We start from the raw sequence: 139,829 nt of genomic DNA on the forward strand, positions 1-139,829 counted from the left end.
TTTTGAGGGATTGTAGGTTTTTGAAATGGGTGGAGGAACGGGTTTTCAAAAGATATTTTTCACCGTTTTCAATCACATTACCTTCGATGGGGGTGCTGCCAACGATAGCGGTGAGGCTATTTCCGATGATGAAGGGGTTCTTTGGTAGCTTATGGTTTCCTGTAGCCTGCAGGACAAGGAACAGCTCTTCTCCGTGCAGGTTATCCTTGTCTAACCATGCCGGCATTCTTCTTCTCCTTTCAATCGGTCGATCAGGGGTGCCACCCCTGTCTTCGGGTGGGTCCGACATGGTGTCGGCTCCGCCAGTCACTGTTACACTTTTTTTTGCACTCAGTCACAATGTACCGTTATTCACTGGTCGCAAAATTTGTAACGGTAAGTCTCTCCACTTGGGGAGGGCGCACACTCTTGAGGGGTGGGGGGTTCACTGGTGTGGAAGTAGTATTCTCGGCTGGTACCGTTATAACACGGGTAGTCGCAGGAAGTTCCACTATACACAACCGTTGACCACGAGGTCTGTTCGCAGACTGACGATTCCCAGACTGCGATCTCGATTCCCAGACTGTCGATTCCCAGACTGTCGATTCCCAGACTAGTTCCATGTTCTTCTGTTCAGTGCTAGAATCCAACTCCCCCCTTTAGGAGTAGGACCAATAAATGGCATATAATTTTATTTATACACTTATGTTTTTCTACAACTTTGGTGATGACATCCCTAAAACGTGATGACATCCTCTAATCTAGGTTCCTACTCTGATTCCTGAGTATCTACGCTAGGTGTGGCTACTGAGCCTTATAATTTTTCAATCCTGTCTAGTCATTGGTACCGGCCCTAAGCTGATCTGCCTAAAACTTTCCCTACCTGGCTAGATAAATCTCAGCACGCATGGCTGGAAGTTGATGGCACGCAAGGCCATCTATCGGGGACGGACCCCATTTTTCCTTAAAATTAAATCTAACTACCTTAAAACTAAATAACCAACCTACACCTAACTACACACTACTTAAAAAATTCACCTAAAAAGGTCCCGGATCAGAGCATGCGCTGAGTTCCGGGAGGTGAGTTGGAGTCGCATGAGACTAGTCTCAATGCGCTCGCTTACCAATGGGATCCCTGCATCTATATGCAGGTCCCTAGTGGGATACCTAGTGGGCAGATTGAGAATCATCTTCAGAAACTTGTTCTGGATTCTCTGCACCACTATGATATCCGCTTTTGAGCAATTGCTCCAGACATTTGATCCGTACATCAGCACTGGCAGGATGACTTGTCGATAGATAATAAGTTTATTATCCCTCGACAGTCCCGAGCGTCGCGCGATGAGCGGATACAAACTCCTTAGGAGACCAAACGTCTTGGAAGCAAGATGATCTACATGCTGTCGGAACGACAGCTTTCGATCATAGGTAACCCCGAGGTAGCGCACATCTGTGGACCAGGGGATTTCCTTGCTATGCATTGTGATGGGTTTCACCTTACGCACGACAGAAGCCATAAGCATCTGTTGCTTGTAAGGGATCACCATCACCTGGGTCTTTTCATAATTTACCCTTATCCTCCACTCGTTGAGGTATTGGATATATTTATCCAAACCTCTCTGAAGTCCTCCTTGAAGACACTCCAGATTACGAGAGGAGTACAAAATCGCAGTGTCGTCTGCATATAACGACAGCTGCGTGTGATTGTCCATGTCGGGAACATCCGACGTAAAACAGTTGTACAGGAGTGGTCCTAGGACACTCCCCTGTGGAACGCCTGCACAGTTGGCATAGGGGGCGGACATTGTCCCCCCTAAATGAACAACCGACGTACGAGAACTCAGATAGGACTGAATGGTTCTCACTAAGTACGTCGGAAATCCTTGGGCACGAAGCTTATGCAATAGGCCGTCGTGCCAAACGTTGTCGAAAGCCTTTTCGATGTCCAATAAGGCCATCGCAGTGGACTTTCCACAACGTTTTCCGTCATTGATGACATTCAGGACACGCTGCAGCTGGTGAGCTGTAGAGTGTCCTCTTCGAAATCCAAACTGAACATCTGTCAACACATTGTTGTCAGAGCAGTGGGCCTCCATCCGTGTATGTATCACCCTCTCAAAAACCTTGCTTACAGCAGGCAAGAGGGAGATCGGACGGTAGCTCGAAACTAGGGAAGGATCCTTCCCCACTTTCCGGATTGGAACGACTTTTGCAAGTTTCCATATCGTCGGGAAATACCCCAATTCCAGACATCTATTAAAGATGCTGGTTAAGAAGCTCGTAGCTCTGAGACCAACATGCTTTAACATCACGTTAAAGATGTTGTCAGGTCCCGGAGCTTTGAACCCGACACTGTCCTTTATAAGTGTCCGGACCTCTTCCAAGGTGGCCCGGTCAGTGTCAGGAAGCGAACATTGAGCCAATGCTAGTCCGCGGATGCTGTTGCTAACAACAGCATCGTGCGGACTAGGCATCGTGTCGCTCACTCGATGTGAGTGAGCAAAATGTTCAGCCAAGAGCTGAACTTTTTCTTCTGGCGTGAAACTCCGATTAGGAGCTTCACCCAGGGGCGGAATAGGCCTAGGTCTATTCTTTAAAACTTTCGTAACCCTCCAAAAAGGACGAGAGTTTTTGGGCATCGAGCGCATCTCCTTCGAGAAATGCTCGTTCCTAGCTTGCCCCAGACGGTTCCTTACTACCTTACTAAGTTTCCTATATGCTAGGTAGTAAGCCCTATCTGCGGTACGCTGGAAACGACGCCTCATAGAGTTGCGTAACTTTATGAGGCGTAGCGTTTCCAGATCTATCTCGACTAGCTTGGCTTTAGTAGCCACCAGGGGAACGGCCCTATCTTCCGCTTCCCTAACACTACTTATGAAGCTAGTCACGGCTGCATCGATATCATCTATCGAGCATAGGGGCACGCGCGTATCCAGGGATCTATCGACGGCCCGTTCGAACTTCGTCCAGTTCGCCGCCCTATAGTCCCGCCGCTGCCTCCTGGCTTGCGTCACAGTGTCCGCCGCAATGTCCAGCACCACTGGCAGGTGGTCCGATGATAACGCCGTCTGCGTTGTTGGAGTGTCCACGTTGTCCATATTCGAGAGGAATATGTTCAACGTGGAGTAACTCCTTCCGTTGTTAAATGTCGGTTGGAACGGGAACAGCACCGAATAGAAGCCTGCTTGCGCATCTTCAAACAGCACTTTCCCGTTCTTGTTCACAGCCGCATTTCCCCAGGCGTGGTGCCTCGCGTTCAGATCCCCAGCGATGATGTATCGGCCAGGGGCTCTTGTCAGCTTCCGGAGGTCTGCTTTCAGCGTCTCCACGGATCTGTCCACCTCGCGGGCTTGCCGGGGGCAATAGGCTGCATAGAAGCGGAAGCTGCCCTGGGAGGAGGTTAACTCGACTCCAGCTGCTTCCACCAGCTCCGTCCCTGGAAGAGAAAGGGTGCGGAATTTAATGCTACGACGGACAAGGATGGCAATGCCACCACATGTACTTCCCTGTCTATCGAGGCGGACCACGGCGTGGTCTGGTAGGTTGAAGGCCCGATCCGGTTGGAGGTGGGTTTCCGTCAGGGCCATCAGGTCGATTTCCTTGGTCGTCAGGAAATCTATAAGCTCCATCTTCTTCTGGGCGATGGAGCGGGCATTCCAGGTGGCACATCTAAGGGTCACTGCGAATGATAAAGGAGATCATATGAGTTAACATTTGATCTCTAGGGAGGACCTTAGCCACCCTTTTAAACTCTAGCCAGAGGCGGACGATGGCGCCGAACTGGCTCTCCATCTCGTCCTCTGCCTGGGATTGCTGCTGCTGCTGCTGAGACAACGTCTCCCGCAGTTTATCCAGCTTATCCTGGGCAGGCTGGCGGCTGGCTTTCTTCGCAGCCTTCGGAGCCCCTTGGGGAGCCGTCGGTGCGGTAGTGCTTTCCAGCTGCTGCTGTTGCTGCTGCTGTAGCTGTTTGTTGGAGGCCTTCTTCTTTTTGCCTCCGCGCTTCTTCTTGCGCTTGGCCGGCTGGTCCTGCGGCGTTGGCTGCTGCAGGGCTGGTGTCGGCAGGGAGGCACCTGGCGTCGGTGCCTTCGGGGCTGGCTTCCGCGATGGACATCCCTCACACGCGCAAACGGGAGCGTTTACGGGGGCGGGGGTGTTCTTGGGGTGCTCCTGCACCCACGGAAGTGCCTTATTCCACGCAGGGTTATCCGGCGACGGGGCCGGCACGTACCTTACGTGGGGGCCCACTTCGACCGTACGCAACGGCTTCATGGGCTCCACATTGCCTTTCTGCTTTCGCAGAAAGGCAATTCGCGCAGAGCAGTGCGGGTTGTATGGGCTATGATTGCCCATACAGTTCGCGCACCTGCGCTTATTATCGAGCTCGACAGCGCACTGTCGAGCCAGATGTTTCCCGCCGCACTTGATGCAGCGGGCGGCCATGTGGCACATCTTTGCCGAATGGCCGAAATGCAGGCAGTTGCTGCACTGCGTGCACTCCGAGCGTTTGGGGGAGAATTTCTCCCACCAAACGCGCGTGTAATTCAGGTGCGTGATCCCACGCGCCTGTTCAAGCGTCGTGGTCCCCTTCGCGAAGGAAATCACAAACGCCTTGCTGGAGACCTTGTCTAGGGCGGCTCCCACATTCAACTCACGGACCGTGATGGGTGTGAGACCCTGCTCCTGCAGGAAGGCCAAGACATGGTCCGAGGAACCATACCGTAGCCCTTTGAGGACAAGCTGGTAGGGCTTGTCCCCCTGAAAATCATGCGTGAAAAACTCACGCTTCAAGGCGATCAAGAGTCCCTTGACCGCCTCATGGTCCTTCCGGGTTCTGCAGGATACCCTGCAGAAGTTCCGCGGAAGGAACGTGAAGGTAGCAGAAAGTTGCTTCTTCTTCATTGCAGCACATAGCGAACTGTGGTGCTGCCTGCTTTATTTACAAATTTTCGCTGCTTAAATACTAAAATCTTTGATGGTGTTGGTTTGTATCGGATACGATATATCCTTGTGTCAGAATTATTACCATAGGCGTATGATAGAGACAGAACCTTTATCTATTCTTCGTTTGCTTAGGGTTCTGGGCCATATGGTTTTCCTATTTCGTGGGAGATCTTATTATGAACGTGTGAGACCGATCGTATATGGTTTTGGTGCAACTTATCCTGGTTCAAATATATTTTTATAGTTGTCTAACATTCGCTCCGGGTGTCCTATGCTCTTTACGCTGTACACTTATGATCTTATTGCGTTTTTTTACGACTTTGCTTATTTCGGGTTTCGTTCTTCGGGCCTTTTCCATTTCCGTTCTCTACATTTATTTAGGACACCGAAAAACGAAACCAGACCATAAGTTACAATGTTAATACAAACCGTTGCATACGCAACAAGTAGTGAGATTGCTTCAGTCTGTTTGGCAATTTGTTCGTTAATGGTGTTAATGGCGTAAGCCATATGCGTCATTTGTAAAAAGAAGTTCTGGTTCTGTTCTTTTAGTTCTTTAATTAGAGCGTCCTTGAAATTGTCTTGTGGTTGGGGAACCTGTTGCTGCTGTGTGTTAGATGTTGTTTGTGCGTACGATAGTCTTTGTTGAACGGGACTTGGTGTATGTAGGGTTTTTTCGACGGCTAATCGGGCTTCGGTGTAGGAGCAGTGGTGGTCTGTTTTATACTTTAGGATTTCTTGTTCTTTGGTAAAGGAAGGGCAGGATTTGTCAAAAGGACTGTGATTTTCATTGCAATTTAAGCTTCTGGTAGGAGCTGAGCAGTCACCGTGTTCGGGTGCGCAACAGTTCCTGCAGATGGCTGGGGTCTTGCACCGAAGTTTGGTGTGACCAAAACGGGCACAGTTGAGGCAGATCATAGGTTTTGGATAGTAGGGGCGTGGTTTCACAATTAGTGGTCCAAGACGAATAATGGAGGGGATTTGTGTTAAAGCGACCCGGAGTAGAAAGGAGTTTGTGGGGATAATTTCCTCGTTTACCCTACGGGTAAAGCGACGAACACTAACTACATGTTGATTTTTCAGGTTGGTGAGAATTTCGTCATCTGTTAAGTTTTTCAAGTCGGAGGACATTATGACACATTGTACTGTGTTAAGGGTGGAGTGCGGTTCAATAGTGATGGGGGTATAGTCGATGAGTTTAGTAAGTGTTTGTAGTTTTTGGAAGTGGGCTTGGGATCGGGTTTTTAGAAGAAATTTGGTACCGTTATCTATGGAGTTCCCTTGGACAGTGGTGCTTCCTGTAGCGTCTTCCAGCGATTTTCCGATGATGAATGGGTTGGTGGGCAGGGTCCTATTTTCCGCGGCACTTAGCACTAAAAACAATAAGTCGCCACTTTCGTTGTTTTTATCCATCCATTGGGGTAATGGTCTAGATCTTTGGAATCTAGACCCACCAAGAGGGGGAAAATCCCTCTCATTGGGAGGTGGTTCCGACATGGTGTCGGCCACCTAAGAGCACTTTTTTGTAAACGGCTTTCACTTAAAGTTTATTTTAAATGTTCTCACTGAGTAACAAACTGCACTGTAATAACACAGATATTTCACTCAGAGGTAATTTTCACCATACACTTCACATGCACTGTACAAGTCACTGTGGGTAGTCCAGAAACGACTGGTCACTATGGACGCTCGCACGAGACTGTTGGTGTTAGAATGTTGGTTGGTGTTAGAATGTTGGTCTCACTGCAACTCCAGTTTATTGCCAATAATTCTTACATATATACCCATATACATTTGTTCATCTTCACGAATGAACGTTGTCATTAGTTCATTTCTCAACACTCCTCCTCAACGTTCATTTAAATTTAACATTTGAGACATCTTTTCATGTTTCACCTTTCCTAACGCTTTCGTTAAGATATCTGCTCTCATCGTTTCTGTTGGGCAATACTTCAGTTCAATGATTTTCTTTTCACAAAGATCCTTGATGAAATGTTCTTTCGTTTCAATATGTTTGGATCGTTTACTAGATCTCCCTGTCTTCGCAAAAGTCAAACATGCTTGTTTGTCCTCGTAAATCGTTATAGGTTCCGCTATGTTTTCACCAAACTCAGTTAACAATTTTCTGAAGCATAGCACTTCTTGGCATGTTTCGCCCAAAGCAATATATTCCGCTTCCATTGATGAGAGGCTTACTGAAGTCTGTTTATGGCTGGTCCATGAAACAGCTCCTCCTGCGACAAAAATTACATATCCAGTAGTAGATTTTCTAGTGGTCATATCTTCAGCCCAATCTGAATCCGTGTAAACTTGTACGCCTTGGGAAGGATTACCTCCTAATTTCAATTGCCACTGTCTAGTTTTAATCAAGTATCTTACTACTCGCTTCGCTGCTACGTAATCTTTTCTTTACGATCTGCTTTTTCAGGAACGTTCACCGAATCGTCTAATGCATTTTCGTATTCGCTTTCATTATTTTCCTTTGCATTCGTTTTGCGGTATTGTTCGACACTCGTTTCACTGTATTGTTCGGCATTCGAGTCACAATTTAATATCTCTGCTTCTGAACAACGTCTTCTTCGGAACTTGGGACCTTGCTCAATTTATCTTCATTGAAAATGACGTCACGAGCCTCATACTCTTTCTTTCTTTCAGGGCTTCAGATACGGTAACCGTTAATTGTATACCCGATCATAATGCCACGCCACGATTTTCCATCGAATTTTCCACGAAACTGTTTTGGAATATGAACAAACACGTTTGAACCAAAAATTCTAAGATTGGACACATTTGGTTTTCGTTTGTTCCACATTTCGTATGGCGTAGTTTTTCCAATAGCAAAAGCCGGGCTACGATTTATTAAATATGCTGCTGTTTCTATTGCTGCCCCCCATAGCCCTTTGTTCACGCCAGTGTCCTCAATCATTGTTCTTACTTTTTCGACCAGAGTTCTATTTGCACGTTCGCTTGTACCGTTTTGTTCCGGCGTATAAGGAACAGTAAAATCCATTTGGATTCCCTTTTTCTTGCAATACTCTATAAATGCGCGATTTCTGTATTCTCCTCCATTGTCACATTTTAACTTGGAGATACCAGTTCCGAACTTCCTTGAAACCATTGTTTCATACTCGCAAAACTTCTGGAATACTTCGTTCTTTGTTTTAATCGGAAACACCATCATAAAACGTGTATAGTCGTCTATGAAAGTTACAAACAATCTTTATCCTTTCACGCTTATTTGCCGCATGGGACCACATACATCCGAATGTATGATTTCAAGAATTCTGCTTGCCTTTTCACTCCGTCGTTTCGCATGCGTCACAAACTTGTGTATCCTTTATATTGTTCCCGGAGTCTAACGCGGGTAGGCCTAATACCATATTATTTCTTTCTAGCATTCGCATATTCGTAGAGCTCAAATGACCATAGCGCCTATGCCACAGTTCCTTTTGTTTCTCTATACGTCCACTAAAAAATATATCTAGCCTTTCAGGATAAAACTTAATATTGTATAGTTTTCCACATTTTTCACCCTCCGCAAGAACATTCTTTCCACGGCGTATTTTCACTATATCTTTATCAAACACCACTTGCATTCCAGCTTCGACGATTTTCACCACTGATAGCAAATTAACACGTGCGTTTTCTATGTATATAACATCCTTGATGGTTACTAACACCGGTGCACCACTATTAGGATATGAAAACAGTTCAATGTTCTCACCATCTGTGGCCGTAATGCTTTCGCCTTCTTTCACAACAGCGGCAACTACTTGTTCTTTTAGTTTTTCCAACTTCTTGAACAGACTTTTATCATTTGTGATGTGTTCCGTGGATCCGGAATCTATATACCATGTCGATCCATTACGTTCTTCTCGCACGCGGTTCACCATAAAACACGTTCGTGAATCTTTCTTTTCCGTTTTTGGTGCTTTGTTCTTACAGTCCCGTTTGTAGTGACCAATTTTCCCGCAATTATAACATTTTACTACAAACTTTTTCACTTCCTTACGATTTTGCCCTACAAAAGCAGCCGATGTTTCACGTTCGTTTTTGACACCACATCGTATGTTACGCTTTTGTTCTTCCGCCAGCAGCCTTTGTTTCACCAGCTCCATCGTAAGTTCTTTTTCCTGCATATTTTCCAATGCCGTAACTAAAGGATCATAACTGTCTGGAAGACTTAAGAACAACTGGGATACCAAATCTCCTTCCGAAAGTTTTGCACCAGCCGTCCTTAATTTTCGCGCCAGTTCATCAAACTCTCTCAAATGAGCGTTAATCGATGATCCTTCAACCATATGCAGATGGGCGATTTGCTTCTTAAAACCGTTCGATTCGAGACCGTTTTTCGAGCGTACACTTCCGTGAGATTGCTCCACATATATTTTGCCGTGGCAGCATCTCGCACTATTTCCAGACATTCGTCAGCAAGGAAATTCACGATAAGGCTCTTTGCCTTTCTATCCGCTTTCGCGGAATCCTGCTTGTCGTCTGCTTTCGCCTGTTCTCCAACCACTACATTCCACACCCCCTCCGCCTGCAGAACCGTTTGCACGCGGAAGCCCCAATTCTCAAAATTGGTTTCACCGTTGAACAGCGTTGAACCGTATGTTATACTTTAACTTTTCCATTGTGGACCTGGACCCATAACCTGTTAAGATTTTTAGTGTGAATAGTGGTTATAATAGAGAACTTGTTCGCTCGGTGGTCTCACTTGGTAGCAGAACGTAGTTTTTGGCGTTTTTGGCGTCCGGGTTTTTGTTACTGTTTTGCAGAAGTTAAGTTATTTGGTTACGTAGTTTAGAAATCTCGCTATTTGTTAGTGCGAGTTGTTCGATCAGATTTTGGTTTGTGATTGTAAGATCTTGTGTGTTGATTTAGGTTGGTCGTCATTTGTGCGTACGTTAGGCTTTGTGCCGGAGTGAGCGTCGGGTTCGATTGCGGAGCGGGATTCTATGAAGCAAGGAGTTGGTGGGAACGATTTCGTTATTCACCCTTCGGGAGAAACGTCGACCATCCACCACATTTTGGACGTTAAGGTTTTCAAGTATTTCGGCATCCGATAGGTTCACCAAACTGGCCGACAATATCACACACTGGATGGTGTTAAGTGTAGATTGGGGGGTGATGGTGACGAGAGTATTGTATATTAGTTGGGTTATGGTTTGGAGATTTATGAAATTGTGGTAGGAGCGAGTTTTTAAGAGGTATTTACTACGAAGTTCAATACTATTCCCTTGCATGTTGGTGTTACCACTCACACGTTCAATCGTCTTTCCTATTATGAAGAAGTTTGTCGGCAGTCCTTTTCGCTGCTGGTTGCAAGCACCAGGAATAGTAGGTCTCCGTTGTTATTTCCTTGTCCATCCACTCTGGAACATTTCTTATTCTTCTGCGTGTTCCCAGCGGGGGAAAGCCCCTGCTTAGGTCATGTGGGTCCGACATTTTCCGCTCACATTAACTCTCTCGGGCACTAAGAATGTTTTACACTTTTGGGTGAAACAGTGATCGCAGTCACTCACATACACTCTTACACAAAGTTTTGAGTTTTTTTACTTTTTCCACCTAGTGGCAATGTTAATATCACGTGTTCGTATAGAATTGCGTCCGTTCGGGATGACCGTTCGCTTGTCACTATCTTTCAAAAGTATGTTCGATTCACAGACTGTTTAGAACACGCTTAAGTTTATTTCTAGTTAACAAGCAGTATATGTACAGAAATTGATAATTCCAACAATTTTCACCATATTATGTCAATTCATTAGTCCCTAGCCTGACAAAGGGTTCAAAAAATTCTGTATGAACGAGATTCTGTATGAAGCTGATATCGAGCGCAAAAAAGAACACGGACGGTGCTGTTCAATTGTCTACAGTGAGAACACAACAGAACAATACATTTGTTTATCTACTTACTAACGGAGCCAATCATATCGTTGTATAAGAACAGCAGCGAAATACTGAATTTAATTAGTTTCAATGTTATTTCAATGAATTATAACTGTCAATCTAAAAATAAAATTAAAAAAATGATTAAATATCAAAGAGACTGCACACCAAATGTTGATGGCCTCATTCGTTGAGTGTATCGTTTACTCTTAAAGAATGCGAATCTGGGATTATTATGTTGATTTACACATTTGAACGAAATGTATAGATTTGAACTAACACTGAACAAAAACATTTGATTGCTAATTTTATCGCTTTGAACATAAACCGTGCGTTAGAAACCTTATGAAACGTGTTTAGGAATGCCTTAGGAGATTACAAAGTGATGTAGATAGTGTGGATCTCGATTCAACACGAGGCAGAAGCTAGGCAAACAATTCAACTTGATTTAATTTTCTTGACAGTTACAAATCAATCTTAATCCATAAAACCGCAACGATATCAAGTAAGAAAGTAAACTATCGTAATTTGCATGGTATGGATTGGAGCTCAGGATTGGAACACCAGGAGAAAAACGTATACTTATATTATAATTTGAATAGAATAGAATCAAAATATAATAGAATAAGAATATAGAATGGTGGCTTCAATAGAATGGTCAATTCAAGTCATCAATCGACAAAATCAGCAAGACTGATTTAGGGAATATGAGATGAATTAATGTAGAGGTAGCGATAAATATTATAACCACAAAATTGAAAATGAAACTAAGTAAAAGTACATTCAATTTTATTCAAATCTAAGTTGCGTAGTTTATTTTGTTCACGAAATATTTATCTGAGGTATACCCTGAGGTTTATTGATATGTACTGCTCATAATATTCCCCCATTGGTGCTGTGATGTTGACATAAAAATATCATGGTGGAGCTTTAACAATGTGGAACGTAAAAACCTTGGAAAAATTGAAATAAACTGAAGCGTGTGTACGAGATGTAGTGTGTATTCCAGTGCAAATATCGATCATCCGAAAGACAGAAGATGTTATGGTGCAAATGCTGTTTGTATGTTGTGAATCAACGAATTAGATGAGATATCACACCGGTAATTCTTTCGAAAATTCCGCTAAGGTAAAATCCTCTTGTACCTCACGCGATACACATCAAAATGAAAAACAAAATCCTCTAGAGATTCTACGCCAAACTGCTCATAATGAGTTAAAGCAACTACATGAAATGATTTTGCTCATTTAAACTGCTCTTTTAAGGATAAGGGTTTTTGGGAAAACAAAAGATGGTCCCAAACAACTTCCTCAAATTACAATCGACTCACCATATAATTGGTAAATTTACTTCTTTTCATAGAGTCACTCATTCAACAGGAAAAGGTTTAAAATATGCGAATTATGTAAATAAAAAAAAAATGCAACATTGCAGAGTGATTATACTTTAATTCGCCTGGTGGGTGGCCAACAAGATCGCTCATACAACGGACGGTTGCATAGAGTGAGACACAACCAATCTTGGAGGGTGTAGTAGAAAGTGATTCCCACACAACCCTTTCTTTTGGAATCTATTTCTTCTATCGAAAAGAAATTTTGCTCAAAAGTACGTCCGATATGCTTCACATCTGGTTCGGATTGGAATATTTGTTTCTTACACGTTTCAGTCCAAATAATGACTGAATGAAACAAAAATAAATTCTCCAAAATAACATCGGCACGGAAACCTGCTAGTTGTCGAATAAAAGAAGAGAAAGACTTTTTGTGTCGCCATGCACTGTTGATTTTTTTTTCGATATACTCCTAACATTACACTCTTATATCACAAAATAAACATAAACAACGAACAAAGGAGTAGGCGTGTGTATAATGTTGATCAAGTATCTTCCGTTTTCGGGGGACGTACGATAGAGTTCCGCTTGATAGATTCGACCAACCATTTAATGCCTTCGTCGACTCCTTCCCTAAAAGTGGGAATATTACAACAAATTAATAAACCGTAATCGTATCAGGCTAACAAACAATAGCTTCGATGGCATGATTTAAGGCACCTTACCCTGTCAGCGCTGATACCGGCATTACCAGGCAGTCGCGACGCCCAATCAAATGACCGACCTCTTGGAAGACGGGTTTTATTTCCCGCACGCCCATACAATCCGGCAGGTCTTGCTTGTTCGCCAGCACAAGCAGCGGAATCCCGGATAAGTACTCATTGCTGATCATCCGGTCGAATACATCCTTTGACTCACTCATGCGAACGCGATCATTCGAGTCGACCACGTAGATCACGGCATGCGATTCGGAGTAATACTTGTCCCACAGAGACTGTAGTTCCTGCTGCCCGCCCAAATCCCAAAAGCTCAATCGTATGCCGGCGATATCGATCTGGCCAATGTTCAGTCCGACCGTTGTCGTGATTTTGCTTGGATTCATTCCCCGGTAGTTTTTGGTGAACTTTGCCTTCGCTGCCTCTAGATAGGTCTGATTTCATCACACGAATAAGGAAAATTGAAGAACCGCTTAAGTGAAATCTAAATCCATGCTCACCGTCTTGCCCGCATTGTCCAGTCCGAGAATAAGTATGCAATATTCATCCTTCTGAGTGAGGTATTTGTAGAAACCGCTGAGCAATGTGTACATTTTCGAACGCGTTAAGTACAGCTGAAGGGCGTAAAAAACCAATGATGTGGCGGTGAAATATTTACGCCGAAATAATGAAAGCGCGGCACTGTGGGATACGAAAGCAGTAGCCATTAATGATTGAATTTCAAATAAAATATGGCAACTCACTTAGCGTCGACAAGTTCGTTTGTAAAATATCACCTACCTTGGAAATTAACGTATTGCCAAACAAGGTATGTCAACAAACTTTTACCTTGCGGTTTGCAAAATATCCTTCTATGTTAGTCAAATTTATGGATTACCCATAGGCGCATTTGCAAGACTTTTACTTTATTGATATCGGTTTACAAATCTACAACTCATAAAATAATAGAATATAGTATACAATGGAAATAAATGCAACATTTTCCACTATCCATCCACCAAAACAATTACTTTAAACACAGACTATTTTTTATATATTTGACATCAAACGTCAAACGCCGTACGTCAGTTAAGTTTGAAATATCACTGGTACCTTTGTGATATTCGTTACAATGATTCCGTTTTTCATGAATACAAGCGAATTTTGTCTTTAAGAAATTATTGAATGAGCAGAATAACAGCTGCTGTTTTATAGTAGGCTGAGAGTTTTAAAGAAAAAACCAACAGCGATTTTTCTCTTTGATTCTTTTTTATGCAAATGTTAGCGTAAATATCCTTTTTTTCATCATGCCATAATGTAGGCGACCCTCTGCCTATTTTCATCATGTTGTGTAGAAGGCCGATACTTGACGCATTCCATAAAACGGCGCGAAAAGCAATAGTATAACCATGCTCTCCTTTACGGCTGCTGCGAATTATTGATCTCTACCAGAAGCTTTAAGTTCAAAACTATAAATGTTTCATCATCAATACTATTGTCGATGCTGTACTTTGAGCCAACATAAGTGAGGTTTTGAACAACTTCAAAGGTGCACTAACACATTTCTACATCACCCCTTTGTGGATTCGCATTTGGCTTTGTTAACAGGATTGCTGGTAGTACAATCGTTGTTTATCAAATCGTTGCAATTTCTCAGTTTCCAAGTCGTTCGTTTTTTTATTATTGTTAGGGGAGCTGCAAATCAATGATGTCAGCAACATATTACAGGAGAAATGTGCTTGTATTGTATGGTCTCCGAGGATTGCAATCCTGAGACACTGGGGTTGGTTCTCCAGCACCAAGCTTAAAAATAGAAATGTTCATTACCCTGGCGCATATACTGGATGATAGCAAAAATAATTTAGTTCTGTTGTTCTGAAAAAGAGGCTTTCCTCAGGGTTACAAAAGCATAGTAGTTTTGTCCCGACTATGCCATCTTATCATACCCGTACGATAAGATGAAAGTGCTGGAGAAGCAGCTCCGCCATAAGTTCCAAATCCGAATTTATGATAATTTTCCGTTTTATAATTCACCTCTGGTAGGGAGAAAACTTTTTGACGGCATTTGACACCATACCACGAAAGGATTTCGTAAACTAATCATAAATTAAAAATATTCACATCAGCTGTGTTACTGGGTACTGAAAATAGCACTAATAGGATCTCACACATTCACTCCCTTGCAGCATATGACGTGAAATATTTGATCTCAAGTCTGTTAGTACCTTGGGCATATTCTATATATATATATATTTTTTTTTTGTTAAATAATTAGTCGTTCGTTCATGTTGAATTATTCATGAACATATACGACGTATCACCAGGTTCGTCATTTCCCGCCTGTTGAAATCCTTCATTTCGCTGCATGTAGCAATAGTTAGGAAAATTGAAATAATTAAAGTAACTTACCACAATCGTGCAACAAATAATATTATTTGCACACTGCTCCACATTTTAAAGACTATCAAAACCATCTAAACAACATTTCCAGTTCATTCCTAAACTTTGTTTATTTCATAAAAATTCTTGAGCAGCAAAATTAAAATTATGTTTCTATGGTAAACTTGTTTACCCTAGCGCATTTCTGTTCTAAATATAAAACTCAATGCATGCAATGCATAAAGGCGGTAATAAAAAATACGGTAATAAAATGGAACCGATTATTATTCAATTGAATCCATCATAATTAAAACGCCGTAAATTATCGTATGATGTACTTCATTATATCTTTAGTTCATCTTATGGCATGATTAAAGAACCATCTTCCTTCGCTAAAAGGTAATGCAATTGGATTCAAGAAGCGACATAAAGGAAATAATAAAATGATAATGAGTATTTAGAGTAATAGAAAAGGTTGTTCAGTACATGCGACGTAACCGTCACTAATGGTGTACAGTGAACGCGAGACAGTAGTATCCTCTGTTCGCTTCATAGAAAAAGATACGCTATATGCACTAATATAACATAATTGCGCCCTGAGTTTTGTCGTCTGTGGTGGGATTCAAAAACTTCTTTCTTTCCCAGCGTTCGAGCCGTGTTGCGACGATAAGTAGTATCAGATTCAAAACTACGAGCACGATACCGGCAGATACGAAAAAGAAACTAGATCCCAGCATTGTCAGTCCCGTGCTGTACCAGCTGTTGTTACGATCTTCGGCGAGTAGTACGTTGTGGGTAAGATAGCTGTAGAACTGTACCATCCAGCAGACGAATGCGATCGTTTGCGAGATTCCAGTGAAAAGATTGCTCACAAACAGCACCACCATCGTTCCCGTTTTCTTCGATGCCGATGCAGATTTCAGGACGGACGCGATTGCTGTAATCACTCCACCCAATATGCCGAATCCCGTCCCAAGGGCAGCACCAAGCCAAAGCCAATAGCTCATCACCTCCGGTTCATTACGGATCATAGCTGGCACTAAGGGAATGATGAAGAAATTAAACGATTTGAGCTCAAAAATGTCCTGCAACATGATGGCGCCTAACATTCATTCTTACCATCAATCTTGTACTCTCGCAAGCCGAATCCAACATTCAAACGACGATGACCGGAAAATAATCCAAAATTTATTTGACCACTCGACTCATTGAAATTCCGTCGTTTCGCATTTCCTTGAATCCAATTGTTGGTCGTTAGACTTGCCACAAGCAAGCCTACGATCAGACAGCTCGTGAAAAAAGTCACGAACACGATACTTCGTGTTTTTAGACTCATAATTCCAGCGTTATAGTTGATTTAAGCACAATAGTTTTAATCTTTTGTTTTAAGTAACAATGTAACGATGCAATTGATTAAGGTTTAGCTAAAGCAAAAATGATACAGATTTCGCATCGTTCGGTAGTACTTTTAGTTTTGTCTGCAAATATAGGAAAGAAATGATGTGATTGAACTAATTTATTCGATGTAATACTGCAGCACGTAAATGCGTATTTTTTAATTAGATTTCATCGATAAGTTTATGGTATTCCAACACCTTTCGCAGAGACAATGCATTTAACATGTTTTAGATTCTACACACATCATCAATATTATTCGTCGTATATCGAGTGCCCAGACATTTGATCGGGGTTTAGGCATTCAAAATAATATTAAGTGTAAGTTTAAACTCGTGTTTTGGCTGGGTTATATGTTCTTATGAGTCGGCTCGTAAAAGAAACTGAACAAAGCTACTCATTTCTGATCATATAATGGGACTTCTGAGTTAAGATATTCATGTAGTAAAATAAAATAAACAAAATTCCTCATCAAAACCTTTTAAACGCATAAAAATTTCACTCCATTATCCTTACATATATATCGTATATTCAACATGTTCTCACACTTTTCTAAAAAAGTTCCTGATAATGAGAACTAACGAGCTTTTACTTGGCATTCATGAATTTCGTAAAATAAAAGTAGTTTACTTTTTCCGCACTTTTTTTTTAACTTTATGTTTTCGAGGAAAATTAACTCGCTTGAAGTAGAATATGCACATAAAAATAGTTAAACTAATCAAACATAGTTTTGTAGTAGTATCACGACATTCAATTGTAACTGCTATTATTGATTTGTTGCGTTACAGCTTTATTAGAATTGGTTAATGGTTGTTGAGAGGCGACAATTTGGAATTTCGCGTTAAGTTTCATCATACTACAAGCATTTTATAAACAAACAAAATCAACTATGTAAAGAGGATTTGGGGGAAATTTCCAATACGCTATCATGCATATTGGTTATTGCCCGTGCATGAAAAGAAAAATGATCAAGAGATTTCGCGGTGACACATTTAGGATTTTTCCACGACACAACGAAAGCAAAGATGAATGCCGTGCCTGTACACGTTCCGGTGGCATTATAAAGGCAACGATCATAAAGAAAATGATGCATGTTTCGCAGATTTGAGCATCGCTCGATCACAACCAACAATCGTTTGGCTTTCGTAAAAAGACGATATCACGCTTGAAATACTTTCAGTTCACAAGCCCACAGCCCAACAGTTCAAAGAATATGATCCATTGACTCACTTGTTAAACAAATAAGTTAAAATACACACAAAAAAACAACAAAATTACTAACCAACGAACATGAACTCGCGGATCCACAGTTTGCTACAGTTTAATAATGCTGCGGTATTTGACGCGCTCAACTAAAGCTTAATAATGATTTGATATTTCACACATTTGTTTCTGAATAGCACAGTACCTAAACATCCGTGAGATTTTTAATCGAACAGCCGATAGTTTCACTTTTTACCCCGCCTCCAAACTCTGCTGATGTTGCTGCATCTGCTATTATTGTCAACTACTGTCTGCTGCTTCTTGTGAAAGACATTAGCGACCCAACGCAAACACTTACGATCGAGTGGAGATCATAATTATGCTATAATTTAATACAACAGTTTCAAAATTTCTGGAAACAGCTTAAATAATAGTGAACATTGGGAACGTTTAAAGTGGCCAAATCAGACGCTTTTTATAATAAACATGTAATACTCGATTTAAAAAAATAATTTTTCTATGCGTATTCAAAAAACGATACGAGCAGTATGTCTGACGTTAATGCCGAGCAGACCGAAACGTCAAAATCGAAGGTCATATTCAAACTGTCAACCATTCTCAAACGTTCAACTGCTCGAAACATATTTCATATTTCCCTTCCCCAAACACTGTGTAAATTTTCCTACAAACTCTACAACAAGTGCATCTAAGCGTAAACATAGATATCATTTTTTCGGATCATCGCTCGCGTTGGAACGCCGAAAATGACGGAGGAAGCCGAATTCAAAGTACCCACCTTTCAGCCGAAAGCACAACGGAAATCCGCCCTACCACCGGCATTGGCATCGAAAGTAAACATTTCGCTTCCGACCAAAGAGGAATCGGCCAATGCCACTCAGTTCGAACAGAATACGGCTGAAATTCCCCCAATTCCATACAAAGAGCCGAAATGGTCAGGAAAGTGTTGTTCGTCTCATGAATATAGCTTTGAGGTCGAAAAGAATGGCGTTATCATCGAATATATCAAGGAGCTTGAGAGTAAACCGTTCTGGTTGTTTGGTCGTTTGCCCAACTGCGACGTAAATATGGCACATCCAACGATCTCACGGTATCATGCAATTTTGCAATACCGAGCTAATGTGGAGTCGGAGTCGGAGCCGGAAGAAGCAACACGTTCGACCCACGTAACAGTCGAACCAGGGTGGTATCTTTACGATCTGAACAGCACGCACGGTACGTTTCTGAACAAACAGCAGATACCATCGCGAACGTATGTTCGCGTTCGAGTCGGATACATGATAAGGTTAGGTTCCAGTTCACGAACCTACATCCTGCAAGGACCCTCGGACGATGAGGATGAACGTAGCGATCTAACCATCACCGAGATGAAGGCATATGTAAAAAAGCAGAAAGAACTACGCCATGAGATAGACGAAATCACACGCAAAGAAGCGGAACGAATTGAACAGTTGAAAGACGACGAAGGCATCAACTGGGGTATGGCAGAGGATGCCGATGAAGAGACCGACCTGACCGAAAACCCGTACGCCGCGTCGAACAATGAGGAGCTGTTTCTGGATGATCCGAAGAAAACGTTACGTGGCTATTTTGAACGGGAAGGCCACGAGTTGGAGTACGATTTGGAAGAGCTATCATCTGGCATGTACTGCTGCAAGGTAGAACTTCCGATTGACGATTCAAACGGAAGGCCTATTTTAGCAGAAGCTACGCTCAAAGGCAAAAAGAAGGATGCCGTTGTCCAATGTGCACTTGAAGCATGTCGCATACTGGATCGCCATGGACTGTTGCGGCAAGCTAATCATGGTACGGCCGGAGGGTGGAAAGCTGGTAGAATCAAAACCGTAACTTATATTATAATGTTCCGTTTTAGAGCCACGTCGAAGATTCAAGAAGCAATCGGATTCGGATGACGACGATGAGTTCCTGGACAGGACGGGTGATGTTGAGAAACGCCGACAGCGAAAGCATTCTATTAAAAATCCACAAACGCACACATACGCTGATTTTGTAAGCACTTTTGATTAATTCATTCTGTGCTGGATTGGTTTTTCATAGTTTTTTGTTTGTTTCGTTTTTCAGATCCGCAAAGAGGCACAAATTTTAGAGCGATTGGAAATAATTGAAGCGAAAATACAAAAATCACGCCTAATCAAAGAAGAGACACATTTGCCAGAGAACGACGATGATGTAGACAAATTTTTACAGAACTTGTCCAAAACGCAGAGTACGGATAAGTTCGAGGTTCGTAAGCTACGCTTGGAGCAAAAGAAGCTAACTGAGGAATTGAATGATGTTAAAAAGCTCATCGAGATGACAAAACCCATAGACCTGGGAATTATTGGAGAAAGGAAACAACTTGACGCTGCTGGCAAGCGAAATATGTTGCCTCTGTTCGGCAAACGCAATAAGCTAAGTAATACGTTTGGTATTCGACAATCCAGCATAAAAGCAGAGAAGGATATTGACTCCGCTTCGTTAGAGGGGAAATATTCCACCGATGAGCCCGTGGATGTAGAAGTTCCTAAGGAGTCATTAAAAGTACGTACGTACGGCTCACACGCTACTAAAGTCCATCATGGTGCGGAGGACGTTTCGTGCAGCTCAACAACCGCCCGTAAACGAGCGTCCCTGATAGTAGATGACGCGAACGATGCCAATTCCACACCAGATGATAATGGCGGTGCTAGCGGTAGTAAGAAACGGCGCTCGCGGCAACGATTGCGCGATAATTATAGGACCCGTGAAAATGTCGACTTTGACGATAGTGTCGAACTGGAACATGTCGATAAAAATGTGGAATGGGTACCTCCATCCGGTCAAACTGGTGATGGAAGAACTTCCTTAAACGAAAAATTCGGATATTAGATGTATCTTGCCTCAAATGTTTAGTGTTCATAAACCTTTTTTTTTGCCCTTATCAATAAAAATCCATAACCCATGTGTATAATGTAATGATAAGAAAGTTGCATAATTCTGATTAATTCTAATTGAATATACGTGAGGAATGAGGTTTCTTCTTTTTTGACTAGAAATGTTGTATTGCAATTGAAAACAAATGCAGCTCTTATATTTCCAACTTTAATATTAATACTTTGTACTAAACCGGTAGTATCCTACAGTACAACCGTTACTGACCGCAACGAAACTGTGATATCAACTACTTTCCAAGCGAATCTCGTTTTTAATGGCTGTTAGCGAAACATAAAACTATTCTTTTTGCTACACAACCAGAAAACAACACCACGCAGCAAGATAAACAGCGTGCACATGGAGGTTATTGTATGCGGTTTTACCGATTTAAAAATACTTTCGAATCGATCGTGACCATTCGCCCGCTTGCTCGGGTCAAAAAGGTCCAACATTGTTCCTGCCATTCTTCCATATGACGTTTCATAATCGCAGGCGGGGGTTGTTTTGGGTTCGTTCGCTCATTGCTGTGGAGTGGAATAGAAAGATCAATGTGTAGACACATCGCCTACTTTTCGTGTCGAAGAAATCTCTTTCGTGCTAATGGTAAGCGCGGCAGCAGCGCTGCTGTTGAAATTTAAAATTTGAGCATAATTTTAGACGAAATTTATCAATTTCAATCTGCAGACTACCCGCGCCCGCTACGAGCACTGCGTACATGAAATTATTTTTAGAACCAAATGAATCTGTGATACACCATCATATTGGACACCCTGCTATTATCTTCCCTCGCCAGCATTACCAGTAGGTGGAGAAGTTCGTGGCTTGCCGAAGGTGCCATTCATGAGGTATATTAAATCGTCTTCGCCCTTCTCCAGCTGCGGCAAGCCGAAACAGTATGACACTGCCACCACAACCAGCGCCCAGCGAGCCGTTTAAGGTGGTTCCAATACATAAGCATCGCGAGCTGATGGACCAGTGTATTGCGCTGATAAACTCCGAGTGGCCGCGCTCGTACTCGGCCCGGCTCTGGAGTCTGGAGTCTTCCAAAGAAACGCTTCCGACAAGCTTCGTACTGACGGCGAACGTGAAGAACGAAACCGTGGTGCTTGCCCATGCCAAACTGTCACCGATTCCAGCTGACCGTGAGGCCGTGTTCGTGGAAAGCGTAGTGGTAACACGGGAACGCCGTGGCCAGGGCATTGGACGAATGCTGATGCAGGAGGTGGAAAACCATTGTTTCGAGAAATTGCACCTAAAGAAAATCTATCTTTCCACGATCGACCAGGAGGCATTTTACGCTAAGCTCGGGTATACGCTGTGCAGTGCAATTAATATATTTGGCTCTCGTCCCACGCTCAACAAGAGTACCAAAAAAACGTGGATGTTCAAGAGTAAGCCACACTAGAGCTGCAAGCACATAACGACGGGTATTTTGAATGTTTTATTTATGTTTTTTTGTTGTTTTGCCTCGCAAGCAAGCACGCTGTAAACCGGGTGTTATTTATTATAGCTAAATTATAGAAACGCACATTACAGAAAAGTAGTTTTTCTTCTACAATAAACATCGCTTAACGGATATGTTACGTTACGCAAAAAACCATACCACGGATGTTGACAAAGATGCATTAGTTTTTCAATACCTTCCTTTATCTCTCAAAATTGTGCTATTAAATTAAAGCTCAATAAAAAAACCGTTTGACGAAATATAAGCTGCAGATGGATCTTTAAAAGCGAACTATTTGAGTTAAAGACCACTTTAACAAGTTATTCTTGTTATGTAGGCCAAAAAAACATGTAAACATAATTTTTCAACTAAATAAAAAAGTGTTATACTTATCAATAGGCAATATGATATAATGAATTGCAACCAATTAAACTAAAGTGTTTGAATCAAAAATAAAGTTTGATTAAAAAGCTTTAAAAACTATTTTACTTTTGGCTACTCTGGGTAATTAAAGTTCTTTTTATTCCGTTGCTTATTATGCTATAGAAATGCTCGTAACTGTGAAGTTGAAGTCAAATGAACAGATAGGAAAAGCTACTCGAAAATATTCATATTTGTTTCCCCCAAACTTGACATGCTCGTTGCGACACGAACAAATTATATTCCTGGGTTTGTTTTGGTTTTCTTTGAGGCATCTGCTGTTCGTGTGGTGCATTAGCTTGTTTGGATGGTTTCTTTGATGTTTTGAAATACTCGTTTGCAGGAAATGGCCATATCAATTCAGGAGTGCGATTATTGGAAGGATTTTTTTCGTATTTACCATGATCTACCGATACTGTGGTCAACGCCGAATAAAAGGAAACCCAAACATCTCAAAGATCGTGCCCTCAATATATTGCTTCGAAAGTATAGGGAGGTTGAGCCGTCGGCAACGATTAACGCAGTGAAATCGTTGCTTAAAAATCTTCGTACGCAATTTCGATACGAGTTGCGACTGGCTTTGGATCACGAACTGAAAAATGATAATAATACAGACGCGTACAATCCCTCGTTATGGTTTTTTCATGCTTTGAATTTTTTACGCTCAGAAGAGATGGAGATCCTGAAAGTCAAACGCAACAATTCAAATGGTAACGTATTACTAATGTTGATCGGTGTCTGTTAAACTACTAACTTTTGACCTAAATGTTGCATTGACAATTCCCGTGCATCCCCAAATATTTCTTTAGAGCATCCTGCGACAGTGAATGGACCCGAAAACAGTATTGAATTGTATTGCAAATCACTTATGATGGCGCTGAGAAAATTAGATACAGAGCAGCTCACCTATGCTAAATATCATATCGCATGTGTTTTGAAGTACGGTCGGATCGGTTTATTATCCTACCAATGGCCACAATGGTGTGTAGATGACGCTGAAAACGAAACCGTTTCAAATTTTGTAAACGGACATACAATGGATGCTAATGAGGGATTCAACGAAGATATTGCCGAATATGTGACGGGTTATCGCATCAAACACGAAAACCAACTGATGGAAGATCTTACTGAACAGGACACATTTCCATCATCTCCTTACAATGCTTTGAAAGACGGGTCGTTCACAGACGAGAAAAATATGATTGAAGAAGACATTCAGGTGGTTAATTTCGCAATGGACGACAAATTCGACTCGATTGAGTCAGCAGATCTTTTTCCCAGCAGTGAATACACTTTGGCGACTATGGCTTGTCACCCGCCTGATGGGAACACCGTAAGGTAAACTAAATCGACGCAAAAGGCTTAGTACGATATTCCGAATGTCTGGTTTTCGTTGAAATTATAGCACTGAAAATATCGAAATCACCGTAATAGATATGGAGGATGTATCCGGAAGCTCTGCACAAGATGCATGCCAGGATCCCATTGACGAAGAGACGGCTAATGATTACGGTGAGGTTGCATGAGGATGGTGGTTGAATTTAAAGTTGCTTCGTTAACGTGAAAATTTCCCCAACATTCAGTTGATCTGAGCCCCTCGGAAGCATCACACCCGGAGCGGATTTTTCGTAGACAGTGTAGGGCGCATGTTTCAGAGTATGTAAACAACGTGGTACCGACGTATAATGACGAGGAATTCCTTGAAAATTTCCGCATCGGACGCCAGCTGGTGCAGATGCTGTGCCTGCATTTAGAGACAACGGATGCTTATAAAAAGCTAAAAGGTATGATAGGTAACTTAGAATCACTGGCCAAATCTCGCACTCTCAAATGTATCACCGCAGGGCATGGTGGATATGAAGCAATCAGCGCCCAGACACATGTTCTGGCATTTTTGTGGTTTCTCGGACACGAAAAGGTCACCTATCGGGATGTAGCGAATCGATTTAGCTTATCCGTGAGCTGTTTGCACGACGTAATCTGGCGTGTTTCGGAATCCATTTTAAGCATGGAGCAACAGGTGATCGTACATCCAGACGAGGAAAAGAAATGCCTTTCTTCATTGTTTTTTGCATCTCTTTGCAACATTTCGGGTGTTATCGGTTAGTATGCACGTTGTTAAGATGACCTGTTGTTAACATGCGCGTAGAAATAACATTTTTAAGTTCGATCTCTGTTTTGTAGGATGTGTCGGAGGCACGCAAATCAAAATCGATAAACCAGTGGAAAATGCGGAAAGATATTTTCTGCAAAGGGGCTACTACTCGATACAGTTGCAAGCGATTATAGACGAAAATATGCGTTTCGTGGACGTTTTTATCGAATACCCCGGAGAACCAGAGTTGCTACCGTTCATCAAAAGCGTATGCCATGAGCCGTACTGCTTGCTTGGAGGTAGCGCATATCCCTGCTTACCTCAGCTACTCGTGCCGTATTGCAGCGAGGGTATACCACTTACAGACACTGAGAAGGCTTTCAACGGGCGGATAGAAGCCGTGACTAGCAAATACGATAGAATATTTCTCTTTCTTAAGCAACGCTTTCGGCAGTTGCTCCATCTGAAAGGCCGTCATCTGTCACGGGTAGTGAAGCTGATCAAAGTGTGCTGCATCCTGCACAACTTGATGCCAATGGAGGATATTGCACAGTTCGAAAGCGAAATAGACTACCAAAACCACACACCAATTCCGGCCACATTCACGTACGCATCCTTGGATCAGCTTAAGTCGGAACTCTTCCTTGGCCAACGGAGAAGAGACCTAGTGTGTGCCAATTGCTCTTGAACATCGCATAACGATTGTGATAGCAAAGAGGCATGATTTGATTCTAGTATAATAAATCAATGACCATGACGGATATATTCAGCTTTATGCGCCCCAGAAACGAAAGCGATCAAAACGTTAATTTTCGAAAGCAGGTGTTAAGGAAACGCCTTTGTTATGGTTTAACAGTCTCGGTGAGCAACGAAAATAATGTCCAGAAATGCAAAAAAATGTGTTCCGTTAGACAATCAGGGATTTTAAAATTTTGAACATTTGTTTGAATTGTGCTGTACCGCATAGTGCTGTGCGTATGCCGTTAAACAACTTTCAGTGTGTTGGTAGTGTTGGTTTCGTCCGCTCGTTGCTGTCATGGCATGCTAGATTATTTGTTTTTATTTATGTATGCACTGAACAGTCCCCCCGGGTGGTGGTCCAATTCGTTCGTGAAACGTACCGCCTTGTAGTAAGCACAAGCATTTTTCATAGGTGGTTCTGCTACTCGTCTAAGGTATGAATATTACCAGCGGAACGATCAGTGGGTCCGATAACGTGTGGCAATCTGTTCCAGTGTACAACTAACGTTCGACGCTGGGTTCGGTTTCGCGCACATTATGTAAAGTAAATTGCACTATCTAGCGATAATAATAGAATTGCTGCCAACGGTATTGGTCCGGAATAAAGACGAACAATGGGTGCGGATTGTTTGCAACCCGGAAAGCGTGGCCTCACGGTGTCGGTGGTAGTACTAGGTGGAGCCTGCCTGTCGGTGATGCTAGCTTACCTGGTCTTTGGCGACAGTACGGATGAATCCGGTTTGCGGACACTCCGCATGGTAAGCATCATATTCCGCCATGGTGATCGTTCCCCGACCGAATTCTACGTAAATGATCCGCATAGAAACCATGCCTGGACCGGTGGTTTGGGTGCCCTCTCCGAGGTATGTTATCAAGCCTACCTGGCATATGATGAAGAAATAATCTTGTACCCAAAACCAACAGAAAGGATCGCAACAAATGTTTCAACTAGGAAAGCTCTTGCGTCCACGCTACTATCGGCTTTTACCTCCCAATGGGCTGTACTCGAAAGAGCACATGACGATCACCAGCAGCTACGCCGAGCGGTGTATCATGAGTGCTCAAAGTTTTATTGCCGGATTTCTGCCTCCGCTTGAAAATACTAACCCCCTACCTATACCATGGCAGCCAGCCGCCGTCAATGTGTTGCCGCGAGATCGCGATACGGTAAGGTAGCAACGATCGAGCAAAGACATCCGCATTATGTTATCTTATTTGCGTTCCCTCGTGCGAGCAGATACTAGCCCAAGGACAGCCCTGCCCGAGGTACGAACAGTCGAAAAAACGACTCCTCACGTATCCCCCAAAGGATATACGGGAGCTGTACGAAAAGAATGCAGCCCTATTTCGCACGCTAAGCCAGGGAACTGGACAGAACGTCAGCACTATCCTCGACGTAGAGTTCCTGTACAACACGTTGGAGATAGAAAAGGCGGCCGGACTGGAGCTACCGGATTGGACGGATGGGATTTTTCCGCAGAAAATGCTCCCGATCGCTGAGCGAAGCCTATCACTCATCACCGAACTGCCGCTGATGAAAAAGATCAAGGGTGGGGCTATTGTTGGGGAGCTGTTGGAAAACGCTGTCCGCCGTCGGGCTGGCATACTGGTACCGGAGCGGAACATTTTCATCTACTCGGGACACGACGTTACGCTGGTGAACCTGATGCGCGCACTGAATGTAATCGATCAGACGACTGGAAAGCCTGATTTTTCCGCCACGATCGTCTTCGAGCTGCATCACAGCATAACCTTCGACGATGACTTCGAGGTGAAGATTGTATACTTTTTCAACAGTGACGACAAGTATCCGAAGGAAATCGAAATCCCCAATTGCGAGAGCCCTTGCTCATTGACCAAGTTTGAGCAAGTTATGGAACCGGTACGCCTGAGAAACTACGTTGAAACGTGCCAGCTGGTGTAATACTACGCTAAACACGCTATATCAGGTTAGTGAAAAATTGCCATTCTAACCCCATCACCGCCATCTGTTACATCAGATGGGTTTCTATGCGTTTCCATTACACATATTATTCACATGTCTCGTTTTACTTCTAGGACAGGGTTATGCTAAAAAAAAGACAATCTCGTTAGATTTATTCTGTACAAATCAGCATACTGTTTCAGAGTGGCATGTTTGCCCACCTGTTGAGTTATATTTCGTTGTTATTGTTGTAAATAAAAGATATCCACAATTTTGGAACGAAGGTTTATCTCGAGATTTTAAATTTGTTCTTCTGGGAGTGAGAGAGCAAGACGCAAGCTAGTTATTTTTCATATCATTGGCTTTATTACGTTTATTAGACGACTAAAATCATTTCCTCGCCCAGGGGCTGGTGACCAATCTGAATAATTAATCTTCGGGGTACCGGTGCTCGTTGCAGAAAAACCAACTAGCTCTTCCACACGTATCGTTGTGTTTCTCCCCAACAAATGAAACCTAAATCTACAGTTTCCCCCATCCCCATGCGTACGTCTGCTTTCCGTCCGTGCAGAAAAAAGAGCACATCTATAGTTGTCTAATTTAACGCACATAACTAGTATTATTGACGATCACCATCGTTGGAGAAAATCTATTAAATTATAATCTGAATATACTAAAATCATCCTTTCAAAAATGTGCATTCACATCTTTGCGTCCCTTCAGATGCAGCTACTCGAAGATCATCGAAATGTTTCGTGAATACAGATTATATGGCTAACACTAAACGTAGAAGTATTTGTTTCGAAGCAAGTCAAAATTTAAAGTTTTTTTGTCTTCAACGCTGCCATCAGTGTACTCCCTCTCCAGATAGTTGTCGCGGTCTTTTTAAACTATCATTTCCCTATCTTTACTACTATGCTCGCTTCGCTCGAAAAAAAAATACAAAATTTACGTAATTGTGTCGACAATTCTCAAAAGTGTGTACGAGTTTTAAAGTAAGTGAATGCATATAGTAATATTTAAAACGCATATATAGATGCAGCTCCAGCAAACGTAGTTCTGGTTCATCCTACGCCTGATTTAATTGAACACAAATCTATCGTGTTCAATCCTCCATACTTTCATTACGCTCCGGAGAGTGATCGTTATTTTTAGGCGAAGCCGATCTGGACTTATCATGCGACTTATCCTGCGATTGCGAACGGTCCAGAGATCGGGAATGGGAACGTGGAGAGCGCGAGCGAGAACGGGAACGCGAACGGGATTTGTTGTCTTTGGATTTTGAGCGCGATCGAGAATGGGACTTAGAACGGGAACGCGATCGAGAGCGAGACTCATCACGATCACGTTTTGGCGAACGCGAACGTGATTTTGATTTGCTGTTATCGCGAGATTTGCTGCAAATGCAAAACAAACATAATAACATTAGTACTCACGCAAGATCTTCAAAGAAGCGATCTCTCTCTCTCTCTCTTGTCAGAGGGTAAGAATGAATGACACTTACTTCGATCGAGAACGTGAACGGGATTTTTCAGGCGATTTCGATCCATTCTTCGACTTTGAGCGGCTGCGAGATTTCGAGCGACTGCGCGAGGACCGACGCGAGCGGGAGCGAGAACGGGATCGACGGCGCGATCGTGATCTAGACCGACTGCTCGACGATCTGGAGCGACCACGTCCATTTCGTCCATTGCGTCCACGATCTTCCACAAGGCGAATTCGGCGTCCATTTAGCTCAGTATCATCCAACTTTTCAATCGCCGTCTTCATATCCGAGAGGGTAGCGAATTCTACCACACTGTAAGGGAGGAAAATTTGATATATAAAGTCACCAGCATTGCGAATTCAGTTTTCGCATTTAACTTACCCCTCGTTTTTACGTTGCTTGTGAGCGTCAGCATAGGTAACCTCTCCAGCCTGTCGCATATAATCTTTCAAATCCTTCAGAATCGAAAACAAATTAAAGAGTACAAACGAATGCAAATTAATACCTATTGTCGATGTGATTTTACACAAAATATTGCTGTAAAAACAATAGAGGTCGAGACCCCATACGATTAGTTCTCGAGTTTTCCAAACGCCGGCAAAATGGCACTTGTGAGGAATAGAAACAAATAAACTTGCGACAAGATTAAACGATATTATTTATCGCCTTGTGTGTGGAGGAACATACAAAGGTAGATAACGATTCAAATTTAAAAATGTCAACAAATCAAACATTACACATCTGCGTCTGTCCTGCTTTCTTAACTTTTGTTTTAGGGACGATCAAAAGTAACCATAATGAAAAGAATCATTTCGCAACCGGCACTCCTTTGCATGTTGTCTCTTTTTCTTGATACAGCGCTGCATTCAGCAAAATTGTCCACCAATATTTCTTTTTCATGTAGTTGCCAGGTGCAATTGAAGTTATGAATGTAGTTGCCGCTGGTCAACGGTAGGTATCGGCCACAGATCCGTATGGACTGTCGATCTGTCTTCTCCATGAGATTTGCTTGAGTTGAGAGCATCCTTTCGGTTGTTGTAAACGCATGGAAATATCCTTGATATTCTTCTTCGATGTTCAAGCTCTCAAAAACCCATTCGGTTATTGTTTGAAGGAGTTTTCTCTCTCTCCTTTTCATTTAGTGTGCAGCTTCTTCTGGTTCCATCCATCGCGGTGTCCCACAGTTGTGCTTTGATAGCATGTGTTATTCGCATTTATTTCCGGTCATCCTCAGTTTCCCGTATTCTTGATTAATGGCAATTCATTTGCAGACTTAAGATGATTGTATACATTATGGGCATATCGTAGTTTTTTTTTCATGATTCTTTTCATTATGTGTTAGGATATTATCTCTATTTATATTTTAGCAATAGATCGTTTCAGAGTCTGTGCTGAAGACTTAAATCAAGAAAAAATAAATCCTTATAGAAATGAATAATTTCTGTTTGTTTTAAAATAAAAGGAAACACCATTACATCATCAAGTAAACTGAACTAAAGAAAAATACTAGATTTTTTTGTTGATGTTATCGAGATACTGACAATCGCATATACTCAACGAAAGAAACAACACGGCATTCGTAAGCATATTCGAAATATCTTAAACCATCAATAAAAAATGGTCACAATACACTCAGTATCCAAAGGTTTTAGGAAATGTATTAAAATTGAATTAAAAAAAAAGGAAACTAAGAAAATGCGACCATTACCTTTGCGGCCGGACACAGTTATGGTACTTGGAACAATCAATCATCTTTCCTCAACCATGATCAGAGACACATTTTTCCTCTCTCTACTCCTCGATTGGACCTCTCCTCATGCTTGTGTGTGTTAAGTGTGGATACGTGATGGGTATGATCTTCACCATGCAGCTATCATCTCTATAGGGCTATGGAGCGCGGATTGATTTATGCTTAAGCCATCTGACCTTCTCTGATGTGGAATCTGTTTCCTTTTGAAGGGGTGCGCGATCTTCAGGAAACATCAAAAACTAGCGATGAAATTACGCTTTGCAAACAAAATTACCAACATTTCATCCGAATGACGCTTGAAGAATTATCGTGTAACCACCACACGGGTTGCTGCTTTCCTTCGCAGAACATCGGAGAACAACACTCGCACCATCTTCAAACGTATTTACGCAAAACCACCGGGGGGATCACACATCGGGGAACGACAGCGTTATTGTCGTTTACAACAACGAACAATGATACAGAGATTTGGTAAACCGGTATCATCCAATGGGAACAAACTTCCTGTGCCTGTGCCATCACTTCCTCCCTCCAGCCACCACAACCGTTGAGCTGAATGCCTGGTTTACTCGAGTGGACGAATTGGATAGACTCGCGCATTTGGCGTGGGAGGAGAGCAGTCAAAGCTTGAAAATAGAAAAGAAAAAACGAATAGAGCGTGCGTCTAAGACGCCAGGATGGATGATTCCCCGATGGATAGGTACAGCTGTTTCGCGTTCATCTCATATCCAATATCTCATGGAGGATGGCGGCTTCCGAACGCCATGTTACGGCGAGTGGCGAACGTTATTTGCGACAGGTAGATCAAATTAACTAATTGGGCTGCATCATACGATCATCATGCAGACAGCCTATCGATAGTTCGCGTTTGTATCATCTTTCTTTTAGACCCACATGACATTATACATCATCAGCCGGCGAAGACACAGTGAAGAAATGATCATCCCAAAGGATGAATATTGTTGAACACAAATGCTCGCCGAGAATCCACGAAGTATCATTGCAGGCGTCTTCAGTCCTCGATGCTGCTTTAGATTAGGGGGAATCTCCATGTAACTCCGGAAATATTACGGGATCTGACCCGTCCGATACTAGCTAATCCATTCAGGCATCGTTCCATCGCCAAGAAGAGAGAAGGAGACCTATGTCCAGTTTATCAAGGATGAAATTGTTTAGCCATTTTTAACTGCGATGCCGTTTTGCGAGCGATGACGAAGATCGTTCGATAGTTCATCTGTCTATGAGCCACTTCACACTGTCCTCTTCTAAACGCATCAGACGACCAAGGGAGCGGCGGTCGGTCCGTGGGAGCGCACAAATCTTCAAAATTAATCAATATGAAAAATTTTCAAGAATTAGTGTACCATAGATTAAAAGAAGGAATAGTTGTTTTAGAATAGAAAGAAAATGATAGAAATGATAAACAAACGGAACTTTAACGGTACTTTTGATCATAGTGACAAGATGACTTATTTGGGAGCTCCAGAGTAAAGTCCGCATCCAGAGGAAGTGCGCCTATACCGTGTGCCAGGAGAGTCAGATGATTTATCGATTCCGTGCAACAAGGGTAACAACCATCTCTGCTTTTATTCCTCTTTCGTTCGTCTCTTCATCATTGTGAAGTTCGCTCTAGATCAGCTCAATATGCAGGCAGGCGTGAGAGTTGATAAACAATTATCATCCGCAGTTTGTATTGCTCTAGAGGATGTCCTATTTCCGTCACCAGTTCATCGAAACCAGGAGTACATCCAGTAATGTTGTGTGGTGAATATGATGCAGGACCAACATTATTCATTCTATTGGTTTGTTCCGGCTTCCCTCTACAGATGATCGCATAGCTCATGTTCGTCAATAGCACCCGCACCCGGAGAAAATGAGTCGCTCCATCGTTGGAGTACGATTAAATGTAAACTTTGCTTGATGTATCCGCAAAGTTGTTGGTCTGGCTTGGCGTGGTAGAGGCACACTGCTTTTGGTATTTCCAAATAACCAAAACACCGTCAGTACAGGAAAATCATCCATTGCTCTGTAGAAGGACGTCGTTCCGCTTCGCCGACGCTACGTTAGGCTTTAACTGAAGCGCACGCGTCTAATCGTCTTCGCTCCCTAGCCATTTGGGAGTGTTGCGTTCAACAGGCTCTACCAGTACACAGTATTTTGCGTAAACCCGAGTTTTATGACCTTCCTCATCATCAAACAAGGGTTGCCGCCTTTACAGAAAAAGAATACAATATACATATATTTTACTACAATTTCCTATAATAAAGCTCGCGGGCTTCTATGATCGATAATAGCAAATTGAATAGTAGTTACAGCTCAGCATTTATCAATTTTAAACGATCTATTATTTACCCCAAATAAAAATATCCTTATAAAAAACTTTCTAACTAGAATATTTTCTATAATAAATTTTAAATTGTATCCAGGTTGTTCATATCGTACAACTAAACCAACCATACGACCAATAATCTGACGATTATCGTACATCATGTATTTCTTATTGCTATTTCAATACACATTGCATTATTGCACATTTTAAAAATTCAATATAACAAAAACACTGTCTTCAAACTGTCACTGACACTCTTCCTACATCATATTTGTTATCAATTATTGCAAGGCTACGTTCTTAAGCATTTTCAAGCCAAACATGGAAATCTGTATTCCATTTCAGGTATCTTACTTCTATAATTCTCTTGTTGAAGAAATTTTATACAGTAGACCAATATGAGAATCAGTACTGACGTAATAAATAAGATAGGATGTCTCATTTAGCTTATGTATGGCTTGATGTTAAATAACAACTAAACACTAACGACAAGTAAAATTCATACATCGTGCCAAATCAGTAACGATGACAATTTATTCTATATACAAAAATTTGTATTTTAAAATTGCGAATTTGATTCAGGTTATAATAAAAAAAACGTGTTATTGACAATTAAACGTTGATATTATTTCAATACGCACTATTATGCATAAAGACTTCTCCATTCTAATGAAACAAAACTTGTAAGAGGATTTTACGACTAATTGACTCAATCTTCTAACTAAATATATCCATTTACTATGAATGGGATTAAAGAACATTATAAAGCGCATGAAAGCATTCATTCAGCAATCGAACATTTCGTAGCTCATAATGCCAAAGATAAACACTATTTTATAAAGGCATATATTAAATAAAACATTTGCCCCAATTAAATAAAACATTTGCTTCACAAAAGTACATTAACGCCGCACAATAGGCAAAAGGCATGTTCAGAAACCAGGAATATATATATTCATATAAATAATATAATTTATAAATATAAAATTTATATCAATATAATAGCATTTTATATACCATTGTACTGATTAGAATAAATATAGTATGCTACATACCTGCCAACTGACACGGGTTGATAGATTCTCCACAACCAGACGGTACTCCGTACGCAGCGGCGGTCCATATCGGGAACTGTTCCTGGAATTGCTTTTATATCTAAACCAACAGTTCAAGGGAGTGTGTTATTAATACTAACCGGAGGGGTTTCTTACTTGACACCCATCACGTTGATCATACTTACTTGTCATACCTTCCACCGCGGCGGTCTCTATCATACCGATCTCTTTCACGATATCCACTTGGTCCACGGGCGGTCCCGCGAGCTGGCTCAACAACAACTCTGTGAAAAATAAGACGGAGCAAGCAAAAATAAACAAATTAGACAAAATAACAATAACCGGCAAAACCTTGTGTGAGCACACAACAAACCATCACCGGGCATGTTTACCAACCGTAAGGTACACAAGATTGCACGAGGCAGAAAGAACATAGCAGCCAATGGTACGAGGTAGTTTAAACAACAAAGATCAAGAGGGCATATGTAACTATCGAATTTTAAATGTTTAAGATTCATAATCCATATAAATGTTGATATTTATTGATGCCACATAATATGAGATAAGCATAGATTCATTATACGCACCTTTCGCCCAGCAGCTCTTTCCCATTTAATTCATAAACAGCATCGTCTGCATCACGATAATCTTCAAATTCCTGAAAATTAAAACGAACAATACTAGATCAGGATATGCTCGGAAAAGACACGAACCGCATAAGCACTTACCACAAAGCCATATCCATTCTTAATAAGGATATCCCTGGTTCTACCATAACCTTTAAAAAAACGTTCCAAGTCGCGTTCCCGGACGCCATACGGCAAACCGCCGACATACACACGCGATCCGACCATCACTACGCGTAGAGCTTTTAATCTGCGAAAGAGATTATCACCGGTGAGAATACGACGTAGATATTCCAACAAGTATGTTATTTTAACAATTTTAGCTAAAATAGAGCGCTTCACTTGCAGCACAATCACGCGCTGCAAATATGGCGGCTTTTATATCTTCCTTAATGACATTGCCGCACTTCACGCGACTTCACGTAATGCCGGGTGGAACACTTCAGCTGTAACGTGCGAAAACTAAAATGATATTCACCTGGAATTCGCTACTTCTATGCTACTATAATGGAGCTAGATGGAAGGATATAATCGAAACTTAGCAAAGATTTTCGCTACGTAGTAGAATATTCACAGGTAATTCTACACACCGCACTTGAAATGCTCACTCGGATCGCGCACTGCTGCCAACTGAAACATGTTCTGCACGTAAAGAGAAATACATGGCCTAGTTCAATACTTGATATGTTAACGCATAGATTCAGCAAAAATGAATGTAATTTTTAAAAGTTTAATTAGATTTTTTTTTAAATCAAAACATATCGCATCTACATCAAAATGGTTTATTTGGTACGGCATTTCGAATGAATATAGTTTCGAAGGCACGTTAATATAAATACATTTGGCTTCATCCATTCATGCGATGAAACAGATTAAATTAAAGTAATTGTACTTGGTACATTTGCTATTTGTATGTATAGGACACGGACGGTTTGGTGTTACATCCGGAAAATCGAGATGAGCGATCGCAGAACATAATTCATTCCAGTTTGCAGTAAGTTAAAGTTTGAGTAAGTCTTTCGAGCAATTTGTGCTGTACTGCAATACGGCAGCAGCCCTACCGACCGTGCTCTGACAGCTGTTCCTTTGACAGCGGACGCAGTGATGTGTCGGAGTTTCTTTTTTTCTTAAGCAGAAAAGTGGAAATTGCTTTGCTAAGAGAGAACGATAGAACTATCCTGGGTGTATCGTTTGAATAGTGTAAAATCGTACGGTGACACAAAGTGTTACGGAGGATTTCAACCGTCTCAGTATTGCTGTCTTTCGTTTGATTGTTTTGATTTCACCCATCCAGGTTAACGTTTTCGGCAGACCGGTCATAGTGAGGGAAAACATTTCCATCCGCTCACTCATTACTCATAGCTAAAATTATTCCACCGGTTCGGATGACTGTAAAACATCGTGACGAGTTATGAAATAAGGGTGAAGTCTGTGGGGTGCTAGTACAAACGAGCTTGAAATCACGGCACCGGGTACCGTTGAATGATTCACAGCGCGTTACTGTTATTACGGTAGAAAGTGTCTTAAGAAATCGAAGCATCCCCTAGCTGCTAGCGCAATGTTCAGCTGGTTGAAACGGGAAACGAAAACGGAAGAGGTGGTGGAAAATGTGTTGGGTGAGCTGAAAAAAATTTACCGCGGAAAACTGTTGCCCCTGGAGGAGCACTATAATTTCCATGATTTCCACTCGCCGAAGCTGGAGGACTCGGATTTCGATGCGAAACCTATGATTCTGCTGGTCGGCCAGTACTCCACTGGCAAAACCACCTTCATTCGGTATCTGTTGGAGCGCGACTTTCCGGGCATTCGGATTGGTCCGGAACCGACAACGGATCGCTTCATTGCCGTTATGTACGACGACAAGGAAGGAATGATTCCGGGCAATGCGCTCGTGGTTGACCCGAAAAAACAATTCCGTCCCTTGGAAAAGTACGGCAACGCTTTCCTCAACCGTTTCCAATGTTCCCACGTTCCGTCGCCGGTGCTACGTGCGATATCGATCGTCGACACGCCTGGCATACTGTCGGGAGAAAAACAACGAGTGGACAGAGGGTACGATTTCACCGGAGTACTGGAATGGTTCGCAGAGCGTGTGGATCGCATCATTCTTCTGTTCGACGCACACAAGCTGGACATTTCCGACGAGTTCCGGCGCTCGATCGAAGCCCTGCGCGGACACGACGATAAGATTCGTATAGTGCTGAACAAGGCCGACATGATCGATCATCAGCAACTGATGCGCGTATATGGCGCCCTGATGTGGTCTCTCGGCAAGGTGCTGCAAACTCCGGAGGTCGCTAGAGTTTATATAGGATCGTTCTGGGATCAACCATTGCGATACGATGTGAACAGGCGGCTGTTCGAGGACGAGGAGCAGGATCTCTTTCGCGATTTACAATCGCTACCCCGGAACGCGGCCTTGCGTAAGCTGAACGATCTCATCAAACGGGCTCGACTGGCGAAGGTGCATGCTTACCTTATCTCTGAGTTACGGAAGGAAATGCCCCAGATTTTCGGAAAGGATAGCAAGAAAAAAGAGTTGATAAAAAATCTCGGCACCATCTATGATCGTGTGTGCCGCGAACACCAGGTGTCGATCGGTGATCTACCAGATCTCAAGAAAATGCAGGAAGTGCTCGCAAATCAGGACTTCACCAAGTTCCATTCGCTCAAAATGCCGCTGCTAGAAATTGTTGATCGTATGCTTGCCGTCGATATTGCCCGATTGATGAGTATGATTCCGCAGGAAGAGATGCAACTGGTTTCGGAACCGCTTATCAAAGGTACGTGTTTTCGATCACATTTATTCCAGGAACCGACCGAGTTACGCAATCCACTTCACGTTAGGGTATGAAAAATGGGCGTTGTTCGCACACGCAGGGCATGGCGGAGTTCAATCTGCTTTATCTAATCTCGGACATGCTGCCTTCTTGCTGGCTGCTTGTGGCGGATTTCGTTCAATGCTTACGGCATTTTGTCGCCAGGACGAGGGCATCGTTGATGGGAACAGCATGTTGAAACTTCGCCTCCCAAACAAGGCCAATGCGTATGCCTTCACTGATAATGAAAGCAGTGCGGTACTTGTTCGCAGTTTCAAGCCTTCTTTCAAGCGGGGTGTTAGAAAGATAACTCTGCTGCTACTTGGTGAACTATTTAACTCCAGTTCGTTTTAATTTAACCGGTTTTGCTCAATGGCTCAATGGGTTGACAATGCCGATTATGGGAGTCTACTTGCATCGGTGTCATCCAGTTTTTTTTATACAAAAAGCATGACCTTCATTTGTGGTTTTTATATATGGACACGTGCGTTTAAAATCCTCGATGATATAGTGACGTTACGTTCCATTAATTGGAACCGGAAAAGTTAGCTTTTCGATAAACTAATGCTAGAGATTTGAGATTCCATTCATCTAAAAAGCATCATGCTGCCTCTTTTTTAATCCTGCATACAATACGATTTTTGTTTCTTCATCTTGCTTCGTGAATAGGATAACATACGACCCCGTTCAAGTTCAGCCGCTTGCTTTTTCTGCTCCAACTCGAACATAAATTCCATAGCGTAGGTCATTCGTAGAGAAAGATCAATGCTTTTGATGGGTTCTTTTTTTTTTTCGTCGGCTGTGTGATTCATCGTTTGTCATAATTTTCCGCCACGAAATCGTTCCGAGTCATCATTCAATACACTACTCGACTCTATCGCGTGTGCAGTTGTGTGCCGTTTTATCTAATGATTTACTGACTACTAATAGCACGATAACCGGTCACTCGCAGGAAATGTGACGTCACTGGTCCGTCTTCAATATGTGCGCTCGACTTGTTTCGCCAACATCGTCGATTAGAACACTGTTGTTAATTTCAAACTGGCATAAATGCCGGCAGAGTCCGATCGTTGGATCACAATTAGCATTGTGTGGCGACTCTATAGCACAGTATTGTGCGTGGTTGCTCTGTTTGTCGGTTAACTTTTGCCACGTTGGAAAGATCATTTGCTTGTTATGTTTTGTTTCATTTGTGAATGCGGATGGCACACTGCATCAATAGGAGCGTCTGTCTGCAGATCATCCGCACATATTTTTTTTCTTGTTGAAATGCACTTGTTATTCATCATTGATCGGTGGTGGATGTACGATGGTCTTGTAAATCAACGGATGGTGTTTACAGATCGAAGGAGAGCTTCTGTGTAACCCAGGGAATATGCCCACTTGGAAGTTACCCACGGTCGATAGAAACTTAAAATTAATTGAAGACATTTGTTAGTCGCACGAATTGTGTATAAATGCTTGGCCAGTTAGGCCCTGTCTACGCCTATTTTTCAAGCTAATATCCGTGAATGGCCCGTTGAGCCCTCGTTTTTCAAATTTTTTGGTGATTTCATGTCCCCCAAAAACATGACGTTACGTTAGATACGTGTTGGTTAAATGCCTCGTGATGAGTATATATATAATTATTAACTAATATATCGACAGATAGTTTGCAAGACAAATTTATAATTATACTTTCCGTAACTATGGTTATACTTTCCGTGGTTAAGGTTAAACATTTGAATTCTTACCAATCAAATATATCTACAATATCTCTATCATTCAAATGTAGCAACAATTTGATAAGACGTTTTTCATTTAAATGCAATTGCAATTGTTTTCCTAACTATTATATGTTTTTCCGACGTCATTGAAAGTAATTTGAACAAATACATACACTTTTTACAATTCCGTCGATGAATTGAGGTTGTGGAGTGTTACTGTTGGCCACGGGTTAATAGAAGCTAGGAGGCTTTTCTGGTATCGAATCATGATATAGCATAGTCAAAGATGAAGAAGAATTAAAAGTAATTAATAGTTACAAATATTCTAAATGCGTTTAATAACATTTTACATAAATATATATATTTTACATATATTTACATTACATAATATATTTTACATAAATATAATATAAATATAGCAATAAATTGATGACATTTAGATTTGGTGTTGAGGAAAAAATATCTGGCAATGAGTACATCATATGATTTTTGTTATGTGATGAAATATGTTTTATATTAATAATCGGCGTGTTTTATAAAAACCCTAAGCTGTGTTTAATTAGTATTCATGTATAATATATCATATTTAAGCTTTTGAATGTAACGAGCTTCGAATGCTTTAAATATTGTTTGATATTACTAGTTTTATAGCGCATCGAAACATAGCATAATATTAATAGATGCATGTATACCGCTAATGATTATACTTGCAAAATTTTTGGTTAATAAAAACATAATTTTCAACAGGTTTGAAAGATTGAGATTTAATAATTTTGATTAATTCATGGTTACCGATTGGCTAACGCGCATTTTTAGGTCGGTTACTCGTTGAAATGTTTTGCTTGTAGCTTCGTATCCAAGATCTTCAGTCGAGTAAGGGCTAAATAGATTGTAAAAAATACAGCTTTAAAGAAACAGTGGGAGTTAGTTGTGTTGAACTATTTTTTATACTTTTTGACAATAGTACGAAAAATCTCACACAAAATCTGGCACAAAAAACAATACCGGACGATTCTAAATTCAAAGTTCTTCAATTATTTCAATTGATCTTCGTTGTTGCTTTGAAAATTAGACAACATATTTATTGATAAAATTAGTAGATGACTCAAATTAACAAACTGAGTAAAACGATGTTTTATAAATGCTCGTTAGCAGTTCTTAAAATCAATCCAATCTTTTTCATAACATTTATATAAATTTATACAGGACCATTGCATTACGTTTGAGTCGATGAAGCGAGTCATACATTTGAATTTCATGATATTGTATGAAGATGATATTTTCGCTATACACTTGAAAAGAATGACAGATAACACATGATAGGATGCGTTATATGTCTTTCACATTTGAGAGATAAAGAACCGTTCAGTTGCCGAATCTCGATGAAGCCGTTATTCATTTTCCAGGCAAAACACCGTTTGAATGATAAAGTAAATGTTCCCTAATTGTTATAATAATATAATCGCCTCACACCCTTTGCTGATACCAGTCTTTGTGTTTTACGCAAAGAATTTCCGTGACAAACGTTCATTCTTCTCTAACTCAAACGTGCCGGTAAAGTTTTGTCATATTCAAAATAGCGTGTGCGAACCTGCGTGTCTAAGATATTTGTTCTCCAACTGAGCTGAGGCAAAGGCCTACTGCAAGTTAGGCATCGCGTTGGCACGAGCCGTTGTTCTTTGACCACACACATTATTGTCTTCTGTGAGTTGATGACATCTTGGTATTACAAGTAAATTTTGGGGTGTTTGGTGAAGGAAAAATGTATGGATTTTAATCACAAAAAAAAACAATTTAACATGTTAGTATAGTATGATGGACTATGATAATAACTTTGGCGGTTAAAGTACCGTGGAAAAGTAATTGAAGCAGTTTGAATCACTTCATATCGAGCTTGCAGCCAATCTATTTTAAACATGGATTTATCAATGGCTGCAAAGATTGTGTGACGAATCAAGTACTCTTTCAAGTAGTGACGTCTTTTATATGCTGATCCTAGCAGAGTGCGTCACGGATGTTACATATTTTAACGTTAGCGAAATGTGTGCTCACTCTCAGTAAACTTTCTCAAGTGTAGAACAAATTGCATCATCAAGCCCTACAGAAGGGTCTGTGTGATGATGTATGGCAAATAACAAGCCCGTACCACCTGAGTGAGATGATAAGATCGTGCCAATGGCACAATGTGCTGAACGCGTGTTTTCCGATAAATTTTTTTTGCTATTCGATTATCGTCCATCGATTCGAACTTTTCATCGCTTGAAAATGTCCCTCAGGGCGGTTAGCTCACACCTGTAGCATCCGTTAACTATTTTGTGCTTCGTGAGGAATATGAAGCAAATATTGAACTTGTAAAAATACACCATGTTGCCATGACGTACCCATTGGGTTGTGATGAAATGAATCAGAGAGTTTCACAATCTTCTCAAATTATTATTTTATAATGTTAAATAAAATTTTTGCATATAAAAAATACTATCTGTAGAGGAAAATTTTAATTTTTTATTAATACAAGTTGTTTGAAGAAAAAAAAAAGAATTTTTAAATGTTGTTACAAAACTGATAAAAGATATTGGATATACTAAATAAAAGCGTAGATATTACAAAATGTTTTGCAAGTTAAAATTTCAATTCAAATATCTCCTCATTGCTGCGTTCGTCAACGTGATAGAACTTGTTTTGATCCGATTCAATATCACCGACTAACGATATGGAAGAGGTAAACCGGCTAAATAAACATAAAAATAACGTATCAAAAAGTATCAAATACATCAAACGTGCTGAAGACATATTTTGGGTTGAGAGGGATAAAATAACAAGAAAGGAAGACTTCGTCAGTTTGTGGCTGTAAATGGCAATCTGCAGTATTTGTGTTTTTCATCTCCTGTTTGGTTTCTTGTCGTCGTTTTGATTCTTTACGTAATAATGTACGTGATGAGCAACGCACTTGTTGCCCAATTCAATTGGATACATTTTCAGTTGATATGTTGTAAAAATATACCGTTTTGTTTCATGAAAATTGTAATCCGTAATTATTTGAATTTAACTTACCAAAACGCACTTTTTTATTGCTTATATTATAATTACAACATATTTACAATATTTTGTTCATATAACTGGAAGTATTTTAAAAAATAAAATATTATATATAATATTGAGTTTATCAGGTTGTTTTCATAAAAACACTGAACAATCAGATTATTTTTGGAATTATATTTCATTGCAATAATATCCCAATGGAGGCGTTGATGTAAAAAATAATACCAGCCACTAATAGGAACATTTTCCACGCTTTTGCTTCGAACGTGCGGGGGAATTTTGTAAGGAAAAATAATTCGGTCCCGTAGGGAGTTAATTTTATTTTCTTTCATGTCCGCCTCCGTCTGTTCAACTGATCTAAACCTTCGAACAAAGAAGAAACCAATGTCAACCGTCGTTATGATATCTTATCGAGCCTTCGGGTGCTCCCTTTTACTGGACAAGGACGGTTTCTTAGGAGCTGGCATCATGGACTATTGGAAGGATATGCTGACAAGGGATACTTATTCCCTTTTTTCCGTTCATTGCCATGTCGTACCTTTTTCAATTGCCGCCATTTTCCATTTCTATGCGTCATGGCCCATGACTTCGAGACACCGTCGTTTGATTTCTATGATGGAGAGTGACGAATACTTTTGAAAAAAGTTCACTCCATATCTTCCTGTATTTCTCATCAGATCTGAGTTGCTGTACCGTTGTGGGACATATTAAGTGATGCGTAAATTTCATCGCTACACGTTTTAATGCTAAAAAAGTATCCGTGCATGTGGAGAAAACGAAAACGTGTGATATAACAAGATGACAAAAAAAAACAACGTACTAGTGGACATAGTGGGTGATATTTATTTTTTGCGTTGTGCTATTAACTTTTGACGGCTATGTTAGGCTCATACTAATTTAAAACGGTTGGATTTTTGAATTCTCTTGGGTTAATAATAATTCGGCTTTCAGATCCCAAGGGACAGTTACGAGGGATCTTTATTAAACAAAACAAAAAATGAATGAGTCTGAGTTTTCTATGCCTTTTAATATTATAAAAACCTTTTCTATTTTGTGGTAATAGCATTTGTTTTCGTCATTGATTTTCTGTTTTTAATTTTTTCATACTTTTACTAAGCCAGCGTTTTTGTGGAAAATATTTCATGTGAAATTATTTCTACCACATCTACATCTACCTCAACTCTTCTTTACTCTTCTATTTGTTTATTATATTCTCTTCTATCATATATCTTACTTTTATATTTCTTTATACGGTTTTCTCATGCAATATGTGGTATATATTTTTGCCTTTAAATTATGAAATCGTAACGAGGCTCGATTTTACTCACAAAATTATCTCGTGGGCTGGACTTTTCCGATCCCCGTTGTAGAATATGATATTTCAGTATTTCATTACATCATATGTTCCCGCATTACATCATATTTGACATACACGCATCGTTTTGCCTGTGACCGTGGCTCAACATACGATGTTTTGTATTTTATGACGAATTGGACAAACTTATATAAGATATTTTTTATAAATAAATACAGCTTATGTAAGATGCGTTTACCTTTTTCTGCAGTGGGATAGGACAGGTATAGAGAGACACGACGTACTCTTCGTATTGTGTTTTATTTAGCAGTAGTAGTGGTTGTCAATCCCTTTAAAAGAGGCAATGTCAGCTCCATACTAAAAGTAAATTGTAACAAATTGTAAATGATGAGCGATGTAATAAATGTCATAAAAAGTGTTAATATTGATCTGTCTGTTCCAAAAGAATAATAGCTCTACTCTATTATTATCATTATTATCATTATCGAAACTTGATAAAACGCACGAATAATCTGTATTGTGTGGGATGCGTCAAGATAGGAAGATTCGAAACATCGTACTATGGCTAATTATCTTTTCCTGGGTTTTATACTTTTTTCCCGAGGTACATTATTCGAAACTAAAAATTTCACAACAATAATTCATCACAGTACAAAACATGTCATTCCTATTGTGTTAAGGTTAAGATATTATGTAAACCAGAATCAATGTAATCTTCACATTTGTATAAACAAATTAATTTATGAAATATAGATACTACTACTATGGCTAATTAGAAGCATCCATCAGTAAAGTCGTTAACTTTTGCAACTACACTGGCAGTGTAATTCGATTGTAGTTAAATCTACATAGGTAAAATAGAAGAATATGTCTTCGTGAAAGAGAACCCATTTGTGTAGATGCTAGAATTGTACTCGTGGTGGAAACATCATTGCATAATGGCGTCGCTGCTGAAGAAGGACTTATGCTACCGCCATCGTTCCAGATCGGATGCCACATGTTCGCGCATAAAATTTGTCCCACACAGTGTGAGGCTGTCATCCGTGGCAAAGTTCCCTTGTTTGCAGCATGCCCATGTAAAGTGTATTGCTTCCAGGGCATGTACTCCTCTCACTCCTGGCGCTACTTGCTTTCGCTGTCATGCACCTGCTTTCTTGTGGATTTTTGTTGTCTTTGCCCGGGCGAAAGAAGCGAAAGAATGGGTATCATGGAGAGTGTTTGTCTTAAATTACATACACACTCCACATTAGCGCAATGGTTCCAGGATGCGGAAGTGTCGGTCGGAAGCACGGTTGTTGTGGGGTATGGTAGCAGAAGCACGCCAGGCGAGAGGAGAAGAGTTGTCCCCGTGACTTGTGCTAGAATTAATGGTAATGAGGCTGATAGGGCGAGAAGCGTCGCCAGCCGCCAGCGAGTAGCAAACAGTTTGCATGCACCAGTTCCAGATACGGTTTTTCCATTTTATCCCCATCGTAGCGTCGGAAGTGGAAGGACCGGTTTTGTGGTATTAATTATTCAGTACGATGTACCCGCATCGGCATGTTTTTTTTTATTCATTCTATTTCCACATAATATTTCATTACTTTTCCGCTTTTGTTTCCCAGCCATGCAGTTTCAGTGCCACATTTTCTCGTAGCTAAACCTTCTAACCACGTTCGCCCGTCTAGCGTCCCAAAGGAGGAGAAAGTTCATTCGCGTACGATGGAAGGCTAGCAAAAGAGAGTAGAAAGCTAAAATTTTGGGCATCCTCAAAAGCTTGCAAATGCACAACGTCCAAGGGCCCGTCATCGGCAGGGGGGTAATTTTTCAATTTTCTCCATCAACGAGCTGCCTGCTGCTACCTACCATAATGCTATCCGGTAGATATGCTGCTTGCATGCTGATGAAGTTTGACCGTTGGACGAATCTCCTGGTACTGTCTGTGATAGCCTGAAACCTTGCATCATGATGGGGCCGGCTAAGGCAAACAGCTCTCACACACACTCTCAGTGCAACCGTGCTAAGCGAACATTTATGTCGTATTGTGTGCCCGTAACCAAGCTATGCGAATATTGTTTTAGCGGTCATCTGCTCTAGTTTTTTGGCAGAGGCCGAGCCCCCTAGAGCTACCAGGGGAGAAAGGTGGCAACGTTTTTGTTTTGCAAAGACTCGCTACGTAGTTAGGATGGGAACGCTACATGCTGGAACGATATGCTCACTTTTTTCGTTCTTTTTAGAGTTGACCTGAATTTGTCCCTTGTGAAGCCTCCACACTACTATCTCGTTAATCTCGGAGGAATACATTTGGCTCGAACGCCCACACAATCCTTGCTCGATTGGAGGTCGTGGCATGCATGTTCCGTTTGTTTACTGCAGACAGATGCAAACCATCCTTCATCTATTTTGCGACGTGCGAATTCCTTTGGCGCTTCGTTTGGCGCTCTAGGGGCAAGAAAGGCGTCTGTCTGTCTGCCTGTCTGTCTGTCTGTACGTCTGATTGTGTACTGTTCTTAGCAAATGTTCGCAAGTCCACCTACGGCAAGTCGACGAGTTGGTGTGTGGTTAGATTCATACGTGACTAGTTGTTTGTTGACTCGCAGTTTGGCTTCAGGTCAGTGTGTGTAACTCATAGCGCAAAACTATGTAGTGTACGCCAACAGAGAGGAATATTCTGGCAAAGATAAGGAAACATTTTTTTGCTATAGGAATTTTATATCTGAAGAATTTGAGAAATTTAGAGCAAAGAGCTTAAATTTCATGTTAAAGAATTGAGAGACGTTGTAGCTTGCATGAGGATCGGCTCGATTTGCTGAAGCTGTATGCATCGTAGTTGCACAGTTTTTGCTGATCAATTAGCAATAACGTTAATTTACTATGAGTTACCATTGTTTTTATTTAAATGAATAATGAATGAAAATGAATCTTTATTAAATTGATCCATCTGATATTAAATTGATGAATTGATGGTTAAACAGTTAAATTTTATATTGCCTGTTTCAGTTTCAAACAAGAAAACGCTTTTTGTCAGTTTGATTGTGATTGATTGACTCGTTTCGTGTACTCGTATCATTTGTAACATGGTATTTTTCAATTTGTTGTGTTGTGTTACACTTGATTTTGGCATTGTAAGATAACGAATGAAGATGGTCATGATAGACGGCCAATTAAAGAGAACATTTTTTTACTTAATACTAATATTTTGTTTTTAGAGTCATTAATAAATATAATTAATATTGTTGTTGATTGGGATTGAATATTGTTATAAACTAACTTTGTAACATATATAAATAGCCTGTAGTTATGCTTTGTCTGCTTTAACTCGACAATATTAGATATTTAACCTTTACTTTTTTTAGTTGTGTGCACTTAACTTATCAACCTCTAAGCTAAAACCAATCCAGACGGAACCTGGTTAAGCTGCTCTAATGTCGAACAGTAGACAGAACGTCTAAAACGTCGTGCGATGCGCTTTTGATATAAGTAGACCTTCACTCGCATGTTCTCGTTGATCGCGTTGAGAAAGAGTATTTTTGTGACAAAAGAAGACAAGTAAAACAGCTATGCAAATGAGCATACCAATGAGTAACAGCACGATGTAGCAAGAAGAATAAATACGCTACGCTGTAGCACCAGCCTGAATCCGGGAGACGACATTCCTTCCTTTTTTGGAATCGTCAGCGAACCCGTACAATGAAAATAGTCTAAAATGGCTGGGAAAACACGCAGTATCGATGAAAGATGAACAAACGAGTGACTTTACTTTGCGAAACGCTGCATGCACGTGATTGATTGGCAATTTTCAGATGGGGCGTCCCTTTCTTGTATACCCCCCGGGAACCTTCACATTTAAAGGCGTTACAGAACACTGCTGCTAGTCGTAGAGGATGGATGTTTTCTGCTTCCGAAAAGCCAAACAGTGTATTGTGTCTTCCTTCACGTTTGTGTACGTTTAAGTAATGAAAAATATACTGAAGCGATGTGCTTTGTCAAGCATTCCCTTACATACTGCCCTCATACTGAGCTATTTGGTGAAATAAAGTGGAAAAAATCCCGCACCGAAATTAACATTCGGTGGCATTACAATACGAAGGTGCGAAAAAACTTGTCCTCAATGTTCTTCCTTCTTGAGAGATCTTTTACGCAGGGACGCATTTTAGAGGATATGATTTAAGATATATCATTCAGCCACGATTGCTTAATGTAAACGGTTAGGTCAGGTCGAACACCGCAACACTACTTAAACTAATAACCATGCAATGCGTGGAACCAAGGCACATTCAGACAGACGCATTGCTTCAAGTAGAATGTTTTATCATCACTGTGGTACGAAAGATAACAATGCTGATTTGGCTTGCATATTTTATGATATTTGTTTTTTTTGCTTGCATACCATCAGATGCTTTTCATACCATGTGTTGTTAATAATTCAAAACATGATTTTCAACGATAGCGGTGCGGACGTGTGCTGTCAGGAGCGGTATACTAAATCGTACGTAGCGACACACGTGAATGATTGAGCCTCCGAGGGACATTACTCACTTTGCAATGGTGTCAATTTTACGGTTAATCTTTGTGAAAATATATTAGCATACCGTGGATGTTTCCATCGGCCATTAGTTGCTTTAATGCTACACTGTTTTTATGGTTGCAATTTAATTTATCGTACTGTATTTTAAGACAGTACTTCGGCTGCAAAATGTTCGAAATTTCAGTGTTAAAGATATTTAATATAGGTATCCAGTTGTTGAATTCTTTTCATACGTATTCAATGTGCTGATGATGTGTTGTGCTACAGATGTATTTATATTTTCGTTCCGTGTTTGATGTTGTTGCAATATACCTTGCCTTGGTGGCAATAGACTCCATTTGAAGTGATCGTACCACCATCGTGGTATTTTTGAAACGTTGTATAGCTACCCCCATTAAGCTAATGGGTTGGTTGTTGCGTAGTTTGTTGTGTTATTTTCTTCGCGTATTTAAAGGTTGATTTGCGATACAATAATGCTTCACAATTTAATCTTTCGTGTCGCTTTCCGGTTCTAGAAAGTTTGACCGGTTTTGATGGACGATTTTAGAAGCACAGTATAAAGCACGGTTGATGCTACAATGTTAAGTTAGTTTTGAAATAATTTTTGCAGCCAATATTGTGTTGATAAATTGAACAGTTGTTCAAACATTTAACTAAACTATGTGTTTAAAATCAGTTCAATGTTGAATGGATAACATGTGTTTCTAATTTTTACGAACAATATTGAATTTCCAAACTAAAGTACTATATTCACCACTGAGCATTTAGAACATAAATTGATATTCATATGTATTACATTTTTATGAAATTCAATAAAGCATGAATTACTTTTACTCGCAAATGTTGTTTACAATACTATTTGACAAAATATAATACATCAGTAATCAAATACAAGATAGCCGCCTGTTCCTTTCCTATCTTAAGTTGGTGTGCATTGATTAGTGACAAACGAATATTGGTTTTGGTGTGATATATCGTTGCTTGATGTGCTATAAATTTGAGAAGGACTTATTTCTGATGTTTGCATATGATCGTTGTTTGGCGTTTTCCATCTCTATGTATATAGTTCTTCGTAAATAAATATATACATGCATATCTCATAACGATCAAACTTGATGTGTTGTGTAATAACAGCTATAGCAGTTATGTCCCATAACACTGAAGTGCTTGTAATTGCTTTCTTGTGCGAATGTGCGATAAACGTACGTGTGCGAATTCGACAATCTAAGACCGATTACGTATTGGTAATCATTTCGACCAAACTGAACAGAGATAAGTCGTTAAAGGCGCAAACAGAATAGTAATGGTTTCTACAATTGGAGGCCATCTATCGCGAGCAGCATTGCCCCGCACTTGGAAAGCTATTTGGTCCAGAAAGGCTCGTTCGTGTAAGATGTGTGTTTTATGGTTTCCGTTTCTTCGGGAACATTTTATGATCGATGGTGGTGTACACCTCTTCAGCAAGGATATGAATCTGAGTTTAAGTATTTCAGCGTTATAGAGCCGTGGTCTTGTCATTATCGTTTATAGTTTTAAGACGCATTATATTTATTCAGGTGTATACTGAACAATCTTAATCGTTCACACACTCCCGTGCGTCGTCATATTTTATTTTGATGTAATCTAGCAATGAAGATACCCATGTGTGTCGACATGTTTAGGGGACATGAGTTCTAAACATATTTGGCATCTAATTTTTAGTGTTCAATATTTTCTACAGTTATGCTTATCGTTGCAGGACATCCTTTAAATGTGAATTTTTATGTTGCTGTCAAAATGCCACTTGTTTGCGAAACTAAATTCTCTTCTACCATTCCATGTCAACTTCCAATGGCTGATTATAGTACACATAAACAATGTTTTTCTTCAGAGTATCAATTTATTTTCCGCTATTGCTCGGGGCAACATTTGGCAAAATTCCTACAGTATGGCGCAACGAACAATAATTGCCTTTGATCATCTGGTTTGATTGTGGCTTCCCGTCGCTCAAAGACAGTACATTTAAAATCGATTTTTGTCACTGATATACGTAGACGACAGTTGGTGAGCTTTGTGTACCTAGCGTTGTCTTAAGCTTTCTTCACTATCGTTTCGGATTTTACTGAGCAAGCAGCAGGGAATGGACGTGCGTTTGATGTTGTTTTTTAGCTTTTTGCGCATCCTCTCCATATCGTTTGTTGTTGTTTTTAAGATATGCCATCATTTTCGCAAAGCACAAATAGATAGGCTGACTGATATACACTGGAAAGCAAAGAAGTCTATTAAACGGATTTGTTTTTATTTTTTCAAACAAAAATACATCCTTTTTCAGAGGACGAGAGGAGTTTAGGAAACCAATCTGAAAGGCCAGAGTATGGAGCATTTCGTTATTTTTTGTGTATAACACTTTGTGACCTTCAGATTCTTATATTCCTATCATTCTTCCTTGTTACGGTTAAACCTAGGGAGCTGTAAATTAAATATTAAAGAAAGGCTGCTATTCACCGGAGAAGAAGTTGGTAGTTGAAAGGGACAGGAAAGGGGAGGAAGATGAGTTAGGATAGTAAGGAAGGAGCTTTTCACATTTTTATCGTCCAGAACAAGCTAGCATCATTTTGTAGTCCAAACACTTTTAACAAAATGTACCATTTTTATGCTACAGTAGCATTTGCAGTGTAACAGCATCCGCCAAATTTTCGTAATATATAACTTCTACTAAAACACATTGGTTTCTAGGACAAACTAATGGTCCAACGATGGATGGAAACTTTTTGGGGCATCTATTACTGTCAGGTTTGATTTTTTCTTCTTTTTACCATGTTGACCTAAACTCCATGCTAAATGTATCGCTTCTACATCGACTACCTATCAATGTGTGGGCTTTTGTAAATAAATATTTATGTATCGTTCAATTCATTAGGTATATTGTTTAAGATTTAATCATATGTGAAAAGTAGAAATACTATTATGTTATATATATATATATATATATATATATATATATATATATATATATATATATATATATATATTTATAATGATTTTACATGTATATAACGTAACATTCGGCAAAATAGGTCAATGATGCTGGAAAAACACTCGTAATAATCATTTTGCATTATTTCTATATTTGTACTTCGCTTTGTGCATTTAAGGAGAAACTAACATTCCTTTTTCATGTACTGTGTTGGTTTACTGGTGAAAAAGTTTCGCTTCGTGTGTTTATATGTGTTCTTCGCTTATGGAAAGGAGCAAACAAGCAGCGCATTCATTACACACGTTTATCTGTGGTAGAAAATCATCCTTTTCACTCCGATCATGATGTGCGTGTCCGTAAGGCTTTTTGCGAATGGAAATATGGGCGGGTTTATCTTTGTTTTCCTAAAAATAGTGAACAATAATGTGACGTTTTGTAGCATTTATTTATACTGAAGCAAGAGAAGAGTTGGTGCCGGAATCGAAAGTATTCAAGCTCTTGTTGGGGTGTTCGTGAAATTCACAGTTGTACCAAGATTAAATGTGGCACTATAGACAGAAATCCTTTCAAGCTTGTTAACCGATAGTACTAAATGGGGAATTATAGGGAAAATAAAATAAAAAAGCTTATGATTAGCTTCAAAACATTTACTGTAGGGCGGAATTTTCTTTTTTTTTTCATTTCCGCACTGTCATTGTCTATTGAGTCTCTTGGGAGTATTTAAAATGAATGTGGATCTGACTTTTTTTGGTCTCATTTCTCCGTCGTTTCATGCTTTTTTCAACGGTTATTTGATGCGTGGATCACCTTTTCTGTCTCGGCTCGTTGGATCGTGGTTCGACGTCATCAGGTGGAGCCTTCGATGGCGTGGAAGACGTCGTATCTCCATTTGGCTACCGGAAGGGCGAAGGCATCGATGCCGGGTGTGGTGAGGTGGATTGGATTTGCAATCGCGACCGTCCCCGAACGGATCCCATCTTCGAGACGCTTCAGCCGGTTGATGGAAAGATTTCCGGTGCCGGTAAGTATCATTATCATCTTCAGCATCAACATCTTCGTCAGCCAGCGGTCGTTCCGTTGTTACGGAACGAACAGCTCGCCGCATCCCAATTCCAATCACAATCGGATCCCAGTCACTTGGTTCCCAAATTGTTTTTCTTTGTGTGTGGGTTGCCCTCGTGAATCGATTAATCAATCGATGGTTGGAGTGCCGTTTACTAATGATTTCTGATTTCTGTTTCTCTTTCTTCCCCATCTCTAACGTTAATTTCGTTTCGGAAATGATCTGCTTTTGCCTTGCCGTTGGTGGTTGGTATCGCGCTCGCGTTGTTGCGGTACTTGTGCGTATCTCGCGGATGTTGCCCGCTACAGCGGCGAAATCGGAACTGATCAAATCGAAGCTACCAAACAACGTGCTAAGCAAGATTTGGAAGCTCTCCGACTACGACCAGGACGGCTTCCTGGACATCGAAGAGTTCGCCCTGGCGATGCATTTAATCAACGTCAAAATGGATGGCAATGAGCTTCCGACAGGCTTGCCACCTCATCTGATCCCACCCTCTAAGCGACAGGCGGAATAGGATTATTTATCGCAAGCGCTGGAGCCCGAAAGATACATGCCGAATTGCGTTCCGCTTTATGTGTGTGTGTGTATGTGTGCGAGCTACACTTTTAGCATTTCTAGAACATGGTGGTTAATCTTCTTCATCAGTTTCTCGCACGTCAAATAATGCTGCCAGCCGCTTCAAATATAGCTTTTGTGTTTGGTCAACCAGCAGCAGCAACACCACCCACCACAAGGTTGCCTGACATTCTTTCGAGTGTTTATTCACGCAATCATTCCTTGTGTATCATCTTTTGCTTATCGTTTGACCTTGCCTTTTGCCGATGTGTTAGCGTGCCGTTTGATGATACATCGGTTGCTCTCCTTGTACTACACCACCCGCTATATATATATATATCACCAAGCTTTGCCTCCTGTTGGTGCTTTTTTTTCGGTTTCGGTAACACTTCTCTGTTTCCGCCAACGGAAACGTTGATGAAGGTGCTCAACGCAACGTGGGGAAATTCTCGTGTGCTGTATCATTTTATTTTTGCAGTTTGCTCTTCTTGGATGTATCTGGCGTCCTTGGTAGAAAATAAAGAGCAACGACAACGAGTTTGCTTGGCGATTGTGCATGCCAAGAGCAAAAGCACACAAAAATCCTTTTGCCTTCGTTTTGTAGCGCTTAGGCAACATCACCTGGAGAGGCGTAGGGTGGGCGGTGTAAAGAGAAAACTGATAGATATGCGCATCATTTTGATAGTAATGAGCAAACAATAATAGCAAAACAAAAGAAAAAAAAAACAACCAGAAAAATGAAGCGAGAAAATCATATAAATAGGTGGCGTAGGAGAGCTCCTTGCACAATGGCCTCATTTTTCGTCGTAGATAATAATTTATTATTTATACACTTAGTTAGCGAAGCAAGCGGCAACAAATTTCAGCCAACGACACTGTGTAGCGAGAGAGAAAAAAAAACGAGATAAAGAGAAACGAAAAGAACGAAAAAATAAGCAAAGTCAGAAGAGATGCGCGCAAATCACAAACACGGCGTCGTCGGTCCGCTCGTGTGTAATCGATCCGTTTGTCATGTGAATTTCTGTTTTGATATGGCCCATACCGTTGAGGGCATGTTGATTGTGGTGGGATACTTTGGAAGATGCAATATTAATAGGATGAGCTTTATTTAGTTCCTTTGCTACACGGTAGTGAAGTGCGCACGTAGTAATGCCTGGTGTGATGGCAGTGATCGAAAAAGATTAGAGAAACGTGTAACGCGGTGCAGATGGCAAATGACGCGGAATTGAATTGTCGATATGCAAAATAGTTTAAACAACGACAATATGCTTTATATTTGGGATAACACTAAGGAAAGGTCAAGCGTTAAGTGTTCAGCTCTATCGTTTGGATGAAGTATCTTGAATTTATTGGTGTTGATTTCAGGTGACAGTTTAGGTTGCATTTTTGAATGCGACAGTTCTGAACTATGTAGAAGATTTCCTTTTAATCCATCGAGAATCGAAAAAGAAAGCGAGCTGATCCGCATCGTGTCTCGTTTGGCGGCTGACTGTTTGTCATTGCAAGTGTTTCCTTTTCTCGTGCTCTTTTGACGGATTTTGTAGAATCACTTCATTGGAGTGGTTTGAAGAGCGAAAGCAGCCTGTTGTCGGTATTCAATGCGGCGGTGATTGCCACTGGAGCACATTTTGATTTCAGTTTTCGCAATAGTTTGACAGCGCGGCACACAGCGTCGTTTCGTTTTCTCCCGTCTGTGTATGCGGCCCGCTGGAGGTGCATAATTTATGTGCAAAACTACTGGCCAAGCATCGCGAAGGAGGAATAGTAATGAGAGCTGCTAACGATAGTCATCTGCGGGGTACAATATACTACGAAACGATTCTATCAGCGATTCTGTACGGTACGGTCGGTTGGTCGGTTGGTCGGTCGGTCGGTCAGCTTGACCTCAGTGCTCTCATTGCCACTTTAAATTACTTTGGCATTGAAGGTCTTGTCCGCAGTATTTTCAGCTGCAGGCAGGCACATTCTTCCCCCGCGTTTCATTCGAAAATAAGTGCGAAAAGAATTGAATAATTTATTACTCCAACCGCCGCGTCAACGTCGTCGTCGAGGGCAGTTTTGTTTCATTGTCCGTTTTAAAGGAGAAACAAAAAATGCAAAATTTATTTCGTGTTGTAGCACGAAAAAAAAACAAAATGCACCACAGACCGTGCTTTCTTGCCAATGATTTCGAATCAAAAATGTCGAAAACACAAACGAACAAACCTAGATATTTGGAGTTTACCGCCGGTACCATGCAGCAAAGTTAATGCAAACGAATTATGTGCAATTATTGTTCTGTTTTATGCTGGCCGAAGAAGCATATTCGAACATCGATGAATCGCTAGAGCAGAGCTTATACAGACGATTGTTTGAGTTAGTAATGATAAACGTTGTTACAGAAAAGGGGCTCATTGTTACAGCATTAAGTTAATAAAAGCATTTTACACTGCACTGGATTGCAACGCCAAACGGGAGAAAACGGACGATCATTTTTTAGAACTTTGGGTCGTAGAGAGGTGCGTAAGGGAATTAACGTAAAGGATCAACCGGATACATCAACCAGCAAGCGTGTATGTATGCGAATATGTATACATAAATAAATTTATATATATACATACATATTTACAATGACAGCATGATTGAGCGTTTTTTACGGTATTTGTATTTCTAAGATGGAGTGTAAAGCAAAAGAAGAAACAAAAAAAAACCTTATCGAAAACGTTGTGATGAAGAATGAAACTAAAAGTGTTCACTTCGGTAAAAGAGTTTCTTAGCCGCGCTGCTGAGGATGACTCAATGTAGCGGATCTGTAAGACGAATGTCGCTGTCTATTGCGCTGGGCGATCATCCAATCTCTCACCAGTGAGGAGAAGAAAGTTTGTTTGGGGCAGAGAAAGTGAGCAAACAGAACGCGACAGCAAGAACGGCAGAAGCGGCAAATGAGAGAGTGTGTGGGCGCGCACGGAAAAGGATCTATGTCGTAAGAAAAACACCGACCCGTGCAATGTAACATCAAAGCAAAAAACCCGTAGCGAAGAAACGGCCAAAACTGCCGCAGGGTGCGATGTGGTTTGCCTTGCCAGCGCACGGGCTTCGATAAGCAAATGTTGTAAAAAGAAATGAATCATAACGAAACGACAATAGTCTCTCGTATATTTTTATGTTCACTTCCTTTGGTCGCCGAATATTGCGTATTGAACGCTACGAAAGAACGTCCCCCGGGAAATGGTGGAAATAATCGCTGAACCGTGGTAAGTATTGTGTGCGGCAAGGAAACCGATGGTACGTTTTTTTGTGTGTGTATCGTATTGGTTTTCCCGTAGTCGCTCCATGAACCGATTCGATCCGACCCGGCTGTAACATCATGCCTGGTATTTGTGGTTATAATGATCTCTAATATTTGCCGGTCGGCTGGGTTGGTTTTATTTTAAATTACCAGGATAATGTCTTTTTTTGTTGTGTCGCTGTTGTTGTACGAATGCAATCACAATCCACGACGACAGCCCACGCTTTCCGGTCCGCGTAATTTTCGTCATGTTTTGGGTTGTGTCGTGAGTATTCTCCTTTGTTTAAACTATCCTTTGAGGTCCTTGGCTGATGAATGGATCGATCTTAATTAGCGAATCGTGTTTGAAATATACCACATTCATCCCTCATCTTCAACGATGGTTACTTGCACCACATTACGAGTCATCATTTCGTGTTTAGCTGCGCTTGGTGCAGTTGATAACGGCAGTGGAACACTTATATCAGACGGCGGCGCTGTTGTACGCTGATTCATGCCAGTTTGTGTGACGCATGCTTTTGATAGTTAAAAAATGTGCAATAAAATATGGTATCGGTGGGGTGGTTTTGATGGGAAAGTTTGCCCAAATATGCACGGCAACCGCGTACGCTTGTTCGTTTGAATAATAGAATAACTTTTGGCAATTTGAAGCGTCCATATCGCATCGTCGGTGACGAAAGTTTCCGGTAACAATTTTCTTGTGTGTGTGTTTTTTTCCCTTTTCCCGATCACCGGCTTCGATGCCCGTTTGGTCAGACGCTCATCCATTCCAGATTCGTGGAAGCAAACGCGCTTTAAGCAAACTGTTTCTTAGCTGCATCTTTCCCGTTCCAGTTTAAACCTACCGGGAACCGATCACGCACCGTTCGTGCCACAGGTAGGGCTGTCTGGTCGCGAATGGAAAATTAAAATTAACCCCAAGGAAATTTAATCATCTTTAAAAGTTTCGAATAACGCCAGTATTATGCGCACATTATCACGCAGCTTATTATCGTAGTACGCGGTTCCGCTGTGTTGCTTAACGGTTGGTAAATAATTGCGATAAAAAAGTTGCGCCCTCTCGGTCGCGGTAATGATGATGCATTAAGCCTACTGGCAGGCACCCCCGGTTACAGGTGGGAACGTTTTCATAGAATGGTAACGTTAATCAGAAGTTATAGTAAATACATTTTAATTAGCGCAAAGCGCCATCAACCTTCCACGTGGCAACGCAACCGAGCGGGTTGAACAGTTTGTGGAACGTGACGTGCTGCTTCTTAAAGGCGGGATAAAAGGCACTTTATTTTTGACGCAGGGCAAAAATTAATAAATATTTTGTTGTTGCTAAACACCGGATCGACGAACCAACCAAACCAGGCCCATGATCGATGCCATTGGGGAGTTATGGTGGAGGCGCTAATGGCGCAGCATGTTGCTGAATTTGTCATGCTAAGCGTTTCCCACCGGCGGGGCGGTTGTAAATTCGCACAGCAAATTATAACCCGCGTAAGTCAGACAAATAACCAGCGGTCCGGAAAATGGAACAAAAGTGTCCCCCGAGAGGTGCCAAGCTTGGCGCGTGTGCACTCAAAATTTGTACGCCTCCGTTGTGGCCCACCCAACCCTCGGTGATGAGATGATGAAAAATATCCGTCGACACGAACCACTAGAGGTATGGGTCCCAAGGTCCTGCAGGACGCTATACAACGCTAGTTTGTCCCACCAGCAAATGGCACTGGCACAAGTGGCCAAAAGTCCCATGCGCACCGCCAACAGTCTGGTGATGATAATTGATATCAGGCTTAAGGAAGGTGTGGGAGGGGGCGGACAGTGGGGTGGGGGCGTACAAAACCGTCTTCCACGTCCGGTCGGGTACGAATGCTGGAGAATGGAAATGTTCAATAGACGAAAGACGACACTCGCTTGACCAACTCGTCCACCCACGCCACCAGCGCCGTTTCCCCCGTAGGGATGGCATAATCCCCCCCCCCCCATTGGTGCACTTTTCCGCCTTTAATGCGTTGGCCCTGGTCGGGTGGTGGGCTGGGGCACGATACACCACCCACTGGGCAGGTTTAAAGCTGCTCGTTTCGGAAGGAACCGCCGGCGAGTGATCCTACTTTCACATTTGCTCGTGCAGAAATCTCGCTTCGAAGCAAGGCATCAGGCTTTTGGGCAACATTCGAGCTTCTGGAAGTCTTTTGATGGAAGCTTTCTTCTTTTCGTTTTTGGCTTCTTCTGCTTCTTCTTTCCCTTCCTGGCTGCCTCCTCCTCATTATGTAATACTTATCGTAACTCTCCATTTCGGGTCCCTTTTTGCTCGTTTCGCTCGGATATGTACGGGATATTGTCGAAATTGTTGTCCGTTGGGAGTCATCGTGGGAGTTCTCTCCTCCCTCCCCCCACCCGTCGTTGTCGTCCCCCCCCCCCCCCACCCACTCCCCCAGGGGGGCATAAATCGCCGAAGTGGCAAAGAATCTAAAAATGAGCTTACCTGTTTTGCGTGTCGTGTTTGCGCGAGGCGTACCAAAATAAGAGAGAGAGAGAGAGAGAGAGCCGATGGGATAAACAATACAGCGAAGCATTTCCGGGGGGTGTTGGGGGACGGTGGATGGGTCAATTTGAAAAATTTCACTCACCCAAACCCGAATCGCCAGTGCGAAATGTGACGAAACAGGGCCGGGAAAAGGGCGTCTGCTTTCGGCGAGAGGTGGCGCATTCGCGAAGGCTAAGCTCTAGCTGCTGGTTTGTATTAACTTTTGCGAAACAATGTTCCTTGCCTCATCCATTCGTCCAGGTGCGTGGGTGGGCGAGCGGATGGGCACCGCAGGGATGAATTCTTCACACAACAGTTCCAATCCAACTTGTTTGTTTCTCTAAACCACCTTCAGGGGCTATGTGGTGGGGGAATGGGTGCAGCACAAAACACGAGAACGAAAAGGCATTAAAACGCCATTTAAACGCAAATACGAACAATTAAATTGCGCAAATAAAAGTTGCAAGAAACGGCCGCCTCTTTACTCGCCGGTTTGCGCCGGTAAAGCCTGCAAAGCTACGCTCAAAGGACATCACGTGTGGGTTGTCTTAATTTGTCCGGGCTTACGTGGCACCCTAGCTCACCTGACGAACTGCAAAAAGCCTACGCGTGTGTGTGGGAGTATGGAATTACAAAAAAAAAAGAATATATACATCTTTCGCAAAAAAAAAACCTGTAATCAAACTTTGCTCGTCTCGAGTGTGCTTCGAGCAGCATCCCAACTATGGAAGCGGTTTTTTCTTTGGTTCGACCACCGGTGTTTGGAACTTTCTCCTTTGCTGCTCCTTACACTCTTGATTCCCGGTTCCAGAATTTTTCACCATTTCGGGGGAGGGGGTTTTGGACGATAGACTGAAACGCGTGACACCCCGCGTAGTTTGCATGTAAGCCAACGTTGACAGGCGGAAACTCAGGTCAGAGAGACGGGAGCCGAGAGCAAAAGGCGTGTAAAATCGCAGAAAATTCTTTCCGACCAAACCCGAATCCTGCCACCAGCGCCCAGTCAGGAGGATACCGTGGAAGTGATTGCTGATTGAATTACCACGAAAATGTCTCACCGAAGGTCCTGCTGGGGGATTTGGGCGAAGAATTTGATCCAGGACACAGACCCAGACCCGAACCCGGGGTTTTTCGTTGCTCGTTATGAGGTTCCTCCGTCTGGTCAGCCAGTCTGTGGGCGGTGGGCGGTTTGAGCGAATGGAAATAAAATCTGAGCATCTTCGTCTCCGCTGACGAGACGAAAGGATAACATCTGTCCGTTAATGGTTGGCTCACGGACCGTACTCTCGGCACTCGGGGTCCGTGCCTTTTTTTTTTCCACCCACCGTTTCGTTCGTACGTTTGCTTTCGAGGGCCGCACGCTGGGAGAGGAAAAGTCCGAGGAGCAACAACAACAACAAAAAAGCAGTCTCATAAAAGAAAATAAAACTCCCCCCGGGAGTGGAGTGCTTTTTTTCTTCCTATTCGCCTGTCCGCTTCCAAAAATTGGGAAGTTTTTTTTTTCGGTGGCCACCATCGGTCGCGATGACGGAGCTGACGGGGCTGGTTGTTTTTTTTTTTCGTGCATCTTCGTTCGAAACAGAAAAAAGGAATATAAAAAGTCGGCCAACACCGCGCGGATACGGGCACGGGGATATAACTGCCACACGGTCACGGGCTGGCAAAGTCGAATCCCCGGTGTGGTGCCAATCGGTGTCACGATTATCGTATCTCAATCAAATGGAATCATTTAATTCCAGCTAAATTTTCCGACCCAAGCCGGCACGAGGGGTTGCGTGTGATCTTCTGTGATTGCTCTCGTGCTGCACGCCCTTTTGCCGCAGCATTCGGGGATCGTGTTGGTGATCCTTGGCGGCTTACGGGTGAAGCTAAATCATGCTTCGGTGCCCGGGATTTGCTTTTTGTGATGTGGCCCTCTCTCTGTGTGTGTGTGTTTGTGGCTGGCAGGCTGGCTGACTGGCTGGACATATACCCGTAAGTCGTAAAATCGTAAAATCAAGGGTCGATTCGGGGCCCAAGCCCAAACCCGAAATCGCAACTTCGCATCTTCGGCGAAGGGAGCAAAGATTACCTGATTGGCCGTTATCGGCATTGGAGTGGTAGAGGGAAGGCGGGTGAAGAGGTGAGGAAAGGGGGAAGTGATATAAAACAAAGACGTCGGTTAGATGTCGTTATCAAAACCCCGAAAGCTTCCGCATCCGGGGGCCACATAAAAAAGCGCACGAAAACAATCATCCTGGTGCGACACACCGAACGACACTTCTGGGAAGGTGATAAAGAGAGAGAGAGAGAGAGAGAGAGAGAGAGCCCCAAGGCCAGCTGGCGTGAAACGCTGCAGAAAACGGGAACTCGTTTTCCATTCATTGTTCTCGATGCTGGCCCCGAGGCGTGGGATGTGGGTGAGCGGGTTGACAGGCCGGAATTGGAACGTTGACCCACGGAGTCGGCACTCAGCAGGACGGAAACGAATGGCACTAAACGACGCCATTTTGTGGTTAAATATTTAATTTTTATGCATCAGCGAAACAGTCGGGGTGCTTAATTTCCGTGGCGCACGGAGGCGCACGAATTCGAACCAAGGTTCCAAGCGGCCAAGGTTCGATGGGAACAGCATCCGAGCAAAAGCAGAAGTTTTGCGGAAAGCTTTCGGAATTCTTTGCTCACCAAAAACAAAGAAAAAAAGGTACACAAAAGGACACAAGCGTGACAAGGTACCATCCATGATTAATAATTCAACTTTTTATCATCCCAGTCGGCGGCGGCGGTGGTTGCTATGGTGATTTAGACTCGCGGGCCTTTTTGAAGATGAATTGACCAGCGAAATGAGGGAAAAAGAAAATACCCTTCAAGCTTCACCTCCGTCGAGGTGTCTCCGTCGGTTTGTGTGTCCGTAAATCTTTTGGCACGGGGGCAAAAGGGATTATTTAAATTTTGCGCACAAACAGCACAAAGGGATTAATTACATTGCGGGCTGGAGCAAGCTTTTCGGTAAGCCGTGGGTCCCATTTTGTTCGAGCGGACTTAATCGAACAAACAAGTCGTTACTGGCACACTTCGCAGGCAATAAACGCTAATAAACTCCGCTGCACGGTGCGTCCCTCGGAAAATGCGGATTTGAATTACTGCGTGCGCAAAAAAAAAAAAAACAAAACGTCTCCGTGAAGCTTTGGCTTAAGTTCCCCGCAAATAGCATCTTTGCGTGTGCGAGCTTTCTTACACGGGTTTAGTGTCGGTATTGCGAACAATATGTGTGGGTGTTTTTTATATGTGTATTATCATTTTTTTAAACAAACTTAAGGCCAGCAAAATTGTGGTCTCAGTGAGTTCCCATACATTTCCCGCGTTCAAGTTGTCACTTTTGTGCTTGGAAGCTTTTGGCTCCAAAGCAGCAGCATCCCTGATATCTCAAATGCTAATGAACGATTCGGTTCGAATGTATTTTTGATTGTTTTTAAACAACTTTCCTGCATCACTTAATCCCGGTTTAGCAGGAATTTTTAATTTTACTCTAGAAAAAGGAGAATCGAAAAAAAATAATACAAATAATGGATAGGGCGAGTGGATTTCGCTTTGCAGTTTGTTTTATTTTCCCCAGATCAACCATCCCTACAGTGGTATCTATTAATAGATTGAGTTTTTTTTTGTTATACCCAACGTTTGGGAAGGTTTCATCTCGAACTAATCCCTTTTACGCGGAACTCGCAGAACATTCCTTCTCAGAACTGCTTCGCCGTGGAGTAGACCGTAACCGTTTGAGTGCAGATATTTTACTCCTCAAGCTGCCAGTGCTTCTATTTCGCTGTCCATAGAATGCATAAGAATCGCAATCGCAAGTGGTGATATTCGCACATTTTAATGAAAAAAAAAAAAAACACCCAAATATATCCAATAAGACGCCTCCAACGCCCCCACGTCGCGTGTCTTTAAAGCATTCATGATTGATCCGATGCCATTAGTCGAGGCGGCAGACGCGGCAAAATCACATAACCAGGCGGAATTCACCCGCGTTTGGCCACCAAAAATGGAAGGAAAATGGTGCCCAAAAAAAGGGGGGCCCATAATCGTCGTGCGCGTGTCCAGAGGAAAAATCAATTAGTCCGCTTCCGGGGATGGTTGGCTTTAGAAGTTTAGCCGCTTGCTCAAACTCAATTTCGCGCGCGCGACGAGAAGCTGTCCCCGGCATGAAACATTTAATTTTCAATAGCCCATCTCGGGCGGAAGGAAATTGAATTACTTATCATTAAATTGCTCCATCGAAGATTGATGGTCCACCGAATGGGAAGGGGAAGGGGGAGGGGAGGGCGAAATGCGTGGGAGGGAAGAGGTGGCGTTGGCCCATCTCAAGGAAGTGTTTTAGTTTCATCAATCATGCCCAAAACCTGCTAAATGTTGCATGCGCATTTGTTCGACTCACGGGTTAGATTTAGATGCCTCCTTCTCTCTCTCTCTCTCACACTCTCAAAAGAGTTCCAAGTCCCAAAAAAATGGCCTCTCAAGAACGTCTTAAACGCCACCCGGATCGCATTCAAGCCGGTGCGAATATTAAAAGTGATAACACACACACACACACACCCGCACGGCGACACCTGCAACTGAATTCCGTCGGAGTAGGTTTCTCGGTTAGTGTGCCCGTTTTTCCTTTATCCCCCCCACCCCCCTCCCAGCTGGATTCTGGACGGCGGCAGTACGTGCTTCACGCCCGTTTTAATTCACTCGTGCGTGGGCGTGCGTGAGTGTGTGTGTGGCACACAACGCCAAACCGCCCTCCCCCGCCACGGAAAGCATAATTGCGTGGATTTGTGGAGCACTCACGGCGGGACTAACCAGGGGTGCGGGGTGGGGGATCTTGAATCGCGCCGGGCCACTTCGTGCCAGCCACTTGCCCTTCCAACCGGCCCGTGTAATTGGGAGCAACAGAGTGAAAGGAAAGTTCATTGCCGTTTAATGGGTTTTACCGTCTGCTGTGCTGTGTGCGGCGTGTTGCGGGTGGACTCCGACATAGTGGGTGTCCTATCGTTGACTTTTCCCACCCGCACCACCCACACCTGCGCTTAGGTTCCATTGTTTCGCTCCACAAAACGCTGGTCTCTACTGGTGCGGGAGAATCCCGAAATCGCCGCCGGAAGTGAGTCAGGTCCATGCCCATGACGGTGACGCAGTGTGCGCGTGGGAGAGGGAGCCTGCAAACCGCCTTCCGCCCACCGTTGCTTACTCTTCGCGAGCGGGATGGTCCTGTTCCTGTTGCGAATTAATTTTCACTCGCCGCTGCGTCGCTGAAGTACGGCTGAAGCAAAGCCTATGCAACGGAGGTGTAATCAGTCGGCGTGTGGATGGAAAGTGAGTGAGAGAGAGAGAGAGAGAGAGAGAGAGAGAGAGAGAGAGAATGAAAAGCTGTTAGCACAGGTTGGTGGGTTCGAAGGAACGAGGGATCGATTCACCAGGGCACGGGTTTTCCGAGGGCACCGAATGGAAATAAAGATAATGGGAAAAGACAAATAAAACTGTGTGAGCGGTGTGGGTGGTGGGAAAGTGGCAATCCGGAAGGGCCAGTAACAAAAGGTTAAAAACCCACCTCGTCGGCCGTCAGGCGCTTAGCAGGATTATACCGCACCAGCCCATCGACCAGACCGATCTCGTCGCGCGTTGTGCAGCTGGGAAAAATGTCCTCCCATCGTTCGCCGCGCGAGTTCGGAAAGCGGATTTTGTCGTAATCCGGCAGGCTTCGCACTCCGGGCCAATCCTTCGCGTTCGGTGTACCGAGAGTGCGGACAACAAGCGCCAGTTGCTCGATATCGGTGGCTCCCGCAAACAGGGGCACACCACGGAGCATCTCGGCGAAAACGGCCCCAGCCGCCCACAGGTCAATGGCGGGTCCGTACCGTTGGCAACCCCACAGGATCTCGGGTGCTCGGTACCAGCGTGTGGCGACCTGCGGTGAATACACCTTGCTCCGATGGCCAGGCTGCTGCTGCTGTGCCTGAGATGGTTCCGTGAAGATTCGTGCCAATCCAAAGTCGGCAATCTTCAGCACGTCCCGTCGGTCGATCAGTAGGTTGGCAGGTTTGATGTCACGATGCATCAGTCGCAGTCCGTGCAGGTACGCAAGTCCTTTAAGCAACATGGCCGTATAGCGCCGGACGGTCGCCCGGGAAAGCGGGTTTTCCTCGTCCTTTAGCTTGCTGTGCAGCGTGTGTGGCATGTACTCGAACACCAGCGACAGACCGGCCAGATCGGGGTACATGTCCAGCAGTTCCAACACCTGGCAAGGGAGCAAAAAAAAAAAAGAAAGAAGGAAAACGTTCACCGATAAAGGTTATTTCAAAATGGCCGAAAAATGGCCCGCAAGACCACCACTCACGTTGTCACACCGGCAGTGCTGGAGGGCGCGAATCTCGCGAACCGTATTCAGCGAGACGAGTCCGAACTTTGTCCGCAGCGATAGCTTTTTGATGGCCACCATTCTGTCATCGCACTGCAGGTCGCGCGCCTTTACGACGACCCCGTGGACGCCTTCACCGATTCGACCCAGCAGCTGATAGCGTGGCGGCATATAATCGTCCATTGTGCGCTTTCGCTAATCTCGCGGACGAGCTTTTTCTCCTCACCGGTCTCGGTCTTGAGGCGGTTTTGTTTTCCTTTCGCCTTTTGTTGTCAAGAAAAAAGCGCAAGATTGCGGTTTTTTTTGTTGCTGCTGTCAGATTCCCGCCGAGGCGCTGTCGCCCACGATGTTTACTTTTAATTAGTGTCGAGCGATAAAAAATCGCACAAACAACCTTCACACACACACAGGGAAGCACACACACACGTAGCGATCGGGAGGAAAACTGTGCTGGGAAATGCTCACCGTTGCAGTGACGGAAGAACTGGCTTTCGGTTGCTGAAACCGACGCAGCTGGTTCACCGGTATGTGACAGGACTGGCGCCGTCAGGTACGCCCCAAACACATGCACGCGTTGGTCCACGGTCGCGACCGTGTTATGGTGTTAGTTAGGGCTGGCGCGTCGAGAAAGAAAAAAGCCGTTCGACTCTGCCGTTGAAACACGGGTGACGTTGTTTGTTGTTTTCCGTAACCCTTGGCAACCGATTGGCTCGTCCGTCGCCTGGAGCAGGGTTTGATTTGAACCTGCGAGATCGCTCTCTCCGTCTCTTTCGTCGTTTACCCACTCCTAGTGGCATGAAGGGGTTTTCTCTCTCTCTCTCTCTCTCTCATGAACAGGTGCATTGGCTACATGACAAACAAACACGTCGGAGTCATCGTACGTCCCGTGGGAAATTTAAAAGATTTTTCGATCCCCATGTACTGCGGCTGCAGCGATGATTGAATCCTGGTTGGCCCGAGGGTTTGGGAATTAAAAACAATCACCCAAAGCAGCAACAGCCCGCCCCACCCGGTAAGCCACCCAGCCCGTAATGAGACGTACGTGACCTTTGCACTGATTTCGCTTGGTAGCGTGCGTTTTGTTCCGCCGGTTCACTTCTCGACAGCTGCTTAGCTGCTTTGCTAGTGGGGCGCGTACGTCTAGCTGAAGCCGAAGAACGCATGGTACGGTTCGAGTCTACCACGGAGTCTATTCTCTGGCACCTTTTGTGACTGCCAGCTGCCAGAAGCAGTTACCCTGGACAGCCGACGACAGCAGTCGATCGGTGTTTTAACCTTCATTGTTCGCGTGTAATACATAAAATATGCACCGCACGGCATTGAGTGATTAACTGCTGAAATTATGCCAAAGGACGTGCACTTTTAATTAATGTTTCCCTCGCCCACGGGGCAATTGTCCTTTCGCAAGTGAATTCCTTTGTATCCGAGGGAAGGGAGTGGGAGTGGGAGTGGGGACTAGAAAAGGATCCGCACGCGGAGCCTTTCTACCCGAGCAGGGACGAAGTGATTAAGGTCGGTGAGGATCCTGAATTGGGAAGGATGTAATAGAAATTGACAAGTTTTGTTGTGCTCTTTTTGTTTTCTTTGCCATCGTCGATGCTTACCGTCTAGTACCCAGGGCACCGTTGGCCGACAAGAGAAACAAAATGCTCGGGAAACATAACATGATTAAGGTCTTAATCCTTGCCCCAAAGCGGTATCATGAATCGTGAAGTCAATAGAATGTTGCAACAATAGGCAACATGGGTTGGGTTTTTGTTAATTTTTGCAAGCGACCGTGTTTATGAACCAAAGTATCCAAAGCAATCCCGTCCGGTTCAAGCTTAGCCCGGTTCAAAACAACTCAACCCGGTTGCTCGAAAGGACGAACCAGGTTCATGGCAGAACAACGGAAAGTAGGAGCCCATAATATAGTAATACTTTCTGTAAGAACGGATAACGCTTCAATTTTGCAAACATTGTTGGGCAAAGCATGCGTGCTGATTGACGCGAAAAATTGACTCGCAATAAAGCTGCACGATCTACTTTAACCCACGGTAACGGTTTACAGTCACATCCTGGCGGCACATATCGGTTTGGGTTTGTCCGCGTTCTGGTCCGTCTTTGCGACAGGCCATCTGCAAGCATGTTAAACTTTTTTCCAACGCGTACCTACTCCAAGTCGGTTCCATTTGCTCTCGGGGGGCAGGCACCGAAAAATCGTTCATTTATTTCACCATTTCCGGGTACTGGCGGCGAGCTGGTGATATTTCCCTGTGTGGCCATTTTCCGCCACTAAGTAGCGTTCTTGGGCCGTGGTAACTCCCGGTGGGAATTTGCTGGCAGATTATTGACAGAGCGTTTGCAGAAATGTATCATTAATGCATGCCCAAAGGACGACGCCAAAGCCGACCGCGGGTTCCGTTTGTCCGCTTTCCAGGGAATGTGACAGCCAATGCGCCAACGGTTCGGAATGTCACAAAGTTACCGTAGGGGGGGATCTTCTGGAAAGCCACCAGCTAACATCCCAGCAGGACCTCTGCAGGGAGCTGTTATTGATTGATGAACGGAAGTTGGGAGCAAAAGAGAACACACCGCCATGCAGTTTCACGACTTCCGGTTTGTTTCCAATTTTCTTATCCTTCTCAAACCTACGTTCGACGTTGCACCTCGTTGTGGTTCGATCCGTTTTCATCCACCACCCCAAAACACCCACACACACCCACACACACACACGCGTACAATACTGCGCTGCGATTCGAGGCGCATGAATCAATATCGCGTGAATCGGCTTCAGCCGGTTTGGAAAAGGGGGCGCGTATATTTGCATACTTTCGGTGTCTTTCCGGTAATATCGTTCACCGTTTTCTGCCGCGGGTGTCCTTGAGGCTGGCGCAACAGCAACACAAGCCCAACCGGCGCACACTCACCTAAACGGTGGCCCATTATGTAGCGCATAAAAGCGCGGCCCCCTTTAACCAGCGCACTTTGGCAGCGGTAATATCAATGATGGGACGGTAAAGTTTCTTTTTCCTTTTTTTTTTCTTGCTCGCTTCGCTTTACTCACCCGCGTTAAGCACTTTGCTGCTGGTGCTGGTTATCAAGCGATTGGCACTACGATGGGCTTAAGCTTTCGGTGGCCGTAAAAATTGATACGCGAGGGCAAGGGGCATTCAATTAATTTCGCGATAAAAACCAAGCATCCCATCCGCAGTGTTTCGATTTAGCGGGGCGTAAAGCAGAAGATGACGTGCACAGAGAGAGAAAGAGAGAGAGAGAGAGAGAGAGAGTATTAAAAGATCCAGCAAAGTTGATGGGACGAGAACAAGCAGCAAACGGTGCTTGTGTGAGGTCCTTCGCGATCAAAAGACTCGAGTTCCCCAACCCGCCCCATGACGTACCGACTCATTACCGTGGAAATCTAAATTGAAACTTATCTTCCAACCGGCTCACCGGCCAGGTCGCTTTGATATTCTAATGAGATCAGCCCTTCTGCTTGCTCCACCCAGTGGCCGTTAATCCTGCGTTTTCACACCGAGCGAGAGGATTCGGCGAAATGAGTTTCAGCATCGGATTGACGGGGGTTGCACGATGCACGGGGTTGGGGTCGTTGGGGGCTGTAAATCTTGCATCTTGCCCTGGGACACGGACTTCCGAAAAACGGAAACGGAATCCAGGTAACCTGGTGGGCCCGGTTGATACGCGGCCATCCATGCGAAGAAGATGAATCGCGTTCGCTAATTAATTACCTAATTAAGGGTTAATGAATTAAAGTTTTACTGTCTCTGTCGGCACACCATCGGGATGTGTAGTTGTGGTCATTCGTGTTTTCTTTTTCGCATTCTCTAGCTTTTTTTATTTTTCTTTTGCTCTCCCGCTTTTAATGAGCGAGCCTTTCCAGATCCGAACGTACGAAGATCGCTGCTCTTGGGCGCTAGGAAAAACTCCACCAGATGGTGGTCAATTTACTCAGAACACATGGTCACTCTAATGAAGTACGCCGAAACTGACAATCAGCGACAGCTGGATCAACCGATAGGGATCTGTTGCTGCTCGTGCTAGCCGCCGTGCTTTTTAGTGCCACCATTTCGGTCGCGCAAAGTGCGTTTTTAATTAATCTTATCAGCCCACAATAGTTTTGGTCAAATGATCGACCGAGGCGGGACGGTAAATGGTAAATGAATAACGACCGGATGTCACAGCGGCCTTGGGAACTTCAGTAGATTCAGTTGAAATCTCGGCACAAATCGTGCGACCAAAATCGCGCGCCGTTGTAGGTTGATTGTCGAATTTGCATCATTTTTGCATTCGGTTCGCGTGCCAACTCCCCTTGCCGGCCTTTTCCGCTTCAGCAGCACACCCCCAAACCGCGTGGCATCGGCCACTTTATCCGCTTGACGGCGTTATTGAAGAATTCCGGCTTAAAAAGTCATTTTATGCAAATGCGTCGATGGCGTCACCGCTTTCTCGCGCGCGGTGTGCGCCCTTTTTCCATGGACCGAGACCGCGGACCGGACGTGGCCGGTTCGTTCCACCAGCCCCCCTTTTTCCTCCAGCCTTTCCCCAAGGGAGGGGGGCCCACTTCGCATACAAATGCGCCTCTTCGAAGAACCGCGCGTCAGTCAGCCAGTAGTCTCAGAGTTATTGACTCTGAAGCGAAGGGATGCCGAGATGGTGGAACTGTTCCGTGCTCGAACGAGCGAGCAAACGGGCGTTTCGTTGATAGCGTTAATGGAACCGGCATGTCGCCTGCCATAATTTAGCATTTGCTCAGCAAGGGCTCACAGCACCATGGCGGACGGATGCGATCGCACGCAACTCGTCTGAGACCACCGGCTTCCGGTTTCGCACGTTGGCTTCCGGTGATAATGAGCCCCGAAGGAACGGTAAAGATTTGTAACGTACGAGCCGTACGCAAGGGCCAGGTGAGCTTTTGCGCGTGTGATGCGTAACACGGCACGCCACACCTCACACCGCGATCGATAGTTTCCTTCGGCTGGAAGGTTTGTTGGCCCGATCTAGGCGGACCGGGCGGACGTTTGTTAATCGCGACCAGTTTTCACACACGCCGCATCGAACATGCCGTCATAATTCAAAAGTTATCACCGACCCCAGCCAAGCATGTGACGAACGGCAGGAACAGGAAATTCGCCTACCGTGGTACTCTATCATCCAGCCAGGCTGGGTGTTTTCCAACCAGCTTTCGCTTTCCCGAGCCCGAACCCGAGCCATCGTGACTCTCTCACTCGCTCTCTCTCTCGCTCGCTCTCTCTGTCGTGGGGTTTGGGAAAGCGCATCGATTCGTTTCCACGAGCAGGCCGTTTCCGCGCATGGCAGAACTCGTTGCCGAACGGACGAGGACGCGTGCGAGCTTTCCCTGAGCGAGGAAAATGTCCTCACCATGCCGGTCACCGGACCGTGGGAAGAAGAGGCTCCGGATCCGGGAGACCCCGCGTGGTTGTGTCAGATTTACGACCACACGCACTTTGCGGCCACTGTTGCTCATTTGCTCGGTGTGAAGCGAAAGCTCACTCTCTCTCTCTCTCTCTCCGATTTTCTCCTGCTCGTCGTGTAGGTGCGCGAGAAAATGACGACGAAAATTCCTTCGACACGGGCCACGGTTTTCCACCGTTAGCAATCGGGCCCCGATGTCGCGTGCGAGTCCTGCGAGAGAGAGAGAGAGAGAGAGTGTGTGTTGGAAAATAGAGAGTAGATTCCGGATGGAAGGCAACACCGTCGCCTACGGTATCGTGGACCATCTTTCCTGCCCGATTCACCATTAGGTCCTTGCCAAGCCAAAGTGATAGTGGGCTTTTTATCCGTCGAGTTCGCATCGCTTTACGGGATTCCGTACCGTCCAGAGGTGTGTATGTGTGGGTGTGTTTGTGCGTGTGTTGTGGGTGAAAAACGGGTTCGGTGTGAGTGCGTGCGTGCGTGCGTGCGTGCGTGGATGAGAATTTTTCCTTTTTCTGCTGGGAGCTGATAGCTGGCCCAATAACCAACATTTACTTTATTGCCCGTTCGGTGCTGGTGCTCCACCCTTTTGTGCGGTTCGACCACGGAAAGGCACGAGCAAACAGCCGATATAAATATACATGTATATGTATATATGTATGTCACGACTATCACGCGCTGGGCTGTACTGTTGCGAATCATTAGCCCCGAAATTATGCCAACGCCACGAAACGTCTCCAAACGACTCCGGACGCAATGTGTTGGTTTTTACGAGCCTGCGAGCCTGCGAGCCTCCGAGGACTGGAGTGAATGTGTGGAGGCGGTGGCGCTAGTGAAGCGAAAGTGCTAAACGATGCTAAACGGTGTGCGGACGCGTGCTGCCCAGCATCCTTCATCCTTCTGCCAGCAAGCGGATAGCAAAATTATGTACTCGCTGGTCGAGATTAGCTTGCACCGTTTTTTTCTTGCGTGTGCTCGGTTGCGTGCTGAAGACGAACACGCCGAACGAATGCTGGCACCAGCTTCGGCACCACCATCACCACTACTGGCGTGATGCGCAACTACTACCACCACCAGCACCAGCATCACCACCGTTTGGCAACTGGCCTGCTTGTCATTCTCGTGGACAGCCGTTGAAGAGTCCTTCAGCCGGAGAAGCATCATCGCAGTCGGCGTTGCTTTCCTAGTCCCATCCTAGCAGGCGTGTTCCTTGGCAAAAGGAATCGTTTTGTCTGTCATTCACCGTTCCCGCATAGGTGTGCCACTCGTTCTACTGTGGGTGGGTGGTTGGTGGGTTGGGTGGAAACGCTGTCCGTAAGTACGTGCTGAATGTTGCATACGCATGGTGAAGGCACACAAGTCACCGTTTTTAGTGGCCGCTTCCGAGGCTTTTAGCTCATTTCCCGATCGGATTTGTGGGTATGTGTGTATGTGTGTGTGTGCGTGTGTGTGGTTACTACAATCGCACAATCGCGTGTTTGATGCATTTGGCGCTTTTAAAACAGAGTAGCATAACTTTCGGTCACCGCGGACCGCCGTTCGACCGAGCGTACCGAGGTACCGAGCGGTATTCATTAGTTTTTACGACGGTTTCCATAATTTCGCCGTTTCGCCGTTTCGCCGTTCCGTAGTGCCCTTAAGAGATAAACAATTTTCTGGAGCGATGTCATTTTCGTCATCATCATGCTGCGGATGGCCAGATGCCACTCCGAGAAGACCGCTGGGTCGTAAAAAAAGGCGCCCATGCTCGTACTTCGATCGAGCACGCCACCACCAGCAATAGCACCAGCAGAACCCAGAACCAGCGCATTCGTGCTTCGAGTGACATGGGCGAGAAAAAGTTGGCCTTTGCGCTCGCGGCAACATTAGTGTCGAGGGTGAACTGGAACTGAAGGTCGCTCCGGCCGCTCGAGTCTGACCGTGCCGGTTGCTAATGTGGACACGACCCCGCATGGCATTCTTGGCGCTCGAGAAATGTACGGGTCGGGCTAAACCGGGTCAAAGGAGCGTGCCCAGAGGCCACCCCGAAATTGCAGAGCACACGCACTTGGCTTTGCGGCTCACATGTGGTGCTTTATGTAACCACACCAACGGACGAAGCCAGCCAGCTCTTCGTCCTGGTGGCCTTCGATGGGCGACGGGGTTGTAAATCAATCGGAAAAATCGACCGACAAAACAAAAACACAAAACAAAAACGCTCCGGCACTCGGCGGAAACGAAAGTAGACCGAAAGTGGCGTTCGTTCGCGCGTGCTTGCGGGCAAAAAGCGCGGCTACGCTAAATATCAATTTGTATTACTTTTGACAGTTGGTATTTACGATCCTTGCAAACTTCACAAGTAGCCAAGCACCAGCGGGCTTTTCAATGGGCAACACACCCACACACACGCGCGCACACACACAGCCACTCACACAAAAACGCTCTGAATTGATTCGCGAACGGCTCGTGAAGTAAGCGCACGAGTGATGGACGTGCGGGCAAGCGAGCGAGTGAAATTGGCCTGCTGTGTGGTGTGAGTGTGTGTGGTTGTACAACTAAAAAAAAATGCTTGCTCAAGGGGGGGGGGGGAGCAAGTGGGTGGCCAAACAGGGAGGGATGGTGGTGGTGGTGGTGAAATCAAAATGGACGAACGTCCGAATGGGTTTAGCGCGCCGGAGTGGAGCGTTAATTATTGATACACATCTGCAGGCGGTCGCGATCGATTCGAACCCGAGTGTTGCATAGTGTAAGTGATCGCATGATTAAAATACAAGCCTACACCGTAGATCGGTGCTCGAAGGATCTGGTAAGAAAAGGGCGAATGTTTTCTTGCACTCGCAGGTCGAAAGGAAAGAGGGCGTCCGAAATGATGCCTCCTGGCGAAAGTGGGTCGTTTGATGCCGCAATTGCCACCGATTTCTCTTCTCTCCCTTCATATCCCACATCAAACACCCCCAATTCGTGGGAATGGTGAATGGGGTGGAAAAATAACAACTCACACCGCACAGCCAATGTTCGCACGTGTGGCTGGGGTTTTCCCCCTTTCCTTTGCTTGCCATTCGGCATTGCCCCAGCCATTTTCCTAGCCCAGCTCGATTCGGTAACTTTTTACATATTACATAATGCAGATACGGCACCCGGAAGGTCCTGGGCGATGACGGGGCAACATTTACTCCACGATGTGCGGTATTCCAGAGCATCGATTTCGGCGACAGCGAGTACAAGTGTCGATAATGTCGCGTAGGCGAAGGAACAAATCCGAGTAGGCCAGCGTGCTGGGACGAGTGGGGCGCATCATCGCGATTTCGGTGGCAAAAAGGAGGTGGCGAGCCCCATAACGAGCGCCCTATGGCGAAACGAGGATAAAACCGTGACAAACCCAAATGCTGGGCAGAACACTGTGCGCGGTGTGGTGACGAAAAATGGAAAATGCGTCAAAGCAGTTGTCGTCGTACCGTGTGTGGTGAGACGGCTGGCTAAGCCTACTACTGCTGCTCGGTTGCTGAGCTCAGAAGAAGGGCTACCATAGAAACCAGGGCTAGCAACAGACGACGACGACGACGACGACGACGACCTACGCGCTGTACTGGGGAGTGGCTGGCAAATCTCGCCAAATCTCGTCACGGAGCAAGAACGATTCGAAATTGCGAAAGAAGGCACAAACATCAACAACAACAATATAAGCCACTCCGCCAAACAAACTTGCTCTTCGCGAACGAATTAACGGACGCGCGCGTGTGTGGGTGGGTGTGTGTAGCTATAGGGCGACGGCTTACGGGCCCTTGATGCACAGGTGTGCCTCGCCCGGTGGGTGGTGGTTATTTTTCCCCGTTCCGGCTCAGACACCGGATGCCGAACGTGTGCATAGGTGCTTGGGCTCGTGTCTGTGCGTGTGTGTGTGTGTGTATGCGAGGCGATGCCGGCCCGACGGTCCTGCAACAAAAGGTGGCAAAACACATCCATCCGTCACTAGGCTGAAGTGGTATATCAACGACATGGCGTTCAACGACGGCAAAGGGCGCGCATGAAGTAAAGTGGCGTAATCAGGGCCCGAGGATCGATCAGGAATGCATTAGTGTGCCGATTTACTGCTCGTTCCTGCCCGCTTCCTCTCGTGTCTGTGTGTGTGAGTGTTTGTGTAGGTTCGCTTGACGTGTGTGGGTGTGTGTGTGTGTTCATGAGAGATAGCGCAGCTGTCCATCCGTTGGCGTCCAGCAAGCGGAAAGGGATGTGGTCCTTCGTGTGAAGTCCAAGCCTGGAATACATAGGGCACCGGGCTACGGTCTGCCAGCGTGTAGCTCTGGGGATGAGGTGAATTGCATTGTAAAGTGCAGAAGCAGAAAAAAGGTGTGCTGTTACTGAAGCGTTCGGCTCTGTTGGTGCGGGCTTGTGCAACGGTCGAGAGAAGAGCGAAAAAGAGCAAGAGAGAAAGAGTGCGAGTAAAAAAGTGCACAGGAACGAATTGTAGGATACGGTGGTGCACCAGTGCAGCAAGGAAACGGCCGCAATTCATCATCGTTGCACACGGGCGAATTGTACACACCTGATGACGTTATCCTTTGATCGCGTTAGCAAAAGCAGGAAATACGTGAAGAAATACGATTGTGAAAGCGGGTCTACGTTGCACGGCTCAAATTGAATCAAGGTAAGTGAAGCGTCCCAAGCTCATCTGCTGCGGTCCGAACGAGTTGAGGGTGGTTTTTGTTTTTTTCTTGTCTATCTTTGTTCCACTTTTTTCCCGACTTTTCCTTCGGGTGGAAGGAAAATTGTTCCACCGTTGCTTTTCAGTGGCAACGCTTCACTGTTCCCTATTTTTTTTGAATGCTTACGCTTTCTACCCGGCACGACGGGAGACTTTCCATATTTCGTAGATGGATAGATGGGCCGATCTATCCTGCGCCGTCATGATGCTGTTCTTCACGAGTTACATCAGCAGATTTTCGGTTGCCACCAAAGCATGCTGTGGCTCAAGAACAATATCCCGACAACACGGCATCTCACGGCCCGAGTTTCGATAGCAAATTTAGAGATAAGCCAGTAATAACACCGTAACGATGTTATCACTTAATTCAATGACGGAGGGAAAAATTCCTTCGAAACTAATGTGCTTTTATCGTTCGGTATCGCTCTTCCCGACTGAACGGACCCGTCTATCGTCACCAGGGGGATTGGAGATTGGCCTGGAAGTGTATCTCCTGGGTGTTTTTTGCCCCCTCCTTAGTCCTGCTGTTGTACAACGTACAGCCGTGCTGCAGCCCGTCGGCTCGATATTGTCGAAGCACAATGTTCGCTTTTTGACTACACCGCTCATTGGAGGTTCGTTGGCCCCTAGTACCGAGGTCCTTACACAGCCTACTCGTTTCGGTGGACGAGGACTCTTGACTTTCCGGGCGCGTAAGCAGCCGCATTCGCGAACTGAAATCACAAAGCAATTGTGTGCTGCGTGGCAAAAGCAACCGGCACCCAACGGTGGAAAAGAATTCCGAGGCAGTCAATTTTGTGTTGGCGAGATGCTTGAAAAAACCCCCCCATCGAAACGAATCAAAGATGTTTTTTCTCCCACCATCGGTCTCGCACCGTAGCCGTCTTGGATTGGAATTTCCACGAGCTGTGCTCATGGCAGCCGTGGAACATTCTGCCGCTGACCGAGAGGGCAGTTGCGTAACATCGCCAACGTTGGCAGCGTAAGTCGGGGATTTCCGTTGCTTTATGGCGTGGTTCCGCCAGCAATTACCCATAACGCACGGTGGGATTGCCGTCGGCAATCACCATAGTGGTGCCTCTCAGGCTCCAGCGTGCTCAGCGCACATGCAGAGCCCTGAACTTCTTGATGCCTAGCTGTGCGTAGCGCGTACGCAACACCGATGCCGGGTGTGGTACATGCCAGTCCACAAAAATGGTGTTTATTAACCCTTAATTTGATTACTGTGCCTATTATTGGATCGTTCACGTTGAGTTGCTCTGGACAACGAGAGCGCAATCTGTACGTCACTGGCTTTGATCCGAAACTGCAATGGTAGTGATTTTTTTACGCTCGATGGAGGCGCCTGGTACTCATCGGTGGTGGAGGCGCCTGGTGCGCTTGGCGATTGTGCGGGATTTTGGAAAACTGTCGACATTCGCCAAGAGACGTCACTCGCGGGCAAAAGTTAGGTGCTGGCTTCACCTTCTCGAAAACTTTCCTCCCATTACCAGATTATTTTGTTCATCGAAGTGATGAGCGACCACTTAATGTATTACATTCGAATGTTAGCAGCAGTAGCGATGATCCTACGTTCACAGGATGTGGGTGGAATTCTTTGGATTAAAGCTCGAGTTTTTGTGATCGAATGTGATTTCATCACTAATGGACGCAATTGCGGAGCCATCGTGCGCACACTTCCAGCTACAACCACAGGCCATTGTTTGTTCGGTCCAGTAGGTGGGAACTGTTCGGGCTTTTGTACTCTGATCCAAATTAGCACCGAGGCAGGGACTAGTGATTGGCTGAGAAGCAGTTTAATTAACTCAAAATGCAGTCAACATCTTCAGTCAACCGACCGACCCCTCCGGAACGGCCGGTTCCCGTTGGCGCACAGATGGAGGCGCCTGGTAGCTGGTGCCAGGAGAAATCAACATGCAAATGGAAGGAAATGTGTTTCATTTCAGACTGCCTGTCAAGTGGCATGGTGTGATGCGAATTAAAGACGAACGAACCAAGCACACGGAAATGTAATCTATTTCCTGCTTATCACGCAATGCATGAAATTGAAATGCTAATGTGCACCATCATCTGTTGATTTGCAAGTGACGCAACTCATGTCCTAGAACAGCCTGACGGTTATCGTCTACACGAGCTCGTGAACGAATTTTAGTATAGCAAACAAATCAAATTTATTCGTAGTAAATTGAAATTCGTAGTAAATAAAATTCTAGCTAATTCTAATTTGAGCTATATTCAAAATAAGCTAAATCGAAAACTGGAAACAATTTATAAAACATATTCTCTGTACTTCCTTTTAGTACTATTTAGTAAATCGACCGACACATATATACTCTTCTCAGATTCAATTGTATGACATCTTTGGATCTTGGAAACTGAAAACACTTTGTTTTTTTAATTAGTAGAGAAATAATTTCTGAGTAAACCCTCTGGCAAGCCACACCATTAAAACTGTAACATGACAACAAGCCATTCCGAAGCAGAACATGCTTCAAAGTTTCACGAAGATTTGATTGACGTATGACAAGGATTTCCTTGTAAATTTACAAGCATTCGTTACATCCATTATCTTCATTATTGAAGGTTGGGATACAATCATTAATGCTGATTTTACTTGCTAAGCGCTAAGCAAGAAAAACTAAGTTAAGGATTTAATTTTGTTTGATTTGAATATGAATAGTATACAGTATTTACTTATTGACTACTAAGCATAAATGCATGAAAATTGTGATGAATATATTTTGGATTATGTTATGATTCATCCTAGGATGTTTCAAAAATGTTATATCTATTTCACAAATAATTATTTTCAGAAGAGTAGTTGAATGATGGTACTTTCAAAACCTCAATTCTCTGAAACGACTACGTATAACCTTTGATTATATGTATATCCCAATCGAGATGAGAAAAGTTGGTTGTTTTTTTTAATATTTTGATGAAACTTATTTTGATAAAATGTATTACTAATAACTCATATCAATTTATTTTACATCGTAAGAGCTATCTGAAAGCTAAGAACTAACGGAAAAGATTATTTATAATGTTACCAAATCTGCTTATTGCAACTGATATTTGTAATTATAAGAACAATGTGTCAAAAGATAACTTTGATATTTTTGTAAAGTAAATCCAAAATTTCGAAACACTTGTACTGCAATGAATTTAATTTTTGAACGTAAAGCCTATTTAGTTTTTTATGGTAATTTCAATTGATTTTTACAAGCATTGCTCCGTGAAAGTTCTTTTGGTATTTATGAAACACTGTCAAATCCTCAAGTTTATGAAATATTACATAATTTTGTAATGTGTTCGAACTTTGGTAGTATGGATTCTATTGTTTTTCTTAGATGTGTTTTGATAGAAATTTTTACCAATATGTAAAATATACGTCCGTTGGATATGGTGTATTGAATTCGACAGTACTATGTAGATAAGTTTGCATAAACTCGTTACTCATAGTGCTGATAATTTAATTGAATTTGTTTTCGAAGAGTATTGGTACGGGTGAAGTCGTTTATCCTTAATTCACATTTGCTGTTCCGATGGTTGCCCTTCGATAGCTTATTTCCCAACACTCTCATATTACCCCTTCCATTCCAACGATTACAACTGAGATGATTTTTATTGTAGTTATTCCAGAGGAGATCCGCTCGATGGATCTATAGAAACGCTCCTTCTATGAACCAGCTTTGTGTTAAGTGCCATTCAGTCAAGCATCGAAATTGAGACCAATATTCAAAGCAGATGGCATTATTGGGTACAGCTTTTGTGTTTGTGATGTCTATCAACAAGCAAATATACGAAGCTGTTAAGAAATCTGTTTTACTTTACACCAATAGTTGGACTCGTTTCATAATTTGCACAGTAGAAAATGAATAAAATACCTAGATGAGCATATAGTTTTCTTTTGAATCAGAAAAAAACATGCCCCTTTACAGTCCTGCGATTTTGGAAAAAAAGGTCAAAAACTTGTCACCCGTTTTTTGAGTTTCGGGAAAAACATGTTCTTAAAACAATAACAACAAAAGTATTTGTTTAATCCTTGAGGTTTTATTTAAAAAAAAAAGCTTCGCTAAGAAAAAATGATATTCGAGTGTATCAGGAAAAATACTTCCGAATCGGTTGACGGTGAGTTTGTTTTCAACACCAATTAACTATACGTATTCTATTGGTTTATTTATTCGTTTGTATGAGTTCTATCACAGTAAGATCGATAATATCTAGTTTTGTTGCAAAGCTTTTTATCGCATTGACTCCTGTACGAACAACATTACGAACAACTTTGCACTCTCGTCACTTGAGTCAAAAATTTTTAACAATTGCTAAACCAAACAAAAAATTGCTATGAATTAACCAAACAACACACAACAATATACCAAATTTATACGCGCGCATAAAAAGTGAATACACAACAGCGTTTAAGAAGATCAACACTGCCTGAGCACTGCTCCGGCAAAACAGTGAAGAGGCTAGTTTCCAGTAACAGTTTGTCAAGGAATATCATCTGGTAGAACAACAAAATAAGATTCGTTATTGCTCGAGACGTACAAATTATGTTTTTTTTCTATTATGAAATTTCTTTCGAAAAAATTTATAATTCAGGCATAAGTGATGTAAAATAAAAATAACTAAACAATAAAGAGCTTGCACAATTTTTTCTTTGCGAATAGCAAATCGTATTTCCTTCCAATTGATTTCGATTGTTTGCGTTGCCATAGCAACCATTTTTGGAAACCTCATTTATGGGTAGAAGCCGGCTAGATGGATTGCTTTTCACCCACACTGTGCCAGCGCGATTCAGCCGACAAAGTACTCCATTTTTCTCATCGCGCAAAGTAATATTCAAGTTATGAACTTACCGTTGTTGTTTCACAGTGCCAAATAATGCTCGCGAGGAGCGGCAACAAAATAATTTCCCATTTTTTTGGTCTCTCTTCCACCGATTTCACAAGCGTGCGGAGCATGAGCAAATACCATTACAACGAGAATGAGTTTGAAATTACATTTGTTGATTTTAACATAAAACCCACCTGGGCTTTGGCAATCCCGCATGTCCGTCATCGGATCGGCATGGCAACGGAATCCCTGGTGGATGACAATTTTATGGTCGCAACAATCCATCCCACCCCCTCCCCTTCCTTCCAATGCCCACGACCCTTGCCGCGAAAATTCACCGCAACCCGGGCGAAAAGGAAAGGAAAAAACAAAAGCCCGACCCATTCGCAACAGCATCACCATCGTCGGGAAAGCTCGTCATTTGCGATACGTGTGTATCGCAGTGTGACGTGATTTTACGCTTTCATGTGCCGAGTTTCACTGTGGGTTGGAAAATTTTTCTAATCACCAAATCTCGCAACCATTGCACGTGCCTCGGTTTGTCTTTCGAAACGAAACGAGCAGAACCCACTGCGGTCAGAGTACGGTCGGTTCGGATCCATCAACCACCCCTGCTGGGCCGGAAAATGGGGCTGCAAAGAAAGCAAATTCGTTATACACAAGGGAGAGAAAAAAAAAGGGCTTTCCACTTCCACACGGTCCCATCGCACATGCACACTAACATATATTAAGCAGAATCTCGAAAGCCTTCCCCACACACGCCTTTTCGAGCCTTTTCCCATTTCTATTACGATTTCGGTGTGGCGATAAGCGCGTAAAAATTAAAACACGTCCTCACGGGGCCGCCCGACGCCTTGGCTGGTTCGCTTTTCTGCGATCTTTGGTGGCGCTTTTTATGAGCGGGTGAGACAGGTTCACTCTTTCTCGCTTCTTCTTCCACACATTGTTGCTCGCCCTGGTGCCTCAGAGTCGTACGGTTTCGCTGCCGACCGACCGGCCATGTGTAAAAACATCACAACAAAAAATAAAGAGAAACCCATTCCGTGTTTGCCTTTGCACCGATGCCGTGTTTCCGTTTCCGGTTCCGTTTCGACACTTTCCAGTCCAGCTCTCGGTGTTACCTCGGTGGATCGACCTTTTGGGTGGGGCTTGGCCGACGCCACCCACAAGCCACCCTTCTGGCGTCCGGTTTCGATGTCAAAACTCCATCCGAGGACGTCCACGACAGCCGAGACCTGAACGATGAGACTACGCTACTAAAACAAACCCCCTAACAAACGGGTCCGATCGTTACCGATTCCAAGGATACACATTTGGCAACTCGAATGGCATTTATCTGCCCATTTTCTCTCACTCTCTCTCTTTCTCTCTCGGGTTGTGGAATTGAAAGCACCCACAATGTTCGTATTTATTCTGCGACACAACCCGAGGTCGAAGGGCTCCGTGATGTTCGCTAATGTTTCGGCGTGTGCTTCAAACAAAAGAGAAGAACCGTTGGGTGTGCACGTGGCTTAGACAATCGCACGTACGGTGGCATAAAAGGCTCGGCAAGTGGCAAATGAAAGGATGCAAATTGCTCGATGCCAGCCGGGCACGTCGATCATTACGTCTCGCGATTCGCCAGTGTGGAAACGGAAATGTGTTTTGATTCATAAGCTCCCAAAGGGTAAATTAATCCCGCCGAGCAGCGCTAGGATGGATAAAGTTTTTCCCCGGCCTGGCCCGACCTGGCTAAGCCTTCGCTCAATATTGAGCCTGAACCTGAAGCGAGCAAACAGGCTTCGAGGCTGGCTTCCCATCAGAGCCTGTCCGGGCAAATTTCATTTCGTTTTATTTCATTTTTATTCTCACCATGCGCGCCATGAAGCGTGGAGCGAAAAGGGAACCTACGAGCCCTCGAACCCAGCCCACCCACGCGTACCAGTCGAGCCCAAGCCGTCAGCCATGAGCGAGAGACAAAGAGATAGGTCGGATGGTTGAAATTAAATTGATTCCCAAAGAAGCCACACGGAATTAATTTACATACTTAATGTGCGCCTCAGGAGCACCCCTAGGAGCGGGTGGCGTGGGTGTAGATCCTGAGCGAATTTAAACACCCGAATCGCGTCCGGAGCGTAATGAAACGTAACGAGCCTGGGCTTCCAGCGGCCGGAAGCCATGGCAGGCAGGCCAGCGCCTGAAACACGGCGCTGGGTCAGGGCATGATGATGAAGGAACCACTTGATGAAACAAATGAAAAACCCGCACAACCAGCCACCACCCACCAGCCTCCCCCCCCCTCCCTCCCGACATCCCGGTGGCTAATCACGGTTACGGTCGAATATGATTCATATGCGAACCGCAGAGAACGGAAGCCAACGAGTGGCCAGGTGGCTGGGGAGGTGCCGTTAAATTTTAACTATTTCGCCCACCGCACTCAACTAAACGCTGGTAAGTAACGCTCGAACACCGAACCAAGCGAACACCCCTTTCTCGGCGGCGGCAACTCGGGGAATTATCCTTTCTCCGTATCCGTCTGATAATAATGATTTTGCGCCGGAAATTCGCCCGCCCGCGGGATGCCGTAGGGTGTTACGTTTACGTGGGGTGATCCGTCACTCGAGGTCGGGCACACCGTGTATGTATGTGCACGCCCAACGAGGCCCAACGCAGCCAACAGGTGCTGTGCTGTTATGCGACGGCGTGATGGCGAAATCGAAATCAAGCGCCCTTGCGTATCCGACGAAGGCGTGAGTTTTGCGGCAAACGCCTTGCGTGGCTCACACGAGGCGTAACGTGGGTGGTTTTGTGTTTACGCAAAATGAGATGATATTATCTTAAATTTCAATTACGTTCATTACTGCTGGATGCTGGCAGTGAGATGACACCGAGCAAAGCGCGCTCTGTTGCTGACCGGAAATTTAATGCGTAGCTTCCGTTGGTGACGTTTTAAAACAAACCGTGCTCGTGCTTGTTTGCGCGACAGGCGGGACGACGACGATTCAACGGGGGCAGACGACTCGCAACGGTGAGTAAACTGTGGCCGTCCGATGAAATATTCGCCTGCCATCAGCTTCCCCCGTGCGATTGGCGGCACGTCCCAGGAGGCTGCAGGACGAAACAATGCCCCGACGCCATTTTGGGAGACGTCAAGTTCGGGGTGACGTTTCGTTTTAGCGCCCTCTGGTTTGCGAAGATGGCCGACCGATTGCAACAATTGGCTGGCTTTCGCTTTCGCTCGCGCGTGCACCGTCATGCCATCACCAGTTCCCCCCACCTGTTTGTCCTGTCGGTGTCTGGAATATAATTAATTTTTCACCCAAACCTCGGCGCCATGCCACTCAACGCCATCGAGACCCGCACGCGAGAGAGGCACGCGTTGATTGGTGGTTTTCTGTAGATAGCGTGCGATCGGATTTACAGTGCGCGAAAGTTTGCTTCAACTTTGTGCGCGGTTAGAACAATTCGAAAACACTCCGGAACAGAAAACCACCGTCCGAGACAGTGGAAGCCAAGCGCCGGAAAACGCGGTCAAATTGTGTGCAAAGAAAACCGGTGGCACGCCCCAGCGCTGCGGTCCTTTCAGTCAACAAATTATGTAATTACGGATGTCATTTTGCAATGCAAATTATCTTTTAGCCGTCCGTTTGAGTTAATAATATGATAGTTAGAACCCGTCAACTCGTTGCTTGGTTTTCTCGTGCTCAGAACGTCGGTTACTGGCCGATGAACGAGGCATCTCGAACTGGAGGAAATTGGTGTATGTAAGCCGCCAAAAAAATGGCTACCGCTGGCAATTGTATTGTGCAAACGGTCGTTTGTTGCGTATGTTTTCTTTGTTAAACTATTGTGCGAATCTGGACTACCTGACCTAAACTGTCGAAAATGTTCTCTTGCATGAGTTTACACAGTTTTACGATTAATTGTTCTTGTTAAAAGCATGGTATGCAGGCTACGGAAATCAGATTTTCTTGAAAAAAATCATAGTTTTAATATTATTAATAAGAGTGTTGGACAAAAGGTAAAATAATTGAACTTGGAATATAAAACGAAAGATTAGGACATTTATTAAATGAATGAACAAGAATTGACAAATGAACTTATAATGAACTCTCAGAATGACCAAGAACAAACAGTAGCAATTAAAAAATCGTTTCATTCGAACACCGGTTTTGCAAAAATCACACAATTACAACAAATAGTAATATAAGATAAATGTCATTATTTGTTAGAAATTTGTCATTATTATAGGATGTTGTTACTGCATACAAAACTCTAACAGGACATTGCGTCAATAATAGTACAACAAAACATTAAATTAATCTACAGCACATTACAAGAATAATTCCTCATGTCGTTTGTTAGACATTTCCTTGTCTTTTGACAGGCCGTGAACCCAATTCCAATTGTATCTGTTTTTGAGAATTTATAGTGGTAGAAGAGCTGTATTGCGTTGTTTTTGGCTTTTAAAATCTAAAGCTACTAAAGCTAAACTTTTATTAGCGTTTGTAGTAACGTTCTCTATGTTTTCCTTTTTCGATCCTTTACCAAGAGCCTCAACTCATACTAGCAAAGGCCTTCTAGCCAAACAAGCATACCTACATATGAATGACTTATGAATAAACGATTATTAGCAAGAAGGAACAAACAATTGGGGGGGAAAGTAAGGATTTTAGTGTGTGTGTGTGTGTGTGTGTGTGTTAAGGATAGGTCATAGGGCGAACCGAACCTTTTTCTGGTGAATTAGAAAACATACCAGGCATTTAACCGTTATGCTTTAACCTCCAGATGTCGCACACTTACGGCGCTGGTGAGCGATTGTTAGAAATAACGGTCAAATGAAATCATTTCTGGTGGTAGGAAAAACATCAAAATAACATAAGCTGCAATAAGGAGGGCCATTTTGCAGACCCGCAACATCGGCAGCAGTAAAATGTCAATATATTTATTTAGCTATTACTCGAAATGCAAATACAACCATTACGTGAATTAAAGGATTTGCCATTTCGCACACCTTTTACAACCATCCAACCCGGCTGATGAGATTGGCACTGGCCGCCCCTGGCAAGAGTGCAAAAGGGTGTACGCACCGGTAGCATCGAAAAACCCCGGCCAGAACCTTTGTGTAACCTCAGGAGTGTTGATCCTCTGCGCGCCCCAGCACCGGGACATGATTTTCCTAGCTTCAAAAACCCCATGCTCAACCACGGGCTTTCACGTTCGAAGCGCTCCGGCGAGGGGATCGTCCTTTTTGGGCAGCGACTCGTGGCAGCGATTGAAATGGGCGGTTAGAACAGCATTTTCCCAGTTCCCCCCGCATGGAATCATGGACGCATTGGGTAATTGGGCACACGGCAGCTGGATGTGGTGTGAAGCAACGAAGGCAACAAATTTGCTTCGTTAATTTTGTTTTCCATCCAAAACGGTCGATTAACGTGGGAGCAGGATGCTCTGAGCTTCCTAGAATTAGTGCGAAACTTTGAAAGCTTTATTGGGGTTGTCGACCACGCAGGACCCACCGAGGGCGTGGGTGGGATCCGCCCCAGATTCCGAGCGTCGACGGGTTGGAATGGCGGGGGGTTAAAGTCAACGACAACAGATGAGACATTTTCCACCAGTTTTCCCTTTGCTCGAGCCCGGAGGGCCCACTGCGGATGGACTGCTCGTTCGCTCGTCCTGCAACCGCACACACATGTGTCCCAGTTAGCGTATGTGTGTGTGTGTGTGTGTGTCGGATCGGAACCCAGTTTATCCCGATGGCGAAACATGGCGGGCGAAAGTTTCGATCTAGAAAGAATTCTTAATGAGGCATACAACACCACCGCTCGTAAACATTCACCGAGCATCGGTGGAAGGCCCGGGAAATGGAATGTCGGGAATTTGTTTTACAGAGCAACACGGGTATAACCGGGGATAGAAATTATGAGCGTCGGCATTTGCGAACCGGCCTGCGCTCTGGCCGATAGCACGGTCTCATTAGAGCACCAGGCCGGAGCTGCTTTTGAAAACAGCACGCCCTTAAACAGCACGTCCATCTCACCGATCCGACAATCCATTCAAGCCCGTCTAATGAATAATGTATCGCTTTTTGCTTCTTGTCCCCTGTGCAGATGAATTCGAGAGCCATGCATATAATTGATTCATACGCGGGAGGATGGGATGCTTTCGCTTGTGTAACGTTTTCCTTTTTCGCGTGGTTGGCATTGATGGATCCCTCCCGGTTGGTGCATGTGCCGTTGTACGTTGTAAATTGCGGGCGCTATATATAAATGTATGAAAGCCGGAGAGAGCTTTTATCTGGCAGATCTGGCGCACGGCACTCGGCATTACATTGGCATCCGCAGGGGACCTACCACGGGTTACGCTATTATTCATCGTTCCGGCAAACCCGACCAGAACGGGGACTTTGTGTTTCTTCGTCTGCATCGGTGGAATCACCGGAATCGCCTGGTTTTCTCCCCACGGTATTGCGCAACACACAATTCCACACGATCAGCCTTCCCCACACGATCGAGGTCCTTGTGGCGTCGGAAGGGGTTCCTTTCGGCACAAACTCCCGGTGTGGGGAAAGTTCAGAAAGAACTTTGGGCCTTAAAGTTGTCCAACGTTTGACCGACTAGCGGTCAGTGGAGTGGTTTTGTTTGTGCAGTGCCCGGAGAAGGGACGAACGGCGAAACGAAGCAATTATCGATCCATTCGCACACTAATGGACACAAAAACCGCCGACGGCCGCTCGTGTGGCCGATAAAACGGTTAGCTGCGGGTCAAACCACAGAACTGTTCAACTCCGTTGATCGCAAATTAGAAATGATTACCCCAAATTCGGTCCACTCTTCCGGTCCAGGGCAGGGCAACACCTCGAGAACAGCCCTCTTTCGGTACGGAATGCTTTCGACCCTGCGCGTCGTCCATTAGGCGCCACAAACAATGGCGACCGGGCTCGGTGACCGTTTTAATGGTGGAGTAGCGAAGCAACTCGCATAAAACTAGCAATCAGTCCGCTAACTCGATTTTCAGGCCACCAAAATCAGGCCAATTTACACACAGCTTCCTTCGCAGGCCTCAACGCTGGCTATCGTTTCACATCTTTCTTCATTCCCACGCCACCGATTCCTTTCTTTGGGGGGATAGTTTTTCTTTTTCTTGTTTGTATTTTTTTTGTGTGTGCTCTCAATATCCCTTTCTGCTCTGGATTCGATTATTAGGTACTTCGGCGGCTCCAAACGGTCGCGTGGGTTACTTTGTCTCTTATCGCCACATTCCCTACCAGCTCGCTCCGACGAAGCTCTAGGAGGAAACTTTATCCTCCTGTCTGTGTGTGTATGTGTGTGTGTGCTGTAGGGGGTGGTGTTTATCCTCGGTTGTCCGTTGAAGTGCTTGCTTACGTCACACGGATGGGGAGGAGAACTCTGTCGTGCTGGTGCCGCCAGGAGTGCACCTGGGTTTTGAAAACTGGGAATCATTCGCGGTCATGATTTCATTTCACTTCGGAGAGGGATTTTTCTCCGTTCGCTTCGTTACATCCACATCCGGATCCTGGTTTGGGGGCGGGCACTTCCGACACCACCAAACGGAACGAAGCACTCGGATGGATAGGGTTCGGTACTGCAGGAGAAACGTAACCCGAGTACGGGAGGAGTAGGTAAATGTACCCGATCCATCCCCCTGGAGCATCCGTGGTTCGGTTTTTTTTTTTTTTCTGTTTTTGCTTATTTCATCGGAAGTGGTAGTAGTGGTTATGGAAGTAGCGGTTCTGTCTGCATTTATCTTCATTTTCAATTCCGACTCTGACGAAGTCGAATTATTACGCTCATGAATATTTAAGCAGCAGCATAAGAATCGCTCCTCACATCCTGCCAGCGCGAGGGAGAAAGCGAGACAGAGTGAGAGCGTGCGAGAGGGAAAGCACGAGTTGTTGAAAAGCACGCACAACCTGGCGGCGGGTTCACGTACTACTGCGCTACCGGTGGCGCTTTTTCCGCTCGATATAAACAACCCACCTCGCTCGCGTCCAATCTTAACCGTCAATTTATCCATCAGTTTCCACACAGTCATTGCTGGGCGATTTGGTGCCCTTTTTTTGTGTTTTTGGTTTTTTTTTCCGCCACGTGGAACGTGTCTTACGTGGCCTCGATGGAGCGGTGAAGGCACCTTTCGTCCTGCGTTGCTCTCATCCCACGCGCAAGCACACGTGAGCAGAATGGGTGTGAAGGTGTAGGCGTCCCACCACCACAACCACCACCGCTTCCCCTTCGTTGGAGCAGTAGGCAGGAGGGAGGAAAAAAATGAAGAATCCAAGCTTTTCGCGAAGATGCGATAGAATACGCTGGTCGGGCAGGTGCCTTCACTTTGTGGCCCAGTTTTTCCACGCCCACTCGCCTTTCTCCCTTTAAACCCGTACCCGTGCTGCAGCTTGGCAGCTTCCCAAAGACGAAACTCTCTCTGCCACCCCAAGACGTTATGTAAAAACGTGCTCCCACGTAAAGAAGCGAGCGGACGTTTGTTCCCAAGGAATGCCCCCATACCTGACCGTGGGTTCATCTGTTTTCTTTTTATTAGTGGTATTATGATTACCATTATTGCTATGTTTATTATTACTCCCATTTGGTGTGCTCGAGAACGCGGGGGAATAAGGTCACCAGAAACTAGCTCATCCTCGGGTCTTGCCGTAATGTTACGTGGGCATGACGACAATCAACTTTCGCCTAGAACTGATTTCCCAGCGCCGGAAAGCGCAAAAGGGCTTCTTCGAGCGGGGAGCGTGCTTCGTTGCTTTCCGTTCGTTACCCTCCGGGACATTTCCGCTTCTAACTGAATTATTCCCGAGCCGAGGGAGTGCCTGCGCCCGCGTGGTAATGATATTTCATATTCACGATTGCTACACGATTTCCATACAATCCGGACCGGAGGGTTTCTTACGCTGCGCACCAGGCGCCTCCATCGGGCCAATTGAATCCGTTCAGGAGCCACGAATCCACCCCGGTCGGAATGGAAGAGACCACTGGAAGAGGATTTCTATGTTTGTGACACACACACACACACATGCACATGTGCGCATACACGGGAATATGGAAGGGCAAAAAACACACCATCATCCAGACGAGTGACACGAAGCTGAGCCGGGTGTGCGCATTCGATTGGCGAATCAATTTTCCGGATCATTTACGTACAAGTCGGAGTGTTCGAGGAGTCATGAGGCGGGGGAGAGCCACGAAATCACAGATTCACCTCGATCACTGATAAGGGTCCTTTCTCTACAGCACACCGTCGCCCGGTACACCTGCACCGTAAGTAAAACGGCTGCAATCGATGGCCCCTTTTGATCCGTCCAGCCAACGAATGTCTCTGGCGACGAATGGCGCTAATGGCGGATATTGTGTTCTGCTTTTTTTTGTATGTGTGTGTGTGTGTGTGTGTGTGTGTGTTTGTACGGCATTACCATCACTGCTGGTTTCCGCTTTTTCCGGTACCATCGACTACCGATCCGGATCCGGTCGGGTTGCCGTTCCGGCTCGATGACAGCGTGTCCTTCCGATTGAAAATGCATAATTTGTCACTGCACACCGGGAGGTTTGTCGGTGTGCTTGTCCTTTACGTGAACATGAGAACAAGCACCAGCTAAGGACGATCGACCGTGGTCGTACGTGCCGCGAACATGTCGCGAACATGGTCTTCTGGACAGGTGGGCAATGCCACAAATAAATATGGGCGAACCTTTTTATAAATAGCGCGCTTCCACACTCACACACACACACACACACACACACGTACTGTGAGGAGCCCGGCCAGTCTTGGCAGCCGGAAACGGGTACCGTGTGGGAGGAGAAGCCATCCTTTTGTTGCGCAACCGAAGGCGATCCATTGAGGATGGAGACGCCCAGTTAGCCACGTGCGAGCGTGCTCCATTCCGTTTGGCAGCGAAATAGTCGCGTAGTCCTTCCTTCCGGTCACGCTGGGCACACAGGGCTTGGCAGGGTAGTATAATTGCACCGGAAGGAAAAAGAGGGCCAGTTCGTTTAGCCGTGGATCCCTTCGGAAGTCCCTTCCGAGTTGTTTAATGTTGCTCTTCACTTGTCATCGCGCGTACCGTTTCGCGTGTCGTTTATTTTTTTTGTTACGGCCCTTCCACACGGAGGGCGAACCAACAGGGACCAAAAAAAATAAATAACAACAACAACGCTAATAATGGAACGGAGCCGCCTGCTCGTTCGCATAGCCGATCGCGTTCACAGTGGGTTTTCCCGCGCTTCAAGGGCAATGGTGTGTTTATGAAATTTATTATCCCTTTTCCCCGGCTTCCTTACACACCCACACGGTACCGAGGACACCCTGGGTCCGTGGGCGAAGGTTCCGGGCTGAAGCTTTCGCACCCGAGGAACCCATCCGAAGCAGTCCCCAACGAATTCGGTACCTTTTGTCTGCCGCGTGGGCCTCATGGGCTGTCTGTGGCACGGTGGCGTTGGCCCGCTTTACACCGTGGTGGATGTGAAACCGGGCATTTGTGACTTAAAATATGGGCGACCTTTGCCTTTGCAAGTCTCCGCGCGGGGGTGGTTCTCCCTCTGAAAGGGAGCCCAAGTGGAAAACTCGCCCGGAAAACTCGCCTCGTCCACGGTGAATGCCGTTTTCTGCGTTTCTTTGGCGATTTTTCAACGTACCGTGGCTTGTTCCGCTTTTTTGTCCCTTTTTTGTAGGGCGAGCTGAAACACAAGTTTCCCCGAGCACGGGTGGGTTTTGTCTTTGTTTTGTGGCTCACAACCGTGGCACGTTCAATTCCGACCGTTGGCCAACCCGTCCAAAGGGCATTCCCGGTGTGTGTGTGTGTGTTTGCTTTTTTTTTCGTGCGCTTTCCACACCCTTCCCGCTCGGGTGACCTTCATTCACCGGCAGTCCAGCTAATCGGTGATATTTGAATGTGAATTACTCGCTCACAATTAAACATTCACCCCCGGACGACTGACATTCCCGCGCGATACTGTCGAGTTGCGACGTCATCGTCATGGAAACTCGCGTCCAACCATCGTAGGAGGCGCTGCCGAAAAACTTCCCGTTGTTGTTGTTGTTGTTGTGGCGATGAATAATTTGTTTAGCTTTTTGGTGCGAGTGGGGAGTTTTTGCCTTTGCTCGATTTCCAAACTTGCACACGCCCGCGCAAACGGCCCGGGTGACGGGTTTTCATTTCGACTTCGCCACGCAAACGACGACATAAATCAAATCAAAGACACTTCCAAACGGGCATAACTTGATCCAGTCGCCCGGGTGCGTTGCGTTTGCTTCAGTAAGCGAAGGAGTAAGCGAGAAAACGAGAAAATCCTCCCACGCAACTAATACCCTCCATAAAAAGCGTGAAATGCAAATCTTGTGGTAAATTTCGGGCGGCCCTCGAATAAAAGGTGGAAGCAAAGCAAGCACACATAAACCCCCGGGCTAGCGGGTTCTCTTTCGAAAACACACCAAAACTAACACTCCTGGGCTGGGCAATGTGCTCACCGAATTTGGTGGCATAACGAAACGCTAACGTTTGCTTACCGGTTTACCGGAGTGGCTTTTTGTGAGCTGTTTTTTTTTTCCTGTGTTTTTCCGTCCGAGCTCCCCGGGCCCGGAAATCGGATCCGATAGAATCCTACCGGGATGCCGGTGGGTTTAGATTTGAGAACCGTTCAGGGCAATAAATCGAACTAAAATTACATAAAGCGGAACCCCGGTGGAAAACACTCCGCTCCGACCGAATGCGAGGCGATTGTTCTTCGAACGCGGTTTGAGCACCGGGTTTGTGGCCAGCGGACAATGAAAAGCGCCATTGGAAAAACCACCTCCCCCAAGTAGAGTGGCACGCAGAGAATGGAGGAGAGGAGAATGAAGGGAGAATTACGCGGGGGCGATGATGGAGTTTGGAGCAGGAGTCATTTATTATTGCCCAGTGATTGGGATTTTGCTGAGTTATTTTTGGTGGATTTGTTTTGTTGGCTTCTTTTGCTCCCCACAAACCGGGCCACGTCCGAGCCCTGGCCGCATGTAGGTTGAGGGGATATTTTTATGAAAAGTATATAAAAAAAGCCCTCAGATAAACACACACACACAGAGCAATGAATCAAGAGCGTGTGGTTTTGTGGCACACCGATGCCGATGCCGTTGCTTTGCCGAAAGCTTTATGGCAGCCTCCGGAGTTGGGCGCGACTGGGATGGGCCTCCCAAAGATACGTGCATTATTGATGTCCTGTCGTCAAATTTGTGTCACCTCGTATGCCGTCCTTTGGAAATGGAGCGATTTGTTTAAATGATGAAGAATCCATCTACCTGACAACGCATTGTTTCGGTCGTTTTTTGTGGGCGTTGTGTAAGGCATTATTACGGTTCAAAATTCGGTGCTCGTTGCCTTCCGGCTACTCGTGAGGGAAGAAAGTAAAAAAAAAACGGCAGAAAATAAGGCACTTGTTTAAATTATAGCTTTTTGAAGCGCACGGAACGGAACGGATGAGTTGCTTCAGGTGTGATGGAAATATTTTAAACAAGAATAGCTCTCAATAACGATGAAGCTTTTTTCGCGTACATTGGCGCGAATGCATTCGTTGAGGAACATTGACATTTGTCAAATGACATGGACAATTTGGCAGTTACTCAGAATTTAATAGCTTTTTACAAACGGTACAGTTTTTTGTACAGTTTCAGTACAGCTCCAGATTTCGATCGATCAGGGATGTATATCATTTAGGGTAGACGAATTGGTAAAATATATTTAAAAAATCTTTCTTTTTAAAAACTGAATAAGAAAAGGGTGCTATTTGGGCTTGTTTGAAATGGTTTTCGCTTAACAGCTTAAATCGGAAGGTACCTGGTGACTTGGTTGAAATTTGATTGATAATGTAATTAGTTTCTATTGATAATTAATGGACGATTTCCTATTGCGCATTATATCATGTGTGTGAACCTGCTACGGTTACACGATATTAAAGACAATTAACGTATGGAAGTTCATAAGGGGTGTCGTTTATCCATACATACGAACTGTACGTTAGACTGTTGGCAGTGGGCTGTTAGTACACTATCCTGTATCCATTACCTATCTTCTCTGAAGTTTTTTTCTTTTTCGATGGTTTTATACACACTGCAATCGTACGGAGTTAATTATATGTTATCCAGGGTAGACGACACGCTTGTTGAACGTTTATCTATTAATAAATGATGAATGCATGCTAGTAGCATATTGCTCGGTTTTTCTCGCTTCAAAGTAGGAGTATCTTATGCACAGAAGTAAAGCTTCCACAGTTGTTTTACGAAGATAAATAGGTTAATGTGATTTTGCTAAACCAAAAAAAAGCGGGTTGAATAATGAATGTTTGAAAAGCGTCTGTTGATTGTTTTCTCATCTCTTACGCAAATTAACTACTCCAAAGCGATAAAAAGTTATCTATCATCTATGCTTAGTTAGGTATGTTTTGACTTTTAGTTAGAAAAGTTTTGCTTAACCAAAAAAAAAATATGCATATCCAAACGAACCGTGGACTATACCTATCTAACAAATATGACTGAAACAGGCTTTCTTATTCACTCCAAAACGTCTTTGCTACGACTTTTTCCATATTTCCCGCTAACATGCTGCCAAAACCAGTTACATATCTCTTTGAACAGTTTTTTTTATCTGAAAAGCAAATTTGAATTCTCCCAAATACAGCTTGTTATTTGGTCTGTAAAACCGCACCACATTTGTATTACGCACGCGAGAATAACTCACAAAAAGTGAACTTCTCAGCAGTGCCTGTGTAAAGCTGGAAGTTGCAATTCGCTAATTGCATAAAAGTATGCATGGTGGGATTCAATTTTTCCAGCAGTTCTTAATTAATATTTCTTCGTGTGATCTCAAGCATCTCATGACTTTGATGAATATTTATTTCCTCGCTCCACGCGCAGCATGGTGCTCGTGGCTGCAGGACAGTACGGGCAAGCGCACCACCCGTGGAATGGCGTGGCGTACGTGTGATATTTTCAATATCCTTTCGAGGCAACTGGCTCCTGATGGTTCCCGGGAACGTGACGGCGTCGTAAAAAAGGGGCAAAAGTACACACACCCACACACCCACCCACGCCCGCGTGCCGACAGTCAATCATAGAAAATTGAAATCTGGTTCTGGCCCCAACCACATCCTATGCCAGTGGGAAAAGCTACTACGGAAGCTGGATGAAAGCTCGGGAAAAATTGCCGATATTCGAGGTGAACTTCATTTTCCGCACATGACGCTGATAGGAAATATCATTCGCGTAAAAGAAATTAAATGAGAAAAAAAAATACGCTTGTATATTTTCTATCCATCATTTACTGATCGCATACTCAGGTGCACTCGTGCCCGCGAGCTGGATGTTTTATTCATCTCGCGTTTTAGAAAAGGGGCTTTTTTGCCTTCTGCCATGCCGAAAAATATTACAACCCATTCGTTTGTGCACTTTCCTCGACGAAGAGCGATATTTGGTGCTTGTTTTTAGTAGACCACGGTGCAGTTACGTTTACGGGTGTGTATGTATTCGCAGCCCATGATAGATTTTAGTTCAAGGAATAGAACGGTCTCAAATAGATGCGTTTCGTTGAAGGCAAAGCAAGAAATAAACAACCATGGTCAGTTATCGTACGTTCGCTTAAACGTGCGGGAACGTGTTTTGCAGCATTGTGCGATTGGCTAAACATGAACCCTCTCGATTAAAATTCATAGCTGATTCGTAGAAGCAGACTCAGATATAACAGTGTTTTTAGAATTTTGACAGCTTGTAAGCTTTCCTTCTATCTAATACCTGCGAACGGTAAATTTCGATCCTGTGCTTCGTGTTAATCATTTTTAAACACATTTTTGCAATGGCAGAACCGAACTGGAAAACAGCGAGATTTTTTACAACAACAACAAAATAACACATCAAAACGTTCGCTTTAAGCGCTTCACAGTTGATTGACGAACAGTTGAAATAGATTTGATATCTTCCCAGCTGAAAGATGCTAGGACCGTGTGGTAAAAGAGAGCCCAAAAGAGCCGGCTTGGAAATGCTAATGAGTCTTTTTCAAAGAAAGCGAAAACATCGCTTTTTTGCATCCCATCACTCAAACGTAAACGAATAAGTTTCTCGTCCTATACCGTTTTTGTCGTTCGAAGTTTAGCGGTGCTTTGCTGTTTGTGCGATGTAAGGGCTAAATTTCGCTCGTTGAAGATGCTGTACGTGTGATGGGGAGCATAAGTGATCGAGTATCGGCCCAGGTCGAACATACACACGCAACTTATCCTTTGGCCTCTTATCGCTGGCAGGGCAGGATAAATGTAAGCTTACCATAACACGGTCCCGGCTTTTATGTGAATCAAACACATCCTTTCGCTTTGAAACAAACACCACGCCTAATGCCGCGCTCGCATGATGGCACAAAATGGCGTAAAAGAAAAACCTCATCCCAATCCGTCCCCAGTCCCTCCGTTTCCAAAATGCCCATCGTGCTCGTGGTGCAGATGCTTTCGCTTGTATATTGCTTTTACCTGTCCGAAACCGGCCCCCGGAGGCGAAAGATTTATGCGTCCATGATGGATGATTCTCGACGGCCCGGCGCTATCGCATCGTGACGCGTTACGTCCAAATCCGGAAATCGATCCCATCTCTCGAGCCAAGCTGTCCTCTATCGATGCTGTTCCTCGCATTCCTGCTCCCAAAAGCCCGCTGATGTCTGATGGATTTCTTTCTTTGCAGCGGCGCGGGCTACGGTTCGATGATTGCCCCGTCGAGGCAACTCCGGAAGCAACGAAATCGTGAAACCGAATCACTAATGCGCGGAAACCGGAGCCAGCCACGTGGTCTCGGGTGAGAGGTGGCACGCAAAAGCAAGCAGGAGCAGTGCGTACATCGAGCGCCAAACAAATACCACGCCAGCTCGGTTTCACGTGTCTTCAGCGTGGTGCCAAACCGAGCGAACGACGCGAAACCTCGCGATATTATCATACAATTAAATCAAACCTCAGCTGGGCAGCTTCCCGGCCGGCCATGCATTCGTCCACGCCACCGTCCCTAGCCGTGGCGCTAACAGTGGCCCAACTCGTGCTGGTGTTGGTCGGTGAACGAGGCGCAACGGGATCGCGACCCGGACCCGGCCACCGGATGGATGTGTACATCGCGGGTTTTTTCCCGTACGGTGAAGGCGTCGAGAATGGCGAAACCGGACGTGGCGTGATGCCGAGCGTGAAGCTCGCGCTTGACCACGTGAACGAACACTCGACCATCCTGCGCAGCTACCGGCTGCACATGTGGTGGAACGACACCGAGTGCAATGCGGCCGTGGGCATGAAGTCGTTCTTCGACATGATGCACTCCGGTCCGCACAAGCTGATGCTTTTTGGTGCGGCCTGTACGCACGTGACCGACCCAATCGCGAAAGCCAGCAAACACTGGCATCTGACGCAGTTGTCGTACGCCGACACGCATCCGATGTTTACGCGTGACGCGTTCCCAAACTTCTTCCGCGTCGTTCCATCGGGGAACGCGTTCAATGCGCCCCGGCTCGCACTGCTGAAGGAGTTCAACTGGACGCGTATTGGTACGATCTACCAGAACGAGCCGAGGTACTCACTGCCGCACAACCACATGGTAGCTGATCTCGACGCGCTAGGTCTGGACGTGGTCGAGACGCAGAGTTTCGTGTACGACGTGGAGGAATCGTTGCGCAAACTACGCGAAAAGGACGTCCGCATCATCTACGGTAACTTCAACGAGTACTGGGCACGGCGCGTTTTCTGCGAAGCATTCAAACTGGACATGTTTGGGCGATCGTACCAGTGGCTCGTCATGGGCACGTACGGTAATGAGTGGTGGGCCGAGAATGACACCGACTGTGCGGTGGAACACGTGACTACGGCCCTCGAGTCGACGATTCTGGTCGATCTGCTGCCGTTATCCACGAGCGGTGACATCACCATCTCGGGAATTGTACGTACGAACGCCAGGTGCGCATCTCACGTTCCTCAGATCTCACTAATTGGGATGGGTGTTTTTCGCCTGTTCTCTTGTTCCTTGCTCTAGACGGCTGACGAGTATCTGACGGAGTACAACAGCCGACGTGGTGGTGAGTACTCGCGGTTCCACGGATACACCTACGATGGGATCTGGGCCGTTGCCAGTGCCATCCAGTACGTTTCCCAGCGCAAGGAACACTCACTGACGCGCTTCGAGTACCGTGTGAAGGAGTGGGAAGACATATTTCTGGAAGCCCTCAAAAACACCAGCTTCGAGGGAGTCACGGTACGTGCAGCATCTCAAACCGGCGGCGATTATGTCGTTTTTTCTTATCCTCCTTCCAACTCTAACCTGGTGAGACAACGTCTTCGTTCGCTTGTTTCTCCCCAGGGACCGGTGCGGTTCTACAACAACGAGCGAAAGGCTAGCTTCTTGTTGAAGCAATTTCAGGGTGGCGCTGAGGTGAAGATCGGTGAGTACAGCTCGCTTACTGGGCGGTTGGACTTGAGCCTTGGCCACCCAATGAAGTGGGTCGGACGAAGTCCACCGAAGGACCGCACGCTGCGCATCATCGAGCACAGCCAGGTGAACATTACCATCTTCGTCGTGCTGGCGAGCACGTCCTGCATCGGTATCATCATGGCGACGGTGTTTCTCGCCGTCAACATCAAGTTCCGCAACCAGAGGTAAGACCCGTCTCTGTCTTCGTTCGATTCGATTGCCCTGTTGTCTTATCGCCGTCTCCACCCGCTTCAGGTACATCAAGATGTCTAGCCCGCACTTGAACAACCTCATCATCATCGGCTGCATACTCACGTACTTGAGCGTGATATTCCTCGGGCTTGACAGTGGCCTGAGCAGTGTGGCCGCCTTCCCGTACATCTGTACGGCACGGGCCTGGCTATTGATGGCCGGGTTCAGTCTCGCCTTCGGTGCCATGTTCTCCAAGACCTGGCGCGTACACTCCATCTTCACCGATCTGAAGCTCAACAAGAAGGTGATCAAGGACTACCAGCTGTTCATCGTCGTCGGTGTCCTGTTGGCGATCGATCTCGCGATCATGACCACCTGGCAGATAGCGGATCCGTTCTATCGCGAGACGAAGTACATCGAGCCATCGGTACGTAGCTCTTTTAATTTATGTTGGCTTGATGTGTGTTTGTTCACATGGCGTGCTCACCCTCCAACGAAAAACAGGAACACCCAACTCTAGAGGACGTGATCATCGTGCAGGAGAACGAGTACTGCCAGTCAAGCAAAATGACCATCTTCATCGGGGTGATCTATGCGTACAAGGGACTGCTGCTAATCTTCGGTGCCTTTCTCGCGTGGGAAACGCGTCACGTGTCGATACCGGCGCTAAACGACTCCAAACACGTCGGTCTGTCGGTATACAACTGCGTGATCATGTGCGTGATGGGAGCGGCCATCGCACTCGTGCTGTCCGATCGCAAGGACGCCATGTTCATCCTGATATCCGTGTTCATCATCTTCTGCACGACGGCCACACTCTGCCTGGTGTTTGTGCCGAAGGTACGGCTACCTGTCCTTAGGTGTTCCTTAGAGCTTTTGTATGTGTGTGATGAGTTTCGTTTTTTTTTTCTTCATTATTCACCCGTACCAGCTGGTGGAGCTGAAGCGCAACCCAAGCGGTGTGGTCGATAAAAAGGTTCGCGCCACGTTGCGCCCAGTGTCGAAGAATCGCCGTGATTCGTCGGTGTGCGAGCTGGAGCAGCGGATGCGTGACGTGAAGCAGACGAACTGCCGCTTCCGAAAGGTGCTGATGGAGAAAGAAGCCGAGCTGCAGGCACTCATCAAACGGCTCGGACCGGAAGCACGCGCCTGGATCGGTTTGGAGGCATCCTCCTCCGAGCCAGACATCAACAAGGAATCGGTCAAGGTGCAGGTGAAAAAGGACTACGCCAGTGGTACGTATCCGTGTGCTTCTTTTACCCGCTCGACCAACGTGTGGAGCTCGAAACAATCGTTAGGTTTCACAGTTTTACACCCTCAAACCCTCGCCGGCATCACCGAAGACAACATAATCGTTAAGACGTCACAGACGATAACGATAACGACTTAATGTGGTTTTGCGATGAAAGCCCTCCGGATCCTCTCGGGCCGAACCGGTTGTCGTTAATGTTTCCTTATCACGCGCTTTTACTGCCCCGGCGTGGTTGCTTGATTAAATTGCTCCACCATCGGTTTCGGTCAGGGCCGTTGCCGATTATTGTTTGGTGGGGAGAATAATTTAAATTAAATGAATTGCGCGCCGACAATGCGCGCGAGTGTTTAAAATAACTGTCGAACGAATTCCACCCATCGTCGGGTTTGTCACACCTTTTTAACGACGAACCGAAGAGCCGGCAATTTTCCGTTTTTCCGTATTTCGCACGCACGCACGCACGTCCCGTTGCCAATAAAAGCAAACTACATGCCGAGAAAATGCCCGTTTGCCCGTTATTGATTTTTAGACACGACCTAGGACCTAGGTTCGTGTCGAAATCGAAAGGGGAAGCTTTCTTTTATCCTTTTTTTTGTTCTTCTTTTTTGTTTTGTTTTCAACCCTTGGGTTCCCCGTTAAACGGTTTACCGTGTTTTGTCCCGCTCGTGTATGCGCACCATAAACCGGGCTATTATTAAAGTAAATTATTTACACCGTGTGTGTTGATCCATTTTTTCTTGCTTTCAGAAGGTACTGACTTTACGTCCATCGGTAGCGTGGGCTCGAGCAATGACACGTTGGATTCGGCGGGTCCTGAAAGGTAATGTATCGGGCCGTATCGGAGTCCTTGAGGTAACGAGGAGTCTCGAGAAAAATGGTTACACGAGCTCCCCCTGAGATGTCCTTTAAAATGATCCCTCTTTTTTTCGATGTCTTTTCTCCCGCCGTTACAAAAGTAGCCGCAAACACAAGAAAACGACCTTGGTCCTGCCGGGTGAGGAACTACCAGTGGCCAAACCCGCAACACAGACAGCCCCCATCCCGGGTTCCACATCGCGTGCCAACATGGCGTCAGCAATCTCGACGATGGCCGTGGGAGCCGGTGCCGGTGTAGCAACAATTGCAGCTGCCACAACCACATCCGTCGCTCAATCGCAGGCCAGTACCCAGCCAGTCCCGGTCAGCAACGTACACGGTGCTGTTGCACCGGTTGCATCAGTGGCAGCCAAATCAACGCAGGCAGCCGCAGCACAGACCATCAACGTCAGCACCAGCGTGCCAGTCGATCCAAGCAAGCCTATGTTTAATGATGTCCGCCGGGAGTCCGTATCGGCTGGCTCGAAATGGTCACCAGGACAACCACTGCACCAGCAGCAGCAGCAGCAGCAGCAGCAGCAACAGACGCAGACCATGGTAAGAGAGCACCTTTGAGAGCAGTTCCGTGTCCTGTCGATAAGGTTCCGACCGACCAACGTTATCTCCCTGGGACGGCATTGTTGCATGATGCCACCAAGCCGACCGGACTCACTTCATCTCGGTATAACGACTGCTGGATGACTGCTGGACCGATGCCCAATTATCCTGAAACCGGATTTGGCTGATATTTGACATCCCTCGTTTGCGGGACGGGTGTGTTGCTTCGGTGTCTATTTAATTCCCGCTTTTGTATGCCTGCCAAAGCCGGCTTTTCGTTCGTAGCCTACCCAAAAGCAATATGCAAAATAATGCGACGAAAAAAAAAGTACAACCAACAAAAAAGGGGGCTTTGTCTCCATTACGATTATCCGCGTTGACAGTTTATCATTCCATTTGCTGGTGGTAAATGAAAATCCCTTTCGCAAATGATTATCCGCACTTTAAGGAGGCTTGCTCGGGGTCCACAGTCGAAACAAAACCCCACCATTGGAGGGAAGCATATTTCGTCTTCGATAATCTGACCTAATCTGCTTTGCTCGCTTTCGTGCACTCTCCTTGCAGGACCTTCACCGATACTACGATGACGAGCGCCCGAATGGTCCAATGGCGGTGGCGAAATTCAGCACACAAGCGAACAGCAGCTCGACGACCTCAATCACGCATTCCAACACGGAACTGAATCAGTTGTGCCATCACTCGAAATCGAGCAGCAAAAGTAGAGGAGGTAATTTAATGCTTGCTTTGAGCCGTCGTAGATTTGTGCCATTGTGTTCGTTTTCTTCACACCCACATGCCCGTGGTGGTGGATGGGATTTAAACAATAATGCATGATCACTTACCTTCCACAGATATGACCAGCGATGGATCGCGGCGTGTCAGCGTACAAATGACGTCATCTCTGAAGGGTAACTTTGTAGTTTCACAAAGTGATCTGTGGGACACACACACGCTTTCGCACGCCAAACAACACCAACGACAATCGCCCCGGTCACACCAGAGCTCAAACCGTTGTCCTGACCACAGCCACCTAAACCAATCTCAGCAGGCTGTGCCATCGCAGCAGGCGCAACAACAGCAGCAACAGCAGCAGTATGATCACGACAATAGTGCAACGACCTCGCCGGGACCGATACAGCGCAGTGTGTCGGAGAAGAACCGCACTAAACACCGGCATAAGCAGCAGCACAAGAGCACGGCGTGTCAGAGTGAAACCGATAGTGAACGAGAGCAGTCACGTGACTACCAGAACTTTTCGTCGTCCATCTGTTCTACGGCTGCCAGCTCAACGGCAACCGTTTCTATGGTAGGCAGTACGGCTGGTGGTGGTGGAGGTCACATTAGCACAGGTGGGTATGTCACACCGACCAAGATGTCCTCCAGGCGATTGGGCAAGTCGCAGCACTCACATCACCATTCGACACCCAACGTGGCACCAGATCGTGCCGGAACGATGGATCGGAAACACCGATCGAGTGATTCGCGTGGTACGGCCGATGGCAGCACGGGTGGAAGCGGAAGTGGCCCTCACGGTGGTAAACACCGGAAGAAGGAGGGTTCGGCCTCGAAGCCCAACCTGTATGGGGCGTGCTCCGAGTCGGAGCTGCTCGATGGCGAGACCGCCATTTTGCCGATCTTCCGCAAGCTGCTGAACGAGAAGGAGTCTAGGTTTAGAGCGAGAAACGTGGTAGGCGCCAGTTGCCCAAATATATCGATTAAATGTGATATTGTTGAATATTTGTAAACTCTCCAAACCCAATACGTTCGTGTGCCGGATTCGCCATCGGCCGGGAACTGGGAACTGTGCGGGATTTCTCGCAACCTTTTGTTTTTTGTTTTGAGTGCGCACACAAACAAACAAAAGAAAGCGACTATTTCGCGGGTCCGTGATCCGTGATTTCGGTTTTCTGGTTCACTTTTGTTCTACTCTCCTTAACGTGTCCTGCGACAAGGAGAACCGTTTCAGTCGAATTAAATGCGCCGTGTATGGGAAATCGGGTACATCGATTTCCACCGGCAGCAAATGGGCGGGCAACAGACATGGATGGTCCTAGCTCCTAGCATTAAAAAAAACACTTTACCGGTGCCCACACCGAACACTTACCTATCATCAGTTGCGCAAGGACGGGGGAGGCTTTTATTCGTTGAATAGATGCTTTTAGAACGAAAAAGAGAGAGAAGGAGAGCAGATGTGTAGCCGCAACCTAATGATTGTAATGGTAAAACAAACCCTAGGATAGATCGTTTTGATAATTGTGACTGTTAGCGAACTAAACTCGAACTAGTGGGTGGCGAGCCCGGTGGGTGGGAAAGGAGCACGGAGCACGGAGCACGGAGCAAAGGAATGCAAGTAAAGCCGGCTCACGGGCGAGAGAAGCGACTTACATCATCCGTAAATCCGTGTATACAATTTCAAAATATAGTTCAAAGGAGTACCCCGTCGAGCGCAAACACACACGTTTTTACACGTTTTTGATACTCCAGAGTGTTTTTTGTTACAGTTACTGTACACAGACGGTTACAGTCAAGGTGAAAGACAAAAAAGTGTGCAATGAAACCAGTTACATCTGTTCATTTCAGTGTGGAACATCAGATGACAATAGATTTAGGCAAAACCCTCGTAAAGCCGTGTGCTGTTCGCGAGGTCGCCCACGATGTCGGTTGATAAAACGGAGGCGAAAGCTTATAGCTTGTTATCATAACTATTGGGGAGCATGCATCACCATCACGGTGCGGTTTACTGGAACAATCTCGTTCTGGTTCCCCCGCGTACGGGTGGGTTTGCTGTTATTTCCTTGCGTTTGGCATTAGTGTGGTTGGGATGGTTTTACGAGTGGTTAGCAGCGGTTGTTTCATTTCGCGTTCAACGATCTCCATATCGAATCGATGTTTAAGGCTAATGGAAATTTTTGACAATTTAGGAATAGGCAACTGAACGAATTACTTATGGTATGCTGCCCTCAATCGGCGACCCCGGGTACCCAACCCAGAGCGCGCACACTTTTAGCATGTAAGAGAGACAAATCAGCCGCAAAAGATTCACCGGATTCGCACGCCAAACGGCGAAAAAACATGCGCAACAAATGACTGCATAGACGACTTATCCGCCACGGTGCACGTTGGCTGCTATGCGATAGAATAGTAATGAAAAAGAAAACAAAGGGAAATAGAAAACTAGTCAATGCATGAAACCTGCTAATAAACGAGTATATCAATCAATCCAGACTGTGTTCGTGCGGGGCGTTCATAACCTAGTGAAAAAAGGATTGCAATTGTGAAGCGCAAAAGTGTGTTTCAACCGAAGTAGGCGTGTAAGTCCGAGCGTGCCCTAGAAACGGGGAAATGACAAAAAATATTGCACTCCTGAACATATACGATTGCGCTAGATTGCGCAACACAATTGCATGCGCTAGACACATGGAAACGGAACATGAAAAAGCAAGCTAAATGATACTAAAATTGATTTGAAGAAGAAAAAAAGAAATATGATGAAATAAGTACAATCGTCTTCCTACTACACACAAGCGTACCGTACAATTCTAATTTGTTACTTTTACTTATTCCTCACTCTATCCGTTTTACGCATTTTCGCTCATTCCAGCACGTAAAGCAAACTTTTGCAAATATATACATATATACATATACATGCACTCACACGCACCCGGCGTGCGTGAATCGATCCTTCACGCAAACTCGTGTTTCTATGATGCACTACAAACATACGCGCATAAGCCTCCATTGAGGGGAAAAGCGAATGCAACATTAAATGAGTGTGGACACTGAGGACACCATGTTGTTCTCGGATTTGTATATTTTTTGTTTATTTGTTGAATGGAGCTGTAAGGGGTTGCAACTAATAAATGGGACATAATTATCCCGCCCCATCGTGCTCATTTTCGCGTTTTTTCTCGCTCTCTATCAGTGGATGTTTGTTATCGAATCAATGAGGTGAACTTTATGAAACGAACGATCGCGCTGCGGAATAGTGATGCCAATGGTACAAAAAAGGCACAAAGCAAGCATTAGGGACGGCTCATTTAATCTTAAGGGTATCGGTTTGGCGACCGATTGCCGCCAGGCGCCGCACCGGTGTTTCATTGTAGGAAAATGGAAATGCGAATAATTTATCAATAAAAACAAGTGTTGAATTTTGAATAGTTTGCAATCAGTTTTATTACTATCGAAGAGAAAGAATGCAGGTGTGCGGCAGGTTATGTTACGAGCACGTCTATGTACCCAAGCAGATAGGATTCCGTGCTAAATAATGAGACAGGAGGTTAGGCAAAGTGTTTATTTATCCCAAACGGTCATACGGTGTTCCTTAGGTGGACTATTTGTGCTACCAAAGCATGTAGTTTCAAGGCACCTCTATCAAACTACCCTACACCGGGTGGAAGTCGCAGATAGACACGACTAGTTTGGTGATTAAACCGGTAACTGTACTTGAATAGGCGACATTTTCGAGCGTTTATGCAGTCGTGGTGTAGTGTAGAAATAATGGCGAACAAAATGTCACAAAGTAGATGATTTCGGAAACGTAAATTAAGGGCTGATTGTTTCCGGTGACTCACATACCAGTCCCGAAACGGAAACTCGAAATAAAAAAACTTGTCCAACGAATCGAATCATGCAAGACGTCAATAAACTGTTGATATATGAGGTAACTCCTGGTGAGTAATACACGAATCCAGCATGCACATGCACTGGACTAATGCGCGTAAATGTTAAGAATGTTCTATCGGAAATCAGTATTGCATCAAACATGTTTGAAAGCTCATCAGGTTAAGTCGTTAAAACAACAACAAAAAACTGTGTAAAAATGCACGTGTGTCGTTGTGTACTTAGGGAGATACGAGAGAATAAAAAAAGCGTAGTTATAAGTAGATGCATGTACTGAAGCAAGTACTAAAGAAATAAATTATTACACTCATGAAACGAAACTCTGGTAGGTAGGCACACACACACAAAACACAAACACACATAGGTACTCTTTGAAGTGAACGTTAGACACAAGGAATACAGCCAGACAATTAGCAAATAAAATAAAAAGGCATGGAAAAGATTTTTGTAGCGTAAATTTGTGAGACCCTAGATCAATTAAAACGTTAGTCGGTATGTCTCGCAAATCATGCAATGAAGGTCTCGTTGCTCAGTTTGCTCGGAAGATCAGGAAGCCAGTGCTAGGAAAAGTCCTGTAGACTATTTCCTTCGTGTCGTGAATCGCGTGACGAACGAAATAAAAAAGAAAATTCGCGAAGATCGAACGATCAATTTCGTGTAGAAAAGTAAAACAAAAACCATGCAAAATAATATAACTGATCAAAGTAGCCCGGGCAGCTCGACATGACCTGTCTAATGTGGGACGTCGTAGTGTAAAGATATTTGAAACGATGTTTTTGTTGTTCAATTACGGAAATTTTCGATGAAAAAAAAACACACACACACATACGAAGCATAAAATGTATTGCAGCAAAAAAAAAACAAAAAGTAATGGCTAGACACTCTTGAGACAGCAATAGGATGGAACAAAATGCTAGATTGCAATCAGAACTAAAAAGCGTAAGCTAAGGTAGCCACCCACGTGAGTGCAGGCTGAAATTTACCTAAAACTCATTCTCTCATACTCACTGTCAACACGACGGCCAAAATCATCTGTTACATGCTAATAGATAAGCAAAGCAAAGCTAGAGCAGGGTAGGAAGTTTTTAGAAACCATACAAGCCACACCCACACTCAAACAAACTACACACACAATCACACACTATGCGCTGCATCTACTCTCATTCCAAAACGATAGATACTTAGTCTAGAAACAAGTAAAAACTCCCCGTGGCAAGCTTCATGGTAAAATCATGTCATTTTAAATGAAATGAAGATATTCAGAAACGAGCAGGTGCGACCGACAATGGTCGACAATTAATAAAAGAAAGAAACCCATTTTAATGAAGCGTTATATGCTGCAACATGAAAATGAGAAATGACTTCTAACAAGCAGGTTTTCTATCATTTGAGCACTCGTTGCTATTTATATTTGTTTAAAGTTTCCAAACTAACTTTTTGTTACTGAAGTTCCTATATTTTTGCTAATGTTTAAACGACCCTTTAGTTGCCTTTTTTACTTTGTTTGTAGTTTGCACATACGATATGAAGGATACGATTTTGATTTGAATAGATTTACAAATGCATAGAAATTGCACTTTCAACGAATCAAATCCTTTTGCGTTGTACAAACAACAGATATAAAGGCAAACGACACTAAAAAAAACCTAAATAATACATTTTTTGTTCTTTTTTGTGTTCGTTAAAAGATGTAAAATCGTTATTTTTTTTAGGACTGTACTCTTTCTACAGGATAACAACGACATAAAAATGAAACAAATGAACTGTGCCAACCCGTTGCATGATTTAGAGCTCCAACAGCCTGTAATAGACCACCTCTTGTTGGAGACACCACATAGACAGTCAATCTTGAAACTCATCAGTTATTGAATTGGGTTTAAAATTTATACAAACAGTTCTAATGCCGGAAGCTAATGGAATTGATTTCTCATTTGACAGAGATATCATACCGATCCGTAGGTTGCATCTTCGATTTTGTTCTATTCATCATGCGATCATAGCATGTACCATGAACATGAAGTAATAATGTTGCAAAGTAACGATATGAGTCCTTGCTCTTGCAATCGAGCGCACTGCTCACTGCACAATAGATGAGAAGATTTTGTTTAAAAGGAGGTATTGCTGATAATGCCTTTTCGTTTCGCGACATCGTAGCAGTTATGTGTGAATAAATTTTCCCTGTTGGAGTTTCGGATCGCTACAACTCTAGCAATATCTTAATTTTTTATTATTTTAGTGTTGTAACGTTTATTCGCCATTTTCACTTTATTAACCAGTTAACTAGTAATCAACAGCATTGCTGTACGATAATTGTTAATATGCGCTTTTGTTAGTGCATCACACGGTGTTTCTGGATGTCCCTTGCTAGTACCAACCCTACCAGTTCCATAGCAACTCTCGAAATAATTTTTCCTTTATCCTATTTCAACTCACTTAGCGAAAAGATTTCATAAACCATCGCCAATGAGTTGAGAGTGCTTATACACGCTAGCGCTGATACATCGATAAAACTAGCTCACGGAGGCCTAGCATGCGTGTATAGAATGTGAGAAATAATTTAGCCTTGATGCGATAGGTTACAATAAATTAACGGAGCGCATACGCGGAACTGCTAGAGAGGTGGGATGATCTTGATTAGCTCAAGACGTCTGTTTGATCGTTGCTTTGCACCTATCAGTATCCAGAAGAGACACTGTTATAGTGGTCCGTTGATGACTCAAGGAGGGTCTTCTCCGAAGATTTTATCACACCCCCATGTGGCGCCGCTGGTGTTACGCTTAGATTATTGTTTTTATTTACTCAACATTGCTAAAATTGGATGCCGAGATTAGGTCAACATCAATGAGCTATTTTCAGCGCTACATTTGGCGTTCGTTGATCTAGCGATCATATACATACATCACGCGGATGGTGTTGGTGAATCCAGAGCCTTGCTTCCAGCCAGTAACAACAACGATGGGATTTCCTGGTTTCAAGAACCCGCGTTCCTTGCCAAATTCAATACCATACTGAACGCGGACATCGACATCCTTCAGCCAGTCTTCCATTGGTGGTTCTACGAAGGGATAGAAAAGAGATATGAATTCTACGGCTCACGGTCATGAGTATTCGCAACACTTACGTTCGTAGATAACAGGCAAAATTCCCCTGTAAAGATGGCACTGCCTGGCCGTTTGTGCAAAGCGTGTCACGGCAATGATCGGGCAGCGCGGTCTGTACTTGGAAATCAAGTGAGCAGAGCGTCCCGAGGTGGTGATCACGATAATAGCCGCTGCACGGCTCTTAATCGCGGCCTCAGAACCCGCGATTGCGATAGAGGCAGCAGTATCAAGGGGTGTCGGCGTCGTGTCGACCAGATCCTTAAAGAGATTGCGATGCCACAAAGCGGCTTCCGCTTCCTTGCAAGTTTTGGCCATCGTAAGGACGCACTCTAATGGATACTCGCCCTTGGCCGTCTCACCCGACAGCATCACACAATCGGCACCGTCGATGATGGCGTTGGCAACGTCTGAGATTTCAGCACGTGTCGGACGTGGCTTCTTGATCATCGATTCCAGCATCTGCGTGGCGCAGATGACTGGCTTTCCGGCTCTGTTGCATCGCGCAATCATCGACTTCTGTGCCAAAAATACCTTCTCGGCGGGGATTTCGATACCGAGATCACCACGAGCAACCATGATGCCATCCGTGGCTTCGATGATCTTATCCAAGTTCTGCATGCCCTGTTGATTTTCAATCTTCGAGATTATCTTGATATGCTTGCCCTTCTCACCGAGGATGGCACGGATTTCTTTGAGAGCAGCAGCATTTCGGATGAAAGAGGCGAAAATTACATCGACCCCTTGCTCAACGCCGAACACCAGATCTGACTTGTCCTTTTCTGACACGGCTGGCAGATCAACCGGTACTCCCGGCAAATTTACGCCCTTACGCGAGCCCAACATGCCACCGTTCTCTACCATGCACGTCAGTGTATCGCCCGAGATGCTCTCCACAACCAGCGAAATCAAACCATCGTCGACGAACACATGGTCGCCCGGTTTAACCACTTTCACGATGTTCACGTAATCGACGTAGATCTTCTCCTTGCTGCCCTTCTCCAGGTGTTCCTTATCCGTAGTGAGCTGAATTTTATCTCCCTTTTTCAGCTCAACCTCGCCGGTACCGCTTCCTTCGATTAGTCCGGTACGGATTTCCGGTCCCTTGGTATCAAGAGCAATGGCTAGCGGGAATGGTTTTCCCAGCTTCTTGGAGTAGTTTTCGACCGCTTCGCGAATGTTTTTGATCGTGTTAGCGTGGTATTCGTGGGAGCCATGAGAAAAGTTCAGCCGAGCAATGTTCATTCCCGTGGCCATCATTTTCTCCAGCATTTCGGGCGACACCGAAGCGGGTCCAATCGTGCAGATAATTCCCGACAGACGCACAAACGGCGTCTTCGAGTCAATATCAAGCGAGCAGATGTGCTCTAAATGCGAAACAGCTTCAGGATTCATCTTTTGCCCCTAAAAATTAAAAACAAAGCGTATTAGACATATTTTCTATTGATCAGTTTGTTCTTTGAGCAAATTACACCATGATTAGACAACGCCAATTTACAAAATAATCTGTGAATTAATAGTTTTCAACAGTGCTAGTTAAAAATCAAAATAGAACGCTTGTACGCCACCTAGCAGCCAATTTTTCGCCATTTTTAACGTAAAGCTTGAACAGTTGCAAAACGCATTTAATACGCTTTAACTGCGAGCATTGTTTACGGTTGATAAGGAAACCATTTTTCACTGCTGACGGCAGGGTGTGCTTTTGCGTTAGCTCTCGTACAGAATCAATAGTTTATGTAATCGGCGCATGACACAATGCACCGTTCGTGCAAATGCATCTTCAAACGTGACTGCACCACGACATTTGTTTTTTTTTTTACAACCCTAGCGCCCCCCGGACGCAGGATGAACGAAGCTACCCCCGTATGGTTGGCATATTTTTGCCATGTTTGTACCAATCGGTGTAGAAACAAGATGACGCTAACAAGATATACGTTTATCATTTGCTGTGTGATGTGCTAATCTTAGCAAAACACGCCATCATACACACACGCGGCTCATCTTCACAAAAACAACTGACTTCCGTAAAGAAAAGGGAATCATGTTAAAAGATGCACACACACACGCACACATACACACACACCTACTGAACAAAAATGGGAAATCAGCCAACATTTGCCCGTGCATAACAACTACACAAAACACATTCCGCACAACAACACAATGGACGAAGGGTGCGCGGAAGTGCAGTGCCTGAGCGATTAATATAAAGGAAAAATCATTTTTCACTTGTCCTTGGTCAAGGGCATACCGGTCGCATCAGCAGCCGGTAGTAGCGCAACGAATGTTTTCCTTTCGCTACGCGTTTGGCCGTGTAGGTGTGAAACAACGTCACTTGGCAGAAGGTTAGTGTTTTATGCCAAAAATTCTTCATCTTGCAGTGCCGGATGACTCCAAAAGCCAACTGCGATCGATGCAAGGAACAAGACAAGGAGTCGCATTGCAAGGCTTCCTTCGATTTTCGCACACCAAATGCGGATCAGTGTGATAAAAATAGCGTCAACCAGCCTCCGACACACTTTTCCGCTTGGCAAACGACTCAATCTCGTCGGTGACGGGGTGGTGCCTTTTCGTGTAGCTGCCTCAAATCAATACATCCTTGACCATCTCCCCTGCCAGAGATGGCCCTTCTTCATCGTAGTAGTAGCGCGCGGCCTTTGCTTGCTGCCAGTTATTCAATCCCGGTTGAGTTTTCCGCTGAAGCACGCGTCTACAATCCTCGTTCGAACAGCTGGGAAGCATTTGTTAGACACCCTAGTACACAAACACACAGGATGGATGCACGTCCGACCGGGATACAATCGCTGTTGTGGCCATCGCTCATGCTCAAATGATGCTTGCGGTGAATCCACGGAAATGGTTCCTCGAGTAATGTCCGCTTACCTTGGGGTCGAAATCGTAGTCGGATACCCAGACCATCATCCCTGAACGGTTAAAGGTACTTATCAGTGAGGGGATATGAGAAAAAATCCCAGCTCGGGGGGCGAGTCCAATTACACTTCTTGCGACCGGAAACGAGAACGACTGCTGATGAAGCTCCCTAGAAGGCGTCTTTCCAGATCCACACAGACCGTAAGAATGCGCCACAGAGCGGACTACTGAAAATGCTTCACACCTATACCCGAAACACCGTTTCACGACCGGTTGCTTAGCAGCAGCACTAGCAATCGATAATGAAAGCGCGACCGCGGGAAAAGTCGGAACTCGGGCAAGATTTGCGCGATTCAACCGACGGCAGTGAAATGAATGTACGCGATGACTCTGTGGCTCGTATTGCAGGGTTGTTGGAAAAATGCCATCCTTCGACGACAACGACGACGACGACGACGATAGCGAAGCGAGAATTGGCGCGTGAACACTACCGATGAATAGCCTCCATCGGAGCCGACGATGGCAGTGGTCGATGTATGAACGGATGGCTGCATCTAACCTGCACGAAGGCTCTAGCTCTGGTACTTGGGCCCGTAGCTTCAAACTGTTTGAAGTTATCCAAAGAAGCAATCTTTTAAGCGAAACGCTCATAGTTATTTCAGTTGCAGTCTTAGATTAATTCAACAAAGCCAAAGGAGCGTGAACTTTTTCCTTTCCGTGTTATGTAAAACGAATAAGTTGTCGTGCGTTCTTTGGTAATAGGGAAAATATAAGCTCCGATTCAGAGAGCAAAACTGCAGTTGCTTTGGCAGAGAAAATACATTTCTACACACTTTTCACCGTACCAAACCGTCCGTGATGGTCTGTTGGTATGCTACAACTGCCCACCAAATGTTCTGCGTTTTCGGAACGTATGCTACGAACGTTTGAACGTCAGCATACATTTTCAAAAATAGAAGCATGCTGGTTTTGATTGTAAAGTTGTCATACAATTTCAACGACAAAGGTACGTAAGCTCCGTCCAATAAGAAACAATCTAACCAAGTAATCCTTGAGAATGGCAAGGCAAAACTGTGTTTATAAAATAAAACCAATTTGTAGCAACGAACTCGACTTTTACAAATAGGACAGACCATGGACGCTCGAAATAATGTAGAGAATAATGCACAGAATGAACGTGAAAATTTCATTCTTCAATTCATTCGTATGGTAGAAAGCCATGGAAAACCGCATACTGCGACTGCGCGCTGAGTGCATATGTATATACCTCACCTTGTTATGTTCTGTCCCTGTTAACCCAAATTCAAGGTCATTACAGCATAAAACCAATATAAAACAAAACAATGCGATACGCATACTAAAAACCCAACCAACCCAGAGGTCAACAATCTTGAGTTGTCCTTACGCTATTTTAAAATACATGGCATATTCATAACTAACTGGATTTTTCATTCACATTCAGGAACTAAATAAATGACCTGTTATTGTGAAAATTTTAAGTATTTCGTATCAATGACACACACATATTTTTTAAAGTTTAAGGGTTTAGAGCAGAGTGGCCGATCAACAAATTAGTCTAACTAGGCCCCACTGAAGTTTAATGAAACTAGCACCTCTTAAATTTTTGGCCTAAACTAATTGCTAGCACCGTAGCGTCTCGATCATCTGATTTTGACTTATGCGCATGTATTAGTGCAAATACCAAAAACTACATTTTTTATCGTATCCACTGTGTGCCGCAAGCGAAGGTACATAATTTTTACGTTAGCAAAATCTAATCCAAATAGTTAGCAAACAAATGTTATGTTTTACAACGAATTTCGTCGCTAATGTTGCTCTCGCCGTACCTCCATGCTTGAGCCGTGTAAAGCACTTAGATCACAGACACGCAACAACACAAAAAATCTCTATAAATCTAGCCGATTTTCGCGAGACTTCCGAAAATAAACCGAACTCTTCCACAGAACACCGATACTGACGGCAGCGCACGGAAAGATCACGCAACGGTCGAATGCTCCGAACGAAAACGCAGCCGGTGTAAGTACAGACACGTGAGGAACGTTTCGATGTTGGAACGTTCCGCTTTACAGTGTTGAAATAACCAGCTGTGCGTCAATAGAATAGGAAACTCGCAAGATGATGTGTGCGTGTGTGGAGCCGGTCAGCCTGTAAGCTTGCTGAATCCCCCTACGATTGCAATCTATCACGTTAATTTACAGTGATATAATTCAACCAAGCATTTTAACAGGTAACAGTACTTGTTGGCTCGCGATACAAATCGAAAAAATTATTACAACTTGTTCGATTTGCGCTTAAAGCTAAATGAAAATTTCCGCCGCAATTCTCTAACCAAAATAAACGCCGGCAAATTACTCATTCGTCAAGAACGCCGGGTACGGTGTGCGTCACCTATACTGATGCAATGTAAAAAAAAAAACATGGCGCAAGTAAAAGGGGGGCACGTCTGTGTTCGTGTTATTTTCTGGATGCGTGAACAGAGGTCGAACAAAGGTGAAACGAGCGAACGGAATTTTAAACCCACCAGCCGTGCAGAATTTCACAGGAAAACACTATTTGTGCCTTAAGTTTTTGCACTAATGTGTACGGCACTTATTGTAGTGCCGCATAACAACCCCAGGTACCTAAATTTGCGCCAACCACACCACTGTACAGCGCTTTACGCCTAGCGCGTGTATGATCCGTTGTACAACGATAGCGTAATTTTCTAAACGGTTTTATTGCCTGAAACATGGACGAAAGTTTACTTACTTTGATCGGCTTGGCTAGCGAATTTGGGAGGTAGTTTTATGAAATGCTACAGCGAGTACTACGAACAACAGACGCTTGGCGCGGGAATGTCAATGCCTGCTACAATCGGTAGGTAACGTTCCCAACTTGCTACGCGAACTCCAGCCTGCTGAATGACGAGAGCGACGCCGCGACTCGTTGAGAGTTATCATCGCAAAACGCATCTCGACCGGGTCAGCATCGTCATGCTAGCCACGAGTCGCAAAGGCTGGCTGATACGCCGCCTAAGGTACACGGAGAGAGCAAGGACTGTGAAAGAGAGCGGAGCGGCAACTGTTTGTTTCATAACGTAAACGGAAATTGCATCGTCCTCCATGACCTTCCCGTGGCCGCAAAGGGATGGAGCGATTTCGTCATTTAAAGGGCAACTTGTTTAGAATGCAACATGTGTCTGTCTGTAAGTCCATATTGTTATCGCGTGTTTTAAAGAGACGGAACTTTCGCTGGTTATGTTTGTACATCTTAAGTAACCTATTACAAATTAATAACAAATAATTTAACGACAAATTTAAGTAAAACAACTTTGGCAAACACTTTTTCTTTACTCAGATTTTAACACGGTACGATATAGGGGTCCAGCTTCTTGGACCCACCTGAAGTGATTCTTCTTAACCTTAGTTGATTGTACGACCGGTAACAATAAACCATCTGTCTCCTTTGGCAAACACATCCTTGTTTTAGCTGGTTAGATCAAGTTACGTGTCAAACACGTGTCACAATCATTCTCTGGAAGGACATAGCTGCTTCCAAGCTGCGGGTTGAGACGTACATAGGGTTCTCTGTCTATGAGTAGAATATTTCCGCTTTTGTAAAGAATATTCGTATTTTTGTGATCCTCTTTTTTGACCTCAGAAACATGATTTTTCATACTCTTCTTCGTGTATCGTTGAAATGCAAGAACGTCCCTTCTAAACGTTAAATCATGTGAGCACGAAGCCGGCATCGACCGGTATTACACTACTCATTTAGCTTGAAACCCTTTATCCACACTTGCAGATATAGTAAGTTGGTTTTAAATTAACGATGCTCGTAAACAATGCAGCGTTGCATGCATTTTATTAGCACATATCAAATCTTAGTTCGAATATAAATGTTAAGGATGATAGACACAGTTTAGCAATAATGTAAAAAAATCACATATTTATGGTTTGTATGGTACCAAGAACAACGCGTGCAATTGTTTACAATAGTATTATATTCTAGCTAGTTAATTTTATCACGAGATAAAAACGCCAATTCCAATATAAGCGACCTTTCATCATATCTTTTACATTAACGCTTTATTGGGTCTTTTTAAGTAAATGAGGTTAAAATGTTGCTGTACACAATTTATATTGCCAAATTACTGGGATGCAATTTTACAGCTTCAATTTTTTTACATCAACATATTGAATATTATTTTTGTTCAGAAAAAGAGGTTGAAAAACAAAACACATGATAGAAATATTTTATCAAGCTTTAACCTATTCTAAAAAAATGTATCTACATTTATCTCTTTTTATCAAATATAATAGAAGATAGAATAGATCTCTTTCTATCAGATAGAAGATATACTTGAGGAACTCAAAAAATCAACAAACATTGACTCATCTAAGTCTTGAACTTTTTTTAAGATTTGTCTAGAGGGATAAAAACTCGTCTTTTTCTAAAGTATATTGTCGAAGTTTTAAAGTGACCTCTCCAAAATAATCAGCATGAATTATTAAAATCAATTATTAGATGAGCATCAATTATTACTATTATGTTTAGAATCTTATTACTGATTTCTTAAATCCATTTCAAGCAAAACCTATTTGTTTGCACATAGTGGTTCTGAAGAAGACAAGCTTTTCTGGACCGTTTTGGGTGTCTACTAGCTTTCTTTTGCATCAGTACAGGCCTGTAATTACATGTTAACTTATTTTATCAAAGTATCATTTATAAATTGAGAGGAAACATACTAAAACATGCGATTAAACTATAATATAGTAACATATCTTTATATATTGTTAATATAAAATAGAAATATTGGTTGTCTTAATTATACCTTCATCTTAGTTTTTACATTTTTGAGGTATACGAAAAAACACAAATGATAATTTCAGTTCTTGTATATTACTCTATTTTTCCGAAAGCGAGCAAATTTTTTTCGAAAGATAATTATTGATGCATTATTTATCCGACAATAGAAAATATTTCAAACATTAGCCTTACCTATGTGTCATAAATCAACGAAAACACTACTTAATCACAAGAGTAAACTATTTATGTATATCTTGGATGTTAAAGCCAAGATAGGAAAATACATCAAATATTTAGCTTTAATGTGTGATAAATAAATGAAAACATTTGTTGATGACAAGTTTGAAGGATTAAATTGATCGTAAAAAAAACATCAGTAGGCGGTTAATTCGGATTTTTTTTTGTTATCACATTTATAGATTTTCGGTACACTACTTTTCAATCCCCAGATGCTTGTGAGAATTTCTCGTCATCTCTGTCGAAAGTCTCGCTTCGTTTGCGATAACGTCAATGGCTGCGAAATTGACATCATCTTACAACCCTTTAAAACACCAACAAAACATACAACAGTCAAACTTGACATCCATTGTGTCAATGTGAATTCGTAAGAGTGTATGTTTTTATTATTTTGAATTGCATCCCTAAAGGTATGATAATGTAAAACTGAATATAGTTTCAAGCCTTTTTATAAATATTTTTCTTAACTACAAAAACAATCTGAAATAATATTTTTTGCGTTTCCTCTGAACAGCGGCGATCTGTAGCAGTTACTCTGTTCCTCCTGGAAAGGAATAGAAAGCTCAACAACTTCATTTACCTAATCAATTAAAGTACAGATTTTATTTAGCGAATCTCAATAACATGGCATATGCTTCCACTGCCAGTGAAGATATTTTGAAAATATATACCAAATGTGTGAATTTTGCCACCATTAAACATCGTAATCAACGCCGTAAAGATGCCGACGAGACGCCATATATCAATCATCCTATCGGTATGGAATCGCAAATTGGTGGTTATAAAAGGAGCTAGCGATACGTTACGTTGAATTTTAGGTGTTGCATTTATTCTTACCGAAGCCGGTGTGACTGATTTTGAAGTTCTTCAGGCCGCCATCCTGCATGACACGGTCGAAGATACTGATACTACGTTCGAGGAAATTGAACAGCATTTCGGACCAACTGTAAAATCGCTTGTGCAGGAGTTAACTGATGATAAATCTTTGCCTAAACAAGAGCGGAAACGATTGCAGATTGAACATGCACTAACTATGAGCCATCAGGCAAAGTTAGTGAAGCTCGCAGACAAAATCTATAACCTTCGTGATCTGCAACGATGTAAACCTGTGGGTTGGACTGATGATCGCTGTCGCGAATATTTCTGCTGGGCAAAGAAAGTTTGCGATAATCTTAAAGGAACATACGAGCCACTAGAATCGATTGTGAATGATATATTTAGACAGGAGCATGTCGATTGATGAATAGATCACATTCATGAATCAATTAAGATCATGCAAGGGGTAGAAACGAATCTAACTTGTTAATAAATTGCTCAGGCAGTTTGCTTGTTACAGCGTGATTAGGCTTTGTGGTGTTTCTTTAAAAACTCCAACATGTATTGCTGTAGTTTCGACGCTTCCTCGGCCGTTACCGCATTATACAGCGATGCGCGAATTCCACCAACCGACCGATGCCCTTTCAGTTGCTGCATGCCAAGGGCTTCGGCTCCTTTCAGGAACTGCTTCTCTAGCTCCTCGTTTCCGTTCGATCCACCAACACGGAATGGTACATTCATCCGGCTGCGGACCTGTGGATCGATCGGACAGTAATAGAATCCATCGGATTGGGCAATCACATCGTATACGAGCTTTGACTTGGTTAGGGATTGTCGGTACATCTCATCTACACCGCCGTGTCGCTTGATCCACGCGAATACGCGTCCCATCACATAGATGCTGTTGAGACGCAGGGGATAATGGTACAATAAATGATAAGTAAGAATGTTGCACAGCGTGCCTGGCACAGATAGCAATAACAAATTGCTGCACGGAGAGATTGCGTCGAGTACGTTCAACGACGTAACTGTAATCTGTTAAGTAAAACACTTACATGAATGTAGGAGGTGTGTTGCTAATTGAGTTCGCTTTCGCAATGACGTTAAAATCGAAGATGGTTGGCGTGATAGGCATTGCGTGTCCAATCAGATCCTCTCGCACTATCACTAGAGTAATACCGGATGGGCCAATGTTTTTCTGAGCGCAGGCAAATATAACACCAAACTGAAATGCACAGAAATCACATGAAACCGAACTGATCTTAGCATTCAGGAAAAGCTCGATCGTTAGCTCATACGAACCTTTTTCACATCGACGCGTCGAGATAACATATTTGAGGACATATCCACAACTAATGGCACACCGTTAGTTTCGGGAACGGTATCAAACTCAATTCCACCGATAGTTTCATTATCACAGTAGTATACGTAAGAAGCTTGGGGATCGAGATTCCATTGCTTCGAATCCGGAATGCCGGTGTATTTATCCTGTTTAGGCACTACCCAGTTCACTGCGCCGTATCGTGCCGCTTCTTTCGCTGCCATCGAAGACCAGCTTCCCGTGACGAGGTAGTCCGCTTTACCGGTTTTGCCCATCAGATTCATGGCAACGGCCGCGAACAAGCCCGTGCCTCCGCCTTGCATCAAGAGAATCTTGTAGTTGTCGGGCACATCGCTGAGAAAAATAAAGGCTCGATCATGAAAGGGCTCTATGAGAACAAACTGCTGGCAGGACAGGATTGGTTTATGCACGGTTTGCCGCTATACTCACAGAAGCTCTTTGACCAGGGCCAACGTTTCATCGTGCAGTCCGACGTAAAAGTTTCCTCGATGGGACATTTCCATCACACTCATCCCGCTCGTTCCATACTCCACCAGCTCTTTCTGCACTTCCAACAGCACTTCACGAGGCAACTTGGCCGGACCTGCCCCAAAGTTGATTACCATAATTGCGCTGTTTCCCTATTGGTGCCTGCCCGTTCCCGATCGAGTCTCCGTGTGGCCTTCACTAATCAGCTAGGAAAACGTGCGTTGCCAGCTCTGCTCGTAATCGACTGCCTCGACTGCCGGACGGTGTCTGAATGTGGCCGACGGCAACAAACTAGCCGCAAATTGACCTGGTGATCGTTCGCAATCTGTCTGCCGGGAAAGAGATGAGCCTGTTCTAACCGGTTTGCGAAAGACGAGCAGTAACGATGACGGTGGCAGCGAAGAAGACCCGTTTGTCAACGAGCCAACCAAAGGGAGTACTTGAGCAAAAGGCGGAAAAGGCGAGGTCACACGGCGCGCAAACATCGGTCTCCACCGACGTTATGCATATTCGCCTCACGAAAGTTCCTGCATATTGCCCTGTTCATGCTGGCTCTCTCTTGCACGCCGCCAAGTGCTCGTCCAGTCTCGCTTATCAGTCATTGTCGACGGTTGGTATTCACTTTCAAGATTTCTCGCTGGTACTGGTACCCGCCAAACATGACGCGGTGGTTTGTTTTGCTCCCAGTTGATGACGAAGAAGAGCGATAACGGCCGGAACGGGGCATCCTTGCAGTGTAAAAATCTGGCCGCTTGCTCTTCGCCGTTGCATTGTAACTCAATCCCACACGCAGACTTAAAGGGGATCACGGCCTTGTTAAATGGCAACGGTCGTAAATACCGCCCCACGGTTTTGACTGATCGCTACCTATGTAAACGCCCGTGACAACAGCATGTGATGTGCTCTGTACCAATCATAAGCAAACAACTACGGAGATTAACTTGGGCGCGCCAGGAATGGATTGTCGGCCATCGATGTTGTTACATTTTACAAGCCTTACGACGCACCCGGAGAGCAACTGATCGAAGGAACGAACTGGAATTATTTTCGCTGCACCGGTTTTACAGCTCGTATCAGAAGGTTCCAGCAAACAATACCAAATTAGGTATGTGTGTCATTACATTGTTTCATTCGTGTTTTTTCAATTGCCAGGAAATGTTAAATTCGACAATACGTTTCAAATGTGCACTGCAAATTAGTCACCATCGATTAAGCCGTGTTGCACAACTACCATAAAGGGCGATAATCTATTATGTATGTGGACAAGAACGATATTTTAATCTCGATCCACCGTAGCTGTATCCTTAAAACAAAAAAGAACGATTTATTAAGTACCTACTTTACCTACCTTTTTACGTATGTAGCAAACTCGAAGGAATTAGAATTCTGTTGAAATCGTAAGATAAACGACAAACGGCTTGTACTGAACTTCTAAAAAATCATGAATAATATATAAAAAACCGATTGAACTATATTGTTGAAGTATAGAAACATTTCGAATTTAAAATATGAAACAATTTTTAAAAAAGCTGCACATATGTGTCATCTTCCGTGAAAAATGATTTAATTGTTCTTATGGTAAAAAAATCTAAAATATCCTGAAAAAGCCTATTTTTGAAGCAAAAGCTTTTGCCAACAAGGAACAATAGAAACATGTAGCATAAAATAACATAGAACAAAAACATTTGCATCGAGAGGCACGCTCTTGAAGTTAGTTTGAAAACTATTCGATAAAACGGGGGCTTTTATGTTTCACAGAACATTGAAATCAATAAAGTTCATCACCTTTTCGAGTTTTAGATTATTCATAACCGATAGCATTTCCGATCAAGAAGTATTGATTTCTCCACAATACTTCTTGATCGTTGCTTCACCAATGGCTGTCGCAGGTTCAACGGTAGTCAAAACAAATCACAGACCTCGCTAGCAATATGCCTTTGACCTCTGCAATCACCGTTCGTCCATGAGTTGTAAAATGTAATATAACATCCATTCGTACAGTGTGTAGCATTTTCTCCTCCAAGCTGAACCTTGTACCAGAGAGAGAGAGAGAGAGAAAGAGAGAAAAAAAATGTTTCGAACCGGCTCAATAAAAACCGTTCAGCGGTGGATGGAAACACAAGAGTCGAGCCGACAGGCTTGAAGGTTAATAAGTTACCCCTAAGTCGCGCGATCATGAAAGTGGGCGAAAGATTTACCCTGAAGCTCTGCAGGTGATGCCGGTTCTCTACCGCTCCATGCACGCTTATGGCATGGACGGCGAAGCAATGATTGCACTTTTCTGCGTTTCATTCACCATCTCGCATGTGCGTGCTTTTGGGGTTAGGCGCAGCATAACCATTTGCCCCCACCGTATTGTGGGCATTGTGGGGCGCAATCATTCGACGGAAAGGCTTAAGTGTAGTACAACGTAGCGTCCAATGGCAAAATGAATCTCCCACCTTTTTTGAGGCGTGAAGACATGAGAAGGTTTCCCCCTTCTTGTGACATGGAAACCCGCAGAGGTTCGAGAAGGAGTCAAACTAGTAGATATAAAAGAAGTAGGAATAGATTTTTTGACCGTTTAGTTCGCGATCGTTTCATTCGCTTAGAGTTGCTTTCCAGCACGTTGAGTATTTACGGTAGTGCAAAAAAAAAGGTAATTCCCTCAGCCACATAAAATGAATGTTCGAATTCGAAGCTCCTGGATAGCCGGTGTTGCCTGTGTGATGGCAATTGTTCCTATTGCGATGGGTTTTCCCGACGGAGCTCCGGCGGACACGTGCGTGAAAAGTCGCACCAATGAGCCAAACCATGGCGCGGCACGCACCCAAAGCCAAGCCTCGTTACCCTATCAGGTTACGGCGAGTGGAAACGCGTACGGACCTGGCACACAGATCCAGGTCACTATTGATGGGCGTCAGGATGTGTTCCGGGGATTTTTCCTGCAGGCACGGGATGCGCAAACAAACGAGTGGATCGGTTCCTGGTATGAGACGCCGAATACGAAAACCATTCCGGAGTGTTCTTCGGTAACGCACGCGGACAATCGCGATAAGCAACAGGCCACGTTTGTTTGGCAAGCTCCTCGCGATCGGCAAGGGCAGGTTTACTTCACGTAAGTGTTGGGTATCGTCTAAAATCCTGTGTCCAAGCATCGTTAGATCCGGGGTTTGGTTTAAAACACGGCGACATGTTTTTCACATGGTTTAACCAGAAACGGTTCTATTTGGTGCCATTTATGGCTAGCGTGTTTTGATTTTTTGCCTAGAAGTTGAAGGGATATATGAGTAAATTATGTTCGAGCTTACTGTCCACCTTATTTAAACCCATAAACTACAAACGACATAAGCGGATCGTAAGAGGTGCGTCTGGTAGGGGGAGAGAGCGGTCATTGAGTGTTTAATGGCAGGTTAATTCAGGTCAAATGGAAAAAAGCGTTAAAATACTTTCAATCAGCAACCGAACCGGTTCAGCAAAGTAGTTAAGTGTTCTGAACATTAGCATTTGAATATAAAACTAATAATAACGTTAGCTATAGCATTTTTTTTTGCGGTAGAATATGAAGTATCAGATGGAGAAATGTTGTATTCTGTTATTAATATTATTATTATTTATTTAGGGACGAACATGCCGTATCCAGATTTGTATAATTGTTTCTGAACTGAAAGGCATTTCTTCCCAAAAAATGATGTACTTTGAAAAGCATGTGTTCATATGCTTGGCGAGTTGAAGCTTAGATAGTTCTTCGATGGTTATATAATCCATTTGTTGCATCTAGATCCATAAAAAAATAACCTACTTCCATAAACATCCCGAGTAGAAAGTGATGAGAACTGTCGAACGAACCGGTTTTTGCTTGTGCAACCATAAATTGACCTCGTTGAAAGCGGCCTTTGTGTTAATGTGATGCTTTCGTGTTAATGTGAATGTACATGTTGAAAAACGCTTAGAATAGAGCAAATAATCACTCAAAAGAAAGGGAATTCAATTGAAACAGCTTTGTTAGGTACTTAAATATAAATTAACGTTCTTCTTTGCTTGTTTACAGCGGCACGATTGTAAAGAACTATGGTACGTTCTGGTCTAGCGTGATTGCGGCTGTACCACAAACGCCAGCTCATCATCTCTAAACGGATTTCTGTAAATTAACTTTCCAGAAATATAAACCAACGTTGTAAATAAAGAATTCTACAAAATTCTCCTATGTTGTATTTGATTAAACTACTCCTAAATAATGATATTTCTAGCAACGTGTTTGCTTTTTAACACTAAGAAAACTTTTATATACACATTCAAAAGTCTAATAAGTCCTGCTGATAAATCTAATAAATAGCATTTTATGAGTCAATAACATTTTTAATTGATTAAATTTTTATGCTGTGAAAAACAATTACTAAAACAACCATCAACTCAAATGAAACCAGTTACTAACCTCCACAAAACATCATTTGAGAATTTGCATTTGCTTGATTGTTCTTCATCGATACTCAGTATACATACTGATACACAACATTTATGACAAGCATTAGAACAAAAAAGTTCTGATGGCTCAGATGACCAAATCACCTTGCGCTCTTACCTATCTTGCGCTACTACTGATGAGTGGTATTAGTCTGCTGGAAAAGACCCGCTCGCGATTGAGCACCGTTATTTGGGCCTGTCACTATACTTCTGTCTATGAGAGCAATCTGAAAGGACTTCACGTGGTGGGTCATCCGGTTCCATTTAATAAAGCGAGCAACCCACTGAATCTTGATGAGTCTAATTAGCTGCACGATCGTTAAGACTCATCGAGCCTAGTAGCAGATCGAGTTTGTCACTGTAGCGGCTTCTCCTTTATCTTGTTACACATACGGGGCTAAAATTCTTCTGATCATTTTCCTCTTTAGATCTTTGGACAAAGTGTGTATCTCCGGGGTATATTGGAACTATAAATGTCTCGTGTAGCTACAGCTTCAGTTGTTGCAACAGGTTTTTTAAGTGGAGAAGTTTCCTCATGGTGTAGTACCATCGACTCTCTGCCAGCGCTTTAGAGTATATTTCATTATAAATATCTTTGTCGATACTAATTCTTGACACATGATAGGGGAAGTTTTGGACTACTTCAAAATGGTTGCACCTCGACGTATCTCTACGTCCGCCCTGAGTAGATTCGCAGGTTGTGAATTGATTATAATTATTAGAGATATATAATGAAAAGAATATGTTGATGATTGAAGAAAGGATATATGGTATTATAGTTGAAGGAGAATGGTATAGATTAATAGAAAAAAATGTTGTGGATATGTTGCGGACGTGGAAAAGACACGAAGCATAAAGAAGGATTTGTAGGATAGATGGAAGGCGAGTAATACTGCTCACTTCTCACTTCTGATATCTCACGTCATACAGTTCACTGCTAACGTCTCATTTTGAGTGTCTCATTTTTGGTATACTACTGCTCACTGTTCACTTCTCGGACGCTCACCTTTAAAATACTCGCTCAAAATACAAATGTTGATCCATATGCATATTGTTGCTTTATAATCATACTTTTTTTTGTATCTGTAGTTTCAAATACAGAAAATGGTAAAGTATATATGTGATAAGCGTGTTACCTCACCAATCAAGTAGTCCATGAGCTGTATGTGACTAAGACATACTACAGATGAATTTAGTATGAGGCTAGTTGAAAAGACTATGAATAGAAGTATATGACGTTGTCATGGGATAAGCGAGAAATGAAATTTAGATGGTGGTAAAAACAGCTAGTAAAAAGTGATCATCACTTTAAGTGGCTTGCTTAAGATTAAACGGATGACGGATAGAATAAATGCCAGAATATCAGAGATAGAGTGAGGTGAATGATATATTTATTGTAGCGATACGTTGAAGGACAAAGACAAGAGACAAGCGTGTCGATGGAAGACGAATTAGATAAATTAGATGAATGGTATAACAGATCGCAAACGCTTATTCGTTCACATTTCTTTATGAGCATTACAACACTATTCTTGATGTTACTCTAACCTAGAAAACTCATGTTACAAACAATCTTGCTCTCTCAATTTTCACTTTACTACTGTTACATGTCAATTTCATCTGTTCATCGGGGCTTTTGTCCCGAGCCAACACTCTCAGGTTAGCGGTGTTCATCATATTTGTCTCTTTTACTTATTACAACCCTTTTACTTTCGCACTTTATCAAGTTTAGATGCTATCTGTTACTCTTATTATTTATGTAAATAATCCGCTCGTGAGGAACAAATCATCGGGTTTAAATGATAGCAATTATGAATTTGTGTAATTAGGATGTTTCCTGTACAAGTTTAATAGTTGTCGATGTGTAAGTATAGATATGGCAAAAGGTGTTAGCCTATTGATAGGATCAGTATTTGCAGGATCAGTACTGGAATTGCGATACGAAATGCAAGAAGTTGTTGCCACGGTCAAATACTAGATAAAACATGAATTAGTCAGTGAACCGGACACTAGGTGGCGCTCGCATGACCTAATAAATAAGTCAACGTTGTACATCATCCGATGGGTTTGAATAAATTGAGTAAAAATAATCGTGACCACAGAAACTATAGAATAGATGTAGAAAAAGTGATGAGCGCGTAAATATTGAGATTGAAGAGGAATAAAACAAGAGGGTAGGCTCATGGATTTTGTTCAGTATAACAGCTCTTTTAGGTAGTCGAAATATCATTCAAAACAAATAAAACTGCATTAATAGTACATTGTAGAATATTCGATAATGTTTACGAACAAGTATTACGTAGGAATATTATCCACGTAAAAGAAAGAAATAATAAAAAATGCCAAACTGGGAGGATCAATGTGCATTGAAATGAAAAATGGTTCAATGGATGTTATGAAATAAATTGATATGTGAAACAGTTTTGACGAGAATGAAGTTAAATACAGAATAAAGTTATTGTTATTGTTATTTATTTAAGATTGGCCTGGCCGTATTTAGACAGAATAAAACTTTACTCTAACATTTTTCATGCAAATCGCATGCAAGCGACTTGTTGAAGCTATGTTTGACAACCCGTCAATATCAGATTCCCTTGATACCGGCGCCTACTTTTAGTGTTTACTTGAAAAAAAATTATTGCTCTATTATGATTCAATTGCAATGAAAAACTTCCAAAGGATGTAGAGAAAATAAGCGCTGTAGGACTAGCTTGCACGCAAGCCGCATGAAGACGACTTGCATGATACTTGATTTTGCACTTGTAACTGTAACTGATTGTAACTGAAATTTTAATATTTTTACAAGAAAACTTCAAAAATAGGCAAACTATGCATAGTAATTTAGCATGCATCATAAAATTGTTTCCTTGTGACGTAGCTTCATAGCTAGTTTGTATTTCTTGGTTTGAAGAACTTTAAAACCCCCTCCTACACGTCGTTGCCAGAGCATTGAAAGATTGCACCAAAAGGACTATGGGCGTTGTTAATACATGATGAGCCACATAAGAAACCATCCTTCCATTCATGGCCGCTAACGGGTGATTTACCGCATGAAAAGTACACAAGCCACGAGGAGCCACCATGGCGGTACGACCTCGGGATCACAACTTTAAACGCATACATGATGACCGCAGCTCCAAAAACGACACAGTACGACAGCCACCTCGACACTCTGGGCCAAAGGATACACCACATTACATCGGATGGACGCATGGTGACAATCAAAGCAACCGGGCACGGTGTCTGGAGCCGTGGTGTTGGGGCCGCCGATTTGCTTTTGAAACATTTGCACCTTCGGCCGTTGTGGCGTGAGTTCCAGACAACCCCCGAGTGCTCCAATCGCTCCAATTGGGCACCGAAAGCATTGTGCGAGCCACGCATGCGCTTCCATTCCGAGCACTGTTCCGCCTGTTCGGTTGCTACGGCGCTGCAGTATTTTTACTGCGATGGTATCGGCAAACGGTACCTTCGTCCGCCAGGAGTAGGCATTGTTCATTCAGTCGGGCTTACTGGTTCCATCGCTCATGTAGTCGTCGAAACAAGCGCGGTAAGTTGCCTTAGGTGGGAGCGCTTTTGTGCAAGTGCTCAGGGAAGTGGATGGAGCTAAACAAAGACTGTGCGCCCGTGCCTGTGATATTCTGCAAACAACGTGCGACGAGTTAGAGAGGACGCCAATCGCAATGGTAAGCCAGTTCGCCATTCGCGAAATCACAACAATAGATTGGCAATCATTCTTCGGAATCAATGTTCGGTGAAATTTAATCTTAGTGTTAGTGCAGGCGTTGTTGCATCACAACACAATCTTGTCTGCCGGACAGGATACTAATGTGTCAGCAAGGCTGACCGTGCTGGGACGAAGTTGGTCAGTTCCAGCGGTATCGGCATCACGACATGCGACCGGCAGCTGTGTTTGTGGGGTGGCCCATCTGCGGAGCAACCGAAGAATAAATCGAATGTTATACAGCGACATGGCGTGCGACGTCTAGTCGGTCGAGAAACGTGAAAACGCCAACTCACCGGAACCATTGCGGTAGCCTAGACGAAGAGACTCGGGAGAAACGGCACACACCGTTGGGAAAACCCCATAAATGCGTTGCGAGGATACTCCTCACGTCGGCGATCCAGCACCGTTGCTGCAGTGGTACAATTCTGCAGATGTTCAGTTTTTCGATGTGTGGATTTTCGCTGCCTATGATACGCCAATGAGCTCCACGAGAAAGCTTCTTGAGTGCGAGTGCTTCCTGTACGGTGGAGGTGATAGTTTGGGGCATTAAGTCACGCAGTTGCGGTGTTCGGTGTGCGGTATGTTGTAACATAGTTTTGGTAGCAGCAGCAAACCCTCTGCGTTGTGAATCACCGCACCACGATTGGGTAGGATTATAAATGGCCTAGAATATAAACGTGATATTTGTTGTCGGTATTGCCCCATCGTCATCGCACGCAGCGCGGTGTGCGTCTTGACGAACGTGGAGATACAAATTCCTTTCGTTGCTGCACATGATAGGCTTTATGGGACATCATTTTTTGAAAGAAGTAGTAGAACATCCCCAACGCTCTTCAAAACGCCACCAATAGTGCTTAGTATGGATTTGTATTAATTATCATGAGTGTGTTGAGAACGAACACAACGTAGAAGAAGCTGATCGGCATCGAAATGCTCACTTTATCGGCTTCAACTATATGGAGCCGAAACATTACCGAATATGAACAGTCATAACTATCATCAATCCGCTTTGCTGTACGACTAAAAACCACCTCAAAGCTTCACCACGGTTGTGTGCTTGTGTTTTATTTTTTCGGTTTAGTTAAACATTCGTTATACGGTCGTTTTGCGAACGTGTCCAAAATCACGCCTTGCACAGGACAAATGAGCGTATTTACGGATGCATGATTCCTAGACTTCCGTTGCGAAAACATCTACGTATTTACCTATTTTTAGTGGCAAGCTGCGACCTCTGTGTTTTGCGTTTTGACATACCTACGTTTGATTGCGTATTCCGAAGCATTCGCTCCGTAGCATGGTGGGTGTGTAAGTTTCGCTCTAGTGTAAGTGTTCCACCTCTGCATAGGTGTCAAGAAAAAGCGTGCTGGATTTACCTAGCAGGCGCCTCCATCACGGTCAACGGAGCTACAACAAGGAGCTGCAAGCTGATGAAGGTATGTTACGTCTCTTTGTGTTTTATTTTGATTTCGCTTGTTTGTTAAACTAAATAGTAAAAATTATTTTATGATTTAAAGTATCTCAAAAATCGACTGTGTCCTCTAACAATAGAATAAGTGTATCGACCAACGATTAAATGCTATTCTTTCGAAATGAAATAGATGTAAGTTAGCTATATTGCTTTACGCAAAGCAAACTTTATTGTTTTCTTAATGTTTTTTTATTGTTTTGAATTATGTCGTAATTATTGTATTAAAAAACGATTCAAATAATGCACGTTCAATAATGCAGAATTTAGTAACATTTACCATCATCCATTACGATGTTATCTTTAAAGTGTTACCGTGCGGAATTCATACCATAGATAATATTGTCTTTATTAGCCGTACTGGCATGCTCATGGTTTTGTTGTAATGTTGCCCTTACAACGGCACCAACGCAACGATATTACCGTGCGTGTCCTGAAATGAAGATAACTTTGAAAATTAACTGCTTTTTTACGGTAGATTACGCGTTCTGTCCATTGCCTCGGATTCGGTGATGGCAGAGCCACACGTTCAATATCATGGAAGTATTTTATACAAAATTCTATCACATCATCATTTGGTGCAGTTGGATATAGCATAGTAAATTATGACGGAGATTTACGAGTGGCTCGTTAAAAATATACGTCTTACCTACAGCGGGAACGTTTTCTAACCAAGATATCTTTTTGAACTACCTTTTAGTGTAATATACGTGAATAGTGTATAATGCACCTTCCATGCATTCGGTTGAAATACGACGATAATGATTAAAGCTCAAGAGCAATGATCTTGAAATACCTGATGCTAACATTGATATGTATAAAATATTCAGAGTGGTTTCCATTACGTATTGATAGAATATTATAAATATTCTTATACTATTCAATTTGATTGTTGCTGCAGATTAGCTATGCTCCGAATTTATTCGAAAATGATTCTGTAGGGAGTGTATCGAACATCCATATCTGACAAATTATTCACTGTCCGTCGGGGGTAATAACGAAACTGGTGACATGGTGGCTTTCCTTGCGTTATAGAACCTTGTTGGACGTGATTCACCTCCGAATCGATGTCCTGCTAGAAGTGAATTTTAATGCGTTACCGAATGCCGTGGGGATCCATTTAGGAGAATTACAAGGGCACCTTTAGTGAGAAAGTGGGACTGCTTTGAAGACCCTATTTTGCAATGATTCGTTTAAGGGTAGCCACTATTACTTGACATGTAATTGAGTTTCTTTACAAACGACATTCATTTATAAAGTTGCCCTGATGTATTTGCGTATCTTACAATATACATATATTTCATGTGCTTTGAAGATTAATTACAGCATGAGAGTATGATGCTGAGCGATGTACGTTCATACCGTGCATGCCCTGATGCATTTGTGCATCTTACAATATATATTTCAAGTGGTTTGAAGATAAACTACAGCATAAGAGTATGATGCTGAAAGATTTACGTTCATACCGTGTATCTACCAACAAAATGTATCTAATTCTCGGTCATAGGCCATTCAAAAACCGTTTTGCAATTGGTTGCAGCTGACAGATTTGAGGAGTAGTGATCAATTAATTCTTGCACTTTTTGAGGCTACTTCACTTTGAAACACGGAAAGCGGTAGCATTTCGATAGAGTTCCAGCCATTTTATTTTGAAGGAATTAGAGCACGAGCATTCATCGACGGTTTGTCATGTTTATGAAAATAACTATCAGCTCACTCTTTTGGAGAAATATTATTCACGTACACCCTCAAACGGTTACCGCATATCACCTTCTGCAGAGATGTTAGAAATCTTAGGCATAAAAATCTAAATAACATTTTGCTCGCTTTGACTCGCATGCACTATCGAAAGTCCGCGTGCGATTAGCACGAATGCTTTCAGAATTAGTTACCAGTTCTCACGCACGGTGAGACGCAATTTTCCGCATGAGCCGTACGCTATCATCAGCTGAGCAGTTTTTATTTTCTCCGACCAAAGTGCACGCGAAAACAAAGCAAATCCCCTGAAGCAGGAACCGATGGAGCAAACATGCGCCAGCACATAAATCATTCGATGGCGCCAAGCTTCGAGGCGAAGTCGTCAGCACTAGTGTTGGTGTTGTGTTTTGCATGCGAATCGGGATGACTTTCTCCATTCGATGCAGAAACCCGAAGCAGTACGTTGGGCGCCAATAGCAAAAGCTTTTACGATCTTTTAAGACATCCTGGCTGCCTTCAGCTCCATGATCGATTTGTGCAGTGAGCCGCTGGTGTCTTCTTGAGAGAGCAAATATTTTCGATAGCCATTTCCCGATAGTGCAATTGTGTGGCGCTCTAAGACTGGCGCTTGTCGTTTCTTTCGTCAAAAGGAAAACCAATCGATTATCCGGAAGGAAACGCTTGCCATAGTACTGTACGGGGTGCCATACAGTATAGCAAGGGCGCGTGAAAATTTGGCTCGGCACAAGAAGCAAAAATGCTGGCGCAAACCGAAAGACTGAGGTTGGGATTCGCTCCCTTTCCGTTGGCACATGGTTGCACATGGTTATTTAATCGATAGCCACGTACTGGTGGTCGTGATCTGGAGGCCTTGCTAGATTGCGGATTTCCTCGATCCGATGCAAACGTCAAACCCGTGGATAAAGCTGCATCGAAAGGCACCATCGGGAGGTTTTCCCGGTTTTTTAGTTGTGTAAGATTTCTTCAACATTGTTAGCGATGTGGTAGATGTTTTGTAATGATACAATTTGAGATTATTATAATATAAAAAATATTTAAAAATAGTCTATAGCAGGTGTTTTATAGTGATGAATCTGAATAAAAAAACTCATACCGATGGCTGTTGTGAGTGATGACGGCAGGGATTGACGTAATTCTAAAAATATGGTTTCTTATTTAAATAAAAAAAACATTATTTTAAAAGGCTGATCACTGAAATGAATTTTCGATTTCCTCGCAAACTCATGCCTTCAAATCGCAGCATGAGGGTAAGACTCTATTTGCAAAGCTTATTCAACATTGCAGAATAGGACGCGTTTAGGTAAAACATTGATATAGCAGTATTCGAGTTATGCAACACATCCGCTGCATCACGCATTGCGCTGGGATCAATAATTTCAATAGTTTACCAATCTTTACCTCAATAGACAACCAAACGCGAAGTAATTTTCCGCTATATGCCAAAAAGCACCTGAAAAATGGTATCGTTTTAACATTTTACTCCATCCACGCCACGGTGTAGCGGCGTATGATTTAATGCCATGGCGTGCCAAAACAAGTGCACGATATTACTCTAATTATTTCACTACTGATAAGCTGGTTTGCCTACACCGCGAAGCACCCCACGTTGACGAACGCGGTAGCGGTATAATGTTGTTTCGAGGATCAAGGGATTTGAGAAGCACTTGCTCTGGCGTATGTGGTAGTGCCTTGAAATGCAACCGCATAAATTTCGGTCGCTTGTCACCGCATGAGGATGCAGACTTTTTCGTTCACCCTGTCCATGGCACACCGCAGACGGCAAGACGTCCGTAGCAGCCCTCGAAGTAACGTCACAGAATTAATGCTACCCTTTCTCGTTACAACGGACGCTTGAAAAGGTTTTGCATGCGATTTTTATGTGGTTGTTCCTGCTAGCAAAAAAAAAGCACCACATTGGAAATAGCCCTTTGTCTTCCTGTAGCCTGACGGTGGTGTTGGAAATTGGTGTGCAGTTTATCGAAAACCGCATTTCTTTGTGAATTGAGAGCAGCAACATATTCAAGGATGTTCTGGGGAAAGCTCAGCTCCACTAGCACACTCACACACTCACACAATAAAACGTATATTTCGGTTGCTGGTGTGCTTTAAACCTTTCGCAACCAGCAACCCAGCTCACGAAGGCTACGATAAATTGTACAATGGCATATCCCGCCCTTCGTTGAGGTAGAACTGAAAGTAAGGTTTGAAGTCCAATGTGACCTATGGGGGGTAGATATGGGACCACATTTATTCTAAACTTGCAGCAGACAAATCAGACAAACACAAATAGCAAAACATATTACGAGAGTACGTCAAGGAAAGTGAAAAATCATTACCCTCTGGGGTAATCTAGAAAATGAGCCCGCACAGTGGAAGGAATAAAAGTTTTGCTGATTGAACATCCGCACGGAACGTAGCTGAGGTACGTTTCGATGCATGGCAGAGCACCAGAGTAGTGCCTCGGTTTTGTATGACTAAATTCCCATGCGTATGGTTGGTTTTTGTTTTGTGCGTGGCATTTTGGGCCAATGCCATCTATGCATCGGCACAAAACAGGGCGGATGTGCGGAATATGAGCATATCGGTGATGATTTATGGTGGCGAAAGGGTAGGGTTTGGTATTATTTTTTCATTACCCACCGGAGATGTCACACTAGTGTGTACTATCGACAAGCCCATCACGGTCAGTTTCGGTGGGTGACGAAAAGTGTTCTAACAAATGGTGCTGGCACATTCGTCAAACCTTGACAACCCGTAGTTTCTTGCATTTCAACCCGCTCTTTCGGCAACACTCCGTGAGTTTTAATTAAACTCTCACAGTTGGATAGTGTACGATGAGGTGGTTAAATTTTTCGATCATGTCACGTATGAAATAAATTATTCACAAATATCGCTGATCATACACGTGTGTACCAGTCTGATTCACGTACCATTTTGTCGTTACATAAATAGAAATATTACCTTTTTGTTTTGCGCAGTTTGAGTAACAATCAGTGACGTTATTTGTCGTGCTTTACACACAATATAAATTTTTGGATTACGGCAAATTGGTTCATTAGCTTCGTCTGTATGAAAATGCAACACTAAACTGCCATATAAAAAAACAGTTTTCTGGGGTTAGGTTGACGCAAAGCAATGACAACTGCTCGCTTTGCCTCGGCAGCCCAATTTGCCAAGTTTGGGCCGCGTCGATTCAATTTGCTGAACTTACGTTTAACCTTTGACCCGCTCTTTTCCATGCAAAGCCGCCGGCATTTCAGGAAAAGTTGTATCGTCTTCGCACCTTTTGAAAGGAGCTTTCAAAAATGAGCCTCCCTCCGTTCCGCGCGGCGACGTTCGTTGTAACGACGTCGGGGTTTAACTGTGCACAATGTTGATCCTCGAGCGAAGGAAGCTTCCTTCACACCCTTTCACAAAAAGCTCCCCACAGTGTGCCCCGGGAATGATGCCCGGTACTCCGTGGAAACGCGAATGGAAACCATTTTATTTGTTTGCTTTTCATGAATACCAAATATTCCCTTATGCAGCCGTCTACGCATCTCAGAACGCCAGTACGAGCGGTTCATTTCGCCCATGTACCCGAGTGCGACACATATCTGAAGCCAAGCACCCGCCAAGGAGACGGTTTCCGGAAACAGCAGTGACAACAGAAGTGGCAGCATTCTAAGAAAGCGACAAGTTGGTGCCGATGGGAAATCCTTTACCGCTGCGCTGCAGTCCTTGTGCATGAGTTACAGTGCAGCAACATTCGATGGGCCCAAAAGTGCACTCGGCCGTTCGTGATTTATTCGTCCTTTGTTTTCAATGGATATCGGACGGGTTGGGGTTGGGATGCTGAGAAGAACAGCAGCCAGCAAACTGTCTACAATGGCACGCGATTGTCACAATCACAAGCTCGACAAATTACTTACTCCTTTGTCACACAAAACGCGCCTTCAGTGACAGCCACAACACCATTGTAGTAAGATATTGTAAGTTTAAGGATATTGTAGTGTCGCATCGCCTTCACAAAGCACGGTATATTTTTACGCTTAACTTAAGTATTAAGTTATGGTGCATGCTCGTCCGGATTCCGTAAGGTCCGATGACCAAAGACTATATGACCGTGTAAAGGGGCTTCATCACCATTGTGAATAATTGCAATGCATAATTTCATTACACAAGATGAAGCTTCAAGATTTTCCACTAGCTAAGTGCCATTGTTTAACAAACAAACTTTGTCAGAAGAAACAAAGACCCTAGTGCTCTAAGAGCAGCCCGGAACAAACAGCGGTCATAATTATTTTTTTCAACTAAGCAACAATTTACAACAAAATAGGTTTGAAAGCGCTTTTATACTAAAATTAAGCATTATTTGATGTTTTGAACATCCAAAGTGCGCCATTGTGCACAGTTTTTCAATCCCTATAGGTAATAGTGTTATTGACAACGATATTTGCTTTGAATTTGAATCCTAAACATGTTGAACGCTTTAATCGTCTCAAAAATATAAAAAAAAAACAACTAAACAAAATTTCCTAACAAAATATTAGCATTATTGTATTTTTTAACGTAATATACAAATTCCTATAAAGTAGAGGTGTGCATAAATTATGTACTTGGTATAATGCATTGTATCTAACTCAAGCTTAAATATTAGATAAATGCACATCCACCTTACAATCGTAATAGTCGTTGAACGCAAAAATAAAACCAACAATGATTAAAATGTAAGTTTGTAAGGAAAAAATAATTAATCAATAGGTAATAATAGCTTCACTCTTAGTAGCTAGATTTCAAATTAGTCGGTTTCTACTCCGTAAAATCAATATTTGATAGTACAATAACATATTCATATTTTATGTTTGCAAGAGGAAAAATCTTTTCTGAAGTGTTCACCTTGCCAATATATCTGCTTCCTTCTCATGCAAATTGGATTACTAGTAGTCTATAGCCCTATTTCTTGTAGTTCGATTTATCCTTCTTGTGCTTAGTGATATCTAGTGTCTGTAACAGCAGAGTAAATATATATTAATTTACAACAAAAAGGCACTATATTAGATCTCCAAAGCAACCCAGATGGGTTACAAAACAGCAAGGATATCGTAAGGAATTTATACAGTGGTATAATAATGAAAATTGCAAAAAGTTATGTTGCAGATTAAACATAAAATTGTACATTTGCATGTAGTTAAACATTAAAGGAAATGTAACTTGAAGCAACAAACAAAGGAGAATCCTACTTTTCAACGAAGTCAATATTCTTTTGAGTCAAATTTTTCTGCACAATTCTTGAAGATCATAGCATAACTGTAGTGTATATGTAAATGTCAATATTTCAAAATATTCAATAGAAAGGTTGAAAAACACTTTTTATGAGTTGAATAATTTACATTTCAGGCATTGATGCTTTTAAAATACTCCAGTGCTCTGATGGTACGGCTCTTTCTCGTCAACACTGTACAGTCATGTTCGCTATATTTGGTACTACAGTGCGAATACCAAAAAATTTCAAATTCATTTTTAACATATTTGCGGTTCGAAGTGGATCCGGAGCGTGTTATCATTTCATTATCATATGTCAAAGTATGTTTTAGGAGAAAATGGGAAATAAAAAAGAAATACAGTTCTGTTCTTTATTACTTTATTATTATTTTGTTATTTTATATTAAAAATATAGTTTTTGTTTTATTTTTATTCAAAAGTAGACTACTCAATGTTTCTAATGATATATAATGTACCTATTTTGCACCTCAAAGTACTACTTAAACAGTAAGTTGAATCGTCGATACTGAATCGTTAAAATTTGAGCTTTTTAGCAAAGTTTTTTGACTTTGGAGCTTTGTATCTTCAAAGATATAAATGCTAGAAGTCTGCAATTTCGGCATTTTCTTAATTAACTATCTGACTTTTAATCGGCAATTTCAGATTTAGCATAAGCGAATAAAAAAATTGGACTTATGACCACCCTTGCCCCTACTTGTAGTGGCTTGTTCCATATTGCTGGTCTCGCGTATCATGTTCGCTGAAATGTGTTATAATATCTCAGCACAGTACGCACACAATATATGATAAACACGAAACGATCGCTTAAAGCGATGACTAAAGTTACTACATGAATGATTGAAACTTTCACACAAGACACAGCCACCGTTTACGATGGTTTTCCAACAAATTTCTTCCCCAACAACCCGAAAACAGTGTTGCCATTTTGTTATTCACTGTGTGCGAAGGCATACTTAAAATAATCAGCATACGCGACCATCGACCAGCGCTTCGTCGAGGACGTTCGGCACTGCGCGTAGAGCAGCTATTGTTGTGCGTGGAAATGGGTCAGCTTTCGGGACGGTATGGGTTGTCGCGTGATCAAACGCTATTTTCGAAGGCTAGCCGTGAGCAGCTTTCGACCAGCAAATTCGACCGTCGAATGGGCCGTACTAGGTTGAGCTTTCGTCGCTGTGAGAAATGCGTGAATACACACGGTGGCACGCACCTTTCTCACCGACACATTCGCACGGCAGAAAAGAAGCAGATTTGGTTATGGAAAATCATTAGAAATGGTAAAAATTCGCACCAAATGAGCCGAGTTGGGTCGGAAGGCGTATTTAAATTACATTTATTTGCGCGTCTCGTAGTTAAAATCCTATTATCTGCTATAGCATTTTATTGTTTATTCTACTTACAACATTTCCTCGGTGCCTCTGCTAATGCGTACATGTTTCGATTTTTCCTTTTTGCAGATAAACTCCACGCAGCACAGTGAGTTCAACGACTACACTCCCTGAAAACGGAAAGTGCCGACAAGAAAACCCGGGGACCACGGGGCCTGTTGCAACGCAAGTGAGTGGCGTTGCTTTGAGCTTTCGGGCAGGGAAACCGTGGAATAAATCTGGTTAATCCCTGCTCTTGCTAGCAGCCTGCGACCGGCAGACGGTCCTTATTTACGTTAACGCGGCTTCCGTCGCATGCCTTAACCGTGTGGACCAAGTGAATCGTTGTGAAGTCACCGAGAACAAGCCGAATACGTTCAATCCTGTGGGAGGCAAACGCCGAGGAGAACACAAAACACCGAAGCAACGAAACGGCGCCCGAAGAAAAGCGACAGACTGCAACAGAGGAAAATCGCGGCACCATCCGCTATGGATGAGGAGCTGGAGCGGAAGCTATGAGCAATCGTGTGAGGGCTCGGGAGCCTCCAGCGTGGAAGCAACCGAGTACCACGCCACGGGCAATGCCGGGCACGGGTCTTAGTAGCAGCACCAGCCATAGTAGCAGTAGAAACCGTGCACCGATTGGGTTGGGCACCAGCATCACTAGCAGCAATAGAAGCGGCACCAACATGACCAGCGCCAAGAACCAGCCGGCATCGGCCGGAAGATCAGTTCTTTCCTGTCGTTTCTACGCTAACCGTCTTTCCGTTGCCGTACCGATCGTTTTGCTGTTGATTATTTTCTGCGGCGCAGGCGTGCTGGCCGATGAGCTGACCACCACTACGCCACCGGAGGAAACTTGGACCACTTCCAGCAATGAGAACGTGGGCACGGGAGAAGCAGCTCCGTTCGGTAAGTAACTTGCGTGTCCCCGCGTTTTCCCGCGGCCCGTTGGTAACCTCGTTTTCCGGTGCTCCCATTCGACCGCAAATCGCGGGGAATGATTAATGATGAACAGCATCTGCTGACCATTTGGCACCTCAGATCAGATGTGAATCGTCTGAATGTGCCTTTCGTCCGGTCCGTGATTCGTCCGTTCTCGCATGAGTTATTCGTGAGCTGGTATCCCTCTGGGGACGGTTGATATGATTTATGCTTGGCGTCTAAAGCCTCCGGGCGCTTGGGCCCGAAATACTTTTCGTGTAATCCGGCGTCAAGCGAGCGAGAAGAAAATTTATTCCTCACAGCGATTGACTTTGACGTTGGGTTGGTAATCTAATTTCAATTAAATGAATGATTTCCCATCTCCGCCCGGCTGATGGCTAACGGCCTCTAGAAAGGAACAGCGCGCTCCATATTGATGAGTCGGCTTTAACGTTCTCGTTCGATCGTACGAACGATGTGGACATGCCACCGTTAAACCCCTAATGAATAATTTATTCCAGTCGCCACGATTCCAGCCGCAAGTGATGAGGAAACGAAAAAAGAAACCCTTCTAGCAGTAGTTTTCGTTGCTTTTGTGTTCGAAATTTGAGGCATGCATTTATGACCCCTAAATAACTGCCGTATGTGTAACATCACGGGTATCTATCACGATATGCAGTACGCATGCAGTTTGTATGCTTTGAAACCATTCAAAACTGTGGCCGAACAGTCCGAGACGTTCACCATATCGTTAATACTAATGCGCGTACTTTCGGTAGAATCCCGCAGGATTTTTATGTGGATTTTGAATTTGCCATCGGTTGCTGCAAAATGAAGCAAATTTGTTTTACCACTTTACATCACATTGTAAACTTTTGCGCCACTTCAGCCATCGCGCGATTTATTATTCAATCATTTGCTCAGCTACGAAGCCAAATAAATCCGTTTAACGCTGGCTGGCTGGCTGGCTGACTGGCTGGGTTCGCAGGTGAAGCAAAATTCATTAGAAATATTAAATAATTGGTCTCGGTGTGGGTGGGAACCACCTTGTGGCAAGATGGGGGAACGTTCGCGTTTTTCGTCAATTTTTCAAGGGGTGTGCGGCAAAAGCTCCGTGCTCTTATGTTTCTTCCGTTCCGGTGTACGCGATGGAAGGACATAAATTTTCATCATGATGCAGATCCCCGTACCAAACTGCTTCCCACCTCAAAACTGCTGGGGCCCTGGCGGCAAAAGCAAATTGTGGCGAGCTTTCGACACGTTCGTTTAAGCGTTTAAGCGTAGAGTGAAACTCTCATCTGTGTGGGAGGATTGGACGGGTGGTGTAATTTAAAATTTTCCATTCCCCACGCGATCAGAGCGAGAATTATACTGGGCCAGATGGGGAAGCAAAGCCCGACCGAGTAGCATAGCGAGCTATCGATAGCACGAGGAAACCGGGCCAAACCGAGAAGCAGAAGCAGCACATTTTGGGGACGTTAATCCGGATGCAAAAGAAAAAATATTTTGCAACTTAATTAGACCTTTGCTTGATGTGGCAATAAACAAAAAAAAAACCAGCACCAACACGGGATTTCATCAAACATGTTCGAAAAGCGATGCCGACAAACTGTTGGGTTCGCGAATGCGCTTACTGTGGCACGTGCTCCCAGCTGACGTTCGTAAGCCGCGCACAGTTTGTTTGTCCTGCATGGGTGATTTTTGCGCACCGGTGAGAGCGATAAAATTGTTATTTTATCGTTTGCATTTATCATGGGGCTGCGCTGCGTAAAGATTGAGCCAAATGGCTGCCGCGTAATTACGGCTTCCGATATTCCCGACGTTAGGCTGGCCAACGAGAAAGGGTAAATATTATTGGCATTCTGCTTTCCATTCGCGCCGTGTTTTGAGTGTTGCGCGGCAATCGTGGTAATGTTCACCAGCGGTTGCGATAATTGTGGGTGTTGACATTTTTTTTACGCCGCGATTTTATGGGATGGCCTTCGTTTCTAGCATAGCTTACCGGAGCGCATAGATTGCTCGCAATTGTCGTAATTCAGGCGGCGTAAGTGCACATCATGCTGTACGTTTTCCCATCGATAACCCATTGAACAGGGGGGTGGCACAGAATCAGACAATCAGCCGCAACCGCGGTTGGTTATTCAAATAGACTGTTTCCGATACATTCATTCGTTCAGCTAAATCGATCAATTTCGCTGACGTATGAGGTGTTTTTGCAAAGGACAACGCTTTGAGGGAACGTGAATGATCAACGCACCCGTGCGTTGAATCGTTTGCGGCATACATGAAGTAATACACCAATCTTCTCTCTGCTAGCAGGATGTAGCAAACCCAGGACCTGTATGCAATTATCCAGCGAAAAGTCTAGGTCTAGTGTATGATAGGAGACTAGAGATTTAAGGTTTTTCATTGCCACACAGATGCATTAAACAGTTTTAAGGTTAAAAGTACGACGCATTACTGCGTTAGAAATAGCCCAACGTGCATCGATTTCCGTGCAGGTTTCTAATGCTTCTTGGCTGTCATTGATAGTGATCTTTGATTACATAATGCTTGCGCTTTCTCCCACAACATACCACGCACGTTTCGCTCAACGTAAATGTTTGATGGGCCAACGTTGGTGGCAGTTAAAAAGCCGAACAAATTCGAGTTTTTACGATGCGACCAGG

The 139,829-nt window shown here is 43.9% G+C and overlaps 14 protein-coding genes across 17 annotated transcripts; 8 read left to right on the top strand and 6 right to left on the bottom strand.

Annotated features, from left to right (window-relative positions):
• Positions 1–12,634: 12,634 nt before the first annotated feature.
• LOC128732132 (ADP-ribosylation factor-related protein 1) lies at positions 12,635–13,690 on the bottom strand. Its single transcript, XM_053825300.1, has 4 exons — positions 13,636–13,690; positions 13,356–13,536; positions 12,865–13,289; positions 12,635–12,772 (listed from the first exon to the last, which is right to left on the bottom strand). The coding sequence occupies exons 2-4, from the start codon at positions 13,446–13,448 to the stop codon at positions 12,685–12,687; spliced, it is 606 nt and encodes a 201-aa protein (XP_053681275.1). The 5' UTR covers positions 13,449–13,536; positions 13,636–13,690; the 3' UTR covers positions 12,635–12,684.
• Positions 13,691–15,788: 2,098 nt separating this feature from the next.
• LOC128720929 (uncharacterized) lies at positions 15,789–16,549 on the bottom strand. The gene is made up of 2 exons (XM_053814631.1): positions 16,333–16,549; positions 15,789–16,252 (listed from the first exon to the last, which is right to left on the bottom strand). The coding sequence occupies exons 1-2, from the start codon at positions 16,547–16,549 to the stop codon at positions 15,789–15,791; spliced, it is 681 nt and encodes a 226-aa protein (XP_053670606.1).
• Positions 16,550–18,575: 2,026 nt separating this feature from the next.
• Positions 18,576–20,757, top strand: LOC128724498 (kanadaptin). Its single transcript, XM_053818226.1, has 3 exons — positions 18,576–19,635; positions 19,703–19,839; positions 19,912–20,757. Exons 1-3 carry the CDS (start codon positions 18,576–18,578, stop codon positions 20,695–20,697), a joined length of 1,983 nt encoding a protein of 660 aa, XP_053674201.1. The 3' UTR covers positions 20,698–20,757.
• Positions 20,758–21,637: 880 nt separating this feature from the next.
• Positions 21,638–22,163, top strand: LOC128720628 (N-alpha-acetyltransferase 80-like). The gene has a single exon (XM_053814306.1). It carries the CDS (start codon positions 21,638–21,640, stop codon positions 22,145–22,147), a length of 510 nt encoding a protein of 169 aa, XP_053670281.1. The 3' UTR covers positions 22,148–22,163.
• Positions 22,164–22,952: 789 nt separating this feature from the next.
• LOC128724509 (uncharacterized) lies at positions 22,953–25,393 on the top strand. Its single transcript, XM_053818237.1, has 6 exons — positions 22,953–23,316; positions 23,416–23,944; positions 24,012–24,118; positions 24,190–24,390; positions 24,451–24,708; positions 24,791–25,393. Exons 1-6 carry the CDS (start codon positions 22,953–22,955, stop codon positions 25,387–25,389), a joined length of 2,058 nt encoding a protein of 685 aa, XP_053674212.1. The 3' UTR covers positions 25,390–25,393.
• Positions 25,394–26,056: 663 nt separating this feature from the next.
• LOC128721248 (lysosomal acid phosphatase) lies at positions 26,057–27,635 on the top strand. Its single transcript, XM_053814983.1, has 4 exons — positions 26,057–26,305; positions 26,367–26,609; positions 26,680–27,391; positions 27,501–27,635. The coding sequence occupies exons 1-3, from the start codon at positions 26,057–26,059 to the stop codon at positions 27,364–27,366; spliced, it is 1,179 nt and encodes a 392-aa protein (XP_053670958.1). The 3' UTR covers positions 27,367–27,391; positions 27,501–27,635.
• Positions 27,636–27,762: 127 nt separating this feature from the next.
• On the bottom strand, positions 27,763–35,193 carry LOC128721249 (serine-arginine protein 55). Its single transcript, XM_053814985.1, has 8 exons — positions 35,091–35,193; positions 34,715–34,862; positions 34,574–34,644; positions 34,172–34,270; positions 33,987–34,086; positions 29,234–29,307; positions 28,871–29,164; positions 27,763–28,763 (listed from the first exon to the last, which is right to left on the bottom strand). The coding sequence occupies exons 2-8, from the start codon at positions 34,838–34,840 to the stop codon at positions 28,472–28,474; spliced, it is 1,056 nt and encodes a 351-aa protein (XP_053670960.1). The 5' UTR covers positions 34,841–34,862; positions 35,091–35,193; the 3' UTR covers positions 27,763–28,471.
• Positions 35,194–35,892: 699 nt separating this feature from the next.
• LOC128721892 (EH domain-containing protein 1) lies at positions 35,893–53,368 on the top strand. Of its 2 annotated transcripts, XM_053815693.1 has the most exons (4): positions 35,893–37,395; positions 50,714–50,770; positions 51,805–51,975; positions 52,326–53,368. In XM_053815693.1, the coding sequence occupies exons 1-4, from the start codon at positions 36,171–36,173 to the stop codon at positions 52,532–52,534; spliced, it is 1,662 nt and encodes a 553-aa protein (XP_053671668.1). In that variant the 5' UTR covers positions 35,893–36,170; the 3' UTR covers positions 52,535–53,368. The 2 variants fall into 2 exon arrangements, with proteins under 2 accessions (XP_053671668.1, XP_053671669.1); XM_053815694.1 differs by lacking the exon at positions 50,714–50,770.
• Positions 53,369–63,606: 10,238 nt separating this feature from the next.
• On the bottom strand, positions 63,607–64,920 carry LOC128720847 (cyclin-dependent kinase 20). The gene is made up of 3 exons (XM_053814547.1): positions 64,717–64,920; positions 63,931–64,617; positions 63,607–63,654 (listed from the first exon to the last, which is right to left on the bottom strand). Exons 1-3 carry the CDS (start codon positions 64,918–64,920, stop codon positions 63,607–63,609), a joined length of 939 nt encoding a protein of 312 aa, XP_053670522.1.
• A 30,751-nt stretch (positions 64,921–95,671) lies between these two features.
• LOC128724520 (gamma-aminobutyric acid type B receptor subunit 2) lies at positions 95,672–101,739 on the top strand. Its single transcript, XM_053818248.1, has 10 exons — positions 95,672–96,610; positions 96,704–96,922; positions 97,028–97,323; positions 97,394–97,757; positions 97,835–98,170; positions 98,262–98,565; positions 99,330–99,402; positions 99,542–99,995; positions 100,560–100,722; positions 100,847–101,739. Exons 1-10 carry the CDS (start codon positions 95,672–95,674, stop codon positions 101,737–101,739), a joined length of 4,041 nt encoding a protein of 1,346 aa, XP_053674223.1.
• A 5,106-nt stretch (positions 101,740–106,845) lies between these two features.
• Positions 106,846–113,493, bottom strand: LOC128721390 (pyruvate kinase-like). Of its 3 annotated transcripts, none has more exons than XM_053815142.1 (4): positions 113,354–113,493; positions 107,737–109,117; positions 107,514–107,670; positions 106,846–107,423 (listed from the first exon to the last, which is right to left on the bottom strand). In XM_053815142.1, exons 2-4 carry the CDS (start codon positions 109,106–109,108, stop codon positions 107,411–107,413), a joined length of 1,542 nt encoding a protein of 513 aa, XP_053671117.1. In that variant the 5' UTR covers positions 109,109–109,117; positions 113,354–113,493; the 3' UTR covers positions 106,846–107,410. The 3 variants fall into 3 exon arrangements, with proteins under 3 accessions (XP_053671117.1, XP_053671116.1, XP_053671115.1); XM_053815141.1 differs by lacking the exon at positions 113,354–113,493 and adding an exon at positions 112,432–112,600; XM_053815140.1 differs by lacking the exon at positions 113,354–113,493 and adding an exon at positions 110,597–110,733.
• A 2,503-nt stretch (positions 113,494–115,996) lies between these two features.
• Positions 115,997–116,870, top strand: LOC128722204 (guanosine-3',5'-bis(diphosphate) 3'-pyrophosphohydrolase MESH1). The gene is made up of 3 exons (XM_053816059.1): positions 115,997–116,040; positions 116,145–116,387; positions 116,449–116,870. Exons 2-3 carry the CDS (start codon positions 116,255–116,257, stop codon positions 116,868–116,870), a joined length of 555 nt encoding a protein of 184 aa, XP_053672034.1. The 5' UTR covers positions 115,997–116,040; positions 116,145–116,254.
• Positions 116,871–116,971: 101 nt separating this feature from the next.
• LOC128722203 (probable phosphoserine aminotransferase) lies at positions 116,972–118,512 on the bottom strand. The gene is made up of 4 exons (XM_053816057.1): positions 118,218–118,512; positions 117,749–118,121; positions 117,502–117,671; positions 116,972–117,347 (listed from the first exon to the last, which is right to left on the bottom strand). The coding sequence occupies exons 1-4, from the start codon at positions 118,391–118,393 to the stop codon at positions 116,972–116,974; spliced, it is 1,095 nt and encodes a 364-aa protein (XP_053672032.1). The 5' UTR covers positions 118,394–118,512.
• A 2,404-nt stretch (positions 118,513–120,916) lies between these two features.
• Positions 120,917–123,218, top strand: LOC128724531 (putative defense protein 3). Its single transcript, XM_053818259.1, has 3 exons — positions 120,917–121,353; positions 122,287–122,353; positions 123,186–123,218. The coding sequence occupies exons 1-3, from the start codon at positions 120,917–120,919 to the stop codon at positions 123,216–123,218; spliced, it is 537 nt and encodes a 178-aa protein (XP_053674234.1).
• The last annotated feature ends 16,611 nt before the right edge of the window (positions 123,219–139,829 follow it).

This window comes from Anopheles nili, chromosome 2, assembly GCF_943737925.1.
Source record: "Anopheles nili chromosome 2, idAnoNiliSN_F5_01, whole genome shotgun sequence".
Taxonomy (NCBI): domain Eukaryota; kingdom Metazoa; phylum Arthropoda; class Insecta; order Diptera; family Culicidae; genus Anopheles; species Anopheles nili.

What these genes read in the sequence shown, in the direction of transcription:
- LOC128721249 (XM_053814985.1), bottom strand. Translation starts at nt 34,840, where the DNA reads ATGGTCGGATCGCGTGTGTATGTCGGCGGTTTGCCGTATGGCGTCCGG. An exon ending in AGAATGGATATGGCTTTGTG is followed by an intron (nt 34,645 to 34,714) that starts GTAAGTGCTTAT and finishes TTTAATTTTCAG; the next exon opens with GAATTTGAAGATTATCGTGA. An exon ending in CAACCCGTGTCAGTTGGCAG is followed by an intron (nt 29,308 to 33,986) that starts GTATGTAGCATA and finishes TCGATTCTGAAG; the next exon opens with GATTTGAAAGATTATATGCG.
- LOC128724498 (XM_053818226.1), top strand. Translation starts at nt 18,576, where the DNA reads ATGACGGAGGAAGCCGAATTCAAAGTACCCACCTTTCAGCCGAAAGCA. An exon ending in GTTGCGGCAAGCTAATCATG is followed by an intron (nt 19,636 to 19,702) that starts GTACGGCCGGAG and finishes GTTCCGTTTTAG; the next exon opens with AGCCACGTCGAAGATTCAAG. An exon ending in CGCACACATACGCTGATTTT is followed by an intron (nt 19,840 to 19,911) that starts GTAAGCACTTTT and finishes TTCGTTTTTCAG; the next exon opens with ATCCGCAAAGAGGCACAAAT.
- LOC128732132 (XM_053825300.1), bottom strand. Translation starts at nt 13,448, where the DNA reads ATGTACACATTGCTCAGCGGTTTCTACAAATACCTCACTCAGAAGGAT. An exon ending in TGGACAATGCGGGCAAGACG is followed by an intron (nt 13,290 to 13,355) that starts GTGAGCATGGAT and finishes TGATGAAATCAG; the next exon opens with ACCTATCTAGAGGCAGCGAA. An exon ending in CCGGTATCAGCGCTGACAGG is followed by an intron (nt 12,773 to 12,864) that starts GTAAGGTGCCTT and finishes TCCCACTTTTAG; the next exon opens with GGAAGGAGTCGACGAAGGCA.
- LOC128720847 (XM_053814547.1), bottom strand. Translation starts at nt 64,920, where the DNA reads ATGGACGATTATATGCCGCCACGCTATCAGCTGCTGGGTCGAATCGGT. An exon ending in AGCACTGCCGGTGTGACAAC is followed by an intron (nt 64,618 to 64,716) that starts GTGAGTGGTGGT and finishes CTCCCTTGCCAG; the next exon opens with GTGTTGGAACTGCTGGACAT. An exon ending in AGCGCCTGACGGCCGACGAG is followed by an intron (nt 63,655 to 63,930) that starts GTGGGTTTTTAA and finishes TCCGTTGCATAG; the next exon opens with GCTTTGCTTCAGCCGTACTT.
- LOC128721248 (XM_053814983.1), top strand. Translation starts at nt 26,057, where the DNA reads ATGGGTGCGGATTGTTTGCAACCCGGAAAGCGTGGCCTCACGGTGTCG. An exon ending in GTTTGGGTGCCCTCTCCGAG is followed by an intron (nt 26,306 to 26,366) that starts GTATGTTATCAA and finishes CAAAACCAACAG; the next exon opens with AAAGGATCGCAACAAATGTT. An exon ending in TGCCGCGAGATCGCGATACG is followed by an intron (nt 26,610 to 26,679) that starts GTAAGGTAGCAA and finishes TCGTGCGAGCAG; the next exon opens with ATACTAGCCCAAGGACAGCC.
- LOC128721390 (XM_053815140.1), bottom strand. Translation starts at nt 110,635, where the DNA reads ATGATGGTCTGGGTATCCGACTACGATTTCGACCCCAAG. An exon ending in ACTACGATTTCGACCCCAAG is followed by an intron (nt 109,118 to 110,596) that starts GTAAGCGGACAT and finishes TTTAATTTTTAG; the next exon opens with GGGCAAAAGATGAATCCTGA. An exon ending in TTTGCCTGTTATCTACGAAC is followed by an intron (nt 107,671 to 107,736) that starts GTAAGTGTTGCG and finishes ATCCCTTCGTAG; the next exon opens with AACCACCAATGGAAGACTGG.
- LOC128724509 (XM_053818237.1), top strand. Translation starts at nt 22,953, where the DNA reads ATGGCCATATCAATTCAGGAGTGCGATTATTGGAAGGATTTTTTTCGT. An exon ending in AGAGACGGCTAATGATTACG is followed by an intron (nt 24,119 to 24,189) that starts GTGAGGTTGCAT and finishes CCCAACATTCAG; the next exon opens with TTGATCTGAGCCCCTCGGAA. An exon ending in CAACATTTCGGGTGTTATCG is followed by an intron (nt 24,709 to 24,790) that starts GTTAGTATGCAC and finishes TCTGTTTTGTAG; the next exon opens with GATGTGTCGGAGGCACGCAA.
- LOC128722203 (XM_053816057.1), bottom strand. Translation starts at nt 118,393, where the DNA reads ATGGTAATCAACTTTGGGGCAGGTCCGGCCAAGTTGCCTCGTGAAGTG. An exon ending in GCCCTGGTCAAAGAGCTTCT is followed by an intron (nt 118,122 to 118,217) that starts GTGAGTATAGCG and finishes TATTTTTCTCAG; the next exon opens with CGATGTGCCCGACAACTACA. An exon ending in GACGCGTCGATGTGAAAAAG is followed by an intron (nt 117,672 to 117,748) that starts GTTCGTATGAGC and finishes TGTGCATTTCAG; the next exon opens with TTTGGTGTTATATTTGCCTG.
- LOC128724531 (XM_053818259.1), top strand. Translation starts at nt 120,917, where the DNA reads ATGAATGTTCGAATTCGAAGCTCCTGGATAGCCGGTGTTGCCTGTGTG. An exon ending in CAAGGGCAGGTTTACTTCAC is followed by an intron (nt 121,354 to 122,286) that starts GTAAGTGTTGGG and finishes GCTTGTTTACAG; the next exon opens with CGGCACGATTGTAAAGAACT. An exon ending in CGGCTGTACCACAAACGCCA is followed by an intron (nt 122,354 to 123,185) that starts GCTCATCATCTC and finishes TGTCTCGTGTAG; the next exon opens with CTACAGCTTCAGTTGTTGCA.
- LOC128721892 (XM_053815693.1), top strand. Translation starts at nt 36,171, where the DNA reads ATGTTCAGCTGGTTGAAACGGGAAACGAAAACGGAAGAGGTGGTGGAA. An exon ending in GGGGCATCTATTACTGTCAG is followed by an intron (nt 50,771 to 51,804) that starts GTTTGATTTTTT and finishes CGACGTCATCAG; the next exon opens with GTGGAGCCTTCGATGGCGTG. An exon ending in TGGAAAGATTTCCGGTGCCG is followed by an intron (nt 51,976 to 52,325) that starts GTAAGTATCATT and finishes TGCCCGCTACAG; the next exon opens with CGGCGAAATCGGAACTGATC.
- LOC128722204 (XM_053816059.1), top strand. Translation starts at nt 116,255, where the DNA reads ATGGCATATGCTTCCACTGCCAGTGAAGATATTTTGAAAATATATACC. An exon ending in ATATATCAATCATCCTATCG is followed by an intron (nt 116,388 to 116,448) that starts GTATGGAATCGC and finishes GTTGAATTTTAG; the next exon opens with GTGTTGCATTTATTCTTACC.
- LOC128720929 (XM_053814631.1), bottom strand. Translation starts at nt 16,549, where the DNA reads ATGAGTCTAAAAACACGAAGTATCGTGTTCGTGACTTTTTTCACGAGC. An exon ending in GCGAGAGTACAAGATTGATG is followed by an intron (nt 16,253 to 16,332) that starts GTAAGAATGAAT and finishes TCATTCCCTTAG; the next exon opens with TGCCAGCTATGATCCGTAAT.
- LOC128724520 (XM_053818248.1), top strand. Translation starts at nt 95,672, where the DNA reads ATGCATTCGTCCACGCCACCGTCCCTAGCCGTGGCGCTAACAGTGGCC. An exon ending in ACATCACCATCTCGGGAATT is followed by an intron (nt 96,611 to 96,703) that starts GTACGTACGAAC and finishes TCCTTGCTCTAG; the next exon opens with ACGGCTGACGAGTATCTGAC. An exon ending in ATCAAGTTCCGCAACCAGAG is followed by an intron (nt 97,324 to 97,393) that starts GTAAGACCCGTC and finishes CACCCGCTTCAG; the next exon opens with GTACATCAAGATGTCTAGCC.
- LOC128720628 (XM_053814306.1), top strand. Translation starts at nt 21,638, where the DNA reads ATGACACTGCCACCACAACCAGCGCCCAGCGAGCCGTTTAAGGTGGTT.